This window comes from Castanea sativa, chromosome 5 (genome assembly GCF_040712315.1).
Source record: "Castanea sativa cultivar Marrone di Chiusa Pesio chromosome 5, ASM4071231v1".
In the NCBI taxonomy this organism is placed as follows: Eukaryota; Viridiplantae; Streptophyta; class Magnoliopsida; order Fagales; family Fagaceae; genus Castanea; species Castanea sativa.
Genome location: NC_134017.1, coordinates 53,741,822 through 53,886,000, shown reverse-complemented (window position 1 = coordinate 53,886,000; position 144,179 = coordinate 53,741,822). Strand labels below are relative to the sequence as shown.

At 35.2% G+C, this 144,179-nt stretch overlaps 10 protein-coding genes, 1 non-coding gene and 1 pseudogene across 15 annotated transcripts; 9 read left to right on the top strand and 3 right to left on the bottom strand.

The window, feature by feature from the left end:
- The first annotated feature begins 19,972 nt into the window (after nucleotides 1-19,972).
- Nucleotides 19,973-27,088, top strand: LOC142635235 (la-related protein 6A). The gene is made up of 11 exons (XM_075809431.1): nucleotides 19,973-20,406; nucleotides 20,850-20,931; nucleotides 23,955-24,049; nucleotides 24,137-24,208; nucleotides 24,280-24,359; nucleotides 24,479-24,563; nucleotides 25,812-25,859; nucleotides 25,958-26,023; nucleotides 26,092-26,262; nucleotides 26,516-26,609; nucleotides 26,701-27,088. The coding sequence occupies exons 1-11, from the start codon at nucleotides 20,086-20,088 to the stop codon at nucleotides 26,826-26,828; spliced, it is 1,242 nt and encodes a 413-aa protein (XP_075665546.1). The 5' UTR covers nucleotides 19,973-20,085; the 3' UTR covers nucleotides 26,829-27,088.
- A 5,380-nt stretch (nucleotides 27,089-32,468) lies between these two features.
- On the top strand, nucleotides 32,469-37,356 carry LOC142634149 (phospho-N-acetylmuramoyl-pentapeptide-transferase homolog). The gene is made up of 8 exons (XM_075808428.1): nucleotides 32,469-32,839; nucleotides 32,951-33,025; nucleotides 33,178-33,395; nucleotides 33,504-33,954; nucleotides 34,068-34,132; nucleotides 34,974-35,167; nucleotides 35,978-36,186; nucleotides 36,706-37,356. The coding sequence occupies exons 1-8, from the start codon at nucleotides 32,735-32,737 to the stop codon at nucleotides 36,886-36,888; spliced, it is 1,500 nt and encodes a 499-aa protein (XP_075664543.1). The 5' UTR covers nucleotides 32,469-32,734; the 3' UTR covers nucleotides 36,889-37,356.
- Nucleotides 37,357-38,645: 1,289 nt separating this feature from the next.
- LOC142635415 (DNA (cytosine-5)-methyltransferase CMT3-like) lies at nucleotides 38,646-40,735 on the bottom strand (annotated as a pseudogene).
- A 509-nt stretch (nucleotides 40,736-41,244) lies between these two features.
- LOC142635414 (uncharacterized) lies at nucleotides 41,245-41,766 on the top strand. The gene has a single exon (XM_075809570.1). It carries the CDS (start codon nucleotides 41,245-41,247, stop codon nucleotides 41,764-41,766), a length of 522 nt encoding a protein of 173 aa, XP_075665685.1.
- Nucleotides 41,767-45,080: 3,314 nt separating this feature from the next.
- Nucleotides 45,081-48,967, top strand: LOC142633944 (small ribosomal subunit protein uS11x). The gene is made up of 6 exons (XM_075808201.1): nucleotides 45,081-45,236; nucleotides 46,461-46,580; nucleotides 46,664-46,709; nucleotides 47,225-47,310; nucleotides 47,655-47,784; nucleotides 48,712-48,967. The coding sequence occupies exons 1-6, from the start codon at nucleotides 45,234-45,236 to the stop codon at nucleotides 48,777-48,779; spliced, it is 453 nt and encodes a 150-aa protein (XP_075664316.1). The 5' UTR covers nucleotides 45,081-45,233; the 3' UTR covers nucleotides 48,780-48,967.
- Nucleotides 48,968-50,926: 1,959 nt separating this feature from the next.
- LOC142635413 (uncharacterized) lies at nucleotides 50,927-52,322 on the bottom strand. Its single transcript, XM_075809569.1, has 2 exons — nucleotides 51,842-52,322; nucleotides 50,927-51,606 (listed from the first exon to the last, which is right to left on the bottom strand). Exons 1-2 carry the CDS (start codon nucleotides 52,320-52,322, stop codon nucleotides 50,927-50,929), a joined length of 1,161 nt encoding a protein of 386 aa, XP_075665684.1.
- Nucleotides 52,323-65,799: 13,477 nt separating this feature from the next.
- LOC142635411 (uncharacterized) lies at nucleotides 65,800-67,423 on the top strand. Its single transcript, XM_075809568.1, has 3 exons — nucleotides 65,800-66,081; nucleotides 66,668-67,276; nucleotides 67,385-67,423. The coding sequence occupies exons 1-3, from the start codon at nucleotides 65,800-65,802 to the stop codon at nucleotides 67,421-67,423; spliced, it is 930 nt and encodes a 309-aa protein (XP_075665683.1).
- Nucleotides 67,424-81,395: 13,972 nt separating this feature from the next.
- LOC142633918 (cytochrome P450 710A1-like) lies at nucleotides 81,396-83,547 on the top strand. Its single transcript, XM_075808180.1, has one exon. It carries the CDS (start codon nucleotides 81,814-81,816, stop codon nucleotides 83,338-83,340), a length of 1,527 nt encoding a protein of 508 aa, XP_075664295.1. The 5' UTR covers nucleotides 81,396-81,813; the 3' UTR covers nucleotides 83,341-83,547.
- An 11,337-nt stretch (nucleotides 83,548-94,884) lies between these two features.
- Nucleotides 94,885-101,073, bottom strand: LOC142633720 (putative anion transporter 5). Of its 3 annotated transcripts, none has more exons than XM_075807966.1 (3): nucleotides 100,667-101,073; nucleotides 99,323-99,367; nucleotides 94,885-96,773 (listed from the first exon to the last, which is right to left on the bottom strand). In XM_075807966.1, the coding sequence occupies exon 3, from the start codon at nucleotides 96,647-96,649 to the stop codon at nucleotides 95,327-95,329; it is 1,323 nt and encodes a 440-aa protein (XP_075664081.1). In that variant the 5' UTR covers nucleotides 96,650-96,773; nucleotides 99,323-99,367; nucleotides 100,667-101,073; the 3' UTR covers nucleotides 94,885-95,326. The 3 variants fall into 3 exon arrangements, with proteins under 3 accessions (XP_075664081.1, XP_075664082.1, XP_075664083.1); XM_075807967.1 differs by having other exon boundaries at nucleotides 99,271-99,367; nucleotides 100,667-100,933; XM_075807968.1 differs by having other exon boundaries at nucleotides 99,323-99,357; nucleotides 100,667-100,840.
- A 3,732-nt stretch (nucleotides 101,074-104,805) lies between these two features.
- Nucleotides 104,806-118,663, top strand: LOC142633719 (large ribosomal subunit protein eL20). 2 transcript variants are annotated; one of them, XM_075807965.1, is made up of 6 exons: nucleotides 104,806-105,152; nucleotides 106,198-106,282; nucleotides 107,054-107,168; nucleotides 116,828-116,943; nucleotides 117,059-117,122; nucleotides 118,163-118,663. In XM_075807965.1, exons 1-6 carry the CDS (start codon nucleotides 104,951-104,953, stop codon nucleotides 118,502-118,504), a joined length of 924 nt encoding a protein of 307 aa, XP_075664080.1. In that variant the 5' UTR covers nucleotides 104,806-104,950; the 3' UTR covers nucleotides 118,505-118,663. The 2 variants fall into 2 exon arrangements, with proteins under 2 accessions (XP_075664080.1, XP_075664079.1); XM_075807964.1 differs by lacking the exons at nucleotides 104,806-105,152; nucleotides 106,198-106,282; nucleotides 107,054-107,168 and adding an exon at nucleotides 116,308-116,484.
- An 11,006-nt stretch (nucleotides 118,664-129,669) lies between these two features.
- Nucleotides 129,670-129,741, top strand: TRNAK-UUU (transfer RNA lysine (anticodon UUU)). The gene has a single exon. It is a non-coding gene; the product is annotated as a tRNA-Lys (tRNA).
- A 3,330-nt stretch (nucleotides 129,742-133,071) lies between these two features.
- LOC142637027 (cytochrome b561 domain-containing protein At4g18260) lies at nucleotides 133,072-135,952 on the top strand. Of its 2 annotated transcripts, none has more exons than XM_075811320.1 (4): nucleotides 133,072-133,574; nucleotides 133,756-133,933; nucleotides 134,604-134,752; nucleotides 135,299-135,952. In XM_075811320.1, the coding sequence occupies exons 2-4, from the start codon at nucleotides 133,781-133,783 to the stop codon at nucleotides 135,639-135,641; spliced, it is 645 nt and encodes a 214-aa protein (XP_075667435.1). In that variant the 5' UTR covers nucleotides 133,072-133,574; nucleotides 133,756-133,780; the 3' UTR covers nucleotides 135,642-135,952. The 2 variants fall into 2 exon arrangements, with proteins under 2 accessions (XP_075667435.1, XP_075667433.1); XM_075811318.1 differs by having other exon boundaries at nucleotides 133,148-133,574; nucleotides 133,769-133,933.
- The last annotated feature ends 8,227 nt before the right edge of the window (nucleotides 135,953-144,179 follow it).

The following is a 144,179-nucleotide window of genomic DNA, read 5'->3' as shown; positions in this document are numbered from 1 at the left end:
ACCTAGCGGGCAGGGCAGTCAATCTGGTTCAAACAATCAGAGGAATAATTCATCTCGGCCGGCTTTAGGAACAATTAATGTTATTTTTGCTGCACCTGGCAGGATTGGTTCAGCTCCCACTAGGGTGATGGCAGTTTCTCATTCTCAGGCCGAGGATACAGGCTGCAGGCCGAAGAGGTTGAAGCTCAATCTGCCCGTTTTGGGATTTTCTGAGAAGGATAAAGTAGGGACTATCCAACCCCATGACGATGCTCTTGTAGTTACGCTCAGGATAGGGAACTATGATGTGAGGAGGGTGATGATAGATCAGGGCAGCGGTGCAGATATCATGTACCCTGATCTATTTAAGGGGTTAAGATTGAAGCTGAAAGATCTTACCCCTTACGACTCACCACTTATAAGCTTCGAAGGGAGGTCCGTTGTGCCGAAGGGACAGATTCGTTTGCCCGTTCAATCCGGCTCAGAAACGGTTGAAGTGGACTTCATCGTGGTTAATGCGTACTCTCCATACACGGCCATCCTCGCCAGGCCTTGGCTGCACGCTCTGGGAGCTGTCTCCTCTACTCTGCATGTTAAAGTTAAATTCCCCTCGGGGGAATATGTTGAGGAAGTTCTCGGCAGCCAATCGGTGGCTAGGCAATGCATATCGACTGCAGTACTACATCAGACAGAAGCCGAGTCTTCGGCTTTAATCACCAAAGACTTATAGCAGTTAACAGCTCCTGGTTCATCTGGGATGGTGACAGGAGAGGAGACACATTGTGAGGAGTTAGAGAAGTTTCCAGTAGCCGATAACCCAGAGAGGTTCTTCCAAGTCGGCATACTTTTGCCACACCAAGAGAAGATCGAATTGTTAGAATTTCTGAAGGACAATATTGATGTTTTTGCGTGGAATCCTTACGAAGCTCCAGGCGTCGATCCGAGCTTCATTTGTTATCATTTAAATGTCAACCCAGCTGTTGTTCCGAGAAGGCAGCCACCTCGGCGCTCTTCCAGAGAACATTCTGAGGCTGTGAAGGAAGAGGTGCTTAAACTCAAGAGGGCTGGGGCTATCAAAGAAGTTTTATACCCCGAGTGGTTGGCCCATACGGTTGTTGTTAAAAAGAAGAATGGAACGTGGAGGGTATGTGTGGACTTTACTGATCTGAACAAGGCATGTCCCAAAGATTCGTTCCCAATGCCGCGTATTGACCAACTGGTGGATGCCACTGTCGGACATCCTCGGATGAGTTTTTTGGACGCTTTCCAAGGTTACCACCAGATTCCCTTGGCATTGGAGGACCAAGAGAAGACTGCCTTCATTACTCCGACGAGGAATTATCATTATAAGGTCATGCCATTTGGTTTGAAAAATGCTGGGGCTACTTACCAAAGAATGATGACCAGGATGTTCGAACAGCAGTTGGGGAAGACTATTGAGGTGTATGTAGACGATATGGTGGTAAAGAGTAAAACGATACCTTCACACGTGAGAGACCTGGCTGACACCTTTCAGGTGTTAAGAAAGTACAGGCTGCGCCTTAATGCCTCAAAATGCTCTTTCGGCGTTGGGTCTGGAAAGTTTTTGGGGTACATGATCACTCATAGAGTCATAGAGGTAAACCCAGCACAGGTGAAGGCTATTCAGGACTTGCAGCCTCCTCGCAACCCAAAGGAAATCCAGAAATTGACCGGGATGATTGCCGCATTGAATAGGTTTATCTCTCAGTCAGCTGACCGATGTCGTCCCTTCTTCCAATTGTTGAATAAGTGGAAAGGGTTTCAATGGACCGAGGATTGCATGTTAGCTTTCCAGCAGCTTAAACAATATCTTTCTCGGCCACCCATTTTGTCTCGCCCCGAGGCGGACGAGGTCTTGTTTGCTTATCTGGCAGTGGCCGTACACGCGGTCAGCCTGGTCCTTATCAGGAATGAAAGTGGGATGCAAAGACCGGTCTACTACGTTAGTAAGTCTTTGAATGAGGCCGAGGTGCGCTACTTGCTCTTGGAGAAAGCGCTTCTGGCCATAGTTCATGCCACGCGGAAGCTCCCTCATTATTTTCAGTCTCATACTGTGGTGGTTCTGACCCAATTGCCTCTCAAGGCAGTGTTACGCAGCGCCGACTACACTGGTAGGGTGGCAAAGTGGGGAACCATATTAGGAGCTTTTGACGTTAAATACAAACCTCGCACCTCGGTGAAGGGCCAGGTCCTCGCTGACTTGGTGGCAGAGTTTACTGAACCATTGCCAGAAGAGACTCTAAAAGAAGCACGCATAGATGGAAAATCAGTTGGTGTGATCACGGCCGCAGGGCCTTCACCCTGGAAAATGTATGTGGATGAGGCAGCTAATCAGAGAAGGTCTGGTGTGGGACTTGTTCTGATATCCCCGGAGGGAATTATCTTTGAAAAATCTCTAAGGCTATCATTCTCGGCTACTAATAATGAAGCCGAATACAAAGCAGTTCTGGTAGGCATGAACATGTTACATAAGATGGGTGGAAAGGAAGTCCATGCGTTCTCGGACTCTCAGTTAGTGGTCGGCCAGGTCATGGGGACCATGGAGGCCAGGGACACAAGAATGCAAGAATATCTGGCCCAGGTCAAGCGTTAGCAAGCAGAATTTGACTCCTTTGTCTTAGCTCACATCTCTAGGAGTGGGAACACTCATGCCGATTCCTTGGCTACGTTAGCAACGTCCTCGGCTCAGGACTTGCCTAGGATTATCCTTGTGGAGGATTTGCTGGAGCCAACTCTTATCCCCGCCAGGGCGGCTCGCGTCCATCTAATAAGGTTTGGACCTAGTTGGATGGACCTAGTCGTATCTTTTCTTAAGAACGACATCCTCCCTGAGGACAAGTCTGAAGCAGAGAAGGTGCGTCGAAAGGCGCCACGTTTTTGGCTATCCGAGGATCAGAAGCTGTATAAACGATCATTTTCAGGACCGTACTTGTTGTGTGTGCACCCTGAATCAACGGAAGCGTTACTGGAGGAACTGCATGAGGGAATTTGTGGGAGCCACACTGGGGGAAGGTCCTTAGCCCATAGAGCTCTAACTCAGGGTTATTGGTGGCCCAACATGCAAAGAGAGGCACAGGACTATGCCAGAAAATGTGATCAATGCCAGAGGTTCGCCCCTAATATTCATCAACCTGGTGGGGTTCTTAACCCTCTCTCCAGTTCTTGGCTTTTTGCGCAGTGGGGATTGGACATAGTGGGGCCATTTCCGAGAGCAACAGGAAATAAAAGATGGCTTCTTGTGGGAACAGACTATTTCACCAAATGGGTTGAGGCCGAGCCCTTAGCAAATATCAGAGATATTGATTCCAAGAAGTTTGTCTGGAAAAATATTATCACTAGATTCGGTATACCACACACACTTATCTCCGACAATGGCGTTCAATTTGACAGCAAGGCCTTTAGGAAATATTGTGGTGACATGGGTATCATAAACAGATACTCCACCCCAGCTTATCCTCAGGGAAATGGGCAAGCCGAGGCCGTTAACAAGGTCATAGTCAGTGGGCTTAAGAAAAGGTTGGATGATGCGAAAGGCAAATGGGTAGAAGAGCTCCCTCATGTTCTATGGACGTATCGGACCACACCACGCAGGTCCACGGGAGAAACGCCATTCTCTATGACTTATGGAGCCGAGGCGGTGATACCTCTGGAATCTGGGTTTCCCATCCTAAAGACAAGTTCTTTTAGCCTGGAGAATAACAATGGACTCCTGGAGAAAGGTCTTGATTTACTCGAGGAACGACGCGAGGCAACCATGGTCCAAATGGCTTATTATCAACAGAAGCTAAAACGGAGATATGATGCCCACGTGAAGCTAAGGCCACTTTCACCTGGGGATCTTGTAATAAGGAAAGTTGTAGGCACTTCTAAGAACCTAGCTTGGGGTAAGCTAGGACCCAACTGGGAAGGCCCCTATCGTATTGTTTCAGTAGCAGGCATAGGGTCATATCGGCTAGCTGACCTAGATGAAAGAATTGTACCACGTCCGTGGAATGTAAATAATCTTAGAAGGTATTATTATTAATAAAATGGGGTTTTTTCAGTTAATATTTCAAAGTTATGAGTACCTCTGACACCTGAAGCTACTGTTCTTAAGAATCAAACAGAAACTTGGTTAAGTGCAGTCCTCAGACCATAAACCTTGTGGAAATTGATGTCTTGTCATTTGTTAAACAGAACCTTAGTTATGCCGGGTCCTCGGACCTCCTACTTTGGGGAAATTAACATTTGAAGCTACTGTTCTTAAGAATCAAACAGAAACTTGGTTAAGTGCAGTCCTCGGACCACAAACCTTGTGAAAATTGATGTCTTGTCATTTGTTAAACAGAACCTTAGTTATGCCGGGTCCTCGGACCTCCTATTTTGGGGAAATTAACATTTGAAGCTACTGTTCTTAAGAATCAAACAGAAACTTGGTTAAGTGCAGTCCTCGGACCACAAACCTTGTGGAAATTGATGTCTTGTCATTTGTTAAACAGAACCTTAGTTATGCCGGGTCCTCGGACCTCCTACTTTGGGGAAATTAACATTTGAAGCTACTGTTCTTAAGAATCAAACAGAAACCTGGTTAAGTGCAGTCCTCGGACCAAACCTTGTCACTATTCTTAATATTTTGTCACTATTCTTATTCTTATCACCCCTTTTTATGGAAATCATTATCTCATCATTTATTAATTTGGATCTCAAGTTCTTCATTCTTAAGTGTTAAGCAAAATTTTTGCAAGGAATGGTCTTTGGACCTTACATCCTGCTGAAAGCAATATGTCAGATTACAAAGGTTTAACTGTCATATGGGTTGTCTAACTTTGGTGTTATTTGATGTCTAAATTAAGTTATGCGGCAGTTTTGAAGTCATAGTTAATTGCATGGTGGAGTTGTACTTATTTATTCTGCTTCCCCTTTAACTGTTTGTTATTAAAAGCTCTCATGGCAAGCACAAAAAGAATAAAATAAAACCAAGACAACGTGAACAAAAATTGAATAAAAGTCTTCTTCATTAATTATATACAAAGAAGGGGAGTACAGAAAATTCCTATACTAGGCCCTAAACTAGGGAAGGGGGGTCTTGAAGGAAGCTGCTGCCAGCCTCAGTACTCTTCAATTCCAGTTCAAAGGTTGACAAAACTTGTTTCCCTTTATCTGTTGAAGGAACGAGGGGCTCCACACTTTTGATCTGCTCCTTCTCAGCACCACCACACTCGTCCTTCTCTTTGTGGGAACCTTCAGGTTCTGTAGGAGCAGGAACGAGCTCTTCCACTACAGGAGGAAGGGCAGGGGAGGCAGCAACAGGAGGGTCTTCAATTTCCTGTATGTCTAGGGGGAGCCAGATGTTCTCGGGCTTCCTCAGCTCGGAAGCTTGAGGAACCTCTGCTGCATTCATGGCCTCTCCCCAGACCTGCTGACAGTACTCTCGGCACAAGGCCGCGAAAGCCTCTGTCAGCTCTTCTTGCATTCTGGTCACCCCCTCCTGATAACTGGCATTCTTCGCAGCCTCCAGTGCGTGCTGATGGGCGCGAGCCTCCTCCTTGGCCCGCGTAAGCTCCTTTTCCAAGTCAGAGCATGCCTGTTGGACTTGGGCGAGCTCGTCATCCTTTTGACGAAGGAGCTTACGTTGCCCCTCCACTTGGGTTGTCATCGTCTTCAAGCTGGCCTTGTCACCATCTCTTTCTCTTTTCAAGTCGGCCAGCTCTGACGTGATCTTCCCGTTCTCTGCTAAGGCCTAGCCTAGGGATCTTTCTGTCTCCTGTCTTAGCTCTTGCTCCATCCCAGCGCGCTTCCGAGAATCCTCCACGAACTTCTCGTCCGCGAAAACCTCTTGGATGGACTACAAATGTGCTAGGAGGTTAAAAACAGTGAAGTTGCTTACAAATAAATATAAAATATAAATGTAAGGTGGAACTTACCAGAGCTAAGCCCCTTTTTAAAGAGAGGAACAGCTACGGCTGGCCCATCTTCTCCAAGGACTCCATGTCCCTGGGCAGCAGAAGAGGGCGCTCCAGCACCTCGGCTAGATGGTGAGCATGGCCTTGCTGGACTGCCCTGATACTGGAATGGCAGGGAACGGGAACGCTGTCTAGTCTCAAGTCAGGAGACCAGGTAGCTGGTGCTCGGCGCACCTTGGCTACGTCTCTGATCTCCCCGCTTTCAACTGAGCGGGCGCACCCTTTACCCTTGTCCAACTTCTGCTGCTGGGTCGGCGCAGGCTGTTTCATCTTCTTTTGTTTTTCTCCTCCAGCCCCCTTGACCTCTGCTTTCCTTTTCTTTTTAGGGTCTTCGGCTAAAGGCTTAGGATCGGATGGAGAAGGAGGAGGTGGTGGCAAGGTAGGGGGAACTTGGGACTTTCTTGCTCCCTTCTTTGCCACACGGGCACCTCTATCGGTCATGAGATCCTTAAGCGTGTCCATTTCTTCTTCGATTGAACTGTCGTCTGGTCGCGCTATCACTAGACCCGCGATCCCAGAGGCCTCGACTTCTTCTTCTTCCTCGTCGGAAAGGATGACGAACGGGTTTCCACGAGGTCGTGGGGAGTCCTCGAGTCGAAACTGGTCTATCTCCTCGTCCAAAGTGTTTGAAGAAGATACTTGCTCTTCTGGGACAACTGTTGCCTGGGAGAGTGTAGCTAAAGGGACGGCAACAATCGGTTGTAAATACAGTATGGTGTTAGGGCTATCAAGGAGGTCGCGATCGTCCAGGAAGTGAGGTCTGGCTACGTTGATCTTCCTACGCCGCCGGTCACCTGCAATAATGGCGTTCTTTATTGCTTGGAAGTCCGAGGATACGGGGTCGTACCTTAGAATCAAGTGAGCAGCCCTAAGTTGTAGGTCGTCGCTGACAAACACCTCGGAGCGCAGTACCCGGTTTAGATCTGCAACGTTGCAGTGGCTCAAGCGTGGGCGCACGTGTTGCTTATCTGCAAAGAAAGATATCAAAGCAAACAAACATGGTCAGATTCACACAACATATAATAAACTTAAATAAACATCAATACATAAGAATACGCATTTTTGTGAGTGTTAGAGGAAGTTGTGCGCTGGGGGGATACATCCTAAGGTGTCGCACCTGGATCTCCCCACTCAACTGGGCAGTGGAGGCCGTCGTGCCAGTTCCCAGAGACAATCAAGTAGTCGTCCTTCATGCTTTTGTTGGATTTGGGCAGACAAGAGATTAGCCTAACGACATTAGAGCGGGATTTAATGTAGTAACCTACATTGGTAAGTTTATGGCACTCGTACAAAAAGACGACATCGTGCCAGGTGAGGTTTAGACCCATTTGCTCATTTAGAGCATCGACGCTACCCAAAACTCTAAAAACGTTTGAAGTGCACTGATCGGGACACAACCGGTAGTTGCGGAGGTACTCCCTAGTTACAGGTTTCATTGGGAGGGTCATCTCACCCTCTACAAAGGCTACCATTGGGATGATAACCTCTCCCTCCTTTCTAGAGCCGGCCACGGCTTCCGCCGGGCAATATTTTAAACCTACATCGCTGGGAATGTGATACTTGGCTCTGAAGCCTTCCATTCCAGCGGCGGTATCAACTAGACACTTGAACTTTCCCATCAAATGTGAACGAAATGTTAAATTCTAAAAGGGGGAATGATTATAAGGAGAGCCGAGGACAGGGTCCGAGGAGAAAGGGTTAAGAGAAAAAAGGAATAAGAACTTACAGACTTGAAGTTGTGCGAGTTTCCACGGAGTTGTGTAGACAAAAGGTGATTGCTGATGTTTTGATGGGATTAGTCTCTGGAGAAATAAATGAAGGCGCAGGTTCCCGAAGCGTCACGACGTGCGAGAAGCGGCCTCAAAATTATATTTGTCCCGCCCAAATTTTCATGGAATGATAAGGACCGTTGGATGTTCATCTCACCGTTGAACGTGAAGGACAGGGTATAACTTACGGTAATAAATGCGCGCGTTTTTTAAAATAAAACCGCCAAGTGTCACCCTCCGGAACGCGAAACGGTTTTCACACGTGTGGTTATTTGCAGAAAGTGTGGAGGAGGTGTTCGTTGGATCAAAACCCTATTTTTCTCCTCGGATGATGAAAAATAGAGTTTTTAGGGGCTATTGTGGGGAGTAAGAGGGGCCAAATGGGCATATGGGCCTTTGGACTGTAACATGGAGGGCCGACCTGCTCCAGGATTAAATTCTATGAGTCGGCCCATACGCCGAGGGTCCGAGGATACAGCCGAGGACGAGCTTCTCCTCGGAAAAGCCCTAGAGAATTCAAAGTTTCATTATGAAGGTCAAAGCACAACCCTGGAAAGACCAGTGGTTAAAAGGGGACATCCTGAATCTTCTAGATGCACCAGTATTAAAGAAAATATCAAGAGTAAAGGCTGCCACCTCCGCATTAAAGGCTCTGCACCTACCTCCCTGGCCACATTAATGGGGAGGTGATCCCTGAACAGTGAGGTGGAAACTTCTAGTCACTGTTCAAAAAGTATCAGGGAAGGAAGTATAAAAGGGGGGTAAAGGCCAAAGAAAAGGGGATGGGAAAACTAAGAAAGAAATTAAGAACTTGTAATTTTGAAGGAAGAAAGAGAAATAATAAAGAAGTAGTCCTCGGCTCGAGTCCGAGGAGATCCATTTGTCATTATCGTTCGTTATTTACTTGTGTTTGCTTATAAAAGCCTGTTATCAAGCTCCCAGCATTTTTAACCTAGGTTTCAAGCCCACACTCTACAAATCTTATTGTTTAAGGCTCATTGGGCCTGAGCCCGTGATTGTCTTTGGGTCCAGGTGCAATTGTACACTTACATTAATAATTTTTCAAGCATTTGATTGGTTATTTATGTATGAATGAGTATGGTTGTGTAGGTCAATAATTAATATAATACTAGTGGATTGAGTATTCTCATTTATTTTATAATATTTTTATAAAAATAATAACAAATAAATAATAACAACGGCATAAAAATTAAAATGTTATACATATATAATGATAACTAATAATAAATTATCGTATAACAATTTCAAAATATGAAAACTAATAGATAGAAATTATAAAACATCATATATTTGCATGTGTCTATTTTTTTATTATCGATAAATCAATATGTTTATGTTATTTTTTATTAAATTTCATTTAATTTAAGTTTATTAATATCCTTGTTGAAAAAAAATTTCTGGAACCGCAAATGCATGGCTCATAAATTGATGAATTGTTCTGAAATGACTTGGGCTAGAACGTGTGATCCAGCGTTTGCAAGCATGCCCTACCAAAAGGTCCAAAACAACCTAGCCCAACAATGTCTGAAAACCTCAACCTGACATGCACATTAGTAAATTCAAACTGCTTCATAAAATTAAACATCCATTATAGTCTCAGGAAAATTTCTAGTAACATACAATCAAACATGATTTTGTAAGAATTTTACTTAAAACTTAATTCAAGAGAAAAAAATTTAATACATTTATCAATTAACAATTATATTATGTGCATATGTAATAATAATTAACAAGAAGATGTGAGAAATTTACATACTAAATTATATTATTTAATGACCTCACGAGCAATTAGAATGCTTTCCTCAACTGGTCAGAATTAACAAGAGTTTTCTTTTCTCTTCTCACACCCCTTGCAAGTGTGGCCTTAATAATATTTATAATATTTAAAAAGGACATGACCAGCCATAAAATCATTTCTATCGTAATAATAATTCATGTAATAGATATGTTGCATTCATTAATTTCATTAATGAAGAAGTTCATTAACATGTCATTACTTTTGTTACTCCATAGTCCATACTAACGCATGGATTCATCTATTATTCATATCCAAAATCACTATATTGATAGCACCTCTGGTAGGAGGCCAAGTTACTAGCAATGACACGATAAATTTATTAAGGCCAATGCTGAACGTGCATGAATCTCATTATGAAAGGACTGCTGAGATTATTATGCATCAACCAACAAAAGACTAGCCCTTATTGTCTTTTATAGTTTGAGCAATTTTAACTTGCACCTTCTTTCCATCATGGTCCAACAATATACCTATAAGAATAGATTCCATCATGATGGATATGGTCAAGTCAAGGACTATAATGAATACATTCATAATCTTAGTCTACAAAATCAAGTAAACATATATCAATATTCCAATATTTTACATAATAAAAATATTGCAAAATTTCACAAGAAATTTTGAATAATTAATTATTGATAATAGAAGGATCATAAAATATCATGTTGGCCACATTATTCTAACATATTTGAATTAAAAAGAAAAGTACATTTGTAGGAGGATTTAAAAACATTTTCAAAATATTTTGCTTCATTTTTTTTTTCCAGTTGAATTTCATTGTCTTGTGCTTGGTTGGGGCCGCTTCTCACTAACGCACCCACACATCTATTCACTTCTTTACATGGTTTTGAAATCCGGACCATTCATTGAACCGTAAAATGAAGAGGTTCAAGGTTTTTGAGATTGGACCGAGGTCGAACCGTGATGACGTCATAATTAATTTAATTAAATAAAAATTTAAATTAAATTAATATAAATATAAGAAATAACTAAAATAATTAAACTAAATATAAAAATCTATCTTTCAAATATATATTTTTATATCATAACTTTCAGAAGACAAATAAAAAATATCAAATACTAAGCAAAGGTAGATATAGTATTTATTTATATGTTGATTAGTTAAACTTGTGATAGCAATAATAATATACAAATTATAAGGACACTTATATTATATTAAGTAAAATAAAAATTGTAAATTATTTAATAATTTTAAATTAAAATAATTATATACTCAATTACACTAGCGTGGGGGGCGGGGGCATCCACTATCCATGCAATGTTGTCCCAAAGGCAAAAACCACATATAGCCATATAAGACCAAAAGAAGACAGCCCCATTATTTGTCACGTCACGTTGGGCAAATGAAAAAAAGGAGTGGCTGAAACTTGTCTACCTTCCCAGTTTCGAATGTAATCATGTGGACTAAAGGGGCTTTGGAAACACAAATAAAAAAAGAATACAAAAACTAAAAGAGAGTGGAGATGGACAAATGAAAAGAGAAAGGGGAAAAAGAAGAAAGAAGAAGAAGAAGGAGAAATAGCAGGCAGCAGCAGAAGATGAAGGCGTGACCGGCGACTTGTACAGTTGTACTTGGTGCAGCCCCTGCCTAGTCGTCTTCTTCTTTACTGTTTATTATTATTTTTTTCCTACCAATCCTTTGGTACTAGATCTGAAATAAATCCAAAGTGTACGAAGGTGTTAGCTGAAAAAAAAGACCGTGAGAACTGTTTACTGTTCTAAGAACCGTGCGGTTTGACCGCGGTTTACACGGTTTCATGCTTTTTCTTGGTACGGGGTTCTTAGAACTAAAAGAACCGGAATGAGGAGAGGTCCACGGTTAACCCGATCGGACCGTACGGTCCGGTCCGGGTTTCACAACCAGGCTTCTTTGTAATAGCAATTAACATTTGGTACATCAAACAACTGCAATTGTCAACAAAAGAAGAGAGACTATTATTAGTATTATAAAGAGTAGGAAAAAATTCAAACACTTTTTATCAATTGATTTGATTCCGTCCAAGCATTTGTTACATTTTGACTATATTTCAGCCAAAAAGAAAAAAAAAATGAAGATATGCAAAACAATCTCCCGGCAATATGCACTTCTTCAAATCCGTTGGGGTTAAGGTTATGTCTGCCTGTGCATAACACGAATTCTATCATAAAAGCTTATGAGTATTAAAGTTCCCATACCTAAAAACTTGCACAATGCATTTTGAAATTTGAATAGTGTTACCAGAAGGGACTTATTACGGTATTTTGATTGGAAACTAGATTAAAATTTAACCATATATTCTTTTGTGTGATGGCTAGGTTGCACTTACTCTACGCCCAAAATCGATGCGGCAAGCCTACACCCACCCACCATTGTCCAAAACTAGTTTGTGCATGATACTTCCTAATAGCGTGTTTAGAAGTTCGGAACGAAAGGAAAGTAAAGGGTAAAGTGTGGAGGAAAAGAGAGAGGAGAGGAAGGGTTAACCAACCATTCTCCTTATTTAGATGTTTAAAAATTTTGGTCGCGTTAATGGATATCTTTAAAGCAGTGTTAATAGACCATTCATCTTGCCTAAAATTATATTGTGCCTTCTCAACCTTGTTCTTGTAGCTCGTCATCACATACAATGGAGAAGAGAGTCAATATGGGTCATCCCTATGATGAGTGTCATTCTATCTTTTAACACCTTCCTCAATTTGGGTACAAGTACTAGGTGGGCTGCCATCATCTTGGCTCCAGTTCTATGTTTTGGTGGGTTTTGCACAGTTTTTATGATATTTTTTTAGGATAATTACGAATTTGAAGCAACTAAACGATCAAAACATTTTCTTAAGAATCACATATCTTAATCTCTTATTTTCTCTATCCTTTTCAAGAAGGAAAATTTAGGGTCCATTTGGATAGAACTTATTGCTGAAAACTGAAAATGCTGTAACCAAATAATTTTTAAATGTATGAATAATATCGTGGGATCCATTTAAAAAAAATTGCTAAAAAGTGATATTTGTGGGTCTCGTGAACAGTTAAAAGTTACGGCTACTCTTTATGAGCAGTGCATGAACAGTAGCCGTAATTGACAAATTTGTCGTGCAAAAAAAAAAAAGGTAACGTGAAAATGTGAAACGCAGCAAAATTTAATCTGTATCCAAACGGATACTTAAAATTAAAGATTTCATCATTGTCATAAAATATAAAGCAATGAGATTTTGACCTGGAATTAATGCAATTAAGGACCAATCAAAATTAATTTCTCATAATCACATGGTTTATTTTGTAACGCGCTAGATTGCATATTATCGTTAATTCTTAATGTGGCTTGATCTTTTGATTGGGTGATTGAATTCAAGGGGGTAGGGAAAAGGAGAGGGGGGGGGGGGGGAGTGCAGTTGCCCCCAGTTCTTCTCAATGAATTTCAAATTGTAGTAGTACTAAATACTTATGTGTTTTCCCCTCTCCCACATATGACAATCAACTTTTTACTTATTATATGTACTAGTTTGTAACCCCATGTACATGCATGGATATACTTAAAGATATACAATAAGATATATAATATAATTATTATATATATAATTTAAATACTATTGATAGTCATTTTTATATTTTGTTAACTCTTTAAAAAAAATTCTAAGAATATTATTAGGTATAAAATGTAAATTGTACTTTTTTTTATTGTGAAGCACTTTTTGTTTTTTTACGATTCATTTATTCTAGACTCTTTAATTTTTGTACTTAATAACTCACTTGAATGAATCTATATATCTATATGTATATATATATATATAATAATAGGTGAAACTGAGAGAAACTCAAATCAGAATTCCAAATTAGAGTTCTAATTTTGCGCCATGTGTCTTAAATTATTTATTCTTAAAGAGTTTTTTTTCATAATTTTAGAATCAAATGTGGGACTACATCATAAATATTCATCCAAGTGAGTTATTAAGTACAAAAATCAAAGAGTTTAGAATAAATGAATCATAAAAAAAATGCTTCACAATAATTTTAAAAAAAAGGACAATTTACATTTTATACATAATAATATTCTTACAATTTTTTTTAAAGAGTTATCAAAATATAAAAATGACTATTAATAGTATTTAAATTATATATATAGAAATTATATTATGCATCTTGTGGGGAGTAAAAGGACCCAAGTGGGCATATGGGCCTTTGGACTGTAGCATTGAGGCCGACCTGCTCCAGAATTAAACTCTACAAATTGGTCCATACGCCGAGGTTCCGGGGATACAGCCGAGGGCGAGCTTCTCCTCGGACAGATCCGAGAGAACTCAAAATTTCATTATAAAGGTCAAGGCACAACTCTGGAAAGACTGATGGTTAAAGGGGGACACCCTGAACCTTCTAGATGCACCAGTGTTAAAGAAAATATCAAGAGTAAAGGCTGCCACCTCCGCATTAAAGGCCCTGCACCTACCTCCCTGGCCGCATTAATGGGGAAGTGACCCTTGAACAGTAGAGCTGAAACTTCTAGTCACTTTCCAAAAAGTATCAGGGAATGAAGTATTTAAGGGGGGTGAAGGCCAAAGAGAAAGGGGGATCTGCAACAAATAAAGAAATTAAGAATTGTAACTTTTAAGTAAGAAATAGAAATAATACAGAAGTAGTCCTCGGCTTACGTCCGAGGAGGCCAATTTACAATTATCTTTTGTTATTTACATGTGTTTGTAACTCTTAGCCTGTTATCAAGTTCTCAGTACTCCTAATCTAGGTTTCAAGCCCACACTCTACAAATTTTATTGTTTAAGGCTCATTGGGCCTGAGCTCGTGGTTGTCTTTGGGTCCAGGTGCAATTGTGCGCTTACACATCTTATTATATATTTTTAAGTGTATCCATGCATATGCATGGAGTTACAAGCTAGTATATAATAATATGTGAAACTGAAAGAAACTCAAATTAGAATTCCAAATTAGAGTTCCAATTTTACGTCATGTGTATTAAATTTTTTATTCTTAAAGAGTTTTATTTCTTAATTTTAGAGTCAAATGTGGGGCTACATCATAAATATTCATCCAAATGAGTTATTAAATACAAAAACCAAAGAGTTTAGAATAAATGAATCATTAAAAAAAAGTGTTTCACAATAATTTTAAAAAATTGACATTTTACATTTTATACCTAATAATATCCTTACAAATTTTTTAAAGAGTTAACAAAATATAACAATGACTATCAATAGTATTTAAATTATATATATAGGAATTATATATGCATCTTATTATATATCTTTAAGTGTATCCATGCATATGTATAGGGTTACAAACTAGTATTTATAATGTGGTATCACGTTTGATTCTAAAATTAAGAAATAAAACTTTTAAATATAAATAATTTATGACACATGACGTAAAATTGGAACTCTAATTTGTAATTCTGATTTGAGTTTCTCTCCATTTTACTTATTATTATATAATAATATATAGGAATTTTGGTTAGCGTGTCAACAAGAAACCAAATTTTACATTCAGGTGGCAAGGCTATTATTAAATGTTGGGTCCCACTTAATAATAATAATTAGAAACACTTGAGTTGTACTTCTATTACATAACATTTTAAAAGCATTCAAGGCGTTAAGAGCATTCACATTAAGGGTTTTAAAAATTTTAGCATTTAGCATCTAAAAAATCAATTTTATAGCATTTAACACATCATTTTTGAATACATCTAACATCAGAACTTCTATTTTTTTAACACTTCATTAAAATATTATTCATTTATCATTTTTTTATTCTCATCACCCAAGCCACCGCAAACCCACGGCATCACCCACGGCACAACCCACAGCACCACCCATGGCACAACCCATCGGCCTCAACCCACAACACCACCCACGGCACAACCATTGCTTTTTCCTCTCATCCTTTCTTTGCCTCAACCCATGGCACACTAACCACAAACCCACCACCGTTACCCAACAACCTAAGTAAAGTAAAAAAAAAAAAACTCCATCAGTAACCCAGTGAGACCCATCGAGCAACACCACCCACCGCCGTTCCTTCTTCCATTCTTTAGATTAGTTTTCTACACCCAAAACCTACCACAAAACCCCAGCCAAAACCTACCCTAGCCACAAAAATAACCACCATCATAACGGTCCAGCCTCTCCGATCCCCTCTCCAATCTCAACTCCAGCCAAGAAGGCCAACGCCAACTCAAGAATGCCGACCATGAACTTAGAGAGGGAGAAGAGACGCACTAGAGATAAAGAAAAAAAAAACAGAAAGCTGAGACTGGATTGAGAGGGAAAAAAAAAAGGGACAGAGAGAAATTATATTTTATTGAGAAAGAGAGAGAAACCTAATAAAAAAGTATTTTATGTTTTGAGATTGTTGCTACACTGAGCTGCCATCTATGGCAGCCCACTATAGCTGGGAGTTAAAAGCTATAAGATTTAACATTTTTGATGTAGTTTGTTTTTTGTATGTTTGATGTTAATAATAGCATTTCTAGCATTTTAACATTCTTGATGAGAATGTTATAAGGTACATATAAAACTTCACACATATATTATTATATTCTTAATATTTATCCATTGATTTTTTTTTTGAATTTATTTTAAAGAGTTAATTACATGCTTAAATTGTGTGTATTTAGATTAATCCCTTGATTTGATTGTTATTAACTATGAATTAATTATTATTTTTATTTTAAGAGAAATTTTATGTTTACAATATTTTCACAACAAATTCTAAGTGGCAGGTTGTTATTAGTTGTTATATATGGGTAAAAAAGTAATTTAAGTTTTGAATTTAAATTAGAACCGATAACAGCTTTCCACCTATGATTTGTTGTGAAAATGTTATAGACGTAGCACCCCTCTTTAAGATAATACTATGAAATATGTAGTTAATTGAGATTTTAAAGAAACCTAATCATAATAATGAGTTCGAATTAATTTGGAAACAAACTCATATCGAAGTAGATTTTGCAATTAAATGAATTAAAGTAGGTAAGAAAAAAAATGAAATAAACTTTACAGTTTATATTAGATTGTATATGACAATTATATTAGCATATAGTTGTTTATTTATGTTGTTATTGTGGTGGGCCTTTTTGCGTCTTAGGCTGGACTGCTCCTGTTGTACCATGACTTTATGATTCTAGGGTAGGAGAGTTGAGACTGGCCTAACTGAAACACACATTAGGCCAGCTTGTGTGCAAGTTGGGCCCCCTTTTGTGCTAACGCGTCCTGGCAGGAGTCTTGAGCGTATCACGTACTCATGGCAAGAAAAACTATTACAAGTGTTATAGCAGGAAACACAATATTGCAGGATAACTAAAACACTTTTGGTTTTCTATTACTCTTGGTTTTCTGTGTTCTTCCTTTTTTTACTCGTTTTCTTTATTTCTCCCTACTTCTTTATATCTCTTGTTTACCGTTGCTCTTTATATTTCCTCTTTTTTTTCCTTCCTTTTTTTCTCCCCCCCTTTTCACTGTGCACGTCTATGGCCTTTTGTATTACTTGCCATGACATGATTTGTCATTTTTACCAATTAACTGCTTTTGGCCTATTGTGGGTGTCTTTCTAGGACTGTCTACTAGTCTGCCAGCTACCTAGCCACCACCACCACTACACTGTGTTGGTTGTGTCACGCCTCATTCTTAGATAAAAGTGGTTTTGTTTTGTTTTTACTCCCCCTTTATATTCTCATCCAGATAAGGGTCAAACTTCTCCCTTACCAACCTCTATAGCATGCACCTAATGACTTCAGCTCATGTTTACCTCTTTTGAATGAGATGTCATCCTAGTAGGACATTTCCCCCAAAAGAGCTTAAGCGGGAACCCCAAAATAGGCTCCCCCTTCTCCCCACTGCCAAACCACACCCTCTTTTACCTTTGACCCATGACTCACCTCCCTTGTATTGGCTAAGTAGAAGTAGGCGGTGCCTAAGCTCTGTGTGCATGCTCCACTTCCATATGAGTCCATTATTTTTATGGCTCTCATACGTTTGCCATTGCCACCAGATTTGTCCGATTCTGCTGCACACTCTTGTGTTTGTTTAACTCTTGTGGCGTGAATGAGCCTTTGGGCTTTCGTTCTTTGCATCTCATTTCTTCTTTGGGCTGGGCATAGCTTAAATGTAGGCTTTCTCTTTTTTAATTTGGCCCATGTCCCTTTATTATCCTGTGTCCGTGGGTTGGTTGTGCTCCTGCCACACCACCGTACTATTCATGCTATGATATCATTCACCCTTTTTTGCCTTGTTGTTACCTCTAGGTTTGCAAACTGAAGCGCCTGTCATGCCATGCCATGCCAATTTTTTACATTATTCATTCTTTTAGTCTTTACTGCCCAGCATTCCTGCTGTGCTAATCCATTCAATACCCCAAGCTTCCTCTGCCCATTTCATTCTTTCCTACTTCTTTCATTCCCATGAGCTTTTACTAAATATTTTGGGCTTCCCTGACCCAATTACCACATCATTCGCCTTTGGGTTTATTGGCTTTCGAACTAACCCCATTTCTAATTTCTTTCTTTGGGCTCCTTCGGCCCATTTTTGCTTTCTTTCCATCTCTTATGATTCTCATGGGCTTACTGCTTTATTCTTTGGGGCTTCTTTGGCCCGTTTGCTTTCTCTCAGGCCACTTATTATTTTGTGGGCCTGTGGACCATTATTTCTATCTAGCCCAATAGTCTTTACTTTACTGCTTTCTTTCTCCACCTTTTTCATATTGTTAGGTTTCTTTTTCCATTGGGCCATTTCGTTAAAAATGGGTATCAAATGTTATTTGTGTTGATCAATATTTCTTAAATTAATTTTACTTTTAATCTTGTCTATTTATCTCGCCCCCTAACCCAAAATCCTGGCTCTGCCACTGGTTGGATTATTATGTTATTTTATGTCATTTTGATTGTGATGAACTAAATTTTATTTTAGAGTGGTGTTCATGTTTATCAAATGGTCCAAATGTAAAATGACATTTTTACTCTTTAGTTAATTCAAAATTAAGGTTTTATCTCCTAGAGTTCGTTTGGTTGGAATGATTTTTGGAGAGATGAAAATTAAGGAAAAAAAATAAAAGAGAAAATGAATAATTGAAGTATTTGGTTGGGGGGGGGGGTGATTTTCTTTCGTCCTCGTGCCCAAATTTTGAGGGGGTTTTTTCCTCTCTCCCTAAATTGGAGAGAAAATGGGCTTAGATGATAAATTACCCATTTGCCCCTTTCCCTCTTCCACGTTATTTGTTTTGTCTTTGTTTTTTTTTTCAATGTTAAATGTTCAGTTTTATTTTTAATTTTTAATTTTTAATTTCTTATTAATTTTTGTGTGTAATAGGGGTATGATGATAAATTTATACAAACAGTATTTTTTAAATAATTATTATTTTTAATTAAACAAGAGTTTTTTTAAATAATTTTTTTGCTTTTACTCCCAACCAAACACATATGAACAAAAACTAAGGACTTAGTTAGCTCCTATACTCTAGTGCAACTAGGAATGGCAACGGGTCGGGTTCGGGCCGGGTTTGTGCATACCCGGACCCGACCCGCGGGCCAAGACCCGGAACCCGGACCCGGCCCGATTATTAATCGGGTTTTTTTCCCGGGGCCCATACCCGCCTTGCAGGGCCCCACGGGCCCCGCGGGCCCCGTTTATCTTCTTGGGCCCAAATCTAGCCTAACAATTTTTTTTTTTAAGCCCATTAATTTTTTTCCCTAGATTCAAGCCTATTCAAGCCATTTAACATGGCCCAAATGCCAAAATTTGGCATTTAGGCCACATTATAGGGCAACCAAATCAAACCAAATTATAAGTTAATCATAAATCAATAAATCACAACTAAGATTTTAAATCAACAAATCACTTAAAAAGTTACAAAATAAATCCCACAAGTCTAGGAAATTACAAAATGTCTTATCCTCCAACTAACAAATGAAAAAGACTAAGAAATTCTTACAAAATGTCTTATCCTCCATAACCGGATTTTTATCCGGGGCGGGTTTCAGGTCGGGTTTCGAATTTTTTTTATAAAACCCGGACCCGACCCGAACCCGCTTCGGGTTTTTTTTAAAAACCCATACCCGACCCTATTCTTTATCGGGCCGGGTAAAATCCGGCCCATTAGAGTCGGGCCGAGCCGGGTATCTGCGGGCCGGATCAAAATTGCCATCCGTAAGTGCAACACAATACGAACGTGTAATAATGTTCGATTTTTGCCACTTATATCATCGTGTCAGCCCAAGTGCAAGGGGGAGCTAACCTTTACACAAAAAGCTTGAAAATTTTCAAAAAAGTCCGAGGTGAGAGAAAACAATAATGACGTTTGGGGGAAATTTGAAAGATTGAAAGGAAGCGGTGCGGCTTTGTGCCAAAAGTATTTGACAAGAAAAGACGTAAAATGACGAAATTGTCCTTATGAGGTAAGGACTCATCAGTGTTGGCATCTCAATATAAAAAGGGGTCAGAGACGGAGTGGCAGAGAGGGCAGGGCAGGAGAAAGGAAGGCAGTTTTTTTTTTTTTTTTCAGTTCTCTTTTTTATAAAAAGAACGCCTTTCTTTGCTCTCTTCCTCCTCCTCCTCCTCATCAATGGAAGGCCTCGAGGTCGAGGGTCCTGCCTCCGCCTCCGCCGCCCACACGGGCCCACCTGAATCACAGGATCTTGACTACTCTTCACCCGTTGGATCTCCGGACCACGAACACCACCACCACCACGACGTGCTTCCCGAGATTCACGCTCTGCCATCCGATGACGATCATGATCATGATCACGATCCCGATCCCGATCCCGATCACGGTCCAGAGCATGAGCATGAGCAAGAGCATGAGCAAGAGCAAGAGCAAGTTCAAGGTCCCCCTGGTGGGCCTGCCGTCCTCACCGATGATCTCAAGCATAAGATTATTAAGCAGGCAAGATAACACCTCTCTCTCTCTCTCTCTCTAAAGAGGTTTTTGATCTAAGAAATCAGGTCGATTTGACTTGACCTAGGAATGTAGAACTGGACTCCTAAGGTTTTTGTTTGGTTGTCTAGAAAATGCTGGAAAAAAAAAATGAAGGAAATATGAAAGTTGTTATTTTTAGCAATATTTGATATGTGAAGTGCCTTTGAAACCTTTGGTAAATTAAATGAATGCACCTTTGGTAAAATTTGAAACATTTAGATGGCTCCTACAACCCCATAAGAATGGAGTGGTGTGTGAGGTTAGGGGTTCAAGACTTGTCAAGACTGATACTTGTCATTTATTACCAATGCAAAAGTAGTTGCTTGGGATTTTTTGTTAGTTCTATTGATCCAAAGTATAGGTGTTATGTAAGTCCTCAAGTACCATGGAATTCTTTTGTGGTTTTTCAGGCAGAGTATTACTTCAGCGATGAAAATTTGCCAAACGACAAGCATATGATGAGCTTGGTGAAGAAGAATAAAGAGGGGTTTGGTAAGTCTCCCAACTTTCGTAATTTGATTTAGCTCTATGTTGATGGTGGCATAAATAATGCAAGCATTCCACATTACAAACACATGAATAATTGTTGACGGAGATAAATTTAACTAGCTAGTTTTTTTATTTTTTAATATTGTAACATACTAACATCCATTACTTCCATATTCTTTAAATCTATGCTTTTGGAATCCAAACAAATATGTAGTCTTTGTGACGCTCCCTTGGCAGTGCTTTGATATCCATCCGATAATATCAAGAGGGATGCTAAAACATTTTAAAAACTTAGAATCTGTTGAAATAAATTTTCCATATTCTATAACATTAGCCACAAACACAGGGCCACCGGATTCAATCTTTTTTAGCCCTTAGCACAATCATTTTTTATACAAGACTTCAATGCTTAATCAACATTGTCTCATTCCCGCATATTATTCTATTTCTATCAGTATTATTTAAGGAAAACATTTCATAATTAGAAAGACAAGAATAGGGATCATGAAAATGATGAGTAAAGCAGGTACTTCTGACAGGTTGCCCTGCCTGGATGTTTTCCTGGTGCAGCAAGTTCTTGCTGTGCCGAGCATCTAGGATTGGTCTGAATGACAACGCACCTAACTGCAGACTGATTCCTTCTCTATTCTTATAAGTCTTTTTGCCGGGAGCAGTTTTTGGTTTTGGCTGCACCCAGTTTCTAGGAATGGTCTTAATGACTATCCCTGCCTGATTTAGTTTGTCCTCAATACATTTCTACTTTGGATAGGCAAAATACATTTAATTTTCAAAAATTATTCTTGGTCCATGAGTCCTGGTTTCCCTTAATTATTATGTTTGGGGTTGGAACAAAGCCAAGAGCCTTGTAGCTCAACTGGCATCTCTTGGTGTTTCCAATGAAGATGTCCAGGGTTTCAAATTGGATGCAGAGGTTGGACTCTCTAAAGTTCTTATTTGTAGTTGGCTATATTAGAAAATACATTCTTAGTCAATCCTTTAAAAAAATGAATACATTTTTTCTGCAATGTTCGTTCAAATCCTTTTGACTGTGTCCTGCCCCTTGTTGCAGTAGTATCCATCCAAATCTTTTGATGGTGTCTCATGCACAGCAGCACATGTCCATTTGTATTTTGGAAATAATGCAATTGCACATAAACCTATGAGAGTTAGAGTTTTGATTTGACAAGTTGATGTACATTTCAGTGGGATTCTTTTAAAGATTGATTAATTTTACTAAAGAATAGAAGCTCCCTCATTTACACAAGATATATGCATAAAATACTCCAAATAAATTATGATGAATGAAAGTTACAATCTAAAGGAGTAAGAATCTTAAACATTGATTTTTACTAGATAACCTAGACTTCCACACCCTCAAATGTGCGATGAATCCTCTCCTTTTACAAAAATCCAAGAAAAGGCATAAAGGGGCTAGATTCCAAATGGAGGAAGAACACCAAACCAATTCTTCGAACCAGAATATAGCTCATCGAAACTCTTTCCATGAAAATGTAATTTCCTGAACCTCTTAAATTTTTCCTGATTTGAATGAACATCAAATTTGCCATCACAATAGAACCTCCACCTCATGTGATTAGGACGCCCATTGTTTAGGATATCAGAATACAATATATCAAATTTAGAATCAACTACATTTTTTTCTAATAATTAAATTAAAAAATAAATTAAAAATAAATCTTATATTTCTTGAGCTTGTCTTTTGTTCTGAAACTCCAAAAAAAAGATAGCTGGGGCGTCCTTGTCAGCTGCAATGATATGCGACTTCAGGTAGATCACTTCAATGATTGGTTTCCATACCATATGTTAATCCAAAGCCTGATCCAATTGTCATCCCCTAGCACTTGCTTTACATACTGCAAATCTATCCCTACTTCCACTAGTACACTTCCATATACTACATCCATGGGTACTTCTTACCCTTATCAACCATCAACCCCAATGCTCCCCATATTTCAAACCAATGTTCCATTTATACAAATGAGAACATTCCTCCGATAATGTCATAGCCATTTGTCCAACATGGCTATGTTAAAAGTGCCATGGCTATTTCTTGGGATATGTTGCTTGTCAGCCTTTATTGCTGGATTTTAAGTGATTGAGGGGATAGGACCTAACATGTCTTAGGCAGGGTGCAGCCTTGCAGGGGTGACTTTCATTTTTTTATAATAATAAAAAAAAAACCTTTTTTTTTGTCCCCCCCCCCCCCTCTTCTTAAGAGAGGGTATATAGGTTAATGTGTGTGCCTTATTAATTGATAATGGTGGTTTGAAGGATTGATAACAGGTTTGATGGCAGTACTTACAAATAGTAAGTAAAAGAATGTTGAATGGCATAAGTAGCACATAATGTTGAATCCATATGTCCACTTTCCTGAAACAACTTCCAACTCTATGCTTGAGCTTGCTGACCCTTTCCTTAACCACTTCTGACTCAAGGGCCCTTAACTTTTATGATGGCTGGAATATGGAAGCACCGATGCAGTCACCGCATTTTTTCTTTCTTTTGATAGATCACCACTCATTTATTGCCAACATAGGATCCATCTCTCTCTCTCTCTCTCTCTCTCTCTCTCTCTCTCTCCCTGTCTGTCCTTTTTTGTGCATGTGGGTGTGTGCAAACTTCAATCGCCACGTTCTAGTCAACCTGTTTTCCTCTTGCTAGGGAAGAAACTTAACATACCAATGGAGAAGATTTTGCTCCTATGGTTTTATTGAATTTTTTAGGGGCACGCCCAAAGAGTAATTCTAAACCTTTTTGCATGTATGTCTATTTGAATCTATGTGTTTGTCATGCATATGCACAAGGATATGCAAATAGAGAGTAGTAATAATAATTATCTTCTTATCTTTGTTGCAATTGGGTTGCTACCTTACCCTTGAGTTTATATTTTATGGGTTAATTCCCCCCCCCCCCCCTCCCCTCCCAAATCTAAATTTAGAATCTTTTATATATATTTATTTTTTGGGTAAATAAATGATACTTATTTTATCATATTTTCCTTGCAGTTCCTATAGCAGTTATAGGTTCTTTTAGGAAAATGAAGAAGCTCACCCGTGACTATAAATTGATAGCGGCTGCACTAAGGGAGTCTTCATTCCTTGTAATCTTCTTCTTTCCCTTTTTAGTGACATTGGAATGCTCAATATGCTAAAAGTCATATTCAAGATCTATTACATAACAACTGCAGGTTGTGAATCCAAATGGAAAGAGGGTGAAACGACTTCATCCTCTTCAGTTAACTGAGCCTAGGGATCCAAAGGTACCACTTTTGAGGGCATTGATATTTTTCACTCAGATGTAATTTTGTAGAATCTAATTTGTGGACCCTAGTTATGCACTGTTTTGGTAGAAAATTTACCTGAGGATCATTCTATGGAGAACATTCAGAGGATATTTGGTGGAGCTGGAAAGTATGATTTTTTCCTCATTTGTTTTCATGTGGTCAAGTTGCTCTTCATTTGTTTTTCGTGTTGTCATAGTGGTGCCTTCTGCTTTTTGCTGATTGTAGAATTTCATTTTTAATTTTCAGGGTAAAGAATATATGTTTTCGTGATCCCCATGCAGTAGAAGAGTCAACGAAAGGCTCCAAGCCTGATATGCTGATCAGTAGTAAGGTGTGCAACTGGAAAGGATTGACTTTGTTGCTTTATTATTTATGTCCTTTTCAAAAAATATTCTTTAGCATTGTTAATGCTGAATTTTGAGATGCTTGGAGATATGAACAAAGTTTCTATCCAAAGAGAAACTCTTCAAGCATTTCATATATCTCTTTATGGGTGCGAATTTTGAAAATTTAACCGTTGAATTTCATGTTCTTTATGTTCTTAACATGCATATCAAATTTCGTTCAAATTAAATGTTATTTACTATTTGATCAATAAACTTATTTATACACAATTTTAGATCACAAAAATTTGAAATTTTAACATTTGTTTGATAATATAGCAATTGATCTTTGATCTTCTTGAAATTTTGCAAGCACAAAGGATATAATAAGAACATGCAATTCAACGATTAGATTTTTAAAATTCACATTCAATATAAAAATATATGAGGAGTTTGTAGGGTTTTTCTCTAAACTAGTTTGGAGAGAACCTTTTTTCTTTATATGAGAAACTTTGAGACCTATGTGGAGGTGAATTGCTAGTGCTATGTCCCCTTTTTTGTTTATTTGTGCTTTAGATGGAATGGTTTATATGAAATGCCATGTGCATACTACCAGATGTTAGAGCCTGTGTGTGTGTATACATATTATTTATTGATTTGTGCCCCCATAGCACATCCCCAATGTACTTGGGTTGGCTTTTTTATTAATAATATCTTACATTACCTATCAATATATATATATATATGATGTTTTTGCCTCTTTCGTACATTTCTTATGTACGAGGCTGTTTCTTTCTATATATTTTCTATATTACTTATCAAGAAATATATATATATATATATATAATTGCTTAGAGGTCACTTGGAGCTTGAATAGTTGAATATGTTAGAATCTGTACCAAAGTTGTAATTTTTATTGTAGTAGGAGCCTTGTATAAATGATTGCAATCACTTGTTCTTGGCTACTTTCATTTTCAGGAAATAACTTGCTCTTGCTACTTTTGTGTTCAACTCTTTGTTGACTTTATTTATGCTCCTTTTTTTCTTCTCTGGGTGAAAATGGAATGCTATGCATGTAAGTTGTCCACAGCATGTAGGCCTAGTGTGAGATGCGTGCTTACTTTATCTAATATTTATTTGAGGAGCATTCCAGTTTTCTGGGTTTTTCAAGGTGCTGGAAATATTTTGTGCGTGTAGTTTTGATTGTATTATTTTGATTGGCAGCTTTTTAAAAGGTTTCTTGTTTTTGAATGTAGTTACATGCTCTTGTGGAGTATGAGACTGTGGCAGCTGCTGAGAAAGCTGTGAGTATCAAGTCCTCTTTCAAATATTTTGGCAATTTGGTTGTGTTGTTTGGATAACTAATATTATAGGCTTGGTACTTTCCTGGTAATTGGATCAGGTGGCTACTTTGAATGATGAACAGGACTGGAGAAATGGTATGCGGGTCAAGCCTCTTAATAGAGTGGTAATTCACGTGACCTTCCATCTCTAATTTTGGCAAAATAGGTACTTGTGTTAATTTCTCTGCTTTAGGGAAAGTATGGGCAGAGAAGACAACCATGGAGGGGATCTGATTCTGAGAGGAATAATACTAGCCGGGGATCTGATTCTGAGAAGAACAGTACTAGCCGGGGATCTGATCATACAGGAGATGAGGAAAATCATAACTTGAGTGAGCATCATGATGATATACCTGATGAAGAGGTCAGTACTGTAAGGATACATATATCAGCATCGCCTTTGATATACCCTCCTTTCAAATTTTCGTATCAGAGCATATTGTTGTTTGAGTTGTATCAGTATATTATACATTATTCACTTCTACAGTAGCCCTAGTATAAGACACTGAAATGTTATGGAAATTAATTTTTTGTTTTCTTACATCAGACTTTGTTGTTGTACAATGAAATAGAAGAATGCCCTGCATATTCAATTACGTTTTATGTCTTCATTTTAGGATGGGGAGCATCTGTCCAAGGAGAAAAATGGGCATAAAGGTCGAAATCAAGGAAGACCTAGAAGGCAGAATTATCGTGGCAACAATGGGCTAGGTATCAGACAAAACTGCCGCGTCTTGTGCCTTTCCTTTTTTGTTGATAGTTACATTTAATTTAACCCAGACATTGATACTGTTACCCTTAGGTCATGGAAGAACTTCATCAACTCATCCCATTGAAGCCTCGAAGCCACCTCCTGGGCCAAGAATGCCTGATGGAACTAGGGGATTCACAATGGGGCGTGGTCGGCCTCCCATTTCCAATCAAAGTTAGCAAGTGTTTTGAATCTTTGATCACCAGATGGAGAGTAATTCTTGCACTTGATGCACTTTCCAAATATCTTTTGGTGATCTGGGAGTCAGAAGTGGGTATATCCATGATGGATTATTTCTGAACCACTTGGATTTACAAATTGTGTCATGATAATTACTTCTGACTCTATTGTTACACTAATGCTTGTTAGATTTGGTTGTAACATTGTGATTAAAAAAAAAAAATATGACCGCAGTCAGTATTCAGCCGTGGTTGCTCCATGGAGACGGTGTGGATGTCTTAGTTTCATCTATGCCAAAAATGTTCATAAGTTTTTTCTCAAAGCCAACAAAGGACAGTGAGTTGGAAGTGATGGCACACCTCTGGCCAAGTGTGCACTACTTGTGAATTAAAACCAATAGGAGTTGGCTGCGATTCACCTAACCTTCTGCAAGTTTGTGGAGAGTTACTAAAAAGTTGAATCTGTCCGTGTTCTTTTGTACATGAGTCTGTCACAGGCAAATCTCCCTGAGAGTATTCACATAAGTATTTGTAAAATAGAATAAGCTCCACATTTTGCTCAATCAACCCCGGAAACCTCTTATATCAATCTATTTATAGTTGTATAAAATCCATTCACAACTAAAATAACCATGTAATTTACCTTTGTTCTACTTATTTTGCATTTAATTTTTTACTCATTTTTACATATCTCGAGAATGAAAGAAGGGAAAATAGATTGGGTATTATTTGTGAAGAGAAATACAAGTAAAAAAATTTGACATTTTAATAAAGTAGAGTTTAGAATAAATAATTAGGTGTTCGTAATTTAAAGGCGAAAATGCACTTTTCATCTTCACATTTTGAGTCAATTTTCATTTTGGTCCCAAAATTAATCTTGTTACAAATTTTGTCTCTAAAAAAAAAAAAAATTGTTTTTAAAATAGTTCCTGTCGTCAACCCATTGACGGAAACTTTCTACGTTGCAGACGGAAGGTCCTGTTTGCTGACGTAGTCATTAAAATATTATTAAAAATAATTATTTGGAATTTTTAAATGTCACGTCAACATTTTAATTAATAAAAAATTAAAACAAAAAAAAATTTTAATTTCTCAATTTTAATTTTAATTTTAAAAAATAAAAAACAAAACAAAAATTTTACTTTTTCAGTTTTAAATGATTTTTTTATTAATCTAATTAAATTAATTCAAAAATTCAAAAAGCTTGATGTTTCTCATTTCAGAGAACAACAAGCTTCAATTGTCTTTTTATTACAAATCTAAACAATACCAAAAATGTCTTCCTCCTCCCTCTCTCTAATCAACAAGAACGAAGACCAAAAAACAACTCAAACTTTCCTCCTCTCATCAAGAACACCTGAAGCCAAAAACCAAAAAAGAAGAGAAAAGAGGAAGATATCGATCTGGGTCGAACAAGACGATGGACTGGGTGGTGGAGGGAACGAGCTGAAGGAAGATCTGAACGGTGGAGGTGACGAGCCTCGGTGGATCTGGGTTGTCGGATTTTCTCTCCGATCTCTCTGTCTCGGGTCTTTTGGCTTTGTGTGGTGGGTCAGATTGGCCTTTCTCTCCTCCGTAGACCTCAGCGAGTCCACCTCCACCACCGAAGCGGCGACGCTCTTCTTCAGATCGGTCATTCTGTTTTAGTCTTGTTGGGGTTTGTCTTGTGGGTCATGCTGTTTGGGTCTTGAGATCGTGAGGGTTGATCTTGATTTTGATCTGGGTCTGTGTTTGATCTCTATTTGTGATCAGGGTCTGTGTTTGTGTTTGATCTCTGTTTTTTTTTCTTTTTTTGTTTGTGTTGTTGTGATTTGGATTGGAGTTATTGGTTGTGGGTTTGTGTTCTTGTAATCTGGGTTTGAGTTCTTCATTGCTGGGTTTGATTGGGAAGAACATTGCTGGGTTTGATTGGGAAGAACATGAAGAACAAGTGTAATGATCTTGTGAAAATTAATAATGATAAGTAATTTAAAAAAAAATTAAATTAGATTTATAGTTTTTTTAAAATTAAATTTATTTTTTATATTAATTTTCTGATTGGCTCTGTTTAAAAAAATTAAAATGTGATGTGGCATTTAAAAATTCCAAATAATTATTTTTAATAATATTTTAATGGCCATGTCAGCGCCACGTCAGCAAGCAGGACCTTCCGTCTGCCACGTAGGAGGTTTCCGTCAATGGGTTGACGGCAGAGACCATTTTAAAAATGATTTTCTTTTTTTAGGGACGAAATTTGTAACGAAATTAATTTTGGGACCAAAATGGAAATTGACCCAAAATGTAAGGACGAAAAGTGCATTTTCGCCTATTTTAAAAAATTGGTTATATAAAATAGAAAAAGTAAAATTTTATATTAAAATAAACATGAATTTTTGCATGAGTTGATTTAAATACTTTAATTTTTAAAATTTAATGGTCACGGTACAGTTTTTATATCCTCTTGATGCCATTCAACCAACTAGCAGGTCCTCTGCAACACATGATGGCTATGGGATGGGATCAAATTCTCTTTGGCGCACGAGTGTCTGCATTCTTCTTATTTTAATAGATGGATTTGATAAAAGTTTCATTCTAGATGATATGTTAACTATATGTTAAGAAGCATGTAATACAGGGTTTCACCATGTGAATGACTTCTTGTAAAATTACCATCATTGAGCTAGAATCTTTCGTACTGTCTGTGCATCTGTACGATGCAATTGAAGCGAAATTGTAATTAGAGTTGAGTTAATTAAGATTAATATTTATTTTTTAAAAAAGTTCCTCTCAAGTAATACAACATATTTGGTCAAGTTTTTTCAATGATTTAACCCATGGATATGATGGAATATCTCTTAAATCTATTCTTGATTACATTATTGTTCCATGTTTTTTCCTTAATATGAATGAGTATATACTATTACTATATAGCTCTCCGCCCATTATGAGTCCAAATCTTCTGTCTCACTTTTTCTACTCCACTCTATACTCCACCAATAAAAACTTGCCACGTGTTCTCCTAATTAATTAAATACTATCATTATTGACTTATTAATGTTACTTTTATTAATTAATAGTAGTATTTAATTAATTAGGAGAACACGTGGCAAGTTTTTATTGGTGGAGTATAGAGTGGAGCAGAGAAAGTGAGACAGAAGATTTGGACTCGCCCATTATGGGCACACAATATAAAATTAAAAGAGTTAGAATCATACTTTAACTACGAAAGTCGTTTCTCAAAAAAAGAAAAGAAAAAAAAATAAACTAGGAAAGTCCATGCCTAGGATATTGTAACTTAATCAATTAACAACTTTTAATATTTTTAAGACGTCCAGAATTCAAATTCTCCATTCCATTAATCCTATAAGTAAGGCTTAACTTCAACGCATTGAAAATAATCTAATATTTGATTAGAAAATTTTTCTTTGAACAATACCATCTATAACTATAAGAGTATCACTAGTAGCTTATCTAAAATTTTGTACTATTTAGACAGTGAACAGTGATATTTAGCTTTTATCTGTCTACTTTTTTCAAATATACTTTTCAACAAATTCTCTATCATTTTCTTCATCTCATTTAAATATTATTTCTTCATTATTTCTTTATTCTTTTTTTAACAATTACAATTGATAGTACCTGAAGTCGTCCATAGAGGTCGTCCGTGACTCAACCAGTATTGCAAGAACCCCTGAAAAACCTTACCTATAACCAGTGGCGGAGCCAGGATTTCAACTCAGGGGGGGCAAGATTAAATGACACTTCGATACTCATTATTATGATCATGTTTCTTCATAAGCTCAATTAACTACATGTGTGTGTATGTATTTCATATCATTAAAATAAAGAAAACAAAAATAATCAAATTATAGTAAATAAAAAACAATCTAAATACATAATGTTGAAATTAAAATAAATTGAGAAAATAAATTAATGTAGGAGTGTTAGGAATATAATAATATACCTATAAAGTTGTATTAATGTTTCAGTGTCTTGCATTCTTTTAAAAAAATTTGTAGAATTAAGCATATGTTTCTTATTTGTTTAAGTAGTTAAAATTAAGATTTATAGAAAGAGTATGAAACTGTGAAAAAATTAGAAGAAAATATAAGTCATGTCAAGGATACAATAAAAATTCATAGCAATTTCACAACATTCCTCAACTTAGCACATCATCTCATACATGTGGGTCATTAAACAAAAAATTAAATCATATATTGTGATTTACATCCTGAATGGAAATAACACAAAATAAATTTTTTTAATGCTCTATACACAAAAAGAAGGTGATTTCAATTTTTTCATCATTGACCTTTTTTATGTCTAAAAAATACCAGTTTGTAATTTGTAGTTTGTATTATATACTGTGACCCTGTGAGAAGCAAAGAAATTCTATAATAGTGAATTTAACTATTTAAATGGTCCACTAGGAAAAGACGAAAACTAGTATGGTGATTGTTTTTTTCTCTTATAGTAACATGCTTTCTGATATGTGTAGGGGTAATTTAGGCTTTCTAACGTCAAACTCTATTATTATACTATTATATAAGCTTCTAAAAAAAAAAAAAAACTATTATATACAAATTCTGGGGCAGGTCAGGGGGGGCAGCTGCCCCCTCTCGCCCCCCCTTGGCTCCGCCCCTGCCTATAACTACCTCGTCCAAACAGGAAGAACCTTAGACGAGGTCCGCATGACTAGGGAACGAGACGCCTCGTCCTAAGAGTAGCGAAGCTCGTCCTAAAGGAAATTCATTAGTAGGAGTAACGACCCCTATTTCTAAGCTAAGTACACTCAACAAGAAGATACTAGGACGAGGCTGTCACACTTAGGAAAATTTCTGAGTGTAATTTTACAACTCTTTATTTCACGTATAATTTCCGGTAACTGTCGAGTGAGAAGTATATAACTCCTAAACGGTTATGGAAGTTATCTTTAAATCCTTACACCTCTTTGAATCTAGGAGATGTTACAAGTGTGATAACCGTCTATTAGAATACTATACAAACGCTCATTTAGACAAAACAAAGGTACATTTTGATATTTTCCAAAAAGTTGGAACTTCGAAAATATAGAGAGAAAAACTAACTTTGCCATCGGAGGGTTCTTGGCTGGCAGCCTCGGTCACCTTTGATCGCTTCTTTTTCTTTTTCAGGTCATCGAAAGAGCAAGTAGTCATTTCAAGTCCGGAGCATCCAGCCTACTGATTTTTTTCGAATTATCAACAATCTTCTAACATTTTTTTATTCAATAACTTATTATTATAATAGAAAAAAAAAATTGAAGTGGGAACAGTAAAAGCCACCGTGTTCTTTCCTTGTAGAGAAGTACTATAACAATTTTAATCTAAAAAATGAAAATAAGAAGCTGTTAAAGTAAATTTTGAAGATGTTTTCTTTTTTCTCTAAAATTGGTTTTAAAGAAGCCATCGAAGATGCCTCAAAAATTGTATTGATAAGTGGCAAGCAACTCCCAACTCCAAATTTAAGAACGTCCCACTCAAGTAAAAAGAAATAGTTCTCAGATGTCAAACAAACAGGAAACAGCCCTCTGTGACCTAACGCAAAATGTAAAAAAATCCCGCACGCTACAAAATGGCGCGTGATTAAAAATTTTGATCTAAAAAAAACTTCCCTTCCGAGAAAATCGAAGTAATAAGGTAGTAGTAGTAGTAGTAGGTTACCAGCTTCTCTCTGTCTCTCTTCTCTTCTCTTCTCTTCCCTCGGCCATTTCACAAAACGAATACACAATAATAAAAACAGCTAGCCGTACAGCCGGTTCGGTTGGAGTTATAAAAACTCAAAATACTCTCACTTTCTTTCTTATTTCCAAAGTTTTGAATGGCCTCTCTTCTCTCACCAAACTCAACTCCGAGTCCAAGATCTCTCTTCATTTTCGCTCTCTCTATATCTCCGCCTTCATCGTAACCATGCCTTCCTTTTCTCATTCTCTCAATCTCCACCGCTCCCGTCTCCAAAAACCGCTTTCTCCTTGCATTCGATCCGACTCTTCTTCATTTCCGCATCATCTCAAGGTATATCTCAATTTCATTTAGCTCCTCCATTTTTTGGTTTTATAAGTCAATCATAGCTTTCTTTTCCTGATTTTGAATTGGCTCGTTGTTTTGTTATTTACATTTGTGTAGCTAAATGCACCGATTTTTCGAACTCGTGCGTGCCGTTTACAACGCAGTCTTGTTCGATTCAAGGCCTTCGATGATGTATGTCGGAATTTTCAATTACAAATTCAATATACTGTGCTGATCATTTTTTCCTTTTGTTTCAAATTCATAAATCAAGGCATTGTTATTGTTGTTGTTGTAGTTATTAGCGATTATGGAGATTAAACTTGGATGATCGTTTTGTTATATAGGATTCATTTGGTATTCCATCGCTTCATGATTGGAATGACAATGATGGGATGTCTGGGTACATGCTTTCATCCAGTGAAGGCGAAGATAGCGATACAGAAATCTCGCTAAGTCCATTATATGACGATGAAATGCCTAGTGTTACTGTAAAAACTGATGAGGCCTTTGCAGCTACTGCTAACCAGCTCGCAATTCTTGGGAGAAGACGCAGGAAAAACAGGCAAGCTCATCATATTAATGGCTATGCTCTTGGTTAATATTTGAGTAGTCATCGTTTTTGGTTTTTGAGTTTTTTTTATTTATTGTATTAATGCCTATGCCTGTGCAGGATTAAATTGGGGGTTTTAATGAATGCTGGACTTATAAGCTTCTTGATGGTGCTGCTTTTATTTGTGGATTGGTGTGCATGGAGGATTGTCAGGTTACCTTTAGAAGCGTTTTACTTGACCCGCCCGTTTCTTATATCAGCCGTTTTAGTCTCTTGTGCAGGCTATGTTTGTGTCCCATTACTGTATAGGCTCAAGATTCATCAAATAATCAGAAAAGAAGGGCCTGCTAGGCACTCCTTAAAAAAGAGAACTCCCACAATGGGTGGATTGTTTTTTGTTCCTATCGGTGTAACTGTTGCTAGATTCGTTGCTGGTTTTTCTTCTACTGAAGTGTTTGGAGCAGCTGCAGTAACTCTAGCATTTGCTGCAATTGGGTTACTAGATGATATCTTAAGCCTTGTCAAGAATGATAATAGTGGTTTATCAGCATGGGGAAGAACTGCGCTCGAGGTGAAGCTTTTTTCGCTGATTGATTTCTTCTTGGATTTAATATGCTTATTGCTATTTGAATCAGCCGTGGATTCCTAACATGCTTTGAGTAATGTAAGTTTGATACTATACAGGTAGCCGTTGGGACCTGGTTTTCATTTTGGTTGGATAGCACAAGTATATCGTCACCCTACAGCATGTATAGCTTCTTGTAACTAATCTGATCAACATTTTTCTGATGGTAACTCACATATCTATTCTCATAATGACAAACAAGATAATGCTATTTTGTTCAACATTTAAAGTCTATATTAAAAAAAAAAAAAAGAAGGAATATAAAGAAGCAAAGACTGACAAAATTTAGAAACCCTAATGTTGAAGAACATAATGGAATCCCACAAAAATGGATAGATAATAGTCTCTACTTGAGGTTAAATGAAATGAAGATACCTTTCTGGAAAAATCCTGAGGTCTAGTGAGAAAGTTTACAATCATAGGACTAGAAGGATCTATCTTGTTCTCTTTTTCTTTTCTTTTTTTTTTTTTGGGGGGGGGGGGGGGGAGAGAGAGAGAGAGAGAGAGAGAGAGAATTGGGAAAGAAATTTTTTTTTTTCTCTAAACGATTTTCTTCATGGAGCATCTTCATAAGTTGAAAAATGTCAGCCGTTATAGGTGAACCAGTGGACATATGATTGATTTTGTGTTTGCTATGTCATTAATTTATTGTAACCTAAGCTTGAAGTTCCTCTAGAAAATTTTCTGAATGCATATTTTGGAACACACTCCTAAATCCTTTCGAATTCACTGTTTAGAAATCTAAACTTGCCATGAAGTCAATGTTTGATCTAGTTAACTCTAGAAATTGTGGGTGGAATTGATGCCATAAATCTATAATCTTGTTTTAATTAGTTAGTCGTAGGATGAGTCTAATGGGGAATTTATGGCTCACACACTTCTTTACTACATGAATATCTATGCAGTACTGCTCAGCATTAATGGTTCATTTTTTTAGGTCCATCTTTCATTTTTCTGTATTGCAGGAAAATGCTGCTTCCTCTACCTGCACCAATAGGACTTGTGTGCCTGGGAAGATGGTATCTGTTGTTGACTTCATTTTGTTTTGTTTCCATGGGGAATGGGGTTAACCTAACAGATGGTCTTGATGGGCTGGCTGGAGGGGCTGCTGCATTGGCTTTTATAGGAATGTCAATCGCAGTGCTTCCAATATGCTCTGGTTAGTAGGGATCTTGCTTAGTTAACTACATATATTGAAGGGATCGTGTGCTTTAAAATAAGGAACATTTCAATAATTTTATTCATTTCTTGTGGCATTATCTATAGTTACCGACCCTAACTGGTTTATTGATGATCCATAGCTGACCCCAAAGTAGTTGTTGTTTGTGCCATTTTCTAATATATGTTGTAAAAACTAGGTATTGCAGATAGAGTAATGCTAAAAATAAATATATATATAAATCTAGTCAAACTACAATGCATTTATCTTGGGCATGATGGAGCTGTTGTTTTTGTGGAAAGCAAATATTGACATATTCTATGACCAAGAACAGTTACTGATGCTGTAAAACTGATGTAACTTCTTATTGCTTGTCTTATTGTCGATGTAATTATATTGTTTGGATAACCTTTTGAGACTATCAAACACTTCATCAGTCTGCAATGATCTCTCAATAATTCATATTTTATGACTTGCAGTTGCAGATTGTGGCTTGTATGCTCAATCATGATACTTTACTTGCATCTCTTATAGTTATGTGGGAGGCTAAATAACTATGTTGCAATTTGGTTGCACCTTCATCATTGCACTTCCACCAAGGATCTGCATCATGCATAACAGTTCCAAAATCCATCATATTACTATAGCATCATTGCAGGTGGCTGGTTATGAATATTGTGATGATCTTACATGTTTCTTTGTTGGAAGTTTGAATTTCATAATATGCTGGGTAAAGAAGTATAATTGTAAACCTAGCCTCTTCTGATACTTGTTCAACAATGCTAACTATTATTTTTCATCCCAAACCAGAGCTTGCTATATTTGGGGCATCGATGGCAGGAGCCTGTGTTGGTTTTCTTTTGCACAACCGATACAGAGCATCTGTATTTATGGGTGATACTGGATCCTTGGCACTAGGGGGAGCATTGGCTGCAATGGCTGCTTGTACCGGAATGTTCTTTCCATTATTTATTTCATCTGGCATATTTGTTATGGAAGCATCATCGGTTATTATACAGGTATGTTTTGTTGATGGTCCTTTTCTCATCTATTTCAGCTACAAAACACTCTATGAATAATCAGAATTGCCACATTCAAGCAAGTTCTGCTAGTTTGATGAATTTTTAAAATAAAATAAAATAAATCCTTTAATTTCTGTTCTCCATGCCAATTCTATGGCCTACATGGTCACTTAAGATAAAGCCTGGGAGAAAAAGAATTCATGTATTGAGTTGCTATTAGTTGGGAAAAGGATTTGTATAGCCTGCCCCAATTATTTGGGATGAAGGTTTCCTTGAGTTGAGATTGGTGTGAATACATAGGTACATTGCCTTATTCAAACAATTTCTGATGTTTGGAAAAAAAAAAAAAATTAATCCCTTTCATTGCTGTTCCCCTTGCCAATTCTATTGCCTACATGAGATAGGTTTGAATGAAGAAAAAGAATTCCTGTATAGTTTATAAATAAATTATGACAACCGTGTTCTTTGGAAAGTGTAGTTTTCTTGTCCGAAGGCTGACTACATATTATGTTTTAGGTATTATACTTCAAGACAACCAGACGTTTGTGGGGATTTGGGCGCCGCATGTTCCGAATGGCACCGCTTCATCATCACTTTGAATTATGTGGGATTAAAGAACCGATCATTGTTGCAGGCGCATATGTTATATCATCCATATTTGCTTTACTGGCTGCCTATGTGGGTCTTATTTCAGCATGACATCCAAAAAGGCCTAATTGCCATTTCATTTGTTGTAGTTAGGGTCACCAGGATCACAGTTCTTTATTTATTCTTTTTGATTTAGAAGCTTTGCGTCCAAGTAGCCATTTTTTATTCTTTTCTTTGAAAAATTCAAGCAAGCGGTCAGTGAGATTTAACCGAAACCTCTCCTCTTTTTAATAAAACAGTGGAGAGTGGAGTTCTAGGTTTAAAACCATTTAGACACATAATTTACCTATAGAAAGAAGCGAAAAATGTAAAAACACCTGTCAAACTTTGGGTTGATTTCAAGCTAATCATTAGAATTTTTAATTTGAAAATTTACTCCCAAAGGTTCCATAAATTGTGAAACTGCTTATTCTGTCTCATTTTCGTTGGTTTCATGAATGGAATTTAAATCACATTATTCATTTTTAATTAAAAAAACGTTTTAAAGTAAGATATTCATATAAAGCGAATATTCAAGAAAATCTTTTTTTTTTCGGTTCTTTTTTCTCACCTCTCTCATGTAGTGGCGCTGCTTATGGACTTTTAAGTCTGATTGGTGGCAAATGGAAGTTCTCGAATTTGGGTTGGGTTGATGATTTGGGGGTTTGGGTGGGGCCAACTTCTTATTACTTGTAGTGGTGCCATGGGGATTATGGGTTTAATGTGGAACTTTGATTTGAGTGTGGGTCCATGAGTGGGTTTTCTTACGATGGGCATGTCAATGTTTGTGTGTGTAAATGTAAATCGATTTGTGTCATGTGGGGACATCTGCTGAGAGCTTGGGTACCTTGTTCTTTTCAAGATAGGTGTGATGGTGATGGATTTCATGACTACAAAAGAAAGAATCAAGCATCATCCTCAGCTGCTGCAAGAACACACCCTTGAAATGTTAGAAAATTTTGGAGGCAGTCTAAACAAGGGTTCATTAATACCACTAGAACCTTGACATGTTGAACTTAATGCTCGAGCTACAGGAACTGTAATGACATTCCCAATTTGAATGTGTCTCTCTTCAACAGGACCACTGAGCTTGTAATAATCTGGAAACCCAAGTTTGGCATTCTCATGTATTGTTAGTACTCAATTTGTATAGGATGTGAGGTCATCTGGTTGTGAGGCTATGCTCGTGCAACAACTGTTGGCAGAGTCTTGTCCCACTATAAACTTGCAAAGGTTTTGAGAAGGTGTTGGGAATACATGTATAAGTAAAGTCTCACCTTGAATAAGAATGACAATGATAAGTAGTTAATATAACATAGTTAGGCTCATACTCATAAAGTTAAGTATTTTGAGTTAAGTGGTGTCTTTATATATTATATTAACTACTAAATTGGTAGCTCTCTAAGGTGTTATCTCCCCCAACAAGTAGTATGAAAGCTCATGGTGTTGTGCAGCAAAGATGGCAAGGTGTTTAGAGTCTTTACCCTAGCAATGACAAAGCAAGCCTAAAGGGCCTAATAGGGCCAACAAAGGATGGTGTGCAGTGAAGGTGGTGTTTAGGGCCCCTTCCACGGTGGGGAGTGTTGCTAATGGTGCTAGATCACGATGAAGCGTGTGATTCCAATGAAGAAGAATGTGCGGGCAGGTTTTGATAGATGAGCGTGAGAGGGGGGATTGTTGGGAATACATGTGTGAGTGAAGTCTGACATCAAATAAAAAATGACAAGAGTGAGTGATTAATATAACATAGTTGATCACAAACTCATAGTCTTAAGTCTTTTGAGTCAAGTGGTGTCTCTATATGTTATATTAACTACTTAGTAGGTGGCTCACCAAGGTGTTATCTCCCCAACAAATGCTATCATAACAAAATGGTAGATATGCAAAGGTAAGTAAACCCTCTATACATTTGGATCCCATTCAACTTTATTATCAGGACAGACACTAACACTAGGCAAGTATGGATCCAAATTCATTATCTGGATGGACACAAACACTAGGCAGATCTCCAAAGTTTGCTCCTTTTTTTTGGGATCTCATAAACATGCTCGGAGTTATCATTGTTCAATTCAAGTGGACGACGATCATAGAGTGAATAATGATCATAGAGGACACTTTTTAATTGTTTTTTATTTGGAGGACCTAACAATTTGTCTTTTCCTTATCTAATATGCTTTTGGAACTCTATTTGGGGAGTCTCGTTATAAGGCATTTCATCCCAGTGTTCATTGTTCTCAACATCAGGAAGGTCGAATATTGCATATTTAAGCAAAATATTTTCTTCTAATTTAAGATCGTGGCCTTGATAATAAGCAATTGTGTTCATCTCAAACTCCATTGAAATAACCTCCTTACAACAACATCACGAGTGTGAACTGGGAACTAAGGCAAATTCTCAGTAGACTATGCCCCCATAACCATCATCCCCATCTAGGCTTGATAGTTCATGCCAATGAGACAACCCAATGCGTAATGTCCAAGAAAACTATTTGCAAACTTAAATAATGTTGACCACATGGATTGTCTTTATTCCATTAAAAACCACTTATGCCTTGACAGGGTTCACCACATATCACATCAACATCATTTGGTAAAGGTAAGATCTTTGATTTGTAACCACAAAATTTTTTATAGTCTTATACTCTTAGTACAACACCCTAATCCCTTAATAGATTGGCAAGAGTCTTCATCAGCTTTATTACCCTTTTGATGAACCTTAAAATATAATTCACTATAACATATTGCTAGTATCTTCTCCACTTCAAACACCTCCTTATCTTCCCCATCAGCCTTATCACTATCACTATCATCATTAGTACCATCATTAGAAACATTTTCTTTTCCAAAGAGATCCATATACTATTGTGGAAAATTATTACTTTTATCTTAGGAAAGATAAACACACACACACACACACACATATATATATATTTTACTTCTTAAGAAACAGTAAAAAGTCCTCTATATATTCATTGTTGACCTTTGTCTCTGGATGGCTTAACCTGAGACTTTCACAAGTATACTCATTCAAGTCAATTGTCCATCTTGTAACAAGATTTAAATTGGACAAATTAGCTCAAAGTAACTAGGCCCCATTATTGCGGACTGTGAATTTGAGTGAGGTTTGAAACAAATTAATTTGAAGTTGAATTGAGGTATTTGACAAAAATGACACCATTCATAATTTACAAGTTTTTAAAACTTTTCATATTATATTTAAAATACTATACGCATATGACAAATTTTCTTAGCAATGTGACCATATTTTGCATGAAAGAAATTTAACATGCCAATAACATGGTTAATATTTCATGATTTTAGCATTATCATTACAATATTAGTACAAATGAACCAATTCAATTGAGGTTAAAGTAGTTAAAAACACAAAAATATCAAATTGATGGTTTGCAAAGAAGTGTTTAACGGCCACCATTGGGATATTGGAAGAAACTAAAATTTATTCACATTCAAATTAATTCAAAAAAATAAATGATGAAAACAACCATGGTAGATTGTTGTTATAAGACTCCAAATGTGTATGTCACAACCGGAGTAAATGTCCAACAATGTCACCTTTGGTTTATGATGCTCCAAAACTTTATCAAATTCACAAATTCAACTTTACTGCTGAAAATTGCAGTCACATTTTGGAATCGATTTTTTCTTTGCCTCCAAATCAACATTCAAAGAAATCTTAGAAATGGTTGATTTCTCAAGGCTAGATTTTTTTCCAAATACAACCATCATGGAGGCAAAGGATTCAAGAATGGGCTCTTATGCTTGGAGGAGTATCCTTATAGGGGGGGATGTTATTCAAAGGGGGGCTAGGTGGAAGAGTTGGTGATGGGAAAAAGAAGAAGAATTTGGCAGGATCATTGGCTGCCAAGGAAGCATCCTCCATACATATTATCCCATCCATTGGTAGAGCTTGAGAGTTCTACAATGGATGTCCTTATAGACCCAAGTAGGAGGCAATGGAATTTAGACATGATTGAGGGTTTGTTCAACAACGAGAAAGCAAAGTTGATTAAGACAATCCCCTTAAGCCGTGAAGCAAGAGAGGATGTCCTGTTCTGGCCACACTTAAATGATGGGAGGTATAGCCGCAAGACTGGTTATGGGTTCTTAAAGTTGGAGGAGGAGCTGAATGATGAGCCACAGGTGACCACAAATGATAATACTCAAGTGTGGAAGGTTGTTTGGTCCATGCGTGCTCCACTGAACGTAAAAACATTGCTGTGGCGTTCTTGCTGTGAAGCTATGCCAACAAAGAGTGCTCTGTTTCGATGAACCATAACAACAGATCCTCACTACGTTAGGTGCCATGCGTCCTCAGAGAGTTCTCTGCATGCCTTGTGGTCTTGCCCGGAGTTGGATCCAGTGTGGTCCAATGTTGAGCTATGGGGTGTCCGAGGTGCTGTTTAATTCATGGACTTCAAAGAGCTCTTATCTTGGTTGATCCGAAACAACCATCATCTTGAGCTTTTTGTAGTCACGGCCTGGAAAGTATGGAACCAACGGAACACGGTGCGTCTCAATCAACTCGTGGACTCACTTCACCAGATAGCTCACATCTCAAAAGCTTGGCTAACAGATTACCGTGCCAGGCAAGTGTATTCAGACATGCCAATGCAGCAAAATCAGCGCACCAGAAGGCATTGGAAACCACCATCAGCAGAGCTCTTCAAAATCAACTTTGATGGTGCGGTTTTCTCACATGAGAAAATTTTTGGCATTGGCGTTGTTATTAGAGACCACAAGGGCTTAGTGATAGCATCATGCTCGAAATTGGTATACCAGGAATTGTGCAGTGATGATATTGAAGCCACAGCTCTGGGGTGGGCTCTAGCTTTTGCCTTGGAGATAGGAGTGAAGTGGGCTATCTCGGAGGGAGACTCTTTGAATGTCATTAAAGGTCTAATGGTGAGTAACATAAGTAACAAATTGTGACCTTATTTGTTTGAAAATATTCTTGTAAATTTAATTCACTTGAAAAAAAAAATGTAGGAACTTAATCAAAACTCATTCCAAAAGAGTAAAACTATGAATACACCTAACTATGCACTCAAATTCACAACATATTTAAGTCTCATCTTGTGATTTACGTAGCTAAAATTTATATTCGAAGACGTACCAACGGTGGTTCCATGTGTAAGTGTTGAAATCCAATCACAAATTGACACCCAAACATCTTGCAAAATTGGGTGTGTTGTAGGCGGACTATTACAATTTTCCAAAATTTAATGAGCATAAATTTTATTTAAAAAAAAAATTCAATAGTTACAAATTACAATAAGAGAAGGGGATTTAAATCATGGACATTTCATTAGAAACACTGAAAGATACCATTTGAATTACAAGACTATTTATGACATAAATATATGTGTGTGTGTGTGTGTGTGTGTGTGTGTATATATATAACCAAAGTTGAGATATAATTCAATCAGATTCTAAATTGATTTTAATTGAAGTCCAATTTTGCCCCACAAATCCAGTTTAAGATTTTTAATTTTTGTACTAAGTTAATTATTCTTTGTCCCTAAAAAATAATCATTGAAAAAGAAAGAGTCCAATATTAATATGAAAAAAACCAATCATACACCTAATCTAATACTCCTTTTTTTGTGTATAAATAGCTATTATCTAAACCACTCTAAGATTGATCTTGGGATAATATGTGGCATTTTATGAACTATGTAATATGTTAGAAGCACTGTGTGGGCAACTAATAAGTTTAGTTTTTTTAGGTATCCAAAAAAATGATAAATATTTCTTATTAACCAAATTTTAAGTAGATACATGTTAATTAAGATCAAAACACCTTCTTCTTGAAATTGTATGATAGAATATTTTAAATAAGTTCTAACAAAAAATTATATGAAATCATCATGGTTTAAGTCAAATATAAGCTACAGTAGAAAGAGATTTAATATAAAAAATACAACCTAAAAATATTAAAATACTATGGCTAAAAATATGTTGAGGACAAAATTTTTACACCGCATGGTTTTTCTTCATTGGCAACCAACACCACATCAATATTATCTTGAATTTTGGGAAAATTTCTTTTAAAACCCAAAAAAGCCCATATTTACATAAATGATGCCAAAGCCCATGATCCAAAACCCATGACGATATTATTCATCAAAGCTTATGGTTCAATCTTATGGAACATTGTTCATTTTTAGCTCATGATCCAAGTTTATGAGTCTCATCGGGGGAATTTTGGGAGTCATGGTTTGGACGGCCAAAAAGTATGTTCAATAAAGCTCCACAGCGGTTCAAAGTTGATAAAGGAAACTTGTTGCTTGTCATATCTTCCCCAATTCCTTAAACTCTGATGAGTCAATGTGTAATGGGTAGCATCTGATCAGTCAATGTGTAATAGGTAGCATTTGATCATTAATGCTATACGGCTGGAGCGACAAACCATATAAAGTGATACTATAGCTAGAACCACAAACCATATAAGTCATTATGTCTCAATCTATAAAGTTACATCATTGAGTACATATTATTTCATTATCACTATACCTCTAAATGCAAGTTACTCTAATAATATCTCACTATTTAATAAACATGGATCCACTAATATTTCACTAATGAACATATGTAATAAATTGAATCCATCCCACTGCTGGACATGTATCATTTGGACATAAACAACCTGAACATATATCATTCGGGCATGAACCATCGCTAGACATATATTATTCAGACATAAACCAAGGCATAAACTATTTGATATACATTATTTGGACACAGACCATTGCTGGACATACCTTATTATGTTGAACATAAATCATGAACCACAATTGGATATTGACTATTTTGGACTCATCCCATTGTTGGACATATGACATTTAATTAATTATTCTCTAATATTAGACATCACTTAATATACATAATTATGATATTCAACTTGTCATTTAATCAAAGCTATCTTGTGAAACATATTATTTATTTATTTAAACCATTATCATGATTCTTAGACTTTGGGTTTTATCTATTTTGTAGGCTTAAAGATGCACTGGTAGCCATTGGTCTATGTGACCCAATCTCGAGTTCCGGATTGAATTCTCCAAAACAAATTTGGGCTTAGCAAAGTCAACCCCTAGTGGAAGACTCGTGACTACGCGCAGAAAATGACCCCTAGCAACATATAATCTACAACTTTTTTTGAGATAAAGGATCTACAAATATTAGTGTATGTAGAATTGTAGGCGACCCAATGCCAATTTCATGCTAATATACATAAAATTGAATATGTTTGAATTTTGTTTGATTTCATAATCTATACCATATATAAGTCTCCTCTTTTAACTGGACTTTTATGTAATTTAAAAATACTCTCATTAATGAAAGGTAACTTAATTGAGAAATAGGGTCATAAATATCAAATAACAAATTTCATTTTGAATTTAAAAAGAGAACTCCTAAAATTTAGGATTTTTCCCCTTCAGGTTTAAAAAAGAAATTACAATTACTGCTTATCTTTAAAGTTTATCATTTTTATTTGTTTGAAAAATAAAAAAATATATTTTTAAATTATAATAGATGCAAATTATTAATCTTTATCCAAAAAAATAGAAGAGTTTCTGAACACACGCGTGAGCATGTGCTTAAAGGCTAGTATTATATAACATAATCTTTTTAGACCTCACGAGCTTATATGTGATTTTTCAAAAAAATAAGTTTACATGTAATTATTTTAATATATATATTAATTGAATTTAGATTTTATTCTACATTTAAACTCTATTATAATTTCACTAAATCATTTCTTTCAACTTATTACTTTATATAATTCCATATACAAAGAGAATCATAATAAATATTTAATGCTGTAATATATAGCTTCATATATAATCACAATCCTGCTAATTGTCTATTCATAATTATCACAATAATAAAATTTATTTTCTAAGAAATTAAATTTCAAATATAAACAAGAAATAAAAGAGAAAAAATTATATAATGTTCACTTGTCCATACTTTACAGTTTACACGGGTTATTGACTAGTTTACCTAAATAAATCTGTGAAGTATGCTGTATATTAGATACTTTTAAAACAATAATAATAATAGTAATAATAATAAATAAGAGCTTTAGCAAAAAAAAAATAAAATAATACGTAATATATAAGAGCCAGTGCAATGTGCAAGAATTGAAATTTTTAGTAAAAAAGAAAAAGAAAAGAAAAAAAAAATCTAAATACAAAAGTGAAGGACATTTCTGTAAATCCAATTCCTGACTGACTTTCGTCGTAACAAAACCCTAAACCATCTAGTCATATAAAACGACGCTGTCTAAATACGTTTCACTCTTCTCCTTCTTCCTAGGGTTTTCGCAGCTGAAAGAACAAACAGAGCCTCCTCAAAAACCCTAGAGCTCTCAATCCCATCACTTCGAAGCCATGGTAAGCTAATCTCGAAGCTAATTTCTGTTCCTCAATTTCGTTTTTGTTTATTATCCGATTCATCCTTCTCTATCTGCACCTTCAATTGCATTTGAAGCCTTAGATTCGTAGTTTATATGTTGTTTCATTTCAGATCTATAATCTTGTTGTTTCTATGCATAGATTGAGAAATTGATTTTTTGAATTTCAAGTAGACTATTTGCAAAAAAATGATGGGTTTTAGAATTATGGCCTTTGAGAAATTGTGGCTGTAAATTTTTAATTATTGAGTATTTAATTATGATTTAAATGAATTTAGCTTGTTTTTGAGGTATTAGTGGAATTATGTACTGGATAACTTAAAATGTTTAAGAGGGTTTAAATCTCAAAGTAACATGGATGTGATTTTTGTGATTTTTTTTTTCATTTATATCTATGTTATAAAACATTTCCTCAGCTTCACTTTTATGTAAATATTAGCATGTGGGTTTTAAGCAAAAAAGAAAAAGAAAAGAAAAGAGCATGTGGACAAGAAAATTGACTAGTTCAACTGAATTGTTTCTTGCTGCTCTTGTTGATGAGTGATGTGTTGACTCAGTTTTCTTAAAGTTTTGAGTAGGCTCACGCTGGTAACCCATCTCGATTTTAGATATCGAATGTAACTTCTGTTCACTGGTTCTGTTTTAAAATTATAGGCAAAAATGTACACCCTTTAAGATTGGTCCATTGTCAATTTGGTCCTGTAAGTTCATATTTGCTGTGTGGTCGCCGTTAGTCCTTCCTCCATTAAGTAAAAAAAGTTTCTGTTAACAATGATAGAAAATGTGAACTTTCAGGATCAGAATGACAATTGACCAAACTGAACGGGTGTAATTTGTATAATTTTTTTCTATCTTTTAAAGAAGACATTCTTATAGTTTTTTAGTATTAAAAACTAGTTTCTAATCGTTAACAGGAGTTATGGATGGAAGAATTAACTGTGATAGTAAATGCGAACTTACAGACAAAAAAGAGAAAAATGAAACTTACGGGACCAGTGGCAATTGACCTACTTAATGGGTGTTATTTATAATTTTTCCTAAAATATATTATTTGAGGTTTTGTAGCCCCATGCCGTGACCCAAGGCTTGAGTATCAGAATAGCTGTGGGACATATTTATTTGGGTTACATTTGTAAGAGCTATTGTTAGAATTGTAAGATTGCTGGGTTTCTGACTTGCTTGGTTTCATATATTGTGTTTCTAGTCGAAGAGGAAGACTAGGGAACCAAAAGAAGAAAATGTGACTCTTGGACCCGCTGTCAGAGAAGGAGAACAAGTTTTTGGTGTCGCCCACATTTTTGCATCATTTAATGACACCTTCATAGTAAGTATAACATGTCTGTTTGTTGCTCTTGAAATTATGTTTCTTGGGTTCTGGCCTAATGCATAACTATTTCTGATCTGCAGCATGTGACCGATCTGTCAGGAAGAGAAACGCTAGTTCGCATTACTGGTATGGAAATTTTTTTCTTCGTGGTGCTATATATTATGTATGTCATCCTCTATTTCTAGGTTTATGCAGGAGCCATTCATTGTGTTCAAATAGAATAGACCAAAGGGTACATTTCATTGAGTTGTGATGGGATCTGTTAGATGAATTAATCCTTCATCCTTGAAAATTATGTCTGCATATTGGTAGATAGGTGTGACAGCATAATTATGCTTTTACTTCATGGGCTTCTAATCTGCAGATTGTATTAAAAAATTTCGTTTCACACTTTAGCATGTGAACTTTAATGTATAGTGCATCCATCCAGACAAAGTTTCAAAACTAATAGAAGTTTTTTTAACATCCAAACTTTGTTGACTTGCCATATCAATATCTCACCAGTATGTTTAAGAGAATCTGGCAACCTTCATTCCTGTAGTAGAATCCAAGAATGACTGGAAATATTTAATTGTTTGCATTGTGTGGATTGAAAAACTGCTTTGTAGCTTGTTATATAATCTTTTTTTTTTCAAATACAGGTGGGATGAAGGTGAAAGCTGACAGAGATGAGTCTTCACCATATGCTGCCATGCTTGCAGCACAGGATGTTTCTCAGAGATGCAAGGTCTTTATCTGCTTTCTATAGAGTCCTCTTCAACTGATTTTCTAATCTGAAAGACTGAAACTTACGCTGATTAGGTTGCTTTAGTTTTGGAAATGAGTGCTTAATGGACTTTTAATGTTTCTATAAAGGGCTCATATATTTATTTGTTATTATTTTTTTGGCTAAGATGTTCCCTTTTCAGTTTGATTTGAAAATTCAAATATTTATTTGCTCTATGGGCCATTAGAACATAATTTTTTTTGTTGGGACTTGGTGTCTGTAGTAATTGTTCATCATGTGAAAATAGCATTGTCATATCTTCTCTTATAAATTTATTTTGCTAAGTTTCAATTTTTATAATGCAGGAACTTGGCATCACTGCCTTGCATATCAAGCTCCGTGCTACTGGTGGGAACAAGACCAAAACACCTGGTCCTGGGGCACAGTCTGCTCTCCGTGCACTTGCTCGTTCTGGAATGAAAATTGGACGTATAGGTAAAGGTCTAATTCCATAGAAGGAAAATTTCACAATTTTATTGTTTACCTCTGTAGATAACCGTTTCTTTACCACACATCATGTAGGACAGATTTGTGAAAACTATTTTTTCTGGAATGCACATGTCACCCCAGATATTTCACCCAAGAGATTGGCCAGGAATTATACCCCTTTACTATGTGTATATAAATACTGCCCTTGCAATTATACCAAAAAAACCCTAGATGGTTGATTTGAGAAGTTTGTTTGGAAATGGGTATTGAGTAGGTTTTAGTACTACTTATTTTACAATGTGGTTGTTGGTGCTAGGGTTGCAAATGACACAAGCTGAGCCAAGTTGTGTGTTGCTTAAGTTTAGGTTGCTAAAAATTATACAAGCAGTCTAATCGAGCTTGTTTCAAGCTTTAAAATCTGAGACTCAAGCTTGGTTTAATATAAACTAGCTCATGAGCAGTTTGTTGAGCCCAAGAACTTATTTGGAATTTGAAAATAATAACCACTTAAACACTAAAAGGCCTTGCCATTAAACAGGCCAATGGCTCAAAGGGGTAGGGGACCCTTGATTAATAGCTGAAGTTTGGCACATAAGGGGAAAAATATGTTAAAGGATTGCCCCCTAAATTTGTTTTGCTACTATGATGATGGCAAACAAAGCAACTAATTAGAGCAAGAAAGGGGTGAGGAAATTGAACCCTGAACGTTTTTATTTATTTATTTATTATTATTTATAAATTTTCTTGCCTTAGAAGTGGCTGAAAAATTCGCATTTGTTAAAGGATATAATTTACGTATGATTTTTGGAGCCAATTGAAGAAATGACATTAGAGTGCATGTCTATTATGCATTGCATTTTAAGGTTGACTTTGTTTTTTTTTCTTTCTACAATGTGTTATCGGTGATTTGATTTATAATTTAACTTGTCTCAGAGGATGTCACTCCTATTCCTAGCGATAGCACTCGTAGAAAGGGTGGTAGAAGAGGAAGAAGGCTGTGAGCTTGCTTTTCTTATTCAGTCAGGTGTTCTTGTTTTGCAATGGTCGTGATTTCCAAATGAGTTTTGGGACATTGGAAATTAGATACAATTACTACCCAATTTTGAAACTAATTTGTACTTTTCTATGTGACTTGCGAAAGATTTATTTTGAGTTGTTTGAAAACAAATTTTATAAGACTTGGCTAAAATTATGACTTCTAGCTTTTCGTAAGGCATTATTTATATTTGATGCTGTTGCGTATCCTGCTCATGTAGTTTTTGTGCTCTGGCCTCTGGGTGATAAAGAAGTGGAGAAAGTCTACAGAGGCAACAAAATCTCAGATCAATTTCATAATACATCAATGCCCTTGTTTTGTTTTGTGGTGGGTTCGGTTATAAGTTAATAAAATATATTTATTTTATTTTGACCTACGCTGGGTTGATTGTGAAAAAAAGGTGAGATTTTGTTATGTTTCTAGAAATAACTCTAAAAAGTTTAATTAGCTTGGAAATTTGCTATATTTTGATTTTCTAATAACTATTACCTAGAAATGTCTATTCATTCTTAAAATGGGCTTTAATAGCTATTGGGTGACACTGTAATTAGCTTGGAAATTAAACAAAAAAAAAAAATCATAAATATCTTACAACGTAATCTAGCGTTCGGCCCCCAACGCTTGGATTGTCTAGGATTGGGACTTGGTGCAATATGTTAGGTGTAATACTATCCATGGATCGAGTTTCAAAGTTAACTTTGCGCATGGGTGTACCATTTAGAGCACTAGCATCATTAGCCGTGTGTGCCATTCCAAATTATATTTTCTCACACCAAAACGCATTTTATCTATTTTGACATATTATTTTACAAAAATCAACTTTTAAACTTTGGATAACAGCCCTCTCGAAGGGATATTGGTATTGCACAGGGATCTCAATGAGTCTAAATGATGGGATTTTTGGAATTCAATACCATGGCCAATGCTGTGACACTACATGTGTCATCCAAAGTTTACTCTTTGTCATATTTGCCTCCTCGAGATTATTGCCAAAATGGTCCTGGCCCAAGATTAGGTCGTGTATCTCAGGATTAACGAAGTTAGAGAAATGAACAAAAAGATTGATAAACCATTTAAGGGGGGAAAGGAAAATATGTTTGATTATGTACCTGGTTTGTTTGTTTTTTAATTCAAATTTGTTTAATCAATAAACAATTTTAGGAAATTAAATGGTTTTGGAGTGCTTAATGAAAGTCTTCAATCGAAAGCCGTGGGTAGGTGATGGAAATGTCGTCAGGGATGAACATGAATGCGTGGCTTGGCCCCAGTTTTGAATCATCTGGATTAGAATGGAATGTGTCTTAAATTGATTATTATTTTTAGTTTAAACGACATACTTGAATTGAATTTTTGCTATGATTGTTTGAAAGGAATTTTTTAAAAAAATGTGTTTAACATTTTCTCCTTAAGAGATACAAATATTTGATACATTTCAACTCCAAATTTTGTTAAAGGGGTTTCTAAACTCCTCTTAAAGTTTCAATTATATAAACAAATTTTTAGTTGTCAAGGATTTTTTTTTAAGGCAACTTGAAATTGAGTCATGAAATTTTTGTGGGATACTTAATGTATTTGTCTACACAGGTGGATCATGAGCATTTGAACGATTGTTAATGATTATTATTATTATTTTTTAAATAATCTAATGAAAACTGATATGTCCACAACATTTTTACAACAAATCCTAAGTGGCAGGATGTTACTGGTTGTTATTGTTGGGGCAAAAAAGTAATCTTAGTGTTAGGTTCAAATTTGAACCAATAACAACTAACCACCTATGATTTGTTGTAAAAATGTTGTAAAAATGTTACGAACGTAGCACCTCTCTAATCCAATAGTTGAGGAAGTGGGATTTGAATCCTTAACTTCACCATTAAAAACAACAAAAAATACTAGTTGAGCTATAAGGTTTTTGACAATAATTATTATTTAGCAATATTTGTATATATTGAAGGAACCACCAAATTAACGTTTTTTAAAATGGACCAATACATTCACTAGTTTTTGCCCCATACCAATTAAACTCATGAAGTTTATAATCCTTAATTCTTAAACAACCCTTTTGCCCACGAATTCTTTTTTTTTTTTTTTTAAGAATCAAGACCAATCTTATTAAACTGCAAGACTGAGAAGATCAGCCATGAATACAGGTTCGACGTCTAGTGGGATATCTTCCCTCCAGACTGATAAGGGCGAGGAAAGAGGTGCCCATCTCACAAGTGAGTGAGCAACCTTATTACAGAATCGGCTTACATGAGAGAATTTTACATCAGAAAAATACGAAGCTAGGAACAAAATGTCGTTTGCTATGCGGCTGAACTGGGCAAGAGAACTAGTACCAGTCTTCAAGGTCTGCATCAGCACTGCCAAATCACCTTCCAAGATCACTCTATCAATCCCAATTTCCACTGCTAGCTCTAATGCCCTTCTTGCTGCTAAAGTCTCAACCTCAATTATAGAGTAAGGTAAAGAGATTAGTTGTGAGAGCAAAGCCATGACCAAACCCTCTGAGTTTCGTATGACCACACCAAGTCCGGTCTTATCCTCCTCCTCAAAAATAGCCCCATCAAAATTAATTTTGTACCATGACAGATCAGGAGCTGTACACGAGCCAACTCGTGCTGCTGCTGCTACATTACGGGTCTGATGAGGGGCTGTTGCTTCAAGCCTTCTTTCCACTGCCTTCTCCAATAGTTGGCTAAGATTGTAGCTAGATTTCCCCAGTCGAATATTATTTCTTCGATTCCAAAGATCCCAAACTACCCACCAAATAATTTCAGGCTCATTCTTTTCTGCCAATATCATTCCAAGGAGGTCGATGAAACAATTGGCTTGTCTCAGTGAGCTGTGAGTCCAATGTGGATTTTTGCTCCACGTCTTTGAGTTTTGGACAACTATATAAGGCATGTAACACATCTTCCTTGTGGGACTTGCATTGTTCACACTGATCCTCAGATATGATTTTTCTTCGCATCGGATTATCTTTAGTTGGTAGGGAGTTTCTGCAGGACCTCCATAGGAAATTACGAATCTTGCCAGGGACATCAAGACTCCAAAGCGTTGTCCACAAAGGCTTCAGTGTATCAGTATTTGAGGGGCACAATTGTTGCCGTAACACCTCATTCTGCAGAAATTTGTAACCTGATTTAACCGAGTATTCCCCATCAGGGGTAAACGGCCAAATCAAAACATCTCGCTGCTGGGATTTGCATAGTGGAATTTTTCTGATCAAATTTGCTTCAAACTCATATAACATATGCTCCTGGAGATCATCTTTCCCAATCCTCTGGTGTTGATCAATAAAACAACTCACCCTTGCATGTGCCTGACCGTGCAAGATTGGTGATATTATCCTGGGATTATTTTTCTTAGGAATCCACCTATCACCCCAAATTTTGACCGAATGTCCATCTCCAATCCTCCATTGCGCCCCTTTCCTAATCACCTCCCTGCCACGGATAATGCTCTTCCAAGCATAGGAGGCAGTGTTTGGAATCTTAGCTTGCATTATTAAAAATCCAGGAAGAATTTTGGCTTGAACACCCTATAAAATAGAGAGTGCTCATCATGCAATAATCTCCAAGCTTGTTTCACCAAGAGTGCATCGTTGAAAAAGGATAAATCCTTGAAGCCCATACCCCCTTGGGTTTTTTGTTTGCATAGCTCTTGCCACTTCAACCAATGGATTTTGCGGTTGTCTCCTCTTTGACCCCAAAAGAACTTTTGAATAAGTGCCTCCATTTCATGACATAGAGTCCCCACTAGCTTGAAGCATGACATTGTATATGTAGGGAGTGCTTGGGCCACTGCTTTAATCAAGACTTCTCGACCCATTTGTGACAGAAGTTTGCCTTCCCAGCCCTGTAATCTCTTCCAAACCTGCTGCTTTATTTTTGCAAAATTGTCCTTCTTGCTTCTGCCAATAAAAGAGGGTAACCCGAGGTAGCTCTCATATTGATGGATGATCGGGACACCAAGTGTTTGCTTAATCACTTCTTGCGTGTCTTGAGGGGTTGATTTGCTGAAGAAGAGGTTTGTTTTTGATCTATTTATTTTCTTGAGGGCTTTTTCATAGATTGCCAACAAGTCCAGCAACTTTTGACATTTGGCTTCCTTGGCTCTACAAAAAATTAAGCTATCATCTGCAAACAAAAGATGTGTTATTTGAGGTCCCATTCTGCAAATAGACACCCCCCGAATCTCATCATTATTTGCAGCTGAATTAATCATGCCATGTAAAGCCTTCTGTACACATCAGGAAGAGGTATGGAGATAGGAAATCTCCTTGACGAAGACCTCTAGTGGGAACAATGTGTCCATGGGGTTCACCATTGATCAAGACTGAATATGTGGATGAGGTAATACACTCCATCATAAGTTTAACCCAACGGTCATGAAAACCCATCTTTACCAAAACTTGCTGCATATATTCTCACTTAACTCTATCATAAGCTTTACTCATGTCTAGTTTTAAAGTCATATAGCCCGTCTTACCAGTGCAATGGTTTCTCATATAGTGGAGCGTCACAAAGGCAATTAATATGTTATTTGTAATCAACCTCTCTGACATGAAGGCACTCTATGTTATGAAATAAGCTGTGGCATTATCTTTTTCAATTTATTAGCCAAAACTTTAGCAAGAATTCTATATAAAACATTGCTCAAACTTATTGGCCTATATTCAGAAATATATTTTGGGGATTTAACTTTAGGAATTAAAGATATGAAAGAATGACCAAGGGAGGGAGGTAATGAACCTGAATTCAAGTATTCCAAAATGGCCTGAACAATGTCTTCCCCAAGCAAGGACCAATAGCTTTGGTAAAACAATGGTGGCATGCCGTCCGGACCCGGTGATTTGAGCGGTGCCATCTGTTTTAAAGCTTTCTCAATCTCCTCTGAAGTAAATTCAGCAACAAGCAAGTCTGTCATCTCAGCCGTTACCTATTGCGAAATAGAGTCCAAAACTGCCTCAAAGCCACTCGGATTGCTTGAAGTGAACAGCTTCTGATAAAAGTTCAAAAATGTTGCAGAAATCCGTGTGGGATGAGTGGTCTAGCTACCCGAATCATCAAACAAGCCATTGATATATTTTTTCCTCCTCCGCTGCGATGCCTTACTATAGAAGAACCGTGTATTTTTGTCTCCATCTTTCAGCCACAAAACCCGCGATCTCTGAGCCCACATCTTCGCCTCCTTGTCCATCAATAAATTGATCTCCATCTCAAGTTGCCTCATACGTTTAGAATCACTACATCTGATTGCTTGCACCTCGGCTTGCACAAGGAGTCTTCGCTTTTTCTCTAACCCGCGCCTGACATTACCAAAATTTTTTCTACTCCAGCTTTCTAGTTCCTTCCCACACTTATCTACTTTTTTAAAAATTCTTGTGCCCCACGGTTCAGCACTGTCTTCCTTCCAAACCGCTTTAACTGTTCTGCTACAACCTGCATCAGACGTCTACATATGCACAAAGTGAAATGGTTTTTTCATATGACACTCCATACCTTCCAGTGCAATCAAAAGAGGTTTATGGTCCGAAGGGGTGACATCAAGGTGATGGACTTTAGTTCCAGGAAATAAGGAGAACCATTCATTTGTTGCTACTACCCGATCAAGTTGTTCCCAAACTGTATACCCAACAAAGTGTTTGTGCCAAGTATATTGAGTTCTAACAAAACCCAAGTCCATGAATCGGCATTCATCCATAACATCTTAAAACGGTTGCATTTAGCTGTGGGGCTGAATCCTCCCTCCTTTTTTCTCATTTTGCTTCGTAATTTCATTAAAGTCGCCCACACATAGCCATGGTGTTGGACCCCTGTTTCTTAAGCTATGTAGTTTAGCCCAAGCTTCTTGTCTCTTTTGCGTCTCCGGCTCCCCATAAAAGCCTGTAAACCTCCATTCATCCTACTTGTTCTTATTGATAGTAGTGTCGATGTGATACTTGGAAAAAGTTTCGACCTCAAGATCAAAGTCTGCTTTCCAAAACATTACTAATCCACCCCCCTTATTTCTCCTTGGTACCTCAAATTTATTTTTAAAATCTATACGCCTTTGAACTAATTCTAGCCTTGCTTTGTTTGTCCATGCTTTGGCTAAAAACACAACAGAGGGAGCTTGTGCCCGCACCAATTCTGCAAGTTGATCTTCCGTCCGCTGGTTCCCAAACCCGCGGTAGTTCCAACATAAGAAACTCATTGCTTCTGGCGGGACTGGAAACTAGCCTTCGCCAATATCTTATTGTTTTCATTGCCCATCGGAGAAACTAATTTTCTTTTTTTGTAACTCAGAGTGACCATCTGCATGTCGGGTGGGTATTTTAGTTCCCACGGCTTCCTCTATAATGACATCAGTTCCAACACAAGATCTGGATTCTTTTCCATGTGCCTTCATTACTTCCCGGGATATTTAGTGTATCAAGTAAAACTGATAGGGGCAGGCGTGGTTGACAGGGAAGTTTTTGTCTTGTTCCACGTCAGTAATTGAGAGGGATTCCAAAAAAATTTCCTTATCCGTGGCTTGGATATTTTTGGAGGATAATTTTGGTATGGGATCGAATATACCAATATCTCGGTCTATCTCCTGCAATTTTCCCTCAAACATCTCAGCATTTAAATTCTTTTGCTGCAATTTCGGGTTTTTGAAAATATCCTCAACCGTCATCACTTGGCTCGGATTCTGCTCCTGAAAATCTGGGATAATAACAACCTCTTCTGTGGACTCTGCTCTTTCCTTTCCTGGCCTTATGATCTCCAGCGAAGGCCCTGTTCTCCAAACCACCACTGGAGGTGGTTTGCTTGTCTTTGTTTCAGCAGCAGTAGTTGTACTCCGACAACCACTTGGTCTGTTACTATAAAAACCAGGGACTGTGACCGTATTCGTCGTGATGACGTATAAGGTGGTGCATGAATTCATGGTCCGAATTGTTGTGCTTCAGTTGGTAGTGTACCCTCACTCTCCAGCCATAGTTCGTAGTCTCTGTCATCATGTGTCAAACTCCCACGCCAATAACAAAGATTTGAGAGTCTTTCATACTTAAAGGACACCCATAACTCCTTACCATTCTCCAAGGATATCACTCTACCTCTGCACAAAGGCTATGATATATCAACCGTGACTCGAACTCTAATAAAACCATCACCCTAAACATCCATATCCTCAGCTGGCTTGTTCACCGTGCCAATAGTTCTACAAATCTTTTCTGCCACTGCTCTTGTTCTAAAACGCACGGGGATGTCGTGTACCTGAACCCAGAAGGTAACCATATTAAATTTCATATCCACAACATCAATATCTTTGTCACACCGTTGTAAAACCATGAGGTGTTTGTCAAAACTCCATGGTTCTGCCGCAAGTACTTTCTCCATCTCAGTCTTGTTATCAAACGTAAATAACACCACATGGTCTCCCTCTTTCCGAACCTTGAAACCATTCCTCGCTCTCCAAATGGGTGAGAACGTTTTGGCAATAGCTTCAATATTGAGTTCCCGTTTGGTCAAGAATTTGGCTGCAAGAACATATTCAGTCACTGCCTCTTCTTCTGTGAGTTGGAGGTTCGAACTTTCAACATCAGAGAGGGTTAAACAGCTCCATGATTTTGTAAGATCCTCCATAGGGAAGAAAATAAAAAGAAGAAACTGTTTCCCAATCCCCAAAAAACATAAAAACCCACAAAACCTCGAAGGTAAACCTGTCACCTCGAGGTACAAAGACACCTTCAAGAGAAGGAATGGCTATTCTAGACCTAGGAGAAGGTTGGAGAACCAAGCCTTTCGCTCACGAATTCTAAATTAATTGAATTTGAGATCTGATTAAAATGAACCTCCTATTCAAGCTAAAGTTTTTATTAAAGATGAATTGCCTAATCTTGAAATGAGACAAAAAATACTTGAAATTTGTTAAGACAAATAATTTGGGATACTTAAAATGAACATCATGTTCAAAATTAAACTACCTCTATCTTAGTAAATTTTTGTGGACATAAAAATTATATTCAATCACAATAAGATTCACCAAATTCTTTAAAATAAATAAATAAAAATAGCGAATTAGCTTCATCCCTACTAATGTTATGTAGATGACCTAAATATATAATTTAGGTGCAGCCAAAATTATGAAAAGACAGCATATTCCCTTGAGTATGAGTATTGGGTTAACTATAAAAGGTGTCATGGTTGGAAACTTTGAAGGTAAAGGTTTTTCCCTAAGAATGGATTGTAATTAAGTGATACACATATCTTGAATGAGCATTGCTTACATTAATAAAATCCTTATGTCTTAACACGTACACATGAAATTGGGTTTAGCATTTTCATTTGATTCAGCTATTTTTGGTAAACAATGTTCATCAACAAAAATCCTTCACCAAAAAAAAAAAAAAAACTCTTTTCAATACAAAGTACAAACTAACAAAACAAAGTATGTAGGGTTTTAGGATAGAACCAAAAACATTTTCTTGCAGGATTTTTTTCTAGAACCAAAATGAAATTTTATGAGACTCATATCACAAATATTGTGTCCATGTGTAAATGGACATGTGTCAATTGAATAAGTGACTTATCTTGAATGAGCATTGTTCAAATTAATAAAATCCTTATGTTTTAACGTGTATGCATTAAATTATTTAAAATTTATTTGATGCAACTATTTTTGGTAAACAATGTTCATCAAATAAATCCCTTTAATTATAATACACACACAAAATCTCTTTTCAATACAAAGTACAAACTATTAACAAAACAAAGTATATATGCAGGGTTTAGTACGAAACCAAAAATCTTTTCTTGCGGGAATTTTTTCTAGAACCAAAATGAAATTCTATGAATCTCATATCACAAGTATTTTGTGTGTGTGTGTGTGGACTGTGGACATATATTAATTGAGTAGTTGAAAGCTCTATAAGTTTTATATAAGAAAAGGAATTATATATAAGCATACAAGTGTTATACGATAATGTTTGTTTTACTGCAACTTTTAGCCACATTAATGTTTGAATTTTTATATTTATACTATAACTTCGTTTACCACTCATGATACAAACTAGTGTATATAGTAGGTGTCAGTTAGCTCAACTGGTAAAGTCTCTGATGGTTGTATAAGAGATCTGGGGTTTAATCCCCGCCTACACCAAAAATTGATTGGTGTCTTGGTCTGATGATAAAGAGCTATCATCAGGAGCGGACGCCATAGGTTGAAACTCTCTCACAAAAAAAAAAAACACTAGTGTATGTATAACAACTATTTGACCCATAAATAACAAAACAATACACCAATAACTGAATCAAGGATCATTTTAAGAAACTATCGTTCCAATTAATCACTCCAAAAACTTAATTATCTTTTCAATTGACATATCATGTAACTTTGCACTCTTTCTTATCCTAAATATCAACAAATTAAATACTGTAAATTAAGAAAAAAAAATTACAATAAATTGAAGGAAAAATATGAGTATTCAAGAAAATTAAATAAATAGCTTGAAAAGTGCATTGTTAGAACCAAGTTAAATAAACCTAAAACTCCCTAAACAATATTTGATTGTCATTGTCACTGTTCTATCACTTAAAAAGAGAAAATAGCATAGCAAATGTAGGCTATATCTTTTTAAGTTAGAGAAAAAACAAGTTTCACAATATTTTTCATAAATAATAATTTATTAAGGTGATAAATTATTGTTGAAATAATATCATTTTTACACAAATTAATAGTATTTAGTGACGGCTCCAGGAATTTATTAAGGGGGTCATTTAGAAATTTAAATTAAACAAAAATTAATGAAAAGAAATTTTAAATATATTGAGTTATCAACAACTAAAAAAAGGCATAAATACATAAAATGTTACAATTTCCTTTTACGAGTTTTCATATTTTGACATCATTACATGATAGTTCATTATCAATTGTTATTATCTATTGTCAATGTGGGTATATATGACCATTTTATTTTGTTAAGTTTGTATATATAAAATTATCACTATCTATTTGTCATTGTTTTTATAAAAATAATTTAAACTAAATGGCAAAACTCAACCCATTTGCACTATATGAAATTATTGACTCACACAATCACACTCATTCATACATTAATAATACACTAAGTGCCTACTTAACTAATCAAATGCTTGAATCTTTCTCATAAATCTCATTTCATCTCTCATCTCTCTTCTCTATTTCTCTATCTCAATATCTTTGATTCTGAGAGTAAAGAGAGTATTTGTTAGGTACATGAATGTGTTTGCAGATATGTGCATTATTATTTTTTTGTTATGAAGTAATATGTGTGAATCGTGATGTGTGTAAATATGTACATGTATAGTGTAAATATAATATTATTTAATAATCAGGAATTACAGAGGGTTTGATACATATATGTGTATTGTTATCATGTTATAATAACCTTTTATTATAAAGTTAGTGATTTGAGAAAAAAATGAATAAAGTTAATATGTAACCAGGGTGTATAAAATTTAATTTAAGTGGTGAAAAAATATTTTTAATGGTAGATTAAACAAGTAAAAAAAATATTAAATATAAAATTTGTTAATTAATAAAAAGTCGGGGTTCATTTGAACCCCATGAAATACATCTAGTGCCGCCCATGATAGTATTAACACTATTTTAGTGACATAATTTGTGATGTTTCATGCATGTGATTTGAACTCTACCAGTCCCTCCCTCACTATTTATCCATTTTGAAAAAAAAAATTATTATTTTATTATTGACCAACCACAATAAATTACATTAATATTTATAGGAAAAAAAATTATTAATAGATTTTGGGTAAGAGAGCAGCAAGTATCAAGCCGTGCTGAAGTCAATAATAGGCTACCATAACTTTTTCGGAAAAGTAATTTAACAAAATAAAACAAAAGAAGACTTCTAGGAAAGAAAAAAAAAAAGTTAGAATTTTAGATTAGCACAAGTTTTTGACTATAATTATTTGAGTGTACGGCTTTTCATACTGTAATTATGGTTAGACTGAATATTTTTCACGTTCAAACTTTAAATGTACATTTCTCACATTTTTTACCAAAAAAAAAAACATTTTTCACATTTCAAGTCAACAATACATTACCCTTACCTACTTTTATTTTTTATTTTTTATAGAGTTTCAACTTATGGCATCCGCTCCTGATAATAACTCTTTATTATCAAACTAAGACACTAATTAGTTTTTGGTGTAGGCGGGGATTGAACCCCAAATCTCTTATACAACCATCAGAGACTTTACTAGCTGAGCTAACCATAAGAGTATCTTTCAAAGAAATTCATGTAAACTTTAGGGACATGAAAAAAATATTTTAGCTCCCCCGCCCCTCCAAAAAAAAAAAAACATTATTTTTATAACTCATTAAGTTGTGATTGGAGTAACATCACTTTCATAGGCGCTTATTACTCATATCTACCTTTATTATATATAAACAAAGCCACAATAACTGTGGTGAAAAATTGTGTCCTAGATTTATTGTTTTATCCCCCATCCATTTTGCCTAGTAGAGGTGTGGCTATACAATTAGAGAAATGTTATATTCACAACATTTACACAACATTTTTATAACAAATCATATGTGGCAAGTTGTTATTGGTTGTTATAGATAGGTAAAAAAGTAATTTAAGTTGTGAATTTAAATTTGAACCAATAACAACTTAACGTATCCATATTAAAAAAAAAAATATCATATTATCATTTACACGTGGTTAGTTAAAAGATTTGACTCCCTTTTAGTCAAGACGAATACAATACTCACTCTTTGGTTAACTATAAAATATCTTAAAATTTTTCCTTAAGCTCCCAAGACATAGGGGTTGCTTCCTAATTTTTTGGAAAATCATAATAATTTTTTAGGGAAGGAATCTGTGTGTACCCAAAATGTGGTTATTGGGCTCAACCTCTATTTGGGTTCACAATTTATATATATTGTGGGTTTTGGGTTTCCTACTATGGATGATTCTGTGCTAGACAACCCCTATACACTTATTCTCTCAACTCCTATCTAGGCCTCACAGAATTACTTCCTTCCTCTTTTAGAATGACCACTATCTTTTCCCAGTATACTCTCTAAAATTGCCAACCCCCTTTCTTCATTCTCATCTCTTATTTATAGCTCAAGACTAGTGGAAGAGTGATGATTATTTTTGTGATGAGTGGGAAAGGAGGTCCAATGTTATCACTCTTAAGTGGGTGTTTAGTTGGGGGTGGGGGTGGCAAGAGTGGCATTGGGACTAGTTCCCACGTTAGAAGATTTGCTCGGCAGCGATACTTCCCAGGTAATGCCAAACATCTTAGGACTCACCGTCCCGGGAAATTGCATTCCCCGACCAAGCAGGGTCTCAACTTCACCTTTGGCGTCATAATGGCTAAAAAAATGGTTTTTGGGCTTTGGATGTGCGACAAGGCTTACCTGGACCAAGTTCACAAGCCCAATAGAACACACATGCACGCATGAGGTCCCAAGACCCGAGGCCCAACAAGTTCAGGGCCTTGTGCATGTGGCATTATTGTGATGGGTTTTATGAACAACGGGCTTGAGGGGAAGTAGCATCCCGTACAGAATCCTTGAAGAAATAGTGGCGTTTTACCAAGAAGAATATTACAAGGTATCAATGTATTAATGATAGAAAAAATTAATTATTATTAAAAATTGACCATATAATAAAGAATTGGATTTAAGAAAAACTTGATATATCTTTAAGCAATTGTACATCATTCAATACTTTTTTATTGGATGTATATTTTAATGAATCCATAGTTAGATTATTATATTTATTTCTTATAACTTCCTTGGTTAACTTAAAGTTTTTTGTAATTTATAATTATATGCAATTTGAATAATGAATCAAAGAATAGTAATTAACACTTAATTTAGTATGCATATATATATATATATATGTGTGTGTGTGTGTGTGTGTGTGTGTGTGGGTGTGTGGGGGGGGGGGAGTGAAACAATCTCTACTCGAGCCTAGGGCCCAAAGAGTCATTAGGCCACGGGAGAGTAATTTGGCCTTACCTCTCAACTGAGAGGAATGCTTAAAGATTAATAATCCGGGGAGAAAGTTGGGTCACCATAGGTGTTTCAGTATAAGGTGGAGCACCACGGTTAGCTCATTACAGTGGGAATGGGAAGTTATTAGCATAAGCCAAGTCTTAAGGTATGGATGATCTTTGTGTGGTCTCTGGAAGATACTAGCAACCACGGGAAACTCCTAGAAGGTGCAAGAAGGAGGAAGATTTTTACCTCCACATTTAATGAGGAGGCTTACCTAACCTCTGGCACATGAGACAGCCTGAACAGTACACGTAATCCCTTGGCTGTCAGAATCCTAAGATAAGAAGGTGAGAAAACCGATAAAGTAACGGAAAAATATCACTGATATTATGGGTAGAAGCAGAATAGCTCGAAGGAGGAGAAGGAGTATGGAAGATATAAAAGGGAAAGAGGCCAAATGGAAGAGGGATCCAGAAAGAGAGAGAGAAAAATACTATCGTAGGAAAAAAAAAAATATATATATATATATATATATAGAGAGAGAGAGAGAGAGAGGGAGAGAGAGAGAGAGGAACATTTAGTGATATACCTTGGGAAAAAGAAAAATCTTCCCAAGGACATATGAGCATCTGTAATAGAAAAGAAAGTGTTTTTAATGAGAAAAGAGGTCCACTTCTTGTGTTTCCCATTGTAGAGTATTTTGTTCCCACTATTTAATTATATCTTTATTGTGTGGAGTTGTGAGGAAGGAGATCCGAGAACCCCTCCCCGGGAACAATCTTTAAGGTCTCTACAATATATATATATATATATATTAATTGGTACAACTTAGAGAAAATTCAATTAGATTTTACAATTGAAGTCTAATTTTGTGTTAAGTGTCCTAAATGAGAGAGTTTTCTTTCTTAATTTTGGAGTCAAATGTGGGACCACATTATAAATATCCATCTAAGTGAGTTATTCCATACGAAAACCAAAGAGTCTAGAATTATTGAACATAAAAATTTTAAAAAAAAATTGACAATTTACATTTTCTACCTAATAATATTCTTACAAAGACTTTTTAAAGAGTTAATATATATATATATATACATATATATATATATATATATATAAAGAATGGCTATCAATAATATTTATATTATATATGTAAGAATTATATTATACATCTTAATGTATATCTTTTAAGTATATCCATTTATATGCATGGAGTTACATGCTAGTCTATATAATAATAATAATAAGTGAAGTAGAGAGAAACTCAAATTAGAATTCCAAATTAGAGTTCCAATTTTATGCCATGTGTCCTAAATTATTTATTTTTAAAGAGTTTTATTTCTTAATTTTAGAATAAAATGTGGGACAACATCATAAATATTCATACAAGTGAGTTATTAAGTACCCGTTTGAGTACTGATGAAAAGACCACGTTTTGCGCTTTGGCTTTTTTTTTGACAAGCTGTTTCAGCTTTTCAGTGGGTTTCGTGCATTGTTCACAGGAACCACAAATCTCTTTTTTCAGCAAAAATTTTATTAAAAATGGGCCACACAGCACTATTCACACATCTAAAATTATTTTGTTACAGTGTTTTCAGTTTTCAGTTTTCAGCAAAATAAGTCGTATCTAAACATACCCTAAGTACAAAAACCAAAGGGCCTAGAATAAATTAATCGTAAAAAGAAAAAAAAAAGTGCTTCACAATAATTTTTTTTAAAAATGGATAATTTGCATTTTATACCTAATAATATTCATACAAATTTTTTTAAAGAGTTAACGAAATATAAAAATGACTATCAATAATATTTATATTTAAATTATATATATGAATTATATTATGCATCTTATTGTATATTTTTAAGTGTATCCATGCATATGTATAAGGTTACAAGTTAGTATATATTAATAGGTAAAGCTTAAAGAAAATCCAATTAGATTCTACAATTGAAGTCCAATTTTGTATTGTGTGTCCTAAATTATTTATTTTTAGAGAGAGATTTATTTCTTAATTTTAGAGTCAAATGTGGAACAATATCATAAATATTTATTCAATTGAGTTATTGAGTACAAAAACCAAAGAGTCTAGAATTAAAAAACATAATTTTTTTTTTAAAAAAATGGACAATTTACATTTTTTACCTAATAATATACTTACAAGACTTTTTAAAGAGTTAAAAAAAAAATATAAAGATTACTATCAATAGTACTTAAATTTTACATGTAAAAATTATACTATGCATCTTAATATATATATTTTAGGCGAAAATCACATTTTCATCCCTACATTTTCAGGCGATTCTCACTTTGGTTCCTAGATTTTATTTTTACCACTTTTAGTCTCTATCTTCAAAAACGCTTCCCGTTTTGGTCTCTGCTGTTATATCAGAGACTAAAAATGTACACATGGCAAATGGTAGAAAAAAAAAATTATTGTCCACGTGGCCTATCTACCCTAATTAGTTCCATTCCTGCCCTTAGTTAGTCGTGTGGCCCTCATGTGACATTCACTAAACCAAAAAACCTTAAATCAGTTCACATAAAAAAAAAAAAAACAAAATCAGCGACCACAATCCCTAATCTTTTATCCGTTGCTCATCACATGACCATAGACTTGCACAAAAAAACCACAAATCAGCAAGCACAATCCCAGATAGCGTCAGAGTGTTTGTGCTGAGCAGATTGCGAAGGTTCTGTTTCTCTCTCTCTCTCTCTCTCTCTCTCTCTCTCTCTCTCTCTCTCTCTCTCTCTCTCTCTTTTATGAATGCCATTTTTAAGTGATGGGTTTGAATCTCAGCTTTTGGTTTTTGAGAATTTTGGAATTTTGAGTTGTGTTTTGTTATTGCTCTGGAATTTCAATCTAAGGCACTGGGTTCTATCTCTATTTCTCTCTCGTTGTGTCTCACTCTCACTCTCTCTCTTCCTCTTTCTCCCTTTATAGCTTTTGTAGTGGACATAATATTGGCTATGATAGTGGAATATTTTTGGGATTTGCATTGTTTGGCTGTTGTGTGTTACTTTTGTTTATAGCTTTTGGTATTTGCAGCTCTGTTTGTTTTACTTTTGTTTATCAGGGGCCACAATACTGACTGTGATAAAAAAATGGGATATTTTTGTTGGTAATTGCATTGTTTGTCTGTATTGTATGTCACTATTGTTTATCAGGGGCCACTATATTGACTTTGATAAACCATGGAATCTTTGTGTTGGTATTTGCATTGATTGTCTGTATTGTGTCTTGGTTTTCGAGAAGTGACTGGGTCTATGTGTTCCCTTTGTCTGTATTGTATGTTTTTTTTATTTGCTTATTAGTTTATTAGCCTAATAAAGTATTATTAATTTCAAAAAGTGGATAAATGTTTTCATTATGTTTTCTTTTCGTGACTTGCATGCAAGATGGATGAGCTTTTTACTCTGCATGTCTACCATGGTGGGCATTTCATGTGGGACCCTCAAGTATATGTGGGAGGGACAGTTGATATAGTGGATAATTGTGACTCAGATAACTGGTCAAAAGTAGAGGTTGAGAGTATCTGTAGGGAGTTTGGGTACATTGTAGTGGATAAGCTATGGTTTAAAATGCCTAGTGTGAACCCGGAGTAGGCAAATTTCCATCAGGTGGTTGATGATGATGCTGCTATGTTCATGACTGACTTGGTGAAGGGATATAGGGAGATTCATGTCTTTGTGGAGCATCCAGTGCATGAACCACTTGAGTTACCAGTGGAGAATTTTGAGCCCTTAGCTGCTAGACAACCTGGTAGTGAACCAGAACGTGTAGATGCTAAGGCCTTAGAGGTTTTTGTTAGTGACAGTGAACTTTAGAGTGATCACTATTATGAGTATACTGAGTATGATGATGAAGAGTATAGACTTGATTTTTCACAATTTGGAGGCCATGATAATGCGAAATTTTCTAATGTTGACCATGGTGAACCACATGAGGTAGATGCTAAGTAGGTTTGTGCTAGGAGGGTTGGCAAAGCACCAGTTACTCTAGATGCCATATTTTGAAAGAATCTACATCTGCCTGGAAGGTTGCAAGAAGGGCTTCTTGGCAGGGTGCAGGCCAATCATTGGTCTAGATGCATGCCATCTGAAGACCAAGATAGATGGTCAGATGATGTGTGCTGTTGGTAAAGATCCCAATGATGAATACTTCCCCTTCGCATATGCAATAGTCAAGGCTGAAACGAAGGACACTTGGACTTGGTTTCTTAATTTATTGCTTGCTGACATAGGAGATGACAACAAATGGGTGTTTATATCTGATCAACAGAAGGTCTGATGGTAGCTTTATTGCTTGCTAAATTAATTGTGGTTGATGGGTGTTCTTAATTTATTGCTTGCCGAATTAATTGTGGTTGATGGTAGCTTCATTGCTTGCTGAACTAAATGATTGTGCTTTGCAGGGGTTGGTGAACACCTTTGTTGACAATTGGTCACAGTACGAGCACAAGATCTGCTACAGACATTTATACAATAACTTGAGAAAGAATCATCCCGGTGTCCTTATTAGAGAAATTTTTTGGAAAGCAACCTAGGCTATTTATCAGCAAGCACATGAGAGGGCAATGAATGAGCTAAAGGAGGTGGATTAAGATGCATTCAAATGGCTACAGTCTCACTCAACAATTATATGGGCTAGACACATGTTCAAAACTGATGGCCAGTGTGACACGGTCCTGAACAACATGTGTGAAAGTTTCAACAGCAAGATAGTTAAGTTCAGGAGCAAACCTATAATCACCATGGTAGGCTATATCTTATGGTAGTCAGCACTTAGTATGTATAAATGTGTATAATGATCCATAGACCTATGTGATTCATGAATGATTAATTCTTCCTTTCTCTCTATGTGCTTGCAGCTTGAGTGTATTAGGCTATATCTGATGACTAGATTTCAAGCAAACAGACAAATGATTATGAAGGTGGAATTTGAGTTGTGTCCTAAGATAAGGAAGAGATTGTACAAAGAGAAGTTGGCATGCATCAAGTGGCTATCATGTTGGGCTGGTCGTACCAAGTTTGAAGTGAAGAATGGGCTGGAGAGTTTCACTATGGACTTGGAAGAGAAGAAGTGCAGCTGTAGGAAGTGGGACATAACTGGCATACCATGTTGCCATGCCATTTCCTATATCTTTTTAAACAGGGAAGATTCTGAAAAGTATGTCAATGCTTGCTACAAAAGGACTACCTACATTAATTGCTATGACCACATTATAGAGCCCATCAATGGCCTATATATGTGGAGACCTAGTGAACTGCCACCTATGCAACCTCCTATCAAGAGGAGACCTCCTGGCAGGCTTAAGAAGAAGAAGGCACTAGAGCCTGATGAACCTAGAAGTCACAGAAAAAACAGAGGTCTAGGCATCTCAAAACAATGCAAGTCATGTGGGAAATTAGGACACAACAGCAGGAGTTGCAAGGGAGAAGTAGGAGGGAACTCCTCCTTGCATGGGAGTGCATCCCAAGTTAGTAGGACCACTAGGAGGGTAAATATACTACTTTGACTTAGATATCCCCCTTGTTTTGTTTTTCAGTTGGCAAATTATTAATTGTTATTGTGCTTGTGCTTGCAGGCAGCCAAGGATAGTCATGCAAACAGCCCAGTTGATTAGTAGTCCAATCCAAGACCAAAAAGGCAGAGGAAGAGAAGTGCAGTCACCACTGAGACCTTGAATGCAACTGGGAATGTAGCAAGGTATATGGTAGCAATGAGATCTGCTGGAAGATAGCAAGCTGAAGCAGGACCATTTTTTTGGTGTACTATATGTTGAAGGCACTCTTCATATGTTTATGTAACTGCCAGGACAATTGGCATTTTGGTATACTTATATAATGGCTGACCAAGTCCTTTTTTTGTATGAATGTGCTGGGTAGACTTTGTCCCATATTTTGTAATTATTATGGTACACCAAAAACTATCATTGGTGTTAATTAGTGATCATTAATATTTACAGGTGATGCTATGTTTCTGTGTTCATTAGTATTTACCCTTTCTCCCATTGTTGTGATGATTATGCTTCCATTATTCAAATTTGCTGGTTTTTAGCTTTGGTTTTTAAAAGGCTTGAACTTATGTCTTTTGGATCAAGCTTGAGTGTATTATATAGTCAAGCTGTATGCAGGTAATATTTTAAAAGGCTTTTAAAATATTCAAGCTTGGAACATGTTTTTAAAGGGTTTGGTGATTATGCAGGTAATATTTAGCTTAAGTGTATTATATAGTCAACCTGTGCAGATTGTACCATCTCTTTTGGATCAAGCTTCTTTTATTTTTGATTTCTTTTTCATCTTCTTGAATTTTGGAATTATAATAATGGTTTAGGTTCCATTTTGTTGCTTGACAGACACACATGATGTTTTTGCAGTCTCAAATTGCTGTCTAAAATAGGACATTTAAACGATTCACATTTTACAGGTTGTAGAACAAGTTGAATTAATTGTTTGTGATATTATTGCAACATGCTGGCTAGCTTTCTTATGAGGAGTTATGGCATTGAATACTGTTGCATTGGTGGTTCAAACAATGTTAGACTACACATTATTTGGGTACAGTGGAGCACCATTTAAAAGACCATTTACTTGAACATGGTTTGAGTTTTTATGCTGTATGCATACAGCTGAAGAGTTAATCTACTTCTTTCTTATGGTTCCCAATAATATCACAAACAAACCTTTTATCTGTGTATGAAACTGAAAATTTTGTTATAACCCTTTTAAGGTACTGTTCAAACTACTTTGATGTTGAGTGCACACAAGGCACAAAAACTTCACAACAATGCAATGAATTGGTATACAAGTCATAAATTAATTAAAAAGACCATGTTTCATTGCTAAAGTCTCGGATTACAGAGAGAATTACACCAAAATTCAGGCATTTTCCCGCTAATACATACCAACACAAATTCAGGCCAACACATACCAACACAAACATTCTGCCAAAACCTACCAACATACACCAAAATTATGGCCTTTTCCCACTAATACCTACCCACCTAATGACCCATTTCCCCCCCCCCCCCCACCTATTTAGCCAACCAAAAGAAGCATCAAGCATGAGTAGCATCCCAATGGAACACTTGTAGCCTACAATGTCAACTTCAAGGGTCAAAATCCGTTGTCTCTATTCCGTTGCCTCTTCAACCAAAATCATGAAAAACAACAACAAATAGTATTAGCAAAATCTGGTCACAACCAATCCAACACTTGTATAAGCAAAATGCTAAAATCCTTGAAACTAAAAAAGACACACTAAAGAAAATAGCTAAAAAATAAAAACCCAATAACAGAATCCTTGAAGGGTGTGATGAAATTGAAACCATTGTGTGAAGTTGAAAAAGATATTCTCCAATGACATGATTGAACAACTCTTTGAACTTGAACACTTCAGTGTTGAAGAATGTCATGAAATTGAAGAGATAATTATTAAGTCTGAGAATCATGGGTTGGAACCTGAAGTGCTTCCAAAGTTAAAAACCCTTGTGCTCTCTGATCTTCCAAAACTAAAAAGCATTTGCACTCCACCCAGAAACCTAAAAACTAAATAGAGATTTAAAAACTTTACAAAGAGAGATACTAACTTACCCAGAAATTTGGACACCCGTAGTGTGAGGTGAGAGAGGAGCTGAGTTTGTGGGTTAGGGATTTCAATCTGTGTGGTGAGCAAGGACCTGAGCAAGGAGTTGAGTTAATTTGGGGGTTAAGAATTTTAATTTGGCGAGCAACTGAATTTAAGATGTTAGAGAATGTCATGTGAGGGTCACGTGACTAAGGGCAGGAATGGAACTAATTAGGGCAAATAGGCCACGTGGAAAATAATTTATTTATCTTTTCTGTTGTTTGTCACGTGTACATTTTTCGTCTCTGATGTAACAGTAGAGACCAAAATGGGAAGCATTTTTCAAGATAAGGACTAAAAGCCGTAAAAATAAAATCTAGGGACCAAAGTAGAAATCGCCTGAAAATGTAGGGATTAAAATGTGATTTCCGCCTATATTTTAAGTATATCCATGCATATGCATGGGGATATAAGCTAGTATATATTAAGCAAAAATCAAAGAAATTTCAATTAGAATTTGAAATTAGAATCCACACCATAATTATCCACTATATGCTTTCACACCATAGCTAGATTAATCCATCAATTTTGTAATTTGCATCCTCTATATCCTTGAACTATGTTATCCATGAAGAGACTTCCAACATTAATGAAATTTTTTTACTGATCTAAAAAGTATATTGACAAAGAGGTAAATATATCTAACTGAACTTTTGACACAAGCGAATCCCTTGCAATTGCTAACAAAGAATTTTCATGAGATACATTTATCTTTTTTTCTTCTCCAAAGAAACTTAAAAACAAAAATACAAAAACTAGATAACTCAACAATCTGCTGCTTCAATTTGCTAGTTGGCTCTGGCATGCTTCCTTCAAATACAAAACTTCCTTCACAATTTATGCTAGTTGGCCCTGGCCATATTTGAAATTCTTTTGGAACTATTCTCAAGCACTTGGCATGCCTTCTTTTTTTAACCCAAAATAAAAACTATCCATTCAAAGAGCACGCCTCCTCATTACAAACAATTAAGGTAGTCATCATGAAAAACTACAAAATTACAAGACTATCCCATGTTTTGGTTCTTAGTTGCCAGTATATCACAATGTCGTAAATTTGATATTTCAGAAGGTATTAAATTTTCAATACGTCTCATGTTTTAGTTTCTCCATCTATTGGTGGAGATTAGCATAAAAGTTTGCACAAAATAAAGTCTATGCTGCAAAGATAATGTGGTTGAAGATTCGAAAACCCATGCCAGTAGCATTCTTCATTTCACTGATGTGCTGCAAAGAGGATAATGTTGTCGTACTGTGAAGAGGATGATGCGTTGGTTAAAATTTAAATGTTAACGTTTAAAGTAGTAGCAAACGTTAGAAGCAGCATTGATTTCGTGGGTGGGCTCTGTTAGTTTTTGCTTGAAATTTAATGAGGTGGCATTGGGTTTTAATCTCTACCGTTGGTTTATTAGTTCGTGATGTGGCAGCTTCTATTTAAAACAAAAGAAGATATCCTTGTGGAGTGACCATCGCACGAGCACTTATACTTGTGGAGTGACCATCGCACCAAGGGCCGAGGTTCAAGTCTCCAAAAGAGAGTTTTATACACATATACACTTAAATTAGGTTAGAGTATAATTTCTATCTTATATAAAAAAAAATTACTAAAAGTTAGCCAGATCTTTTTAAAATATATTATTATTAAATGCTTATTTTCAACATTTTTACTACTTTTAGTTTGCTTTTAATTATATGCCCCATAATATAATTCTTTAAATTATTATTAATAATGTATTTTCTATATTCCTACTATTTTTTTTTGAATATATTATTACTAGTTTTAGTTTGCCATCATTATTATGAATTTTAAAAAATTATTGTCATACTAGATTATATAATATTTTCTACAAAAATTTAAAAACATAAAAAAAAAATAGCCATAGCTTATTAAAACATCTTACATCAAATTTGAATATGCAAAATAGACCAACAAAAGTAAGAATGAAGAAGTAAGGAAATATATTAAAATAATAAATATATTATTTCTATAGTTTATTAAATTTTTGGAACCGAAATCCATGCTCTAAACATATATTCTGGTTTTAAACATATCATACACAACAATCAAAGTAAGGAGAAAAAAAATCAATATTCATGTTAAATGCATCCCTAAAATAAACGAAAGCTTCACTCTCTCTCTCTCTCTCTCTCTCTCTCTCTCTCTCTCTCTCTCTCTCTCTCTCTCTATATATATATATATATATACACACACACATATACTTCCTCTGAGATTTTTTTGTTATTGTACTCACCTTCCCTCAAGTTTATAAGACACTTACCTTTCATAAAATGCAAACTATTTGCATTGATTTAATTTGAAAGGCTCAAAAAAGGTTTTTAAAATTCCAAAAAAAAAAAAAAAAGCTTTAAGAAAAAACCCCAAGTCTCTGCCGTTGCCTTGCCACCATTAAAAGTGACAGCCGCTGCAAGTACAAAATCATGAGCAATCCAAGCCTCCCTTCAGATCTATGAGTTTTCATAAATCCCTTCACAAAACCAACACCATAGATCCCTTAACCAACCTTCGATATGCAAAACCCAGGAATCCAGTCCCCATGTTCCACTTCACGTGCCACCACGTGCCACCCAAATTTTCTGACCACCGATCCACTCGTCATCGCCTTTAGCCGCCGCTTCAGTGCGTCGTTCACCAGCAATGGCCACGGCAAATCTCCACCATTGAGGCGCCTAGATCTATTTGTTTTGTGCTTATGACTTTTCGTTTCCGGCAAATTCCTATGCTTTGTCGGTGGTGATATTGGGGAGAGAGAGAGAGCAGAACGTGATGTTGGAAACCGGCAAATTCCATGCCACCTTAGGAAGTTGTGGTATTTTCAGTAATAAGTGATGAGTTATAGAGTGATGAGTGATGAGCGATGAAAATTGAGGGAGAAGTGATGAGTGATGGTTTTTTAAAAACCAAACAGCCCCTAAGTGTCTTATTTCAAACTAGTGGATAGTTGCACATAATACTAACAGAAAACATCGAGTGGTCAAAACAATTTACCACAAAAAAAAAAACACTTAAAAAAAAGAAATTTATTGTGTGAGATAAACAACAAACAAAGATTTGCTAAAAAATGTGAGAAGTACATGACCATTTTGTAGAGACTCGTTCTTTGAATCTATTGAATTTCTCAGAGGTGAACAACTGAAAAACAGAACCCAGAAAGTCAAAAATTCAATTTAAAATCAAATTTGTTACATCACAACTCTAATTTTAACATTTGAATAGACTTTCTCTAAGGCTCCGTTTGGGAGTTCATAAGGGAATGGAATGATCATAGGAAATAGAAATGAATGGAATAGAATGAAATTGAATGTATTTAAGTAAGGGAAAGGAATGGAAAAGAATGGAAAGAAATGGAATTATGTAACCTTGATTGGATGTTTTAAAATAAAGAAATGGAAAGGAATGAAAATGAATGAAATGTAAGTAATCTTGTTTGGGAGCAACGTGGAAGGAATGAAATGGAATCATTTTATGACAATATTACTATTAGACTCATATTTTAAAATAAATGGTACAATATATATGGGTATTTTGAGAGTTTTAGTAAAAAAATTATTAAATCTAATTCCATTCCCTCCTATTCCTCCCAATTTCGGGGGAAATGAAAATTTGAGGTTTTAAGGGAATAGAGAGGAATGAGTGTTCCCTCCTACCCATTTCATTCCCTCCCACTTAAACTCCCAAACAAGGAATGAGTGTTCCCTCCTACCCATTCCATTCCTCATATATCTTTAATTATATTGAGTGTAAATTTTGAAAATCTAACCGTTGCATTGCATGTTTTTATTATATCCTTTATGTTGGGTCCCAAATAATATTATCAATCCCAAATAGCAATCACATACAAGAATACAAATATTTACATGAAAAACTCTTTCTCCTTAAAGGGAAAAAATCACGGGATAAACTTCGAATCAATTTCACTGTTTTCAAATCAATTACAATATTTCTTTTGTATATCTCACGGTTAAAGAAAAATCTCTCTTATTTTTCTTTACTCTCTTTGTGTCTTCTCGAAGGCGGAAACCCTTTGCTCTCTCATCCTTCTTGCATTCCTCCCTAGCGAAAATCCTTTTTTTTTCTCTCTTGGTTTCATGCTCTATTTTTCCTCTCCCCATAGAGAGGACCCTTAAGTTAAAGCCATCAAATTCTTTGTAGCATTGTCTATTTATAAGACTCTTTTGCTATTCCCTCTTAGACTAAGAATAGATTACCTCTTTAACAAGGAATAGACTTCCCTCCACACCAGGGAATAGTCTTTCCTTCTACAACAAAGAAACCTAAATTAATTTTTCCTTCTTCAATCAGGAAACCTAATTGACTTTTCAAGTCACAATTGGAATTTGAGACAATTTCCCAACACTTTATGCTTGCAAAATTTTAAGAAGATAAAAGATCGATTGTTATGTTATCAAGCAAATATTAAAATTTTAAATTTTTGTGATCTAAAATTGTGTATAAAAAATAAGTCTATTGTTCGAATAGTAAATAACATCCAATTTAAATAAATTTTGATATGCATGTTAAGAATATAAGAAACATGAAATTCAATGGTTAGATTTTCAAAATTCACACCCCAAAAAAGAGATATATGAAAAGTTTAGAGAGTTTCTCTCCAAACTAGTTTGGAGAGAAACTTTGTTCAATTCAACTTTCCTAATGCGAGTTACACTTCCACAAAATATTAGAACTTGACACTCATATGTATTTTCAAAATGATGAATGTTACTCCTCAATTATTATCTTTTTTTGAATTATTTTAATGGGCGGTGCTACAGCCAGCCTAGGGATTCAAATGAACCCCTGACCAAGCCCAAAAAAAAATTATATATAAAATATTTTAAAAAATTGCTTTGACCCCCTAAAATAAAATTTTAAACACTTTGACCCTAAATTTTGTTTAAACCAGCTGAAATAAGTTTAATATGATTATCTTAGCGCTACTTTCATAATATTTTCACAATAATTTTACAATAAAGGTTAAGTAATAAGTTGTAACTGGTTTTCATCTAGACCCACAACTGACATTACTTTTTTACATACTTTCAACAATTTGCTACTTAGATTTTATTATGAAATTTTTGTATCATTAGCACTACTCTTAAAATTGCTCATTCGTTAAAAGAAATAAATAAGCAAACTTTCTCTCTAAACTTTGGCTTATTTGTTATTGAAGGTGAAATGAAATTGTTTTTCCCTGCACTTTTCTTCTCCATTAGCAATAAATTATACCACTATTAACAACAACAACAAAAATTTTAAAAAAAGCAAAAAATTACACCACTTGTACAACCAACTAATCTGTATCTACATACGTGATTCTTTTCTTATTCTCTTCATGTCTCTTTCTCCTTTCTATGTTTTTTATTTATGTCTAAGCAAGTAGTTTGATAAGCGCTCTACAAATTTCCAAATCCAAGAAGTATTTTAGTGCTTGCTCCAATTCCAAGAGAATGACCGCATTTATATATACACACACACACACACATAATAGGTGAAGGTGAGAGAAATTAAAATTAAAATTCCAAATTAAAACTCTAATTTTGTGCCATGTTTCCTAAATTATTTATTCTTAAAGAGTTTTATTACTTAATTTTAGAATCAAGTGTGGAACCACATCATAAATATTCACCAAAGTGAGTTATTAAGTACAAAAACTAAAGAGTCTAGAATAAATAAATCGTAAAAAAAAAAAAAGTGCTTCACAATAAATAAATAAATAAATACACAATTTACATGTTATATAAAATAAGCCAAAAAATGACTATAAAAATGACTATCAATAGTATTTAAATTATATAGATAGAAATTATATTATACATTTTATTATATATCTTTAAGTGTATCCATGCATATGCATGGAGTTACAAGCTAGTATATGCTTAAAAAGTCATACATTTCAAAAGCAAAAACTTATATCAGTTACTATTTCTTTTTTCCATTTTCCTTAGTTTTGCGTTTACTCCTAATCCTACTTCTAGGTGTGTTACTATTCTTCTTTATCATATATTTTTATTTAATTGAGATTACATATAAATATAATAAATTATTATTAATTTGAAAAAAATATATAATTAGTTATTTATTTATACATTTAATGATTATAGTCTTACCGATCTTTAAACTATTAATATTGTGGATGGGTGAGCTCCCTTAGAAGGCATTGTCCGCTTTGGGGTAAAGACCCTCACGGTTTTGTCCCATGATTGGTACTCCCCTACTTAGGCCTAGCGCTTATAAGTTAGGGGGGGAGGCGTAGTTCTCCGATGTAGGACAAAATCGTGAGGGTCTTCGCTCTAAAGCAGACAATACCTTTTAAAGGAGTTCACCCTCCACAAATATATTATATAAATTCCTAGTTATGACCCCCTATAAAATGTTTTTGGAGCTGTCACTGTTCTTATTCCGCCAAATAACATTATATTAATTTATACCTGCTATATTCTGCCAACTAACTTACTTGTAAACAATAATCTGTCAAATGACTCCCCATTTGAGTGTTATGAGTGGTCAGTATTTTCAATCATTTAATTGGGGTCTTTTGTTTTTTGTTTTTTATTGAGGGAAATAATTGGGGTCTTAAGATAATATTCATTGTGTTTCTCAAAAAAGGAAGATAATATTCATTGTGGTCAATATTTTGTCTATATTATTTTTCTTGTATTTAAAAAAATAGGACCAGCATTAATTTGTCTATATTTTTTTGTTTCCTTTTATTTAAAAAATAAAATGCGCCATCACATACGCTCACATCTGGATCAGATTGTGAATATATATAAGACAAATCATTCATCTTAAAATTTAAAAACGAAATAATAATAATAAAATAAATAAATAAAAAGAAGGGGAAAGAACGAAAGCTGTAAAGAAAACAAGCAAGGTCAATTGTGAAATGCACTTCTGTATTCAACGCAGAGGGCTCAAGCCTCAAGTCACTTCAAGAGAAAGGTAATTGGAAAACAACTACAGTTTTTTGCTTTATAAAATTTTAAAACACAAAAGTTACTTGCATCGCAAGTTTTTTTTTTCTTTATTAATCTAATAGGTAGAAGAGGGAAAAAAATATAAAACCTAGTAAATCTAGAGAATAGCCAAGAAGCACGTTACAAGTACGACACAACAACACAAGTAATTTTTAAAAAAATAATAACGTAAAATAACGTAAATAAATAAAAAGAAGGGGAAAGAACGAAAGCTAGAAAAAGGTAAAGAAAACAAGCAAGGTCAATTGTGAAATGCACTTTTGTATTCAACGCAGAGGGCTCAAGCCTCAAGTCACTTCAAGAGAAAGGTAATTGGAAAACAACTACAGTTTTTTGCTTTATAAAATTTTAAAACACAAAAGTTACTTGTATCGCAAGTTTTTTTTTCTTTATTAATCTAATAAGAAGAAGAGGAAAAAAAAATATAAAACCTAGTAAATCGAGAGAATAGCCAAGAAGCACGTTACAAGTACGACACAACAACACGAATAATTTTTTAATAAATAATAACATAAAATAACGTAAATAAATAAATAAAAAGAAGGGGAAAGAACGAAAGCTAGAAAAAGGTATAGAAAACAAGCAAGGTCAATTGTGAAATGCACTTCTGTATTCAACGCAAAGGGCTCAAGCCTCAAGTCACTTCAAGAGAAAGGTAATTGGAAAACAACTACAGTTTTTTGCTTTATAAAATTTTAAAACACAAAAGTTACTTGTATCGCAAGTTTTTTTTTTTTTCTTTATTAATCTAATAAGTAGAAGAGGGAAAAAAATATATATATAAAACCTAGTAAATCGAGAGAATAGCCAAGAAGCACATTACAAGTACAAGTACAACACAACAACATGAGTAATTTTTAAAAAAATAATAACGTAAAACGATCGGTACAACACTTATATAATATTAGTACAATGTTAACACGGGCAGGATACTTTAAAGAAATTGATCGTGATTCCTAGCATAATTGTAGTAAAGTCTGTGGGTGATGATGGAGTTATGAACTTCTGGTTTGATACTTGGATCCAACTACCACCTTCAAATAATAAAATATATTGCCGTCTGGGAAGCAGCAAGTACTGCCTGGATGAATATTCTAATGTATTTGTTTTTTTTTTATTATTCAATTTTAATTTAACTAAATGATAAATCAACATTAACGGTTTAAGTTTTAACCCACATGTCTCACTTTTAAGTTAGAATAACCCTTTGATAATGAGAAGAGGAATAAAAACTCTCTCAAGAGCTCTCATAATCCAATATGTCATCAACCAAAAGAAGTTGACATAATTAACATGTGGATTACGTGACGTGCACATATCAATCGGTATATATCATATATACAATAAGTATATTTTTTTTTTTTAAACCTATAGACAATAAGTAAATCAAGGAGCAGAGGTGTTTGCAATCTTCCATAGCATTAATTGCACACAAATATTCTTCCATTGAAAAACGAAGTTGTTTAATACACCAAACAATCTCCCTCATTGTACTTATCAAAAACTTTAAAAAACAATATAATATAAACTGTTTTAATTACTAGAAATTTAGGAGAAAAGTTCAATAGGAAACTCTTGTTTTACGATGAGATTAGTTCAGTCTTCAGTGGATGGTCTAGCATCAGAAGCTAAAACAAGTATTTTAAAAAAAAATTTATAAAAAAATCAAGGGGAGGGTTGACTCTCTGATTGATTATTCACTGGTAAAAAGTATTTTTTTATAACAAAATTATATCAGTTATTTGTAACAAATTTTAATAAATAAAAGATATGTGCATTTACTACCAACAAACTTGTGTATTTCATTTAATTTTATATTAGGGTGGTTATTTTTTAACGACATATCTCTTATTTATTGAATTTCAATATCGTTGACATTGTATAATTTGATACCAAATACATTCTCCTCAAATACCTTCTCCTTAGAACATTTGCATTAATCAATGTAAAATAGAAAAATGTATCAATTTTAAACATTCAACCCCAAAATCACTTACATCAATCAAGCTAAAAATGTGTACATTTACAAAATTGCTATAATAACTATGTAAATTTATACTGACAATATTCACTTTACATTTAGCTTTCTATTCTTTGTTTAAGTATCACTAGAATAAAAGAAGAGAGTAGTTCGTAGTTGTTTTATATAAAGAAAGAAACAATTAAATAATTAAGAAAAATTGATATTTTAATATAGTGTAGTGTGAAAAATAAGTATGTAAAATAGAAAACGCAGATTTTTATCCTAAAATAAACATAATTTTTTACACCAGCTGATATACATGCTTTTAAAATTGATATTTTATAGTAGTGTAATGTAAAATAGTAAAAATACAACTAATTTGGCTTATTGTTGAAGAAATTCACAATTTCTTTTGCATCAAAATTATTCAAGATTCCCCTTTAATTAGGATTAACTCGTCGAACAACCTAGATGATCACAAAAAAAGCCTGCCATCCAGTCTCTTCAAGTCCACTTGCCTGTCTAAGATTGCCAACTAGTAAGGCCTTGTTTGGTGAACAAGTTCTAACACACATTTTCTTAGACGTGGCAAAACGAGCGGGTCGGGTCAGGTCAATCGGGTTTGCGGGTCAAACGGGTCATTTTTAAACGGGTCAATCGGGTTGCGAGTCGGGTCAGGTTGCGAGTCGGGTCAGGTTGACCCGTATTTTTCAAACAAGTTTTTTTTTTCAATTACAAAAATAAATCAATGACAACTTGTTTAGAGAGAATTAATAAATCAATTAAGCAAATGAATTGCACTTAATACCACTTGTTAATATCCTTCCAATTCTGACAGTTTTAAGCATGACAAAAATTATTTATAGTCATAAATTCATGATAGAAAAAGTCTTCAATGTTAATAGTTCACTGACAAAATGCATATAATTACAAGTTTACATCTTCAAAAAGAAATAGATCTTAAAACAAACAAAACAAGTAAGCCAGCAAAGTAGCAAGTTATCGGTATTCTTAAGTGTACATGTTTCTATTGCATTTAAAATAATAGTAAAGTTAGATTATTTAGAAAGATAAATTAAACAAAAAAAGATTTAAAAATAAAAATAACATATTAAATAAAGAATAATAAGTAAATATTTTATATGAACTACACCTCAATCTCAATTTACTCAACATTGGTAGTAGATTCACTACTGCAAATATTCATACTTGCCAATTGTAGCTCAAGTTTGTCACGTTTCAACTTTCAGGTTTGTGCATTGTGTGTGTCTTTGGCTTTAGACAATGGACTATAGCTAGTATTAAATGAGATTTTTTTTAAAAAAAAAATGGTTGTCTTGGCAGGCTTGTGTTGTCTTGTCTCATAACTCATTCTCTCATGTCATGTCTATGATTTGTGAAATTTAACTCTTATTGGTTGTGATGAAGCTCAAATAGTCTTAGCAAAAACAAAAAAAAAAACTCAAATAGTCATCTCTCATGTCATGTATTGACAACAGTTTTACTTGTTTATAACTTTATATCTATAATATATGAACTATTAGTTTTGATACTTTGTTCTTTATGCACCTAGTATCACGTAGTTTAAATATATTTTTAGCTTTTTTTGTTTAACGGGTTGGGTCACGAGTTATCCGGGTCGGGTCGAGTTGAGCCGCAAAAATATCCGGTCGGGTCACGGGTTAACCCATTTTTGCTTCGAGTAAAAAAAATCAGGTTCAGGTAAAGTATTTTTTTGGTCGGGTTAGATGATTTTCTCATTTTAAATAACCTTACACACATTTCAATACACTTTTTCATCTACACGTGCATCAAAAACACCGAAACAATATTACTTTAACTCTTTTACCAAACCGGACCCTAAATTTGAGGAGTTTTGGATTTAAAAAAAGAAAGAAACAAAGAAATTTGTAAGAATCGAGAAGAACACAACTTAGAAAATTGAGTTTTTCTTAAAAATATGTATTAGCAAAACTATAAAAATATGTATTAGAGCACTATCATTAGGTGTGTCAAATGCCAATTATTTGGCATTGGATACACCAAACATTACTGCTCAAGTCTTATAAGATGTTTCAAATGTGTCAAAAATTTGACACATGCTACAGTACCGTGATAACTTTGGCACGGTATAGAACATTTTAGCACATCTGGTTATTATTATTTTATTCATCTTTCTCCCTCATCCCAATTAAAATATATCATCCTCTTCACTGACCAATGTCTGCTCTCTCTCTCACTTCCACCATTTCTTTGCTCTTTCTTCCTCTACTTCACAACACTGCCTCCCTCTCCGACAAAACCCAGGCCGAAGCATCAAGCCAGGCTGATCTCTGTTTTTGTGGTTTTTTTTTTTTGCAGTGATTTGGTACCCAATTCGGTAGTGGGTGGGTTGAGATGGTGATGGGTGGGTCGGCTAGTGATGGGCAAATCGTTGGTGATGCCGATCTCTGTTCTGATTTTTTTTGTTTTTCTGTTTTGGTGGTTGTGATTTGATGTTGGATTCGGCGGCAGTTGTGGGTTGAGTTTGGTGGTTGTGGTTTTTTTTTTTTTTTTTTGGTGATTGTGGCCGCAACAATTTTTCTAGTTGTTGTTGTTGTTGATGATGATGATGATGGGGGAGGATTTTTTTTCTGGTTGTTGTTAATGACGACAACGACGAGGAGGGAGGAATTTAATATATTATTCTAATATGTTGTAAATATTATTTTAATTTATATAATTCAAGAATAAAACACCTGGTGAATGATATATTATAAAATGATGTAATAAAATAATAAAATAAGTTTTTGGTGTGTCAAAATTACATTTTTTATAACAAAGACATTTTTTAGCAAAACTATTTTAAGGTACGTGGCGATAAAAAAAAAGTAACTCATTTTTTTAGCAAACTTTCTAATATTATCTAAAATAAATATATATCCAATAACATACATTACCCTAAAAAAAAATTAAAGAATTCTAGCTGTACTAAACTACTACGGCTATAAGTAAGGCTTGTCCGAAAGCGATCCCGTCCCTCTCCTGGTTTTTCCTGTTGAAATCTAATCCATCATCATCATTACCATCACCAACCCCTTTCTCTCTCTCTCTCTCGCTTCGCCTATCTCCGCCGTCTGTATCTCCTGAGCTCTCTCTTTCTTTGAATCTTATTTGTGCAGACAGTACAGTCGAACGTCAAAGTCCCTGCAGAAAAGGAATGCTCCCTGTACCATCCGTTGCCACCCCAGTACGAATCTAGATATTTCTATTTCTTTCTCCATTTCACGCCACCATTTGACCCTTCTCCTTTTTTCTATACCTAAAATCAAATCTACTTGTCCACCTATCTTTATACAAACACACGCATATGCCATATATACACAAATCCTTCTTTATAAGATAATAGACCAACATAAAAAAAAAAAAAAAAAAAACAAAACAAAAAAGACATGAATTTCATCAACTTCTCAACAACCACTCTCACCTTTCTAGCCCCATGTCTCTTTACCCTCGTTGTCTTCCTCCTTTTCTTCGAACAGATCTCTTACCTGAGGAAGAGAAAAAACATCCCAGGTCCAGTTCTAGTGTTTCCATTTCTTGGCAGCGCAATCTCATTGGTCCGTCACCCTACAAAGTTCTGGGACCACCAATCATCTCTCGCCAAGTCATCCCCGGCTGGCTTCTCCGCCAACTACATCGTCGGCAGATTCATTCTCTTCATCCGCGACTCTGACCTCTCCCACAAGATCTTCTCCAATGTGCGCCCCGATGCTTTTCACCTTGTGGGCCACCCTTTTGGCAAGAAGCTCTTCGGCGAACATAACCTCATATACATGATGGGCCAAGATCACAAAGATCTCCGCCGTCGGATCGTTCCCAATTTCACTCCCAAAGCTCTCTCCACCTATACTTCACTCCAGCAGATTATTATTCTCCACCATCTGCAGAAATGGGATCAACTTTCTTCGGGAAAACCGATTCCGCTTAGATTTCTGGCTCGTGATATGAATCTCGAAACTTCGCAGACTGTGTTTGTTGGGCCTTATCTGGCTCCAGAGGCACGCGAGAGGTTTAACGCCGATTACAACTTCTTCAATGTTGGCCTCATGAAGCTCCCCTTCGACTTTCCTGGTACGGCGTTTCGAAACGCGAGGCTCGGCGTTGACCGTTTAGTCAAAACACTGTCTGTCTGCGTAGAAAAGAGCAAAGAGAACATGAAGAAAGGGAAAGAACCCACGTGCTTGATCGATTTCTGGATGCAAGAGACTGTGAAGGAGTTAACAGCTTTGTCCGAAACCATGGCGGCACCGCCTCCAAACACCAGCGACGTCGAAATCGGAAGCTACCTCTTCGACTTTCTCTTCGCCGCTCAGGACGCTTCCACTTCGTCGCTCCTCTGGGCCGTGACTCTCCTCGACTCGCACCCGGCGGTTTTGGCGAAAGTGCGCGAAGAAGTCGAGTCGATATGGCTGCCGGAGTCCGATTCTTTGATAACCGGCGAGCAGTTAGCGCAGATGAAGTACACGCACGCGGTGGCGCGTGAGGTTCTGAGGTACAGAGCTCCGGCGCCGATGGTTCCACATATCGCGGCGGTGGATTTTCCGTTGAACGAGTCGTACACGATTCCTAAGGGGACCATTGTTTTCCCGTCTGTGTACGAGTCGTCGTTTCAAGGGTTTAGCGAGCCGGACCGGTTCGACCCGGACCGGTTTTCGGAAGAGAGACAGGAGGACCGGATTTGTAAGAAGAACTACTTGTCGTTCGGAGCTGGACCCCACCAGTGTGTGGGACAGAGGTACGCTATTAACCACCTCGTTCTCTTCATCGCGATGTTCGCCACGTTGTTGGATTTTAAGCGGCATAGATCGGACGGCTGTGATGAGATCACCTATGTCCCCACCATTGTTCCTAAGGACGATTGCTTGGTTTCACTCTCTAGACGGCGCGCACGCTATCCGACACTATCCTTGCATTGACAAAATCTCTAAAATACCCTTTGTACATTTGATCTCGTCAACCTTTGTCACACGTAAAGTTTATCCGTATTAGTTCTTAAAATTTTAAAAAAAGAAGCGCGAATTTCACGAGCTACAGTGTATTTATTTATTTATTTTTTTTACCTGTTACCAAATATAAACGCCGACTTGGCGAGGGAATCGTTGTCGGTTTTTGCTTGCCACGTTTCTCGAGGGTTGAAGTGTCAAAAGATGTACAGTCTGTTTTTGTTGTATTCTTTCGAGTGGGGTTTGTACAGGGAGAAGGGATGGACGGCTTGGATTCTTTGGAAAAGTGTGTGGATTATTGATTGGTGGATAATTGGGGTGGGTGTGGGGAATCTAAACACAAATTGAAATTGAATACTACGATAAAGTCTTTTCTGTCATCAAATTTTTATGATTAGATTCTGGACATTTGTTTATTGACATTGTCTTTTCTTTTTTTAATTAATTTATAAGACATTGTTTAGTGCTTATCTTATTTGATCGGAGGTACTGTAAAGCGAATTTGGATAGGCTGTCCATGCAAGCACGCTAGTTGGCAGCTCAAGAACCCAGTTGTCAGTCCTACCTGTGAGAGAGTGACAAGACTAGTCCAATTTTTTTATATATATATATTTTTTAGAACAATATTTTTTTTTTTTTGTTACTTATTGTTTATTTTTAAAACTTTCAACTATATACTAATTACTATTCACGATAGGTAGACCCTAGTAAGATAAATTGCTAGATAAGGGGGTTTTTTAAAGTGCAAGTACTCAGACTTGGATTGCAGGGAACGTATGAAAGCTATTCCTTGTGTGAGAATTCAACATTGTTATAGGGAGGTTGATAAATGCGCAGATACCCTTGCTAGAAGAGGTGTTTTGCTAGGACAAGATTTTTCTATTTTTTTGAACCCCCCCCTCGATGTAGCTTTTCTTCTTGGCCTTGATTCGGATGGAACACTGTGTGATCGTTTGGTCACCTCTGTTTTAGAGGCTGGCTAGTTTGTTATTTATATCATCCATTTAACCAAAAAAAAGTACTCAGACTAGAACTAGAGAGCACACCCAGTCGAACCTAAGACAACAAACACTTTGAGACCAAATGCCCAACTACTTGGCCAACCCATCTAAATTAGAACAATATCTTCTTGTCGGGATAAATCTCCCCTCTACATGTGAATTAAATTAAATATAACCCAAATAAAAAATAAAAAAAAGAATCTACGGCAGTAATAAAAATATCAACCAACAAGAATACTAGGAAATTACTTGTAAAATCCTCTAACATAGAGGAAAAAACTATGGGACAAATTCGATCAATCTACTATAATAAGATTTGAGATTTTTTAGTTCACCATTTATTGGACCAAAATTTTGGAGAGGTTGATTTTTATTTTAATAAACTCAATTGTTATTAAAGATGGTCAAGTTGTGGTCACGTTTTCTTGGGGTACACGGTTACTTGTGGTCACGTTTTCTTATTTACACTTGAAATAGAAGTCTCCACAAAGGCACTTTCTGTGATTAACAGTTGCCACTTATTGTGGATCCTCTGTGATAATCACATCAGAAAACGGGATTTGATAATCAAGTAGAAAACTAAGGAGTTGTACTAAAAGTGTCAAAGAATTATTTTTCCTGAGTAGTCTAGTGGACGTGAGCCTAGGAGTGGCATTTTAGTCCTGTCAGATCTTAGGAAAATTGTTCTTCATTTTAGAAACAAAACGTGGCTGGCCGGTTCCAGTTCATCATCCTCAAAGTCACATCCTCGCAGTAATCATACCATTACTACTTCTAGTGATCTTTCCCTTAGAAAATCTACTGCAAATAGATTAGAGTATCTATATGAAATATCCCATATTCCTGAAGATAGTAAAATACCTATTACAGACTTTCCCATTGTAAATCCCTATACTGTGTTTGATAAACCCCAAAAAACTTTCAAAAAATCCATAAAAAAATTTCTAGGTCCTTCTCAACCCTCTAAAGGTCAAAGAGTATGTCCAAGCTTCAAAATTTGACCAAGTTTAATATTCCAAAATGCTGAGAAAGAAAATTTTATCACTCTTGCTCTTCCCGCAGAGTTTGTCATTCCATGGCAAAGACAAGGTTATACTCACCTCCATTTTGGTGCAAGACGACTTGCACTCACCTTTCATGGCAAAAGGACTCCCTATAGCTTCTAGAATGCTCTCCTTGATTCTAGATTTATGGAATATCACAATGCAGTCATTGGTACAAGTCCAAACTACACTAAATGTGAACAAGCCTTTGTCACCCTTTTTCCCAATTTCAACATGTCTCTCGAGATCCTCACATATGTGATGCCCTTAAAGTTCAAGTTCAGATTCCAGGAGCCTCTCAAGTACCGTATACTTTGCCGCCACACTTCACTACCAACTTGCTTCCAACTCCAACCATGCTTTTGATGTAGCCATACCAGAGTTTGCCCAGTCCAATGATGCTCTTTTGATCCAAGTTGATCCAGGCATGACGCCTACGTGCACATTTGTTCCAAGACAATTGAACAAAGACCAGATGAAAAAGCTCTTTCCAGAGACATGGGTTACAAACTATGAGATTCTCCATCAAGTATCTCAGCCAATCCAGTCCAACACTCCTTTTTTCATCAGAAACCAGAATGGTGAAGTTGAAGTCAGATTTACGTCAACCACACCAGAAAAAGAAGAAGTGACAGTCTTTCCAACAGCTATGATCCAGCCAGTTTCTTATGAAGGTCTTGATGGTCTTCAGATCAAAGCATTTCAAGAAAATGGAAAACCTGTCTATGAAGGAAAATCACCCACAGGCCATATATGGTGGGATGTTTGTGATTGTGAAGAATGCAAAGAAGAAGAAATATTCGAAGAAGATAAGAAAAGAAGAAAGAAGAAGTCTTCCCAGCAGATTCTAAAAGAAAGATATGAAGCAGGAGACCCAGAAGTCGACCTCCTTGGAGAACCCTCAGGAAGGTTTGATTACTATGTTCTTTACCCCAGATCAAGAAAACAAAAACCTCCATCCTTTTCCCCATGCAAAGAAAGTCATGATCAAAACCAACAAAACCAGAAACCACCCTTAATCCCATATTACCAGAAAGTCCTTCCCCATATACAAAAATGTCAACCCAAGCCTCCCAGTCAAACCCACACACAAAAACCCTTACCTTGTTACATGTTTGACCATGCATCACCCTCATACTCACAAAATTTCCCTCCCTTAGAAAGTTTTGACCACCCACAAGCCAATGTAAAACATGTTTGGAAGATAAAAAACCCTGTTGGAACCAATTCAGATGGAAGTAAAAAACAGGTCTCATCAGCCGAAGCAGCCCTTAATTGGCAAAGTAAATGCCGTAGCACGTAATCAAGTCCTTTCAAAAATTCTTGACAACCAACAAAAAGTTCAACCGAAGCGGTATCCAATACCTTTTCATCCTCAAATTCCCTCATTGAAGATTTGAAGAAGAAGATAATGTCAATTGAACAAGAATTGGAGACAATTGTTTCTACAAGAAAGGATTTGTCTATATCCTTTCCCCTCATTCGGGCAAAAAGAAAAAAGAAAAAAGCAGTTGTTAATGCAACTCCAGCCTTTTGGAGAACTCACAGAAAGCAGCTACTCAAGCTCTTCTAATGCAAGTTTACATGCCATACCAACCTCGTCAATCACCGTATAAAGATCTCGTCCATACCATTCCTCACCATTTTCCCTCAGCTTTCCCCATACCAAAACCTCCAACCATTAAACATGACACATCCAAAATTTCAAAACCCTTTTAAACCATGTGGACTCTTTCCCAACATACCAAACCCAACACTACTACCTCAACTAGAACCCAGACTTGAACCTCCAACCAAACCACAAAATGAACCTCCTCCCATAAAAAAAGACAAAGAACCATTATACCAACCACCAGATCCAACCATTGGTGCTTCCTCCAGACCCCCAGATATGAACCTGTTAGCCATAAACACTGACCCTCCAAACTCGATATCATCATTTCTCAGAACTTTAACTCTTCAAGAACCAACGGAACCCTTTGTCCTCCCAAATATTGATGAAGCATCTAGACTTGTCCTATTCTTGACTTAGATGAAGTCTTTATGACCGATCCAAAAGTGGAAGAAGAAGATGATGTCCTCCGCCCTAAACAACCTCCACCTCCACCACCACCAATATTTCCTACACCACCCGTCATCCCCCGATCATCATACAAGATTAACCTACTCATCAACCACAATTCAAAACATCCGTTCACTCCTTGATAATAACGTCCTCCTTCCAAATGGCATGATGAAATTTTCAACATGTATTCATGGTGTACAGCAGAACTTCAAGCCCCAAAAAATACAAACTTGCCTAGATAATTGCCAAATTTGTAGCAAGACTGGCACAGTAGATCTGGAGACAATGGTGGATTAACCTTGGAGAATACAGGCAAAGACAAGCAACCCAGAGTAACACACTCGAGGATTTTTTCACGATCCTCCATAATGAATTTCTTGGTTCATTAGCCCATTACACTGAAGTAGCCAGAGATGAGTTCCTATTGATGAAATGCTGTTCTTTTGAAAGAAAAGATTTGGAGAAACACTTTGACAGAATGTCAAGCAGATATTATGCCTTTAATGGCATGGATGATGTCAATTCCAAGCACACTTTCTTGAATTCTTTTCCAGAACCACTTGGTGATGAAACTCTTCGCATGATGAATCTTCAAAAAATCACCTTGCAGCAAGCCTCTATTGGAGAAATCTATCAGCATGTCCTTATTGCTTTGGAAAAACTATGCAATCAAAGAAAATTTCTTTCGGAGATTGACAAGATCCATAGCAAGCTCAAAGACAATTGCAAAAGAAAAGATTTGCAGATTAAGTGTTATGATAAGAATTGTTCTTGTCCAACCAAGAGAAGAGATCATTACAAAAAGTATTCTTGGAAGAAGAAGAAATATTCTCATCCAAAAAAGAAGTTTTTCAGAAAAAAGAAATGGAAGCCCGTTTCTCAGAAGAAAGCAATTCAAAGGAAAAAATTCAAAAGTCTGTTTTGTATGCAGAAAGCCCGGTCATTTTGCAAAAAATTGTCCAAAGAAAGCAAAAGCAGCAAAGCTTTTGGAGCAAGCCCAGATTCATGCAGATGATACCCCATTTTCAGATGTGGAATCACTCTTTTCACTTGATGATGATTATTCTCCCCAAGCCTTGGCAAGCCATAGCCTATTCATCCTTAGAAGATGAACCGCATTCAAGCATTACAGATGATTCGCATCCGTAAATCCAAACTATATACACATCTCAGCCTCTTATAGCCCCGATAATTGGCCCCACACCAATAGCCCAAGTTCACATCCTTCTTGATACCTACCTCCAGACTCCATCCCGTTGATAGCCTTGTTTGATACAGGAGCGCAGCAAGAAGAATAATCCTTCATCCTAAGATTTTACTCTAAGATTTTTGGTTACCCCATCATCGTATGTTCGTAGCAACAATGGAGAAACATTCCCGATCACCCTTAAAAGTAAACCCATTCACATTAGAATATTTCCAACCCTTACCATTAAACACCAAGTCCTCGGATGATCCCCTCTCACAAAGAGACCTCCTTATAGGATTCGACCTCCTTCACCAGATACCTAGCCTCGATGGTCTTCAAAAGGCCTCTTGCATAAACAACACCTTCTCACATGGACCCAGTACCACATTTGTTTTCACTAAACCCCTTTGATTCCTTGAAAGCCCACATCATCAATGAATGTCAGTGTCCACCCACCACTCGAATTCCTTCTCAAAAACCCAAAACCACTATGGAAAACCCAGCCTTTTTCATAACCCTCCCTTCAAAAAGAATGAAGATGTTAACCCTACAAAAGCTAGTCATAGAGGTATGAACCCGTAACACTTGTCCCTAGCTAAGCAGGAGTTAGCTACCCTTCTCTCGTAAAACCTCATTGAACCCACAACTTCTCCATGGGCATGTGAAGCCTTCTATGTTAACAAGCATGCAGAACAAGTTCGAGGAAAGCTCGATTGGTAATCAACTACCAAGATCTTAATCATTTCTTGCGTCGATGACAAGTTTCCACCGCCAAACAAAAGTGCTCTTTTCCAGCATCTTTCCAATGCCAAAGTATTTTCAAAGTTTGATCTTAAAGCAGGATTTTGGCAACTTGGAATCCATCCGTAAGAAAGATACAAGACAAATTTTTGCATTCCGTACCACCATTATCAATGGACGGTAATGCCTTTTGACCTCAAAAATGCTCCATCCCAAGCTCCAAAAAGCAATGGTAACTCTTTTCCAACCACCGTTGTCAAATGCATTGATCTATGTAGATGATATCCTCCTATTCTCAAAAGATGCGAATCCCATGAAAAATTGCTTATCGAATTTTACAATTTAGTAAAAGCTCAAGGGATAATGCTTTCTTAAAAGAAAATGGTCATAGGAGTATCCTCTATTGATTTCCTTGGAGTAAACATTTCAGATGGAAAGTACACTTTGCACTCACATAGCAAGACTCTCATGAATTTCCGCATATACTCACCACACTAAGCAGATCCAACAGTTTCTTGGAATTGTTAATTACATGTCGATTTCATTCCAAAAATTTCCGCATACGTAGATTGTTTGTCCAAGTTATTGAAGAAATCTCCTCCAAAGATGGAATTCAGTTAATACAAGGCTTCAACAGCTTGAAAAAATTAGCAGAAAAGCTTCCCCTTTGCGCATTCCAGCACAGAAAGGATTTTAGACGTAGATGCAAGTGATTTGAGTATTGGGCAAGAAATTCTCTTTGAAGAAATTAATGGAAAAAGAAGTATTTGTGGATACAAAAGCGGTGCATTCAAGCCTTCGTAACTCCATTATCATTCCACTTTCAAAGAAATTCTCGGCAGTTAAACATGGTATTGAGAAGTTCTAGTTTCACCTCCTTGGTCACAATTTTCTTGTAGAAATGGATATGTCTTCCTTCCCAAAGATGCTCCAATTTAAAAGAAAAATGCTCCCCCATCCCCAGTTACTTAGATGGTCAAATTGGTTTTCACAATGGTCCTTCCAAGTCAAGCACATCAAAGGTACGTATAACTTTATCATCGATTACCTTTCCGTAAAACCTCCAAATTCTCCATACCACTATAATCCCTCCACCCTTATGTGTATATCCAATAACAGATCCATCCTCATCCTCCGGTCCTTCCTCCTCCTCTTCATCCTCCAATGACATCATGGAAATAATAGAAACCCTTCCCTCCGACATAAAAGACCAAATAAAAACCCTAACCCTTCAAGCCAGATCCAAAAGAATCATCCAAGTCCTCCACAATTACCTCACACAAGACCAGAACCATTTCCTTGCCATTTATCCAGATATTGAGCAACCATGGAAAACCCCATTTGCATTTTGGATAACACGTTGGAATGTTGTTCATTACCTTTACATGTGGTACTTACTCAATGAGTATTACTTGTGCATTCACTTTGAACCACGTTTCTACTTATACATTTTTCTTCATGATAATAAATATTTTAACAAATTCTGGCACGAACTTTTGAAGAATGATGCTCATGATGGTCAATGGTCCAAGTATCACAAAGCCGATCACCCCAGGTTTGGTCAAAGAATCACTTCAGCATGTATAGTTGCAAAGCTAAATTCCAAAGATAATGTTCAAGCAGAAGGAATTGTCCACCCTCCAGATGTCCATTGGGTAACAAATGCCGACGGTACTATTCACGTACACACAGATGTATCATGGATATCCCGTCACTATTCACTTTCAATGGCAGACCTCTCAACCAGGGAATCCTTCCAGAAATTGTACCCGCCGACCCAGACATTTGCAGACAGCAATGGCCTCATCAACACCATTGGGAAATGCCCAGTCCGTTTGATTTTGATGATCCCTATTACCATAATCCTAATCCAGATGCAGACATTGATGAAGAATGGTTCCAAGGAAGAGATGATTAGAAGAAATTATGTACAAAAAAAAAAAAAAAAAAAAAAACAAGAAAAAAAGAAAAAGAAAATTGTGGGACCCACTTTGGACCCACTTTTGTCTTGGCCTCCTTTTCTACCTTGCCGACACACTCCTTTCAAGGATGCATGCATTATCACTAGTCCTTTACTTCAGTTCCAGGATTTCCGTTGTCAGAAGAAGATTTTGCAGAAGCCAGCCCATCCTGCGTCCTCCGCCAGTTTCCAACACCTGTAAAGCAAGAACTCAGACTTCACGCTTTGTTACTGTAACATATTTCGTCTTCTTGTAAAATGTTTGCCTATAAAAAGGCCCTTTGTATCATTAGTTTAGCAGAGTGAAGCGAGAACAAAAAAGAGAGAATGAATAAGAGTAAGAAAAATTAGAGAGTCAGCTAGCTTGTGTAATATTTTACAGTCTATGTCTTCCAGTCCTGTAAAAACCTTGTTCAACATAATAATATCTACCAGTTTGTTGTATCTTGTTTTGTGTTCTATCCCATATTCTGCAGTTATTTTCTATAGTATTCTAGCAATATATGCCATTAATAAGCTTCCATGATCTTCTTACACCCTCCTATGTTCGTCTTGTAGTTGTCTCGTCTTTATCCACATTTCATCCTTTCCATTTCTTCTCCCGTAGCTTCCTAAGTTCATATCCTATAGATTTCCTACTACTAGATCTAGAAGTACATTTATTAAAGTTAGAAGTTTTGGGGTACACGGTTGCAAAAATATATATATAGGGTTTTGTTAATGTGTGGCTAAGGGCACACAATAATAAATTACTTTTGAAAATATTTTTTCAGGAATTGAAAAAGTATTGACAATTTTTTCAATTCTCGAAAAAATGTTTTAAAAAATGGATAGCTTAACGTGTGCCCTTAGGGTACACGTTAACCAAACTCATATATATATATAGAACCCTCAAATGGTCCGAAGTCACTTTCCCAACAAACTGGACTTTAGAGAATGAGAGCCATACTCTACAGATCCAAAACCCAGCCCAGAATCCAGATCTAGAATTTGTCCAACAACTAGCCGACGGCATGGTTAGGTTAAGTTTCGACAGATCTAGGCTTAGCACTTCTCTAGATTATGAGTGTAGGCAACCTCTGGACATATCCCGGTTTAGATCTCCAACCGATCTACATCAGCCCCATAGGCAGTCACCTATCTACCTTAGAGATAGATCTGCATCCTAGTGTAGCTCAACCAGACCTCTAGGATCACCATTCCCAAGGTCTAGAAGAGACTTAGGTGTACAACTCAAATGTGTCACTAATCAGTGAAAAAAGAATTCAAACACTCATTTAGTAAGTAGTTAAAGTTCACTAATTACATTCATTATTACCACATAAATTTGTACAATTTGTGCAGTAACATTTATATATATATATATATAGTAAGGATTTTACTAATGTGTGCCCTAAGGGCACACAATAATTATTCATTTTTTGAAAAAAAAAATGAATCGAGAATTTAAAAAGTATTGACAGCTTTTTCAATTCCCGAGAAAATTTTACCATGAATAAATGACTTAACTTAATCGAACCCATATAGTAATACGCAAAGTTAAAGAGAAAATATAATTGGAATTCAAGTTGGAATCCAATTAAAGTCTAATTTTGTGTTACGTGTCCTATCTAATCTAAATTTTAAATTTTTGTACCAAGTGAGTTAATTTAGTGTAACCAATATCATAAAAATTGCAAGAAAAAACTATTTTAGTATCTCCAAATATACTGGCCGAACTATGTCCTATATGTTTAATGACACAATCTAATATCAATAGCACTGCTACAATTCTTCATTCTTGTGCGTAAACATGGGTTACATACTAGTCATTAATAAACAACTAATCAATTGTGATTGGTTGTTTACTAATTTGTTACTTTATAAGGTTTACCATTTTTTTAATACTCTTAAAGTTCAAGAGTATTTGAATTTTATACCATAAATTTTAGAATTTGAATTTTACTTTCTTTTAAGTTCTATTTCATTTGCCTCAGCAATATTTCCATTCATATTTTTCGTTAAGTACCACATAAGCTTGCCACGCATATTTAATTCATCAAATTAAATTTGTGCTCATTTTTTTATGCCATGTCATTTAAAATTTTTTAGCCTACAAAAACTACAAACGAAATAAAACTTGATAGGGTAAAATTCAAATTCTGAAATTTCAGAGTGTAAAATTTAAATATTCTTAGACTTAGTTTACAATTTGGCTTTTTTTTTTTAAATTAAAATTTTTAGAAAATATTTATGAAAGTTGTTGTTCCTAAAATTTTTAAGCAGTAGATCCCGTGGGATATTTGGTTGTCTTTTTTGTCTGCTTAGATATATATATATATATATATATATATATATATATATATATATATATATATATATATTTGTTTGTACATGTATATGGGGCATTCCGCATTTTGTTTTTGCTTGGCAAATAGAAAGAGAAGGTGGGTTTGATTTGAAAACCAGTGTTATTTAGATGTCGTGTCGTGTACTTAGGATTTAGGGGCAAAGTTCGCTAATAATTATGTTGTTTGCTTATCAGCATGATGAAGGCACGATGATCAACAACAAAAAAAAACATGATGAAGGCACGGAATATTCTTAAAATGAAAGATATAGAACAAGAAAGTTCTTTGAGCTTGACTTTGACAAATGACTGAATTCAACTCTAACTCGAGCACGGCTCCTTCTTTTTTTTTTCTTTTTTTTTTTTCTCTATTGAAGAAATGGTTCAAATCTTAAAAATTTGATGCTTGCAAAACAGGGAAAATATGATGATAGGGCACCCACGTGGTGATGGCTTCGAAATTTCCTATGCTTAAGTGATCAAAAATGACATCTCATTTTTTTCTTGTAAACACCTTAAGTTGAATAAGAATTAATTTTGCAAGATGTAGAACTTTCTTCATATTGGATTGAATGCTCTAATTAGGTGTTCTACAATAAAAAAATATTTTATACCAAACAATACTTTGTCATTCGTATCAAAATCCAATAAACAAAAAATATGTGCAAATATAATTACTTCTAACACATGTCTTGCAGTTGTTAATGGATAGATATATATATATATATATATATATATATATATATATATATATATATATTTTTTGTAAATTTATCACTTCTTAGATTTTGATACCATTATTATATAATACCAAATACATTCTCCTTCTACTATAGTACTATGGACCTGCTTTTGATTTGCTTACCCAAAGCATTGAGAATTCTTTCAGTCTATTGTTTGCCAATCAAGTAATATCTGGATTAACTTGAATATAGGCAAGATTCTTTGATAATTAAATCTGTTATTTCCTTATAAATCTCAATTGGTCAGATCTTGTGACTGACTAACCTACTCAACCATTTTTAGAGTAAGTGAAATTGCTACTAAATTTAGTCGAACTTCTAGAAACTAGTAAGGTAAAAGGTATATGAAACCATACGAGCAACAAGCCCTTGACATACGGTCACAGAGATCTGATACCTTATTTTCTGTGCAGTCAATAAATCACACCTGATTCCTGAACATGTCATGAAGATGCAATGTTTCACAAGCCAAATGAAAACCTGCTCGATTATGGTGTAGCGATTGAAAAAACAAGCAAATAAGTTACATATTCTTTACATTTGGAACATTAAAGAATATTTTTCAATATCTTTCTATCCTATGGCCACACTACCATTTAAATTCTTGTATGGACTGCTGGACATCTTACACCCTTCCTGGAAAAGAATGATATGCTGGGCAACCCTCATAACACTCATCAACAAAAGTCGTACCTAGCGCACAATGCTCCCACTTTTGTAAGGGTCTGGAAGAAGTCGTGGTTAACAACCTTACAACCAATTGATTGGAGAGACTGATTTTCGAACTCCCGTGATATTTGTAGGGCTCATCAGAAGATATTTGTAAATTGAATCTTGACCGTAACTAAGTATTGGTGAGATTTTATCTTGACTTGGAACAAGATTAACTCAGTCAAAAATTCTCTCCCCTGTGGAAAACAATAAAAACACCAAACTACTAAAGATGCATAGATACCCTGGTATGTAAAACACTAATCTCCAGCTATCTGGACTTGAAAGACCTGAATCAGAAGTTTTTGCAGTTTCAAGAAGACAACCAGTGAGATGAACTCCAATAATGCCAGCAAAGGTACCGGCAGTATTAGAAACTCCCATAACAATCCCTGCATATCTCGGAGCAATATCCATGTGGTTCACAGCAAACCCAGCTCTTCCTAGAGCCAAGAAACCAAGAGCCACAGAAGAACAAAACACTGCCCCACTGGAAGTTCTGAAGATAGGAAGTGCTATCAATGCAAGAGAAGCAACTAAGAACCCTACAGTGTTCAACAACTTCCTGACTCCAGTCACTGACAAGATTTTCTTGGTGATTAAGTGGTCAGCAACCACCCCGCCAATATTTGAAAATATAAACATGTTAAAATAAGGCATCATTTTAGAGGATCCCATCTCCTGAAGGCTAAGCTGCAGGCCTTTCTCAAAGTATGTTGGCAGCCAGTTCATCAACACATACAAACCATAATGGAAGGTGAAATTATTTACCACGATTGCCCAAACTGGCAAGCTGAGTACAATTTTTTTCCATGGTATGTTGGCAGTTCTGGCAGAAATTCCTCCATTCTCCACTTTCCCTTTCTGGTTTCCTTTAACTGGCAACAAAGATTCACCAAAACCAGCAGCAGTGGCTTTTGGATGTTCAGACCAAGGAGGATCACTAGCATAGTTGAACCAAAGCATGCACCACATGGCACCTAATGCCGCCTCAGCAAGAAATACTGATTGGGGTCCTCTATACTTTACTAAGCTTGGAAGGAAAAGCATTCCTGCAGCTGCTCCAAGGTACATCCCAGACATTGTTAGAGAAACAGATCTGGATCTTTCGTGGGGTGGAACCCACTGCGCTAGAACTGTGTGGATGGAGGGGAAGATGAAGCCTTGTGCCACACCAACAAGTAAGCGCGCAATCACTAAAACTGTGACTTGATTGGGGTCTAGTGGTACTAATGCACAAGTCAATGACCATAACACAAAAGAAATAAGGAGAACCTTCCTTCCACCAATTCTCTGAGCTGCCCATCCACCAGGTACCTGAGAACAGGCATATCCACAATAGAATGTAGCAAGTATAGTTCCTTTAGTTGATTGGTTTACCCTAGCAGCATCAGCTGCAATTGTATATGCAATAGAGAAGCCAACACGTTCTATGTAGCAAACAGATGTGCTGATGAAGGTTAAAATGACAATCAAGTAACGCTTTGGAAATGTCATCATCCTCTTACTTCACCTTTAGTTTTTTCTAGATACTTACTCTGTCAATAGTTTTCAAATGAGCCAGTCTAAAAAACAGCTCTTTATCTACTACCAAATGGTTCCAGAAAAGACAGTAGCTTCATGCCTATCACATATTAGAAGAAAACTAAATAAATATAGCTCATAATAGTCAACAGGAGCAAATTAACAAAAGAGCAAAAAATGACTAACTTGCAAAGCAATATAGACAAAAATCACAAGGAGCCAAAACTCTACATAAAATTGTTTTACTGGATATCAGGAAATGGAAAATATGCATTAGAGAAACCCATTACTTATGACAATAGGTGATCTCTAAATGAAAATCCGATGCAAATCTTTTGATAGTAAAAAGCCCATTTATCTCATGCTAATAGATGGCCATAAATACATATAACATTGATCCCAAATATCTGATGATGATAATTTCTATCACCAATAGATGGGTACATGATTTTGCGTTTCTCAGTCAAGAGTCATCAATCAGTGTGTGTGCAAGAGATCTGCTAAATTGGACAGGGTCATAGAGGCATCCACTTATAAATATGGATTCCACCAGAAATACTAGGGAGAAGAGCATAAATGGGATTGAAATCAAATGCCATAAGAATATATGATAAGTTATTCAATGAAGAAATTTGTTCAACCTTGATATATATGAAACAAAATCTAAGTCAAGCAATAGCCAACAATGTCAAAAGTGATAATAGCATCATGAGTAAAACTGCTTGCGTATAAAAATTTAAGAAAAAAAAAAGGTTATGCAGACAAAGTAAAAGGCCCTGACATCTAGCTTCAACTATACTATAACAATGATCTTTTTTTTTCTTTAAGTAAACTATAACATTGATCATTAACCTGGCAGTATAGTGAAGCAGCTACCACATAAGAAATTAAACAATGGAAAATTATATTTATGGGATATATCTAGATCAACATTGAAAAGTTTCAAAATCAACAAATGCACAACCCTGACCAAGGATTTCCTATTCCAAGAAAAATGCACAACCCTCACCACCACTCCCATCCGGCCATCTCCCCCCCCTTCCCCCCAAAGAATAATATAATTAGGTCCCTCTGCTCTTTCTCATGAAATAAGATTCTTTTAACATTTCTTTACTTAGCAAAAGCACACTCAACGCACAATAAATCAACGTTTCTAATATTCATTGAACATTAGACACACAAAGTTTTCTAATCATTACACGTGCAAGCAAATCTAGTTAAATTCACTACTTGACCTTGCTTGAGTGCCTCCTGCAATTACATTTACTAAGATTCAACTACAAAAAATGAAAAACAAGCCCTGTTCAACAATTCATGCAGCACATTTAATGCACAACATTTCTCAATATATTAAGTTACTATCTTATCTTCAAAAAAAATTACTCAAGGTTTTTCAATTTCTAAAACTTTTTGTATAGAAAATTTGAAACAATAATAAATGGACAAAATTTGATAATAATTTAGTCGTGCAAAGTTTAAAAATAACATAACATTTTATATAATTCTCTTGTGCTTAATAAAAATTCATAACAGTGATAGCTATGATCAAAATGAAGATGTCATTTAACCAAAACAAATCAAAATAATAGTAATTGTCCTTGTTCATGTCTTCTGACATGTAAACAAAAAATTGTTTGTGTGGTACAACACCTTAAGAATAGTGTTTGTATATAAATCAACACTTTAAAGAGGTCAGGGTTTTGTGTGTGTGTGTATACTCATTATAGTTTCTTTATTTGATTCAGTATGCTATGATGTTTACCCACTATTAAATACAATTTAATAGTGAAAAAGATAGATTTCTATATTGGTCTTTGGATTTGGGTATTTTACAAGACATCAATTTCACAATTTGGCAAAAGAGGAGACTTTTAGATGTATCTTATTAAACTTCTGTGATAACCTATCAAGTCACAGATTTTTAAAAACAAATAACTAATGATCATGATCAATCCCAACAGAGAAGATGACTGAAGCTTTCAATCTCTGTTAGTGTCAGGTAAAGGAATCACTGAAAACACCCACATGTATGAGGTTTACTAGAAAGCAAATCATCATAGTCAAAAAAAGTATCTATTCCATCATATATCGTATCCTCCTACCCACAGTAATAACCCAAACCATGTCAAGCCAGCAAGACTAAGAAACATATTACCTAAGTTACCACAGCATACTGAATAAAATAAAGAAACAAATGACAAGAACTGGTTGATCCCCGTCTTCCAGAAAATGATTTGACCAAACTAAATAGTAGTAGGAGGTCAGATAGGAAAAGTATGATAACACCTACTTCTTAAATACAAAAGAGGCTACCATCAAAAAGCTTTAGGTGTGGTGCATGTATTTTCAGTATTTTTTCTATTTTAATTGTTTTCTGCTTATATCTCCTTTTTTTTGGGTGGGGGGTTTGTTTGAGGAACTGCACAGTATCACACTATGAACTACAGTTCTGGGGAGGTTATGGTATCATACTCCAGGATAATTTGAATATGTAAGAATTCACAACCTAAGCATGAATATATTCAATTTTTCTACACCTTATAACTTAAATTCAGTGTAAATAAAACGTACAGAGGCAAACAATACAAAGATGATACCTATAGTGCAAGTAGATAATGTGGTTGCCTACATGAAACATAGATGCAGTACCTGAGCAGCATAAGTCCGCTGAAATGGGCCCTTATCTGCATTGAACTGAAACGAATCAATACATCAGAATCATTAATTGCGGGGAAAATAATATACAGAGAATTTCTCAAAGCAATATATCATAATTTATAAGTATCTATAATACATAAATATACAAAGGACGTCATCTTTATACCTCACCAGAACTTCTATATGTCATCCTTCATAATCTTAACAATATCGAGCTGCTATTTCTACTAGGCAATAGATGCAGAATTACAGATCCTATATCTTGAGCCTCAAAAAGGCTCTAACTCAGAATATATAACCTAGTGACTACCAAGGATCTGATTTAATGGATATTCCTGAAGCTAATTACACCAATAACCACTTTTGGCGCTACTAAATGTATTATAACACTTAGCAATAGCATCATTGTTATTTTCAAAGATAAAAAAAAAAAAAAAATCCTCAGCAACTAAAACGAACAACAATTTATGAATTATTTTCACAAAGTTAAAATCAAACCATTGTTAAGCTGAATTTCACTTCTTACTGCCTTAATTAACTCATATTAAATTCCAATAACTATTTTCGCAACCAAAAACTCACTCCTCTATCAATCAATAAACCAATCACACGACCATTCAAAAAATCCAGCAAAGAAAACCTAACAGCAAAGCATCACTGCTAATCAGAACTCAATTGTAGATATTTTCATATGCATTTTTAAAAATTTAAATTAAAAAAAAAAATCCTCACTCAGCAACTAAAACAAAAAATGATTTTGAATACATTTGAACAAAATTAAAATCAAACTATTTTTTGAACTGAATGCCACTTCAAACTGCGCTAAATTGACACATATAAAATTCCAATAACATTGTCTCAAACCACACCAAATCCTCACTCCTCAATCAATTAACAAACCGATCACACTCACGACAATTCAAAACCTGTCCTAGGGGATTTAACATACCCAAAAAGAAAGAAAGAAAGAAAGAAAAAAATCAAATTTAAAAACAATTTAGAAAATCTTATTCAGTCAAATATTCTTCCTACAAGTCCATGTTCTAACTATCCTGTGCTCCTAATTTGTCAATCCTTCTGAATGAACACTAAATCTTAGTTATTTGCCCAAATGTGCTTGCCAACCAATCAGATACTTGAATTGTGCTATCTAAACATTTCATCAAACAAGTAGTGAAGACTGAAGACTTCCAAACTCTCATAAAAAAACCAACTTGTCATTTCCAAAACTTGAAAATTCTTTAGAGATTTAACATACCCAGAAAGAAAAAAAGTAACAAAATTTAAAAAACAATTTAGAAAACCTTATACAATGATGAATGAAAAGAGGCTTACCAGTGTTGTGATTTGTGAGAGAAGATCTGAACACATTTGTTATGCATATGAAGCAGCAACAGCAACAGATTTGGCCTCCCCCGCAAAGGCGAGAGAGACAGAGTGTGGAGTCAGCAGAATTGAGAGATTCGTAAAGTACTTTTGTAACAGTAGTTGCTGAAGAAGATGTATTTTTCACTTTTTAGTACTTAGCAAAATGCTAGTAAGGAAGGAATTTGACAGTTTCACGTGCGGTAGACTGGAGTACTAGGATTTTTCTCAATGGATGGAGAGAGTGAGAGAGAGTGGAACATGGATCATGGATGTTACCTGCTAAAGCGCTTTCATTAATCTAGCTCACTCTCTCTGTCCTTGTCCACTCAGATTGACTGATCTTTAGATTTCTATCTTTACCATAGATAGTTATCATTGGGAATGTTTTCACTTTAGACCCTATATTTTTGGGTTGTAAATGATGAACAGCTAAACTTTAAAAAATAATAAATTAAACCCCAAACTTTAAAAATGTTGAGTTTAGCTAAAAGGCTCAAACCATTCCTCGGTGCAAAAATTCAAGTCTATAGTAGTATAAAAACTTACTTTTTTTTTTATTTTTTTTTTAAGTAATTATTTTTTTAAACCTCTCATATCATATTATTTATTTTATACTATATTTTATTAAAATGTTAATTTTTCTTGAATTTTTTAGTTGTTTATCTTTTTTCACACATAACAACTATCATTCACTCTTTTTTTTCATGCTCAAGATACATAAAGAAATTATAAACAACTAAATGCTAAATAAATAATTTCAGTGTAAATTTACATGATTACTATAGTAAACTTAAAAATTTAAACATTAATTGATGCGAGTCATTTTTAAATAAAATTGTGTAAATTCTACATCTTTTTCTATTATACACAAATTGATGTGAATGCTCAAAAGTGCAAAGCATACTCTTGATATCTGGAGGCCTTTGAATTTTATACTCTAAAGTTTCAGAATTTAGATATCACCATTTGTAATTGTATTTCATTTGCATCAACAATCTTCTAGTCCATATTTTTCATTAAGTGACACTTAAGTTCATCACATTTGTTTAGTTTATCCAATAAAATGATGTCAGTTCATTATGATTCATCCATATTTATAGTAAACTGACACATAAGCTCATCACGTATCATTCTTCATTCTCTCGAAATTACAAAAAACAACCCACTTGATGATATTGAGCAAAATGGCTAAATATCTTTTATTTTTTAAGAGTGTAGCAAAACACCTCTTTTTTCAAAGTATTTAGTATGTCAAGTTCTATGCATATTTTGTTACTTAATTATTTTTTTGAAAATTTAAGTAGATCTTGACATTACTAATGTCAAGTTCTACTTAAAAATACATATAAAACTCGATTTGAGGATATTAAATATTAGGGAAAAATGCTCATACATCCCCTGAACTTTGAGGTAGTAGTCAAAACACCCCCTGAACTTTTAATTTGGCCAATTTACTCCATAAACTTTATACATTTGCCAAATCAATACCTCTGTGAGTTTGGTGTTAAACAACTAACCGAAACTCACGTGAGCATAAAAATGACAAGGGAGTATGAATCAGTTCAATTGAGATGGAGAGAGAAAGCTTTAGAGAGAGAGATAGACAAACTATAGAAGGCTCCCACTGTAAAAACAAAATTGGTACTAATACCATAAAATGCATAAAACAAATGAACATAACACAATAAAAGCAATGAAAATCAAATCGAAACAATCGAAGAAAATACATCACCTATTTATAGATTCTAAACATTAGCTCAAAACAACAGGGTTGAACTGAAATTAAAACCAATACTTTGGTTGAAGGCACAAAGATAGACCCAAAAATCCCAGATGGCAAAGAAGATTCTGTAAGTGGACCGAAAAAGTTCAAAAGTCAAGGAAGAAGATGCCGTCTTCTTATTCCCTTCCATTGCTTCTTTCAGAAACCTCTCTGTTGGTGTGTGTGTATGTCTATATATATATAATCAACAACCACTGTCAAAGAAAAACTTTCCCAAGAAAAGAAAAATGGTGAAAAAAAAAAGTATTTGCTGATAGCCAAATAGAAACAATATAATGAAACAAACAAAATAGAAGTGAGCAGAATAATGAAAAAGAATGAGAGAGACATGTGGTTCTGTAAATTTGGTTCTATAGCCTCTCTCTCTCTCTCTCTCTCAAAAGTTTTCTCTCTCCTTCTCAATTGAATTGATTCATACTCCCTTGGTCATTTTTATGCTCACGTGAGTTTGAGTTTCTGTTAGTTTTTTAACACCAAACTAATAGAGGAACTGATTTGACAAGTCTATAAAGTTTGTGGAGTAAATTGGCCAAATTAAAAGTTTAGGGGGTGTCTTGGCCATTATCTCAAAGTTCAAGGGGTGTGTGAGCATTTTTCCTTAAATTTTACATAGAACTCAATTTTGTTAAAATTAAGTTCCAAAATATAGATGTTTTATTAAATACTTTGAAAATATAGGTGTTTTGCTATGTACTTTAAAAATAAAGGGCATTTAGCCATTTTTTTCCTAATAATATTATGGGCTATCGCCTATGAAGTTCGCTTCCTTATAGATATGCGCTACAAACCAACATTCAAAAGCTTTGAGAATATTTATAGTTTCCAAAATAATGTGCTTAATTGACCTATGAGGCTGTGGTGAGATGTTTTGTAAAGGCCAAATCACGTTTGATGCATCACTTTGACAAAACCAGGTTCTTCAATCTAGGCTCTACTGATTTACTCACTACGACATACTCTCTTATGGCGGTCTCTTTGGTAAAATTCAGTGACTTGTAATTTCCCTCTTGTTGATTGAAATGTCTAATGAAGCTAGCATGGCACCTCTCACTAAGCATATATGTAAAAAAGCTATCAGAGGAGCGGACCGACTAGTTAATTTAATTAAGGAAATCGTCAATTGCAAAGGGAGATCTTACATGATACATGTCCATCCTTTTTTAATACCACATTCTTTTGGAACAAGATGGGGAACTTTTCATTTCTATCTTTCCTAGTTTTTGGATTTTCATGGTGACTTGTATATATTTTGGAACAAAATTATGGGACAATATTTTCACAACAAAACTTAGGTGACAAGCTGTTAATGGAAGATTAAAATAATAATAATATTAATAATAATGTAGTGATGGGCTCAGATGATAACTAATAATAATTTGTCACTTAGGCTTTATTGTGAAATTATTGTATCCATAGCATTACTCTATATTTTGTGTAGGTTTGTTTTTGACTTGGACATTGAAGTTCCTTTTAATAATGTTTTGAAAAAGTTAATAGATGTCTTTAGGGATATTGTCAATTGACCGTTTTAGGAAACTTTTTATAGAAAATGAAACAAAGTAACAGATTCGTTTGAATACTTTTTATATTTCCTATAAAAGGAGGATCAAAACCTTTAAAAAAAACTAGCCTTTAAGCATGCGCTCAAGCGCGTGCTTAGAGGCTTTTCTATTTTTTTGGTAAAAGTTAATAATTTGATAGGAAGATAAACACGAGGATGATTTTTAATTTTTTTGTTTAACTTGTTTTTCTATTTTTTTTAAAAAAAAATAGTAAATATATAGTTGTTTTGAAGAAGTGGGTTGGTGGGAGAGTGATCCTATTTTGTAGGAAATGTTTTAAAAGAGAGTTAGAAATATATTTTTACAAGTTTTGCCTCAACTTAAATATAGGATGTAGGATTATTTTGGAATAAAAAAATATCCCGTCCAAACAAGGAAAACCTCTTTAATAGTAGTATAGATTAACAAACATAACGAATCGCTAGGTCCACAACATTTTCATAATACTTTCACAGCAAATTATAGACGATAAGTTGTTATTAGTTCTAATTTGAACTTACAACTGAAATTACTTTTTTGTCTACCAATAATACGTCATAACAACTTACGGCTTAAAATTTATTAGGAAAGTGTTGTATTTGTAGCGTTTCTATAACCCATTACAGGCTTTTATATTGCTCACTAATCACTATTAAAAAATAAAAAATAAAAAACCCGAAAGGCAACCAAATCGAACAAAGCAGCCAAGCACAAAAACGAGTCGGATTGGGTCAAATCCTTTCAAAGCTATAAATATTAAATACCTATTCTTTACCGCGTCAAAAACTTTTGGTTACTGCAGAGCGGAGTAGAGTTGAGAAGAAACGGAAAGGCCGACGATCACGTTCACTTGTGCCTCTCAAACCCTAACCCCCAAAATTCAGAAAATTCGAATCCGATTTAGTCGAAAAAAAAGAAAGAAGAGAAATGAGCGAAGAAGTCAAGGGCAGAGGAGTGACCGGCGACCAGCAGAACCGGCTCCACTATGGCACGTTCCAAGGCGTCGCCAACTACTACCCTTCTGCCCCTCAGCCACAGCCACAGCCTCAGCCGGTTGTCGGTTTCCCGCAGCCAGTTCCTCCCCCAGGTTACCATCATCATCATCCTTATGGATACCAAACCGTTCAAGGTAAAAATTCAAATTTTTGATTCATTTTGATTTGCGTAAAAAATATAATGGTTTTGTTTGGTTTGTGAATTGTGATTGGTTATAGTACAAATTATAGTAATTCAAAGGGAAATGAGTGTGCCAATTTTGTGTTCAATTGGTTATGATTGGTTGTGGTTGGGCTATTCAAGTGTGGTATTTATATTTTGATGTTATAGCTTAAGGTTGCATTTTATTGTTTATATATTTGGTTGAGTTAATAATTTAGATGGAATCTAACTGTGTATATTAATAGGAGCAATGGTATCTAAGTTCGATTATCGTTTAAAAGCGAAGGATCTTATGATGTATGGATCTTGATTGAGATTAATTATGTTTCCTTTAAGGGTTTTAATATAAATTCTTCATAGTTGTGGGTTCCAATTAGCTCAACTAGTAAAGACTCTTGTCTCTCGAATGAGAGATCTGAGTTTGAACCTTGTCCGCACCAAAAATCAATTGGTGTCTTGGCTTGGAGCAAACACCATAGAGTGAAATTCTATCATATTATATTTTTGGAAGTTATGAGCGATGCCTCTGAATATGAAATACCTATGACTCTTAGGCCATTGATTAACGTTAGAAAGTAATTTAATCCTAACACCGTTCTAGCATGTTGCATGTGCATTACTAACATCAAGAGACCCTAATTATCCCACTGAGTATGACGCAACATTTGCAAATAGATAATTTTTTGCCATGCGTTTTATCAGTAAGTCTCCATTTTCTACACTGTTGAGGAAATTCTTATCTCTAGACGCCTCTTTGTCTGTCTATCTATCTTCTATCTGCTGCATACCTATATTTTGAGTTTTAACAAGGACGTTAACATGCATGCCTGTCGCAACTTTTGAATGTTTATAGCTATGTACTTGAAGTTCTTGTCAATATTGAAATTGAAGTGGCTACTACATATGAATGTTATACAAAATATTTTTTAAGTTTGCCAGAAAGAGGGAAAAAATCTACAGTTTCGGTTTAATCTTCCTTTCTTATGATTTTTTTTTAAAAATGTTTTTGTTTAAAGTTGTTCAAGGTTATGCTGTTGTTGAGGGAACACCTGTAAGGGAACCACGTCTTCCTTGCTGTGGTATCGGTACAGGCTGGTTCTTGTAAGTTCTTTTCTATGGATAATTCTTAATTACATTATTTTCCTCTATTTATGTTTTTAGGGGGGGTTGATGCATGAGCACAATAATTAATAGTATATGCCTTATTCGAATATTAAATACATAATATAGTGAATGAATTGTGCACACAAACAACTTAGCAAAATCATAGTTTTAGAGGATTTCTTGCCCCACTCACTTTTTAGAAAATTCAAGTTGCTTCTTGAACTTTTTTTTACTGGCAGGCAATATTGCTTGCCCAGTAAATTATTCAATTGTGTTTATTTGACTTCTATGAAGTGTTGTCTATGGTTAAACAGCTCTCCCACACTCAGTTATACTAAACTGCATGTCTTAAGCTATGGCAACTTAGATAGTTGCCAGTTGCTGCCTGTTACTTTCTGAGGCATGAGGTAAGAGGTGCATATGGGAAGCACTTAAGTAATAAAATGACGATTTTCTATAACAAATTGCAAATCTAAAATTCATGAAGTTTACCTGTATAATATCGTCTAGGATAAACATATTCACTTGCCAGGCAAAAAAGTAAATAAAAATTTGAATATATATGCAACCCTAAGAAATTGGAACTAGTTAGGATTATGGTAGTGAGAAGGGGGAAAAACTGTCCGACATCTGTGGTAGATATCATAAATGATCAGAATCTCCAACACATGGCCTTAATAGTGTAATTTGATGATTCTTTTTTTTTTTTTTTTGGGACTTGTATTTGACTTCTACTGATTCACTTTTTTTTTTTTTTTTTTTTGCAAGGTTTTTAATTGGTTTCTTTTTTGGTGGCATTCCCTGGTACATTGGAACTCTTCTTCTGCTCTGTGTACGAGTTGATTACAGAGAAAAACCTGGATATATTGCATGCACAATAGCTGTAAGTATCTTTGTTGTGCAGTATCTCTTTTTTCTCTTGCATGGGGCTGTTTTCTATTTATATTATTTTCTTTCTTTGTGATTCTGCGTATTGATGTGGACTTCAGCAAATAATTTTGCTAGAGTTCATTACATATCTTCTGAGACTGGCCCTATCGTCTTGAAATGAGCAATCTACACATTTTCTGAACTTGTGATTAGTGCCATGGCATGGCAGGAGACAGGGTAGTTGTTGGATCTGGTTCATAATTTAATCGCATGCTAGGAAGTAGTGCATCAGCATCACTACTCTTTCAAGTTGGCCTATTGAATTGGAGAGTTGGGGTTTTGAATAAAAGCTTAATGTCCAACATTATTATAGAAGGAGTGGATCTTGTATATTTATAGCTGGTGTATGATGCACATAAGTCAGGGAATTCTCTGTGCTAGAAATGTTTAGGGTCTGGAATTAATATAGAAAAAGAGTGTTCTCGGTTTTTAGGTCCCTCTAGTGGTGGAGCTGGTTACTTCTTAAATAATTTAATTAATAATTACTTAATAATTCAAATAAATATTGTGAGGACCAAAAACTCATAAAATCAACTTCCAAACGTTACTGCTGCTTTATTCATTTAAGAGTCCTCATACAATACATTTGGTAGAGAGGGTTCAACAACAAAAAGCCCCTACTCGTAGTCTCTTGATTCCTATTTATACTATTCTCTGTTTTCATCGTAGCCTTACACCTTGCAATCTGCGGTCCTTTTCCCGTGACACTTGTCCGTCGGCAATGGAACAAGATTCCACTTTGCATCCCGCACTGTTCAGGTCATGTCCACATTAATGCGACGGATAGAGGTGATGCTTGCTAATTAATGCGGCCAGAATGGTTGTTGCCAAGCATTTAATGCAACCTTCCAAATCAGCCTAATACATCCAGATATTTGCAACATGTCCCTTATGTAGTTATCGTCCACGCCACCTCATCTTCGGGCACACCCGGAGAGACCTCATCTTTCATTCTAAATGTTGGCCTTTCTTTCTTCGGGTCCTCGGGTTCTTAGGTCCTCGGGTCCTCACAAATATAATAAATTTTAAATAAACTAATAATAGTTCTGAAAAATATCCAAAAATATTCAATTATGTTTTTACTCTTTAAAACATGTATACATTTTTTTTTTTTAGAAATTATAAAGTCATAAGTTTTTAATATAATGAATTTTACCTTAAAACTTATAAGTTTTCTAAAATTATATGAAGGAATATAAAGATAATTTCAAATTCTGGGAATGTGCAAAAATCTTCACATTTTATTTATACATTTATTTTTTATTTTACCCTAAGGGGTAGCACAATTGGTTGAGAACCATGCCTCATAAAGTGGAGGCCACTAGTTCGAATCTTTCCTTCCCCTTGGAACCAAAACTCACTTATAAAGAAATTATTTTCTCTTTTTTCTGAAATACTTCTTCATTTTTAACTTAGAAGAGATATTTATAAAGACTTATTGTCAATGTAAATTTTCAATGTGAGACTTTTGCACCTCAGGAATGAAAGACAAAGGGGTAGAGTGGCTCATTTATAAGTAAAGACAATTTTAAAGTCATTTTATTATTCAATGTGGGACTTGTTGTTTTATGAGAGAGACTTGTATTGAAAGTCTCACATTGGAAAAATTGAAAGAGGATGTTATACTTCCTCATCTAAAAATACCACACCCCAAATTTGAAACATTAAATGTATAGACTAGCTTTTGTGTTGGCCTAACATTCTTTAGTTGATTATTATAAAAAAACATTCTTAGTTCAATGTGGAGTTTATTACTTGGTCCACTTTAATAATAGAATCCATGCATGTAAGCCCTTTTCTTTTGGTGGGGGGTGGGGGTTGATAAGTCACAGATTTTATCAGTTAAAAAAAAAAAATGATGTGAAGGTTTGTCAAAACCAGTTCAGGTTCTTGGACCAATTTGAGTGGTTTGTGAATTTAGGCCAAACTGGTATAGGTCCGGTTTTAAGATTACGAGGATAGGTGCCTTTCAAGGTATGATTTATGACATATGGCCTATGGTCTTGAGGCTTCCAAAGTATGTTGCATTACTTTAAAAACTTCTGGTTTTACAAGGTGCATGATCTGTCTGATTTATAGTAATCTTTTCAAGATATTTTGTGTTCATTATTGTTAACATAAAGTCCATTTCATCGTGAATAAAACTCATTGCTTATAAAAAAAATCAGATGGTGATGTGCATTTCATTTTGACATGATAATCTATAAATACATTTGCTAAACGTCTAAATACATAGTTTGGTGCATTTAGATGTGAGGTACAATCTTGCTAATGATATATGTTGCTAGTTGCTAGTTGCTGGCATAATGCTGCTTATAAATGCTACGTGTACAAAATTACTACATTTTGGTTACCAGCTGACATGTTCATTGAGTTCTAGTGCCATGCGTATCCCAACTAACCCCCTCTGTGAATTTGGAATACAGAACGTGCAAGCAGTCTGTACAACAGTACAAGTTAATATAGTCATGTTATTTATTAAATACTAGAGCTGATTTTACTCTTGGTTTCTTCACTGATTTGTGTTAGGAATTTCTAATTTTGACAATTGGCCTTCCTTTCGCTTCTTTGTAAAAATTTATATATTTGATCCGCTTCTTTTTCTGGCTGAGAAATGATGATATATGCTTTGCCTGTACTCATGCAATTTTTATTTTTACACGTGCAGTCCACACTGTGTGTGATTGCTGTTGTGCTTGGTGTAACAAGGAGAGCTCATGGTCATGGCTGGTGAGATTATAGGATCAATTGCAAAATCTTATGTATATATGCCTGTATCCAAAGAACAAATTGGTCGGTTATTATAATTTTCCTTGGAGGCTGTTCTAACCTGTATTTGTGCATATGTATTGTTGCCATTCTTCTGAATTGGTAGCAAATTCCTATTAGATTGCCAAATATTGAAGATATCATGGCAATGAAAGGAATTGCTGTATATTTTTAAAACTCGACTTAAATGTTATTCTGATTTCGTTAATATATAAATTCTATTGGCTATGTGCATCTCCTAAACTGTCGCACTGAGTTTCATGTACTCAAGTGCTTGTTCCGTGTATGTCATTGATTTGCCATCTAGATCTGCCCAGTCAAAACGGGCTCGTGATATCAACTTATAATATGGTGTATATAGTGTAACTCCTTTTTAATGTTATAACATTCAATAAATATTGAATTGTTATTTTAAAATATTCACGTATTACGTGTTTTCTTTGTTTATTATGCCCGACTCAATTTCATGTTAATCGGATATCTGATTTGATCCACTAACTCATTTTTTTCGGGGATTTGAATTTTGGATAACTCTATTAATTAAGGAGTCCAAATCTTCTTGACCCTTTTATGTATAATTTTAATATCAACTTGCTTTTATATTTTATAAGCACACAACTTAGAACCATGGTCATAAAATTTATTTTATTATTTTTTTATTTTTTTATTTTTTTAAAAAGCTTTAAATGATTTAGAAGTTAAGTAAAATCTTAAAATCTTAACTTTATAATTTTTGCAATTTTATTGATCTATAAAATTATTATTATTTTTATATATTTTTTAAATTTACGTCAACATGTATAAAAATTGAAAGATTTTTTTAAAATGTAGATACTTCTTAAATATCTAAATTCATTACAATCGTAACCACAAAATGTTTAGAAAGGGGCCAATTATTAATTAAGTTATTTAATTTTGCTACAACTACCTGTAAAAGGACTTCGGTAAAAGTTCGATCTGGCAAAACAAATATAATCAACTAAGATACTGGTTTCTTTCGTCTTTTAGGGTAGATTGTTTGAATAGTATATACCCATTACAAAACTAAGTTTAGACCAAGTATTTTTAGAATACTAGTCCAAAATTTAGAAATATATAATAATCTAATATCATATTGTTAAATTTTTATTCTTTATTTTATTTGTTTATAAAATCTTACAAACTTTGAGTCGATCTTAAATACCCTTCCATTGATCTTAAGTAGGATCCCAGTTTTAACAAGTGTGGTTAGAACAATTATAAATAAATAAATTTTATACAAACTTTATCTCATAATTTGTACATTAGTATTTTATCAATTACTTTTTTCTTCATTTGAAATTTAAATTCATAGTGAATAAAATGTCATTTAACTATATAAGTTAAACAAATTGTGTCAAAACAAGTTGATACACATAGACACAAAATAATTATTGCAATCAATTCAGATTGATTGCAGATTGGGCATATTAACATGAATTTGACCAATTTATACTAACATTAACCCATTTAGTTTGTTTTCATGTTAATAAATGTTACTGATAACGTTAAGAGCTTTGTAACTTAATTGGTTGATAACTTCTAGTGTTTCCAATAGAGACATCTAAGATTCAAATTCCTTTAATCTAACTATCAATGTTAAACAAAAATCCCCTTGGAAGTGACAATTCCTCTAAGGCCCTCTGTTTCAAATGATAATACTAGGATGCACAAAAAAGGCCTTGCATCAATTCAATGCCTAATAGAGGAATTAAACTGTCAAAGCCATGATTTTTGGAAGACAACAATGTTAAGACTTTTACTTGCATTGCTAAACATGAGTAATGAACTAATGATTACATATGTGTACCTCTTCCTAAAGTTTTTTGGGAAGACATAATTGAAGTTTTAAATAATATTCTATCTATTCCGTTAAATTTTAACGCGATGGAATGAAATGTTTAAGAGAGGATGCTCGTTTCATTCCCTTTAGCCTAAGCAACACTCCCAAAAATGAAGGAAACAATCATTCCTTTTATAAAATAGAGGTGAAATATTAATATTAACCATATTATGAAAGAAAACAATATATATGAAATGTATAATATTAAACTTATATATTTCTTTCAATTACATTAATTTTTTTTACTCCCAAACGAATTAGAAAAATATACATAATTTTTATTTTGATCCATTCTTTTCTTTTATTAGCTCCCAAACATGGTGTCAATTTCTAGAAAAAAAATCACACGTTTGTTTGGTACAATTTATTTTTCAACATTTTGAACATGTGGTTATTTAAAAAAGTTGTACCTAGAAAAAAGTGAATTTTTTTTTTAATACTATAATTTATCTACTATTCGAAAAAAGCTTTACCAAATGAGCACTAGGTCTCCCCTACCATTATGGTCATCTGTGTTGGTTTCTTTCTTCTCATTAAACTGACATTAAGTTTTAAGGATTTCTCATTAATTTCTTAGGACCTAATCTATTTTTTCAGGATTAAATTTACCATGAATTTAAAATAATTTCAATCTTAGATTCCTAAGAATTAAATAACTAACATGCAATTTGACAAAAAAAAAAAATGTAGTTTGCACAAAATTCTCATTTTCTGGGGTCTGATAGAGACAAATATAACAACTTTACCCTTAATAATTTTATTTTATTTTTTGTTGGGAAAAACATTTCCTAATTTGAACGTGTTGACAATTGCTATTATACCGGTGCTTGACTTTTATTATTATTATTTTTTATGAGAAACCTGCGCTTGATCTCTAATGATATGGTGCCTGTTTGAATTGGACAATGTAATGAATTGTTGAAAATTACAAAAATTGGTTTGGAAACTCAAATATTGAACCAAGGGATCAGCTTTTTAAATATTTTGAAATTAAAATTTTTTTTTGAAAGAAAAATTTAAAACTAAGAGAGTTTTATTATTAATAATTTAAAGGTTTTTATTGTATTGCTGATAGTTTTTATGGATTTGATTTTTTTTATTAAAAAAAGATTAAACTTTCACTTCATTTTTAATGTACCCAAACTGTTAATTTGCTCAATTGACACAAGTTAAAGAGATTTGTATTAATATACCCCTGCCGTCTGAATTGAGTATTAAATAAGATTAAAATTGTGGTTTTTCATTGCAACCAATGAGGATATTTAATCATTACACCATATTTTTGTCTCATTTAACATCCAATTTAAAATGTAAGAAGTGCATTGATACAATTTTTTCAAATTAAGGTGTCAATTGGACAAATTGATAATTTGGAGATGCATTATAAACGTAGTGGAATTTTATAATAAAACAAAATGTAATTTCCCCTTATAAGAGGATAGAAAACTAGCATATTGAGGATTTTAGAAAAGAGTTTTCTTTGAATATTCTTCGGAAAAAAATATATATTTGTGGGGAATGAGGGATCGCAGAGGCAGAACTATAAAATAAGACAAGTCCGGATAAATTTGAATAAGATCATTTGAAAAACTGAGGAGAGCGGTACACTTGAGGAACCCGAGGGACAAGTACTCTTCAGGAAACTAGAGAATGATCATCAAGTCCACAATGCCGGGAGCCAAGGAGGTGGGGAGAGGTACAAGAAAAGAAATGGGGAAGTTTCCAAGTAAAGTACCATTCACCTCTGTATTCAATGCATTGGTCCAACTTAGCTGGTCGTAGTAATGGCAGAATGACCTCTGAACAGTGCTCTCACAACTTGCAGCACACTCTACCACCTCTTATAAGGCCTCGATGGGACACAGTGGCAGCTCCAGGAATTTTTCTCAAGGTGTTCCTTTAGAAGCATAATTTTTTCCAGTGACGGCTCTAGGAATTTTTCCCAAATGTATTGCTATTTAGTTGTTTCATTATTTTGTTTGTCTTTTATAAACTATAATTTGTTATATTGTTGTTTCATTAATTATAAAATTATTAATTGTTATTTAGCCTAACATAATTTAATTTGTTTGTCTTTTATAATGTATTGGATAAGATACCAACACTAACACTAAAAGACAATTAATAATCTCACCAACACCTTACACCAACACCAACCATTGTTTTGATACCGGACGGTTCATAGAACCAGAAAAGAGAGAGGTTCAAGGTTTTTAAGGTGGGACCGAGGTTGAACCGAGATCGAACCGCGATGATGTCATAATTAATTTAATATAAATAAATATATTAAATTAGTAAAAAAAAGTATTTTTCATATTGTAGTTTTCATAAAATAAATAAGAAATATTAAATTTTAAGCAAACATAATAAATAAACAAATATATAAGTATATAGCAATATTATAGTAGTTTTTTTTTTTTTTGGAATAACAATATCATAGTTGATTTACTTATTATAAAAATTAGTTAATTTACGAAGATCATTACTGAAATAACTAAATAAAAAAAATAAATAGATAATTCAAAAAAAGTACCTAAATAGAAAACCACTGTTTTCAAATTTAAATCTAATATAAAATATTATTAAATCATTAAAAAAGAGACTTGATGAAGCCTAAAGCTCTTAAAGCTACAGCCTACTGTGGCAGTAGTGGTACAGTGGTTCTGTAATACACGTATATCAACTAAGTTAAAAACTAAATATAATAAATTAAATTAAAAGAAAGAGATTTTTTTGAAGTGAAAAGAAAGAGATTTGACTGGTACACTAGCTATAAACAAATTATGTGGCCAAAACAGAGATTGGTATAGTGGTATAATACAGTGGGCAAGAAGATAGACTTGACTGACGTTATTTACTAAGCTATAAACGCCTTTACCAAACAAAGAAAGACTTCATCAACCCAAAGAAATCTCAGGAAAAGAAAAGAAAACACAACCGTCCAAGTAAGGAGAAAGGGAGAAAGAGTCTTAGAATGTGTTTGGATAGTGCGTCCACGTCCACGTCTAGCGTCTGGGCTCCCTTTTTTTTTTTTTTTCCCTTCCCAGCCGCAGTTGTTGACCAAGTCTTCCGTGAACAGTGCATTCGTGCACTGTTTACGGATCCACAAATTTCACTTTTCAGTCACTTTTTCATTAAAAATGAGTCCCACGATACTATTCACACATTTTAAAATTATTTTGCTACAGTGTTTTCAGTTTTTAATTTTCAGCAATAAATTCTATCTAAACAGACCCTTAGAGAGGGTTTGGATCCAGATTATTTTTTCCGCGTTTAGCTTTTTGCGTTTTGCTTCTTTTTTTTTTTTTTTTTTTTTTCTTTTGCTGCTGTGGGGGGACAAATGTGCAGTGCGTGCAGGGCATTGTTCACGTACTTTTTTAGCAATTTTTTATTAAAAATAGGTCTCGCAGCATTATTTACACATTTAAAAATTATTTTGCTACAATGTTTTCAGTTTTCAGTTTTCGGCAATAAGTCTTATCCAAACGGACCCTTAGTGCCACTATGCACTGATTTGGAGAAATCTGATCGCTGGTCATCGACTGGAGGCTGCAGGGGACGATAATGACCAAAGTTTTGGATCTGATTTAGTGATTTGCTCTGTATTGGTTTTTTTTTTGTTGAGAATCCATGAATTTGCTACTTTTTTAATCTATTGAGCTTGTCGTGGGCTTAACTCTGTTAAATTTTTTTTTTCAAATTTTAGTTCAATTTTTTTTGGGCTTTGTTTTTTTCTCTTGAAAATAGAACAAATAATTATTTTATTTTTATTTGAGGGTGTTCTTAATACAAGAGCAAATATAAATTTTTTAATTATTATATATAAAAAAAATTCAGCTCAGGGTGTTCCTAGGAACACCCTGAGCTACAAGTGGCACTGTCACTAATGAGACAAACATTCAAGTGAAGATTAGTAATTGTCCAAATGGAGGGTTGAGATGTAGTCTAGCTAGCTATACAAGGAAAAATGATTCCTCCATAAAAGGGGATATAGAAAAAATAAGGAAAAAAGTATAAAGTATGAAGTCCAATGCTTAAGTGCTTAAATCTCATCACTTAAGTATTGGACTTCTTTTCAAAATGTTTAACGAAACTAACAAAACTTGAAAGGTCGGCCTGACAAACTATCACTACAAATTAATTGTACTAGGCCATGGTATAGTACTTACCCATTTAACTTGGGCTGAACCACTGATATAGCCCCCTACAATAATTAGTCTGAACTTTTATTGTAATTCTCGTTATTCTAAATTGCTAGTCGATTTCAAGATAAGAGATGAGAAAATCAGAAAAGTTTTTGTAATTCTGAACTTTATTTATTTATTTTTATTTTTATAATTTTCATTTTTTTCTGGGCTAAACAACCGGGCCTGGTCCTCAAACCAGCCCAAAGAAAAAGAAAAAAAAAGGGCCTAAGTCAGACACGTTTACATATTCTATTGGCTGTCACTAAATTTTCCTTATGCGGCAGTGACTCAAAACTCTCTAAGAATTAGGGTTTTCGTCTCTCAGTCCCATCTCATATATAACCAAAAGAAAACCCTACCTCCCCGCTTCTTCTTCATACACAGCGAGAGCGAGAGAGAGAGAGAGACGCTTCAGAGATCTCAGCTGGTTATCGGAAATGGTTACTTTCAGGGTAAGCCTACGCATCTCAGCTCTCTAATCCATGTCAATTCCTCTATTGTTGTGTGTATATTACTCTCTCTCTCTCTCTTCAAATATTGCTTGTTGTTTACATGCTAATTTACTTGTTTGTTTCCTGAGAAATATATAGGAAAGAAAATTGAGAACCCCTTTTGTTAAATTTTTGAGCCCCCCTCCCCCCCCTTTTTCATTTCGTTGAAACCAAATAACACATGAACTAGAATCTTGAAATTTCATTTTCTCTGGAACAAATAAAAAATGGGGGATAGAGTTTGGGATTTTTAAGGTTTCGAGGCTGTTGATAATGGTGTTTTTGTCTGACTTTGGTGTTACAGTTTCACCAGTACCAAGTTGTTGGGCGTGCTTTGCCCACTGAATCCGATGAGCACCCTAAGATTTACCGCATGAAGCTCTGGGCCACGAACGAGGTTCGTGCCAAGTCCAAGTTCTGGTGAGTGATTCGGTGGAGATCTGTTTGAGTTTTTGTTAAAGTTTTTGGATTTGATATCTGGGTTTGTGTTTTTTTTTTTGGGATTAAATTTTGGTTAAATGTTTGTTTGGATTAGGTATTTTCTGAGGAAGTTGAAGAAGGTCAAGAAGAGCAATGGGCAAATGCTTGCTATTAATGAGGTATATCGTCTTATTTCACTTTTTTGATTTGTCAATGTATTTTTTTTTTCTTTCTAAAATGGTTTCTTTAATGATATTGTGGTTAATTGTAGTTTGAGTTCCCTTTGTCTTGAATTTATTAAGGAACTGTGGTTGTGTGTGCTTTTGATACCGTTTCTTCGTGGTTGATTGTTGTGAGGTTGTTGAGCATATTGAAAATTTGATTCAGTTCTTATTCATGCTGAAAATGCACTGTGGAATTGTTTGAGGTTTGAGGTTTTCTGTGTCAACATGTGTATTTGTAAATTTATATTATGAGGCAGTATTGGGATTGAGGCCTATCTTCTATTGAGCAACTTAATTGTAACAGTTCTATGAGCAGTTCGTTTCCCAATAAATTAATGCTGTGTGGACATTGAGGGTTAATTTAATTTGAAAGGAAAGCAACATTAGTTCAAGATCAGTCGTTATTAATTCAATGATCTTATCAATTTGTTGGTGTAAAACCCCTTTCAAATGATTTTAAGCCAACTCTGTAGGTTTTCATTGTCCAATGTTTCTCCAAAATTTCTATAATCAGTTTAACTGACAGAATATTTTGGGCTTTGTTGCTGGTGTGTGTTAGTCACCATGTCTGTTCTCTTGCTTGAGTCTTATTTGTTTGCTAGATGGGTTGGAGAGAGATATCTGATTGTCGTATGTTAATTGTAGTCCTCTCTGTATTTGTCACCAGCTTGTGATTAATCACTTTGTTGTAATTACTGCAACCATTAATTTAGAGTTGGATGATACTTAGTATAAAATGGATTTGTTGAATCAGGAGTGGATAATTTGAATACCTTACATAGCATGCTGCACATGCCTAAAATTGGTGTAACATTAACAAATTTTGATTTGTACTTTAGCATTGGCGATGTTCTATGTTTATAGATGTTGTAACTTAGCCTATTTAATTGCTCTAATTTTAGCATTGCTTGTTGTACATCTGTGGGGAAAAAGCATAGATGATTTTAGTTGACAGACAATGTAGTTGATGTGTATATATCATTGGGATTATGCAGATCTTTGAGAAGAACCCAACCAAGATCAAGAACTATGGTATCTGGTTGCGTTATCAGAGTCGAACTGGTTACCACAATATGTACAAGGAATACCGTGACACCACTCTAAATGGGGCTGTGGAGCAGATGTACATTGAGATGGCTTCTCGCCACAGGGTCAGGTTTCCTTGCATCCAAATTATCAAGACTGCCACTATCCCAGCGAAGCTTTGCAAGAGGGAGAGCTCAAAGCAATTCCACAATTCCAAAATTAAGTTCCCCTTGGTGTACAAGAAGATCAGGCCACCATCTAGGAAGCTGAAGACCACTTACAAGGCATCGAGGCCCAACTTGTTTATGTAACTTGGTCGGTTGAGGAATGAGCTCAGGATTGTTAGACCGGAGTCTATTTTTGAATCATTTTGTCAGAGACCTTATCAGTGAATGTTTCTTTTGGGTATTGTTTTATTTAAGAATATTAGCAAAACAAAAGAGTTGAGTTTATCTATGTGGTTTCCAAAATCCCTGTTTTGTTTTCGTTATAATTTTGCTATGACATATGATAGTAATTTTTTCTTTCAGGAGAGTTGAAACCCCTCGTTTATCTGGATGTGGTTCATTATATTCTCGTTTTTCACTTCTATGTTTTTAATGGTTATATTACGAATGAGATTTGATTAGTGGTGGGAAAAGAGCGTCATGTTATACTGCAAAGATGGTACACAAAGGTGTATGATGTTTTTGACCAAGGCTCTGGTCTCTGTTTCTGGGGTTGATGTTTGTTGAGTCATTGAGAGTTCTTATGGCCGGTTTGATACGGTTTTTATAAAACAGTATTCAGTTCTTTTTGGAAATATGTGCGGGGTTTGATACGGTTTTTATACAGCAGTGGTTTGATACGGTTTTTATACAACAGTATTCAGTTCTTTTTGGAAATATGTGCGGGTGAAAAAGTGCGTCAATACATGTAATGTTTAAAAACTTGTGATTTAGTTAATGTATCAAACATGCACTTAGATTTTCTAAAAATAAAAAAAGTTCCCAAAATATTCTGAGAACGATTTAATTTGAAAAACACCAAAATAATGTTTTCTGGTTCCGGGAAAAATGATGTTACTATTTCTTAAATCAAATTGCCAGTTTGCCATGGCCGACAAAGCCTCCGTTTGGATAGAGATGAAAAATTAAAATTATTTTACTATTTAGCTTAATTTTACTACTATTCATGGATTCTATTGCACTTTTTGGTACTATTTATGAGTCTCACTGTACTATTTCAACTAATTTTTATCTTTATTTACAGTACTTTCAGCAATAAGTTTTTAGTTTCAGCAAAATAAGCGGTATCTAAACAGGCCTAAAATGATACGGCAAACTAGCTTATTTGTTCTTTCTAGCTTCTTTAACCGATCTTAATGCGAACCAAACCACGCCCGCTTTTCTTGATTTCTTCTTCAATTCCTTGGCGGTTGATGGGTGATTGGATTCTCAAACTTGGTTGATTCGGATTCTCAAACTTGGTCGATTGCGGTGATTGACTAATGGTTTTTGTAATTGAAGAGGTTATGGTGGTGGTTTTGTGATCGATTGGATATTGGGTAGTGGTGGTGTGGTTAGCTTGTAATTGGATTTGTTAGTGGCCTTCTTGTCTTGTTGAGGTCGACGGGGTGAAAGAGGTTGAGATGAGCGTTGTGGGTCGGTTCGACTTGGCCACAATTGATAAGAGTCGTTGGGCCGATGTTTTGGTTAATGGCGTTGCGGTCAAAAAATGCAATCTGCCTGTTTTATTTTCCACTGCTATGATGTCATGTTGATGAATTTTTAACGTGGATCTTGTTTTGAAAAAATGCTTAGATTACAACTTTTGCCACAATTTGCTCATGTGTCAAGTAGTGAATATCGGAGTAAAAGTTGTGGGTTGACAACTCCACCACTCTACATGAGCAAGTTGTGGCAAAAGTTGTGGTTCTAATATTACACATTAATTTGTGCGGGGAATTTCAGTTTGGTTTGTGTTGCTCATTAATTGTTTGTGAAAATAGATTTTATTGGAAAAAAAATAGGTAAAAAATTCATAGTTTTATATTTAGATAGCATCTTAAATTCTATGCTGCAGGATCTCTAAACCCACTCATAAATAAGATACTTTAATAATCCACATTGTAATTTTTGGATATATTTTTAAAAGCATGGGATTTAATGTGTCCCATTGAAAAGTCTAGGATTTAATGTTTTCTAGGAATAAAACAAAGTTTTATTATTATTATTATTAAATGTATTTTTCCAAAAAAAAGAAATAAGCACATCTTGTGGGTTTTCATTTAGCCTAATGATAAAGAAGTAAAGAACAATCATCTTAAAGTGGACTTTATATATTGAAATTCTATCTTATTTATAATAATAATAATAATAATAATAATAATAATAATTAAATCTCACACAAATCAAAACACTATACACTTTTTTTTTTGGACATAAAATCATACATCTATTTCTCTTCTTCTTTTTTCCCATGTACATTCCGAATCACCAAACATCTCCATTTGGTTGCCTGAAAAACTCAATCTCAAATTTAAAATACAATTATATTTTGAGCAACCAAATAAAAACTACACCTAAATCTAATTTCAAGACACACAAAAAGCAAGACATTCACATCTGTCCATCTAAAATAGTATAAGCCCTATAATTTGCCTAAACAACCTCAAAACTCCCACACCAGTTCATGCAAAATTGTGTAAAATAGGATTTTAGCTATAATAACCATGCAAATATACACGATTACTATTTGTATGTAAATTATTTTTTTAATATTTTCTTTACTCATAGAAAGAGAAATTTGATTTGGGAGAGTAATAAAAAATTAATAAAGAAATTATATTTTATTGAAATGTGGTGTAAAATAGATAATTTGATGTAGATGTTTTTTTAAAAATGATTATGTAAAATAGAAAAAGTAAATTTTTATGCTAAGATAGACATAAATTTTTGCATAAGCTGATGCGAATGTTTGAAACTCGTCTTACATAACCAACATACCGTACATCTATTTGTCTTTATTTCCCAATTTTAAAAATACAAAGAAAAAAAACTCTCTCAAACTCTAAAGTTTACAAACACACCAATTTTTCAAGTAAATAAACAAAAAAAATGAGAAAACTCAAAACTTTGCATCCAAATTCATATAGACAATATACTTTTCACTGGTAGTGCATAGGCCAGCGTTGGTGAGCCTCCTTATGCGGTATAGGCTCTGCAATAAAATTAGCACCATTCTCATTAGACTTTTCTACCACCTATGGTTCCTCGGTAAACTGCTGCTCTCTGTCATCACTATTGCCACTTGGGTTTGTGCCTCTTTCTTAGTTATTGACTTGCACTTCATCATTATAGCTACGATCAAATCAAGAGAGGTGCAACATAAAAGAGACCATGAGACAGATAAAGAGCCTGAGAACAAGAGAAATAGTAGGGCTAAGCATCAGTTAGGTGGGTATGGTAGCCACTTTCATGGAGTAAAAAATAAATGAATGGTTATTGGCAGTAGACTCCCTAAAATAGGGTAGGGAGCAAAATAGGGAAGGAAACACAAAAAAAAAAAACCCTATATTAGCTTTCCTATCTCCTCTTTATTTTGGGTTTTTGCTACAATTGTTCTCTCTCTTTCACTCCCTTTGTGAATCGTGCACACTCCCTCTACACTATGCTTTGCTTTCATCACCTTTTATTGAGTGATTTTCATTTATATCACTACATTTGCAAGTTTATTCATCCATTTGTGACCACCAAATGACTCCATTAATTAATAGATAAAAACAAAAACTCCACATAGAACTAAGCTCAATACACAAGAAAAAAAAAAAGAAAAAAAAGAAAGAGGAAGAAAGTACGTAAAAAAGTATAATTTTATATTTATGACAAATTAAACTCTATACTTTTAAAATAAGACACTTTAAACCCCATATTGGAAATTTAATAGTATATATGTGAAAGTATAGGGTTCAAAGTGTCTTATTTAAAAGTATAGGGTTTAATTTGTCCAAAGTATAAAATTATACGTTTTTACGTACTTTCTTCCTCTTTATTTTTTTTTTTATTGGAAATTTTATAGTATATATGTGAAAGTATAGGGTTTAAAGTGTCCCATTTAAAATAATGAGGTTTAGGGTCCGTTTGGATAGAACTTATTGCTGAAAACTGAAAACTGAAAACTGAAAACACTGTAGCAAAATAATTTTTAAATGTGTAAATAGTGCTGTGGGACCCATTTTTAATGAAAAAGTTGCTGAAAAGTGAAATTTGTGGGTCCATAAACAGTGCACGGATGCACTGTTCATGAGGAGAATTGGTCAACAACAGCGGCTGGAAAAAAAAAAAAAAAAAAAAAAAAGCTGAAAACGCACAATGAAGAGAAACGCAGACGTGAACGTGGATCCAAACCCTCTCTTAATGTGTCCCATAAATAAAACTATAGGGTTCATTATTATTATTATTATTATTATTATTAATAATGTACTTTCCCTATTTTATTTATTTATATTATCTATTCATTGAACATTTTTAAAAAGTACCCATTTGCAAGTAAAATAAATGTTGGTTTCAAGATTAGGTTTTTTTGTTGTTGTTGTTGTTGTTGTTGTTTTTTTTTTAAAATTTTCATTATTTTTTATAACCCTAAATCTCTTGTTTGACAATAATAGAGTTTACCAGTTTAACTAACTAGAACTCAAGCCAAATAAGTTTTTAGCTTTGATTTTATATATATAAAAAATAGTTTTTGAGCTACATCATACCAAACAAAACACTTTCAAAAAAAATTGAACCAAAAAAGAAATATTGTTTGTTTTTATTCTTAAAAACAATTTTTGTAGTGTTTTTTTAGAAATGTTGCTACAAAACATATCTTTGGGGTTGCATTTGCATTAAAGAAGTCTCTGAGGCAAAAGAGAACTGCAAAACTTATCAAGAATGCGGCCACCAATACTGAATGCAGACTATGAGGCAACAGTAGTAATGAGAATGCTTAAAATATCACATGCCATCAAGGAAAGTTCTGGGAAACGATTATGTGAGACTTCCAATACCCCATACAGTGGCGGCGCCACTCAGAGCCCAGGGTGTTCCCAGGAACACCCTGGACTTGAATTTTTTTTTTTTTTATATATATAATAATTAAAATTTTTTTTTTACCCTTTAAAAAAAACATTGGAACACCCTCAAAAAATATCAGGAACACCCTCATAATTTTTATGCCAGGCAAAATTTGAACTGAAATCTAAAAAAAAGAAAAAAATTGTAACAAGAATCTGAAAAAAAAAAAAAAATTGTTGTAATAGAACAAGCCAAAAAAAGCCCAACATCAATCTAACCAAATACCTAACAGGCCCAACCTAAACGTACTCTAAAAATTAAAAAAAAAAAAAACCAACCAACCAAAACGGCAAAACCCAATACAAATATGTGTCCGCCTCAATCATCAAATGGTAAAAGCAAAACTTAAAAATCAAAAACCTTTCCTAACCTAAAGAAAAAAACCTCATCTAATGAGGCTCATCAACGACAATGCACGCCTCCGCCTGAAACCTCATCATCAAGCACCATAGGCGCGACGTGGCAACGTCGCCTCTGCCTGAAACTCGAGCAACAGAGCTTGGATCGGCCATTGGAGATCGGAGATCGGTCCGATCGGATCAGAGCTTGCGACGCCGACGCTTGGCCTCGAATCCTTCCTTGCCTCCAACGCCTCGACGTGCTGCCGCGGCCCTCGGCGCCGCCCCTCTGGCCTCTCTAAAGGTATTTTACACTTTACTTTTCTCTCTTTTTCTCTCTTAATCTTTGGGTTTTGCTCATTTGCTGTGGAGTGTGCTGTTCTGTTATGAGAGAGAGAGAGCTATCTTTCTTTTTGAACTGATTCTCTCTCTTTAAGTCTTAATATTTATAATTATTCAATTTATTTGCCCTTTTTTTTTGGCTTTATCCGTTGGTGTGTCACTGTGTTGGTCTGTTGGTGTGGGTGAGTTTTTTTTTAGTGTATTGTGATTTGTGAATTTATTTGATTGGTTCCTCTGGTGTGAATTTTATCAATTGTTGAGTGCGGGTAGATGGGGCCATAAGGCCGTGTGGTGTGGGTCAGGGGTAGGATATTCGAATTGGGGAATTAAAGGTACGTAGAGACAGGGGTGTGTGTTAGTGTTAGTAGTTAGTAAAAAAAATTTAATGAAGCAATTAAATACTAATAATTAATAATTTAATTAACTAATGTATTATAAAAGACAAACAAATTAAATTATGTTAGGCTAAATAATAATTAATAATTTAATAATTAATGAAACAAAAATACAACAAATTATAGTTTATAAAAGACAAACAAATTTATGAAACAACTAAACAACAATAATTAATAGTTTTATTAATATTTTAAATGAACTTATAGTTTATTGTACAGTTAACTTTGTTCATTTATTTTTTTTTCATTTTTTTTTCTTTGTGAGATTTTTCGGTGTACAGAATGCCAATTTGCATTTGTTTTAAGAATTTTTTTATTTTTTAAAGCACAAACTTCATGCTGGCCAAATCTTAAATTTCGGCCGGTATTTACCGAAACGTCCCGAAACACCCAAAATAGACCGAAATGACTCGAAATTTTTTCAAAGTGAAATAGGAACACCCTGAACAAAATTCCTGGAGCCGCCACTGACCCCATAACATCCAAATTCTCATGAAACCTATAGTCAAGTCGAGTCTCTTCCAAGTATAAATGCAATTGTGACTTGCTTGAATCAGAACCAATAAGTTGATTCGTATATGTCTCAAAACTAGAGAAATCATGATGCCTATCATAATGACCACGCACTTCACCGCTACTGGATGCTACTTCAACCATATCGTAGATATCACTGGTAGAATTCTTATATATGCCTCAAAGATGCCATATAATTTATTACGAAGATTCGTTGCCATAAATATTGCTTCCTGCTTATACAACTTGCCATAACAAAATTCTACTCATTGCAACTTGTATCTAGCATCCAAAATGATAGCAAATGATAGCACAAGACTGAAATACTCCCAGAATTTATCAAACTTTTCTTTCATTTATTTTGCCATTGCTCTAATTATCGCATCATTATCTTCCAACAGTTTCATAATATGCAATTGAATTTTCCCAACACAATGGAAATGCAAGTTGGCTGTGGGGTAGTTTGTCCTGGAGAAGAGCTTGGTGATATCACAAAATGGTTCCAAAACCCTTGCTATCTTCTCCACCATTTTCCATTCCTCCTTTGAAGGGCAATTGAGAAAGCATTTATCAATCCTACTCAGGTGAGAAAATGCATCTCGATACTTAAGATAAGTCTCAATCATCAAGTATGTTGAGTTCCATGTTGTTGGAACATCTTGGTGTACTTTCTTACTTATCAAAAAAGGAAGCTCTGAAAGACATTGAGCAAACCTAACTTCCTATGTTCTGAACCTCTCACATATTTAACACTTTCACGTAAATTATGCACAACCTCATTTATGACTTTTCATCCATCTTGTATGATAAGGTTTAATATGTGTGCACCACAACGCATGTGAAAGAACTCACCACCATAAGGTAAACAAGGTCCAAAAGAAGGGTGTCTCTTTCAATGACTCACCAAAGTATCATTATACAAAACTTTATCTAAAGGAATGGTGAACACCCTCTTCTCAATGCCCACTCTTTCAGCAAACCTAACAACCTCTCTGCCAATATAACACCACCATGTGGAGGTGGCACATGAGAAAAACTCAAAACTTTCTTCTGCAACACCCAGTGTTCATCAACATACTGTGCTGTAAGAACCATGTACTCATTAGTGTTAGGTGAAGACCATATATTTAATGATAAGCAAAACTCCTACTAGTAATTGACTTTAAACCATGTTTCAAATTTTCCTTTTCTCTTCTGTATATTTTTATCACATCCTATTTTGCAGTGTTCTTACATATAGTCTTAACATAAGGATTTAGATAACAATGAAGTAACCTATTGTTCTCATGTTTTACAAATGAGAATGGATAGTTGTGCCTAATGATTGCCAATGCAACCATTGCCCTATACGTAGCTTTATCTAAAGGCTGATGAGTCACAATTTGATTGTCAACCTCATGGCATTTCGCTCTGTGACGCAACAAAGAAACAGTGCCACTAGCACCAGCAGCAAAAGAATTTTGACAATTTTAACACTTTGCTCTCTCTTTCCCATCGGGACCTTTAGGTAATATTTCCAAACCTGACCATACAGAAGAAGTCCTAGATCTCATTCTTTTTGGAGCACTTGAAACAGTATCACCATACTCATCATTTTCTTCATTCATTGAATCCATATCTAAAATGTAAAGGAAAACAAAACCAACGACAATAAAAAAAAAAAAAATCAGCATTTTGAACCATTCAAATTATTGACTTGAGCTGAGGTTATATCTAGCATATCAAAGATCATACACACACTGACACACATGGATAGATAGGATCATTATCATAGTCTCACAAATTATTTTCAAAAATATCATAGCATATCATTGCACTCTAAAAAACATCATCAACACTTTTTAAGACTTGGAAAGTTTAAAATGAAAGCTGCCGACTTTAGTCATGATTCAATATGCCTTTCTCCCAACAAAGAGAGTCCATATAATCATTTTGTAGCAAAGGAAACCCTGTCTTTTCAACTTTTAGCTTTTTGTTTTATAGGGAGGAGCTGACTGGTGGAGATTGAATTTGTTTAAATAGGCCAAATCTATGGTCAAACACTATATACAAAACCAATCTGTAGAATCACCATAGTATCACAATATAGGTATATGCAATATGCCTAGAAGAAATGGACAAAGATAAGCAAAGTTTGTATGCCACATTAAGTCTAACAATAACATAAGAAAAAATAATAATCCAAAAACTATAACAAATGCAACCATTGACAAACAGACTCTCAAGTCTAAGCAAACATACCATGTATCCTTACCTGAAAAACTGCCTCCAACCTACTGATTTCCAAGGATAATTGATGACTGATTGTTATTCACAAAGCCTGTCACTGATGTTTGATAAAGTTAGTTATCTAATAGTATTATTGCTAACAGTTATCTAACATATATGTCATTATTAACCTAGATACCGTTTTGAATATCAGAGGTTTTTACATACGACAAACTTTCAACAAATAAAAAATCAGTAAAAAGTTGCATCCAGATGCATATTAAATATAAATTCTATTTTTTTTCCTTTTCATCTACAAATTGCAAATGAGCAAGGCACTTTAATCTCCAAGATCATACCCCCTTCCAAAAAAAAAAAAAAAAAATCCTAAAAAATAATTGGTGTATGCAAAAAACAAATGATAATCCAATAGTCTTAACCCATTTAGTTTCTCAAACATAATTACTGGGTCTAATTGGGTTGATGCTCATTTAACTCAAATAATAATTGGGTGAGATTAGATTCAATTAGAGTGAGTGGGTTTGAGTATGCAAATGAGTTTGGACTTATTTTGCCACTCCTAAAAAAGAGATATAGTACAAAAGAGAAAGTTTTTTTTCCAAGCCCAAATCCGCCTGAACCCCACAATCGCAGCCCATTAAGCTCAAAATCAATCAATATATCACACAATACCATAACCATATCCAACTCAAACCCACTAATACTCGAATCCTGTGCCTGAATAGAGCCCAACTACAAATCCAGTCAGCCTGCGACCCACCTAACTCTAACCGAAAGAGCCCAACTAAGTATATAACCTACCGATCAACTTGAACTCATGCCCATCTTCCACATCTTGACTCAACCAAGTCCAAAACTCAGCATCTTCAGCGCAAGCACAAACAAACTTAGGCCCGCAACCCCCCCCCACCACAACCAAAAAAAAAAAAAAAAAAAAAAAACCCAATATCTCAAGTCTCAATTCTCAAGTGCGCTTTTGCATATTTTGTTGGAATTTTGAATTCTTGGCCTTCCACCCTAACGCTAGGAATTATTCATTTCTATTTTAAGCTCTTAAGGAATAAACTTCCCACCCATAATTCAAAATTTGGTAATTAATTTATGTTAGCATTTAAATTAATTAATTTTTTTTTTTGCAAGTAACATAGCATTTAAATAGCTCAGATATATATATTTTTTAAGCTTAGAGAATGAGGTGTTTACAAGTTGTTATAATTTTTTTCATTTGAAGATATTAAGAACTAAAATTTTTTTATTCATTAAATATTTACAATGAGAAAAGATGAGATTTGAACTCTAACATCTCTATTAGAATTAGAAATATCAGGATGTGTGAGTTAGTGACAAAACTATTGATATCTCTCAATTTCTTTTTTAGCCTTTCATAAATACCTTTAAATTTTTTCTGTATGAATAAATATTCTCTATATATATTTTTTGCCATCAACCTTTTCTTTTAATTATTTAACTTATTTGTTTATTTAGAAGTTTTTAAAAGTCTCATTTTTTTATAGATATGACAAACTTTCAACAAATAAACAATCAGTAAAAAGCTGCATCCAGATGCATATCAAATATAAATTCTATTTTTTTTTTCCTTTTTCATCTACAAATTGCAAATGAGCAAGGCACTTTAATCTCCAAGATCATACCCCCTTCCAAAAAAAAAAAAAATCATCCTAAAAAATAATTGGTGTATGCAAAAAACAAATGATAATTCAATAGGTTAGTTAGTAATAGCTAGTATTTCCTATGAACAAGACATTTGATGTTCCAATTCATTAATTGTGGTAAACTATGTACTCATGTAGTACACAGTCACATATTAGTATATAAGAAATGTTAATGGATGCCTTTAGAACAATAATTAATAATCCATTTAAAAAAAAATTATAGGAAAAGAAAAAAAAAAGTAATTAATGTTTTGATAGTTTTTTTCCATTTTTCAGGCATAAATATGGTGTGAAAATTTTCTTAAAATAAATGGTTAACTATTGCGTTAAGGACATCCATTAGCATGACGCTTAGTATATTATCTATGTAGTTAAAGCATACACATATTGATTCATTTTTTTTAACATGAATGAAAATGAATCAAACAAAGATTATATGGACCACCGACGGAATCTTTGATGATTTCTCTTTGTTCACTTTAAAAATTGTTAGTTGAACATAATGCAAATGGCAATGATTACTGTTACTTTTCAATGTCTGAAATGATCCGCTCGATTTGTCCTCCTAGTGCGTTATTAAAGAAGAATATGTTTTATCCTCCATCTTTGTTTGGACCATCTATATCAAGGGACAGTGTAGCTCCCTTTTCAAGATTGGAGTTTTCAACGTTGAGTGTTGAAAATCTTTACATTTTTCACCATTTGAGTCAAAATTTCCACTTCATATGTTAAAGATATATATAGAAAACTTTCTTTTTTGTTCCGTTTCTGACTTTCTTACTAGTTGTTGTCACTTGATAATTTGCTGATAGAGGAATTATGGCGTAGGGTTGAGCATGGTTCTTTTACGTAGAAAATATAAACAATGTTTACTAATAATCAGTGAAGCCGTCTTAGCTCAGTGGTAGAGCGCGTGGCTTTTAACCACGTGGTCGTGGGTTCGATCCCCACAGACGGCGGTCTCTCTATCTTTTTATTTGGATTTTTTCTGATTCTCAAAAAAAAAAAAAAAATCATTAAACTATTTAAAATAAAACTACATGTAGATATAATTATCAAATTGAAAAAAAAAAATAGTTCATGTAAGCTGGAAGAAATTTCATCTAAATTTATTTGGAGGAGAATTTTATATATCCATCTTTTTCTTGTTTGCTCCCAGCTAGCTCCATACAGTGGAAAAAGAGAAACGCTAAGCAGAGATATGATCACAGAGTCAATACCAGCCAATAGTTGATGATGCATGAAAGGAATGAGAAAAAAATAAAAAAATTGACAACCTGATTTGATTAACCGAGTCTGGCTCGAGGCTCCTGGGTATGATTGATTTGAGCAAGTAAGATGGTAAAACAAATAGTAATAGATCCACAGATACTGATTGATCTAGAATGAAATTCAGTATATGACGATTGGCAACGTCTAGCCACATTTGCAAACTCTATTTCTCCTTTTCTCATCACTTTTCACACTGATAGATAGATGTAAGGATTAATGTCATTATCAATATCATTAGTGTGAAGAAATCAATTGCAGCAGAAACGAGGCAGGCAGGCAGGCTTGCCTTGTTCAATCACCAAATTTCTAAAGCATAGAGCTTGTTGGACCATCGTAATTTTTAATTTTTTGATTGCAGGGAATAGTTGCACCGACAAATATTGATGGTGCATCCACATCACATGTACCTTGAAACAAATTAATGGGTGTGTTAATATTTTGGGTAGGAGATCAAGACAATATTCCCAATGTACGTCCTACCCGTGAGTGCTCAATGAATCACCCAATAATTGATTAAGACTCCTACTGTTTTAATAATTAATACTTATCCCCTTATATATATTATATATATATATATATATATATCTGTATGTCTTCTTCATGCACATCATTTGGTTCTTATATGATTTAGGTAATATAATTCACATCAAATGGCCATTCTTAATGAGTGCTCACTCTTTCTCTTTGTGCGTAAGTTTGCGAGTAATGTTGGGTGTATTTTTTCCCCCCTACAAAGCTTGTAAATGGACCCATTATTGACAACAATTTTTTTTAAACATATTTTAAAATTTTTATTATTGACACAAATGTTATTATACACTGTCACAACATGTCATGTTATGAATTCAATGACCTTAATTTCTATTACTTCTCAATCTAGTAGTTCTTCGAGGGAACTAGGCCTCCATTGCATTGATTCTTCAAGGGAATCAACCTCCAATAGCAATTCAAGAATTAACTATTCAATGTATTATTCATCAATGAATCCCATTACAATCTGAATTGTAGCTTATATTTTGCACTAACTAATTAGGTACAACACATCTCAGCTTAACTAATTAACTAAGTATAACACTTAATGCAGCAACAATTAGACAACTACTCGTAACTAACTCTGTACAAGCCTCCCCTGCCATTTTGCCACTCTGTGTGTACAAGCCTTCCACTACCCTGCCTACAATAGCATACAGCAATACGCTGCCCTGCCCACAACATCACACAACAACACACTGCCCTGCACTGTCTAGCCACTATGTCCCAAATAGTTATGCACCTCAATTAGGATCCTAACATGTCACCCCTATAATAATGAAATTTTTGTGTCACTCATTGTAAGTATATATTGAAAAAGTTTTATTTTTATTTTTATTTTTATTGAGAATACTAAGTATTTTAATACACACACAGAGGGGAGAAGGTTTTAAAGAAACCGACAATAGTATATATCCAAAATGACCTAACTATTGGATACACAATACATGCTTTAAACCTCTTTAACTCATACTCATTTTTCAATGTGAGATTAACCCACTATTTGTTCTTTTGAGAATACTAAGTATTTTTAACACGCATATATTAAAAAAAGTTAAAAGGTGAATAATTAGCAAAACATGGATCAAGAAATTTGAGAATTTAGTGTTCTGTTGTTCTTATGAACATAAATTGACAAATAAAATAAATTTCATAAAATTTTATTTTACCTCATAATAGAAAAATTAGAAGATATAACCTCTTTGGTGTTTTGATATATCTTATATATAACATGAAATATTACGTGTTACCTTGAGAGTGATGAAGTTAAGACGCAAATTATCTTGCTATCTTGATAAGATATATATAAATCATAAAAGTTCTAAAATAATACTCTCCTTCATATCAAGGTAATAGTTATAGAAAGATTACCAGTTTTTGCAAGAATGAGAGTGAAAAATACCAAAAATGAGTTCTTACTATTAGACACTAGACTAATGGTGCATCTCTCTACTAGATTGAGGAAGAGAACCTATATAGGTTTATTGGATTAAAAAACACAAAAAGAATAAATATGTTAAATAAATATGGATTAATAATTATGAAAAATGTGTCCTTATTAGTTATGGGGGTGGTCTATGAAGTATGCATCCATTGGAATTTGTTCATATCATAGCCAGAACAAAAGTTTTAGGTCATAGATCATTATGTTAGGCCAGGGTGGGTCGGTGGTTAGTCTTTTTGAAATTTGTTTTGCATTTTCACCATTTAATATTAGTTCGATATTGCCATGTGATGTGTTAGATTGTTAATGGGAATTAAAGAAGAAGGGCAAAACTTGATAACAGAGAGAACCGATGAGCCAAAAACCGCACTATCCTGACTATTACGGTTTTACCCCTGTGGAACTTTTGTCCACTTTGGGCATTATAAGGCTCGTATTAGGTCTTGAGCCCTTGACATATAAGAAGATAAAAACAGTTAATTACAGTAAGTGAGCTACATCAGCTAAAATTATGTTTTCAGTTAAATTGTAAAATAGTATTTTAAAAACATGATTTTCAAAGCTGCAACAAATTACGTATAACAAACATTAACCTAAGAAGATAGGGGTAGGTGGTAACATAGTTTCTATCATCATCGAAAGGCATATACCTCAACCTCAACCTCAACCTCAAGCTCAACATCTCCATATCAGCTAAGCTCACTAGTGCTCATCTGATGATGTACCTCAGTTGTTGACCGACCAACATGTTGTGTATAACTTGTGCCATAATAAAATATACCTAGACTTCAAGCTATTTCTAATTATTTTTTCACATGAAGCGCAGTGCTTAAAATTATTGTAGGAATGAAGAAAATAAGGCACGTCCTACAACCATGTCCACTACGATTCCACAAACGTTGTCTTTATCAAACTCCTCATCCATTAGAATTTTGACCCTTTTCTATTTGCAATCCCACATTCCCTTTTATGTAACCAAAAAGGTTGTCCATGTTAACCCCACATCGTTGAAAGTATTCATACCCTCTTATCTTTTTTCCTCAGTGAGTTACATTCATACCAACCACCATGAATTACCTACGCTTATAAATGTCATAAGTCATAACTAACACAACATGGCATTATCTATTCTGTATATTCACTAACCATACAACATTTTTTCTTTGTGCAGTAAGAACTTGCAGTTACTAGATCAGTAACGTAGCCATCTTTTGTATAACTCTATTTAAAACCTCTCATTGCCACCGAAATAAACTAATATTCACAAAGCATCTACCTTACAAAAGAAAGAACAGAAGAACTTCGGAGAGAGAGAGAGAGATAAAGAAGAAGGGCAGACATATAGAGAGCATTAGGATATTGATTTGTTCTCATATTCTGGTTTTGCTTGGACATTGAAGAATGCAAATTTTTCACAATTGTGTACCTTTCTATGTCTCTGCATACTATCTTATTCTTATACCATTAGTTGGCTGTTCATTCCACGAAGACATGAATCATTTCAGCAGTCATCACAAGAGCAATATTAGCGATAACTTTCACAAGGTAAACTAGTTTTTCTTCAAGTTTCCTTTCTTCGCTTCCTCTTCATCTTCTACAAAAGTGTTAAGAAAGATTATATTATCCATGGCAAGCTAAGTCTCTCATTTTATTTATGTAGTAGTTTATTATCAGCTTTCTAGTATCTGGGAAATGTAGTGCATAAGCTTAATTAACTGTTATTTAGTCACCTTTTGCAGCTAAGTCGTCAGATGACATATGATATCACAATTCATGGGATTCTCCTATGGGCTTCACTGGGGTTCTTATTTCCTGTTGGGATACTTATTATCAGAATGTCTAGTAGAGAGGCACCTGGTTCTGCACGATTCAAAGCTTTCTTCTATCTCCATGTTATTTTGCAGGTAAGCTCTTCATTCTTGTTCTGCATATTATTCCATGAATGTTCATGATCGAATTTTCTTTTAATCAATAAAAGTAGCGTCTGTGACCCATTACATTTTTTTAACTTACATGACCACAGATGCCAATTCAGAGCTACACTATGTAATCATTGAAGCTTTGATCTTAGTTTACATCATTATCATAAGTCACTTTAACTTTAATGATGTTGTCCACAATTCTTTTAAAAGCAAATCTTTTTTGTGGCACACGGTTTTGAAACAGTTAATTCGAACTAATTTAACTATATTTGATTTTGTAATTCTTGTCATTGATGTAATCATGTTTAATTCATAATCATGAATTTGGATATGCTAAACCTCAATAAGGTCCTGTATACTAAACCAATTTATTTCCTTTCTCTATTATTGAGTTTGCAAAAAATCACATTTCTATAAGAACTAAACAAACTACTACTGTCACTAAAAGGATAACTCTGTGTTAATTTTCCAATACATCATAATCATTTAGGAATAGTTCCATGGGTCTAGGAATTATTAATGCACTAGTTTTTGAAGATTCAAATGAATTAAAAGGAGAAAATTTTCAAGTTCTTCCACTAGTGATCATTATTCTGTTTTGGTTTTTAACCTTTGCCTCCTATGTGCTAAATTCTATCCCTTCACCTAACAGATACTCTCAGTGCTTCTTGCCACAGCCGGAGCTGTCATGTCAATAAAAAAATTCGAGAATTCATTTGATAACAGCCACCAAAGACTAGGTCTAGCACTTTATGTTGTCATATGGGTGCAAGTCTTTATTGGATTTTTCAGGCCTAAAAGGTATTTCATTTTTTTTTATATATAAAATTTTGGATTAATTGTAGAAAATTACGATAGTTTTGGAGGTACTTGTACTTTGTACCGTAAACTATGAACACTTGTAATTACCATACCAGTTGTAACAAATATTACAAATGATTCCTTATAACCTGATTGACTAGGAAAATTATAATATGTAATTTATATGACCACAAAAATTTTGTCATTAACTAATTGCAAAGGAAAAGTAGGAAATTTAATTTTTAATGGTCATGTGACTTGTACATAATCGTTAATTATAATAGTCAATCAAGATACATGGTGCAATTTGTAAATTTTTATAGTTGTTAATTACAAGTTTTCATAGTTTAGAGTGGAAAGGGAAAGTACCCTCATATTAGTTTAGGGTCAATTTTTCATTAACCCTTTTTTCAATCACAGTAGAAAGCGGTCTCTCACCAAGTTATAGTTGATTCTCAAATATTGATGCCAAATTGTAACTACAAAGTCTAAATTATTGCAAGCTCTTGTTTACTTATGCATATCTAAATTTCCCTCCTTTTGCAGGGGGAAGAAAGAAAGGGGTATGTGGTATATGTTGCATTGGATACTTGGGACAATAATTTCTCTGGTGGGGATCATCAACGTTTACACAGGCTTTATTGCATACAATAGGAAAACATCAAGGAGCACAACCCTTTGGACTATACTTTTCACAGCTGAGGTCTCTTTCATTGCTTTCTTTTACCTCTTTCAAGACAAATGGGAGTATATGCAAAAGCAAGGTGTGACTTTAGGCGACTTGCCGATCACACTTTCTAATCAAGAAATTCCTGAAAGGTTCAACCAAAAGGAGATGTTGCCTGAACCATGTGGCAAGCGCAATGCACTTGTGAATTTGTTTGACTAACAAGGGGTTCTTTATGGCATCTTTTTTTTTTGCTATAATTTTTCTTTTGCGTTGATCATTTGCGCTTGTTTTTGATGCATGCACTTTATACATGTGGAAGGTACTTTACAAAAGATTACACTAATGGAGTGCATGCATCAAAAAGTGGAGTACGGATTGTGAATCCAATTATGTCCAAGGATTTTTCGTTTTTATGTGTAAGTAAATATATATGTATACTGTAGCTATATGTTTGATATTATGGGATTAGTAAATTTGGTGGTTTTTTTTTTATTGATAATTTTATAGTTATGATGGAGGTGAGATTTAAATCTTGGATGTCTCTATTGAAAATATCAGAAGATACTAACCAGTTGAGTTATAAGATTCTTGCAAAATTGGACGTATATTGATATGAAATTGTTAAGAGATTATGTAATGCTTTGTTTGAGAATATTATGAAGTTTATAAGCATATTTATGTGTAATATTGTTTTGAAGGGTGTTATGAGGGCCAAAATGGCATAATAGCACTGTTTACCAGAATATATATCAATCTACCATTGTTTAAAAAATATATAGAGATTTACCATTTTTTGGGTACTCGAGTTTGGAGAACTCAAGTTTTTCATGCTACTCGAGTTCTATGAAAAAATTTGATGGTACTTGAGTTCCATACAAAATTTTCTGGCAAATTTGAATAGGAATGGCAATGGGTCGGGTTTCTTTATGCCCAAACTCGACCCGTGAGCCCAACCTCGAAACCCAAACCTGCCCTGTTGGGCCTCGCGGGCTCTGCCAGCCACTTCAGGGCCTTATCTAAATTAAAGGCCTTAATCCATGGCCACACAATCTTAGAAAAAAAAGAAAAAGAGTTTCCCTTTCAAACATAAAATCACAAACACATATTCACAGAATCACAAACATAAACTCACAAATTTGAGAGAGGACATGAACCCAAAAAAAAAAAAAATTGAACCCAAAAAAATATTGGAGAACTTGGTCCACCAAGGCTATATCTCCGATCTCGGACTCCTACTCGGCCTCTCTTTATCTCAGAGCACCAAGATCTTTGATGAACGGCGGTGGTTTCAACCATCAATCCCACCTCTAGGCCGAAACTCAGGCCTGACCTCAACACGACCAAGAGCTCCTTCGATCATCACCAAACGGCCTCTCTACCTGTCACGGCCTAGACCTTGCACATCTCTCTCCAATCTAACCTCCTTGCTTCTCCCTGGCAAATAGCAACCACCACGTGATGAGAGTGAAGGTGAGGGTGGGATGGTGAGTGAATGAGATTGAGGGTGAGGGTGACTGGGTGAGACCATGTGGGGTGGCTTGAGAGAAAATTAGACTGAGAGTTATTGAGGGTGAGGTGAGAGCACTAAGAGGCGGCTTGAGCTAAGAGAGACATTATAGAAATGAAAATAGGGTTAGGGTTTGATATAAGTGACATATATATAGGTAGGTATTTTATTAATTTTACTTTAAGTTTAAACGGGTTGGGTCGGGTATTTACCAAAACCCGAACCCGACCTGGACCCGCTTCATTTTTTTTTTAAAAACCCAAACCCGACCCTATTCTTTATCGGGCCGGGCCGGGTACCAGTAGGTTGGACATAAATTGCCATCCTTAAATTTGAAGGCTATTTCTTCAAAGAACTTGAGTTAATGGAACTTGAGTACTATAGAAAACTCGAGTTCCTCAAACTTGAGTTCCCAAAAAGTGGTAAATTCTTACATATTTTCAAAATAATGGAAGATTGATAAATATTTTAATAAACAATGGTATTTGACCATTTTGATTGTGTTATGAGAGAATATTAGAATACATTACTTCTGATGTAGGGCACAATTCACTGTTTAATTATTGTAATTTATTATTTTTGGTATTTTTATGTAAAAACGTTATTTTAGGTTTAAGTGATTTAATTCCTTGTTTTTAGTTGCATTTAATGCTTTTTAGGTCAAATTTAATTCCTGATATGGTAAGGTATCAATTATGAGTTATTTTAGAATATATTTTCTTGTCTGTCAAGTTTTATGGAGCCCTTAAATAGGCCTTTAAGTCTGTAAACATTTTTCATAAAATTATTGAATAAAAATTAGAAAAGGTGAGCTTTGCCATTCTTTTGGTTCTTCAGAATCTGTGAACTTATCAAGGATTCTTCCTTGTGGCGTTCAAACTTTATACCTTTGGTTCGTGATTCAATTATAATCATTGGGTCAAGGTCTGTTACTTATACCTTTGGTTCGCGTTTCACTTATAATTGTTGGGTCAGGGTTTTTATCAAAATCTGAATTTTAGCTTTCTTGGGCAAATATTCCAATATTTTTGTTGGGTCTTAAAGCGTGTCGATTGAGGTTCGCTTCATTTGTTATCAGAGCACAGATTTTAAAATCAGTTTTCTATCCCTTTATCTTTTGTTTCCAGTTATCATCCAAAAAAAAAGTGAAAAAAAAGAAAAAAAAAACTTGAAAAAAAAGAAAAGAGATAGTAATTATTAAGAACATTGTGGAAGATTCAATTGAGGTCAAATATGAGGATGAGTCCACAACTCACAATCCTCAAGTCTCAGTTGATTTGTTGAAGATGACTATACAATATGTTGATTTTCTTGGAGTAGAAAATTTTAATTTTATTATCAACCCTTTGTTGATTGATGTTGCAAATAAATTGAAAGTAGATGAGAAGAAATTTTCTCCTACACTTTATGAAGGATTCAAATTTCATAACCGGATCAAGTCATTAAAGCATTCAAAGTATTTGTTTATTTGGAGCGGAAGATTTCAGATTTCAAAGATGAACTCGATGACGAGTTTGTTTCAAGTGAAGGGGTCTGATGTAGGACACAATTTACTGTTTAATTATTGTAATTTATTATTTTTGGTATTTTTATGTAAAAACGTTATTTTAGGTTTAGGTGATTTAATTCCTTGTTTTTATGTGCATTTAATGTTTTTTAGGTCAAATTTGATTCCTGATATGGTAAGACATCAATTATGAGTTATTTTAGAATATATTTTCTTGTCTGTCAAGTTTTATGGAGCCCTTAAATAGACCCTTAAGTTGGTAAACGTTTTTCATAAAATTATTGAATAAAAATCAGAAAAGGTGAGGCTTTGCCCTTCTTTTAGTTTTTCAGGAACTGTGAACTTATCAAGGATTCTTCCTTGTGGCGTTCAAACTTTATACCTTTGGTTCATAATTCAATTATAATCATTGGGTCAAGGTCTGTTACTTATACCTTTGGTTCGCGTTTCACTTATAAATGTTGGGTCAGGGTTTTTATCAAAATCTGAATTTTAACTTTCCTGGGCAAATATTCTAATATTTTTGTTGGGTCTCAAAACGTGTCGATTGAGGTTCGCATCAACTTCAAATATTCAATAGCATGACGCACCATATACGTAAAAACATGTACCACTTTTGAACCACTGATGCACTAGTCTCCTTTATTAATTATTGACAAGGGAAATTGTTTAGGAACTTTTAGCGTTAATAAAACCCGTCATCGTTTTGAGAAAGGAACATGTATTATTGATGTATTAAAACTTAATTTGTAAAATCAAATAAGAGGCAAGAGCTAGCTCCATGATCACAAACCGTAATTTGATCAGAAAAGATTTGGTTGCATACTTTCTGATTAGACACTTTGATGTTGCATGTTTAGATAGGTTCCAGAAAAATGTCATGGAGTTCTGATTGGACTATTTAGAATAATTTGACTGGCTTACCTAAAGAAAAATTGGAAAAAGAAAAGAAAAGAAAAAGATCAAAGCATAGAACCACATTAATTAGGGATGGCAAATGATTCGAGCTAGGTAAAAACAGTGTTACGACCATATCAAGTGAATTTAGAAGCAGCTACACTTTTATTTATTAGCAAAGTCAAAACTGGCCATTCCTTGTAAATACTTTTGATCAGTAGTAGAGCTGCTGGAGATAATAATAATAATAATAATGATGATGATGATGATAATAATAACAACAACAACAAAGCTTTCAAACACTAGTAATTATGAGAACTTCATATCATTATCATTAATCTGATATACTTGGCTCATAACATAGATGTAAGTGCACAATTGTACTCGGACCCAAAAACAAGTGTTGGGCTTAGGCCCAATGAGCCTTATACAATAAAATTTGTAGAGAATGGATTTGAAATCTAGGCTAGGGATGTTGAAAATTTGATTAACTGGCAAGAGTGCCATTGCCTATGCGAATGATAAATAAATATGACAAAGGGATCTCCTCGGACGTAAGCCGAGGACGAGTTGTATAAATATTCTCTTTCTATGCCCAAGTTTACAATTCTTAGTTCCTGTTTTTGTTTTCTCAATAGAAAATGTCGATCCCCTTTTTTTTTTCCTCTCTCGTTTCATTATATACTTCTCCTTCACTAATTCATCCACGTGTCATATAAATCTTCTCCCTGGATACTCGTCACATCCACCGCCACCTTGAAGTCTTCAAACAGATAGCAGGGAGACTGCATCCTACTGTTCAGAGGTCATTTCCTCATTAATGCGGCCAGGGAGGTAGATGCAAGGTCTTTAATGTGGTGGTAGCAGCCTTTTCTTTAGATATTTCTCTCACATCCTCGCTTCTAGAAGGTGCTTGGATCACCCTCTTACCCATCAGTTTTTTTCTCAGAATTCTGCCTTTAACCCGTTTAGCGAGTCCCAGGGTCATTGCAGGGCCTGTCTGATGATACATTCCTCCTCGGACAGCTTCTCGGACCTTTACAGTACAGATTGACTTGTGGGCCTGGAGGCCCTGATAAAAAACGAACTGGCACCAGCCAACCAGACCCAAAACCCAAGTGTTTGTTTAGGAGTTTTCGCTCCCCATAATAGCCCCTCAAAACTTTATTTTTCCCACCCATCTGAGGAGAGAAATAGAGTTTTGATCCGACCAGATTACCTTCCACACGCTTTGTAAACCACCGCGCGTGTATGGGTCTTTTCGTTCCCTGAAAATGCCTTCTGGCGCTTCAAAACCTGGAACGCGTGCATTTATGACCGCATGTTACATCTTGTTTCCCACGTTCGACGGTAAGATGAACATCCAACAGTTCAGGTTGGCCCTAAAAATTTGAGCGGGACAAATTTAATTTCGAGGCCTCCTCCCGCAAGTCAAAAACGCATGGAAACCCGCGCCTTCATTTATTTCTCCAGCAATCAATCATATCTAAACGTCAATCATTACCCTTTCTCTCCAGAAGCTCGTGAAGACTCGCATAACCAACTCCAGTAAGTTTTTGTTTTTCTTTACTCATTCCTTCTCGGTTCCTGTCCTCGGCTCCCATCTACACTCCCTTTCTTCATCAAACTCTCTTTATCACTTTCCCCAAATGGGTAGATTTAAGTGTCTAGTTGATTCTGACGCCAGTATGGAAGGGTTTAGGGCCAAGTACCATATTCCCAACGACGTAGGTTTGAGATACTGTCCAATAGAAGCCATAGGTAGTGCCAGGAAAGATGGAGAAGTCATCATTCCAATGATTGCCTTCATAGAAGGTGGAATGACTCTCCCTATGAGAAATGTGACCAGTGAATACCTTCGCAACCATAGGTTATGCCCAGACCAATGCGCACCTAACGTGTTTAGGGTCTTAGGTAGTGTCGACGCTCTGAACGAGCAAATGGGTCTAAACCTCACATGGCACGACGTTGCCTTTATGTACGAGTACCACAAACTCAAAAACGTAGGATATTACATTAAATCACGGTCCAGTATAGTCAGGCTGATCTTTTGTCTGCCTAAATCCAACAAAGGCATTTAGGACGACTACCTCATCGCCTCAGGCAACTGGCATGACGGCCCTCACTGCTCGGTCGTATGGGGAGATCCAGGTGTGACTCCTTAGGAGTTAAATTCCTTAACCCATGATTCAATCCCGCCGCCTTTACTGCTTTAATTCTTATTGCACACTATTGCTTCTGGTCTTTATGTTTATTATGAATCTGACCATGTTTGTCTTCTCGGATGCCTCTTCTCACAAATAAGCAGCATGTACGCCCACGGTTGAGCCTTTGCAATGTTGCCGACTTGAATCGCGTCCTCCGCTCAGAAGTCTTCGTGAGTGAAGATTTACAAGTGAGAGCAGCACACTTGATATTAGGATACGATCCTATTAGGATACGATCCTATATCAGTGGACTTCCAGGAGATAGAAAACGCAATCATCGCGGGGGATAGGCGACGTAGAAGGATAAACGTGGCAAGACCAAGCTTCCTCTCCGACCACGATCTTCTCGATGATCCCACCACCATTCTGTACACTCGCCCTATCGCAGCAATTCCCCTCTCGGTGCACTCCCAGACAACCGCCATCCAAGAAGAGCAAGCGTTCTCGCCACACTCGTTGGACGAGGAAATAGACCAGTTTCAATTCAAGGACGTCGAAAGGCCTCGAGGAAACCCGTTTGTCATTCTCTCGGACGAGGAGCACGAGCCCGCCGAGACTTCGGGGATACAAGGTTTGGTAGTTGCCCGCCCTGACTCCAGCTCCGAAGAAGAAGAGATGGACGCCCTGAAGGAACTGATGCACAAGAGGGTGCGAGAGTCTGTAAAAAGGGAGCAGGTGGGTCACAGGTCCCCCCGTCCTTGCCCCTACCCCCTCCTCCGTCCGATCCTAAGCCTCTCGTTACGGAGCCTAAGAAGAAAAGGAAGGGTGAGGCCAAGGAAGCAGATGGGGAGAGGCAGAAGAAGCAGAAACAACAACAACAATAACAAAACATAACAAGGGCAAGGGACGTGCCCCGTCAATGGAAAGCGGGAAGAACAGGGACCTTGCCGAGGTGCGGCATGCATAGGCTAACTGGTCTCCCAAGCTTAAGCTGGACGGGGCACCAATCTCTTGCCAGTCCAACATTAGGGCGTTCCAACAAGGCCATACCCTCCACCTGGCCGATGCCTTGGAACGTCCCCTTCTTCTGCCCAAGGACATGGAAGCCTTGGATAAGATGAGCCAGCCCCACCTGTTCCTTTCGCTAAAAAGGGACTTGACATTGGCCCTCATTGTAAGAAATATTCTTATGTAATGGAGACTCGCGTTACTGATAGTGCATTCATTTTAATATTTCACCACAGGCTATCTAGGATTTCGCGGCCTCTCGGAAGAAGGCAGGACTTGAACTGGAACTTAAGTAGGAGACCGAGAAGTCCCTAGGCTAGGCCCTTGTACAAAATGAGAAGCTAACCACATAGCTGGTGGAGCTAAAAAGGGAAAGGGACGGTGCCGAGGCCAGCTTAAAGACAACGAGGTCCCAGGTGGAGGGTCAACACAAGCTTCTTTGTCAAAATGATGAAGAGTTATCCAAAGCTCAGCAGGAACACTCCGACTTGGAGAAGGAGCTTACCAAGATGAAGGACGAGGCTCGTACCTTCAAGGACTCACTGGAGGCCGCGAAGAAGGCTGCTTACAAGGAAGGGGTAGCGGCGACAGAAAACCAGCTAACAGAGGAGTTCGCCGCGCTGTGCCGAGAATATTGCCAGCAAGTTTGGGAGGAAGCCTTAAATGTAGCAGAGATTCTTTCAACTTCCGAGCTGAGGAAGCCCGAGAACATTTGGCTTCCCCTAGACATCCAAGAGATAGAAGAACTTCTTCCTGTCACCCTTGCCCCTGAGACAGCTCCTTCCCTGCCCCCTCCTGTGATCCTAGGGCCCATTCCTGCTCCTACAGAACCTACGAGTTCCAACAAAGAGAAGGAACAGGGTGAAGGTGTCGAAAAGGCGCCAAGCCTAACGTCCCCCCACCAGCGGCAGCAAACAAGGGAAAACAGGTCCAATCCTCCTTTGAAATGGAGCTAAAAAGTACAGAAGCTGGCAGCACTTCCGAACAGGACCTTCCTTCAAAAGTTTAGGGCCGAGCCTAGGACTTCTCATTTTTCTTATTACGTAACAAAGACTTTTTTTTTTAATGTACATTAGAAGTAATTAATGAAAGACTATCCGATTTAATCTTCATTTGACTTAGACCTTTTAGTATAAGAATTCCCATCAGCACAAGAATGAATGAGTGGAACAGCTAATTCCACTTTCAATATTTGAACTATCATAACTTTAAACAACAGTACACATGCTTAGCTTATATTTTACAAATTATGCCTCAAGAATATAACACGTGAGACACAATGAGGCACAACTAACAACCTGACTTAGAATTCAATTTGAGGCGTAAAGTGATCAAAGTACTTCATCACCATCTCAACATTAATACGACATGGATTTTTGCTAGTATTTCCAAAGTAAAGGATTCAAGGACCTGACATAAATAATCTTTGTCTTAATGATAAGAACGATATCAATTTGTACAAGGTATATGGGCCGAGAACCATATATATCCAAATTCCTGTTTGACACTTAGAATCTGCAACTTGAAACGTTAATTTCACCAAAGTAGGAGGTCTATGGACCCGGCATAACTAAGGCTCTGTTTAACAAATGATAAGACATCAATTTCCACAAGGTATGTGGTCTGAGGACCCTGCATCACCAAGTTTCTGTTTGATACTTAAAAATTGTAACTTAAGATGTTAATTTTCC

Excerpts from the sequence above, each read along its gene's own strand:
- LOC142635414 (XM_075809570.1), top strand. The coding sequence starts at position 41,245 with ATGGACTTCAAAGAGCTCTTATCTTGGTTGATCCGAAACAACCATCAT.
- LOC142634149 (XM_075808428.1), top strand. The coding sequence starts at position 32,735 with ATGCCTTCCTTTTCTCATTCTCTCAATCTCCACCGCTCCCGTCTCCAA. Across the intron at positions 33,026-33,177 it reads GATTCAAGGCCTTCGATGAT|GATTCATTTGGTATTCCATC; the intron begins GTATGTCGGAAT and ends TTTGTTATATAG. Across the intron at positions 33,955-34,067 it reads GGGGAAGAACTGCGCTCGAG|GTAGCCGTTGGGACCTGGTT; the intron begins GTGAAGCTTTTT and ends GATACTATACAG.
- LOC142635413 (XM_075809569.1), bottom strand. The coding sequence starts at position 52,322 with ATGCAAGCTAAGATTCCAAACACTGCCTCCTATGCTTGGAAGAGCATT. Across the intron at positions 51,607-51,841 it reads TGATGTCCCTGGCAAGATTC|AAAAGAATGAGCCTGAAATT; the intron begins GTAATTTCCTAT and ends TGATATTGGCAG.
- LOC142635235 (XM_075809431.1), top strand. The coding sequence starts at position 20,086 with ATGGAAGGCCTCGAGGTCGAGGGTCCTGCCTCCGCCTCCGCCGCCCAC. Across the intron at positions 20,932-23,954 it reads GAAGAATAAAGAGGGGTTTG|TTCCTATAGCAGTTATAGGT; the intron begins GTAAGTCTCCCA and ends TTTTCCTTGCAG. Across the intron at positions 24,564-25,811 it reads ATATGCTGATCAGTAGTAAG|TTACATGCTCTTGTGGAGTA; the intron begins GTGTGCAACTGG and ends TTTTGAATGTAG.
- LOC142633918 (XM_075808180.1), top strand. The coding sequence starts at position 81,814 with ATGAATTTCATCAACTTCTCAACAACCACTCTCACCTTTCTAGCCCCA.
- LOC142633720 (XM_075807966.1), bottom strand. The coding sequence starts at position 96,649 with ATGATGACATTTCCAAAGCGTTACTTGATTGTCATTTTAACCTTCATC.
- LOC142637027 (XM_075811318.1), top strand. The coding sequence starts at position 133,431 with ATGCAAATTTTTCACAATTGTGTACCTTTCTATGTCTCTGCATACTAT. Across the intron at positions 133,575-133,768 it reads TTAGCGATAACTTTCACAAG|CTAAGTCGTCAGATGACATA; the intron begins GTAAACTAGTTT and ends CACCTTTTGCAG. Across the intron at positions 133,934-134,603 it reads ATCTCCATGTTATTTTGCAG|ATACTCTCAGTGCTTCTTGC; the intron begins GTAAGCTCTTCA and ends TTCACCTAACAG.
- LOC142633944 (XM_075808201.1), top strand. Across the intron at positions 46,581-46,663 it reads CATTTAATGACACCTTCATA|CATGTGACCGATCTGTCAGG; the intron begins GTAAGTATAACA and ends TCTGATCTGCAG. Across the intron at positions 46,710-47,224 it reads AACGCTAGTTCGCATTACTG|GTGGGATGAAGGTGAAAGCT; the intron begins GTATGGAAATTT and ends TTTCAAATACAG.
- LOC142633719 (XM_075807965.1), top strand. The coding sequence starts at position 104,951 with ATGAGCGAAGAAGTCAAGGGCAGAGGAGTGACCGGCGACCAGCAGAAC. Across the intron at positions 107,169-116,827 it reads ATATTGCATGCACAATAGCT|TTTCACCAGTACCAAGTTGT; the intron begins GTAAGTATCTTT and ends TTGGTGTTACAG. Across the intron at positions 116,944-117,058 it reads CGTGCCAAGTCCAAGTTCTG|GTATTTTCTGAGGAAGTTGA; the intron begins GTGAGTGATTCG and ends TGTTTGGATTAG.
- LOC142635411 (XM_075809568.1), top strand. The coding sequence starts at position 65,800 with ATGCCATATTTTGAAAGAATCTACATCTGCCTGGAAGGTTGCAAGAAG. Across the intron at positions 66,082-66,667 it reads TTATATCTGATCAACAGAAG|CTTGAGTGTATTAGGCTATA; the intron begins GTCTGATGGTAG and ends ATGTGCTTGCAG. Across the intron at positions 67,277-67,384 it reads TGCATGGGAGTGCATCCCAA|GCAGCCAAGGATAGTCATGC; the intron begins GTTAGTAGGACC and ends TTGTGCTTGCAG.